The sequence below is a fragment of the Mytilus edulis genome, chromosome 4 (genome assembly GCF_963676685.1).
Source record: "Mytilus edulis chromosome 4, xbMytEdul2.2, whole genome shotgun sequence".
Classification (NCBI taxonomy): domain Eukaryota; kingdom Metazoa; phylum Mollusca; class Bivalvia; order Mytilida; family Mytilidae; genus Mytilus; species Mytilus edulis.
Window position 1 is genome coordinate 1,722,506 of NC_092347.1, and position 144,179 is coordinate 1,866,684.

A 144,179-nucleotide genomic window follows, 5' to 3' on the forward strand; every position below is an offset into this window, starting at 1 on the left:
CACACACATACTTCAAACTTTTTCTAACAAGTTAACATAAATTCATTAAAAAACAAAATTGCAATTTGGCTCCAGATGTTGCCGATGAAGGCATTTTAATACAAACAAAAAAAAATTCGGCTCGAGATTTTTCTGAATAGGAAAAGGATTATTCGTGGGATGGCATCTGTTTGACTTAATAGTTATCATTAAACTGAAACGTCATCGTATTTTCATGTATACGACTCCCGATTTTACACAAACTTATTACTGGCTTAGTCATATGACATGGAAAAAAATCTATTCTTTGTAGTAAATGAATTCATGAATTCTGTTTTAGGTTAATATGGCATATTTATGGTATTTTAACTAATATGTGGGGAATTTGTCAATAGCTGCGGGTAAAAAAATGCGTTCTGTCGTTACTTATTTCATTTAAAAAAAAATCATTTACAAATCCTGTTCCTTTAATTGTTATATGGATATATTTTTTTCCTTTTTACAACATTTGAGTACATATCCAGTCTCTTCTTGTGTTAAATTTTTATGTCCGTGTTACAACATTTGTCAATGAGTACATATCTGTCCTCTTCTGTGATAAAATTGGCAAACGGGTTCTAACCTTGTCGACAAAGTCCGGGTCAATGTCACAATATACAATGGTTTTCGAATGTTCTGTAGTAGCTAAAACGTCTCCCCAAGGACTGACCACTGTACTGTGTCCCCAAGCAACGTATGAAGCTGTTTCATCGCGAGACCCCGACACCAACGCTACATAAACTTCGTTGTCAACAGCCCGGGCTCTCAGCAAAGGCTCCATATGTGAAGGGCCAGTGGTCATATTAAATGCCCCAGGATATACAAGAAATTTACACCCCATTTCACCGTAAATGTGTGCTAATTCTGGGAATCGCAGATCATAACAGACTCCGATGCCGATTTTGCAATATGGAGTATCGAATGTAGTAAAGTCACATCCGGGACTTAGCGTATCAGCTTCTCTAAAACGAATTTTCCCAGGAACATCAATGTCAACCAGATGAATTTTCCTATGTTTAGTCAGAAGTTTTCATGATGGACTAAAGACTGGACATGTATTATATACCTTTCCGTTATCGAATTCTGGTATAGAACCTCCAACGATGTAGACATTGTTATCCTTGGCTGTCTGTGCTAACAGATCTGTAGTCTGTCCTGGGATACACTCGGCATATTTTGGGAAACATGACGTATCGTAAGGAGAGTTAAAACATTCCGGCAATATGATTAGTTGTGCTCCATTTGTTGCAGCCTTATAAATAAGCTTGACCGCATGCGCAAGGTTATCTGATTTAACTGCCGTTACCGCCATCTGAATAAGTGCCACCTTAAAAGTCATGTCTGTTCTTTAGGCTCTATGTACTGTTGAGGTTGAAAATGTTCATTAATATTCTGAAAAAAAATATGACGTTCATAAGAAGTTGCTGAATCGATTATTAACATTCATTTGTGTAGTAACATGTCATGCATACATATTAGACGATATATAATACCAAGCATTGTATCAAACCGAAAAGGTGAATGATTTAAGAAAACATTACAGCTCACAAGGTTACAAGGACTCCTTTTTCCTCATGCAAGACAACTAATCATAGCTTGAGGACTTAATTCTATAAGCTTAGTGGATCTTTAAGTCATAGCTTGAGAACTTAATTCTATAAGCTTGGTGGATCGACTAGTCATAGCTTGAGAACTTAATTCTATAAGCTTGGTGGATCGAATAAGTAAAAAGCATCATTTGTCTGATTGGGTTACAGATCGAATTCTGAACATCTCGAATTTTAGGCGAAGAAGCTAAAACGAAACGTTCGAATCGGTTTAGATAAATTTTGACGAAATACTTGTGAATAGTATATACATTTCAACAAAAATATTTAGATTTTAAATGTGTTCAACCTGAAAAAGTATAGTTATCTTGTTATTTAATTAACTGAACATCGCAATATAAAAAGCAGTAATCCAAGGCTGTCATTCGGTATATAGGAGAAAAATGATCGTGAAAGAATAAGTAACGGTGGCCAAGTATTGCCACAGAATTGTGAGAGATCAGGTATGGGATCGTGAAAGAAATTTTATTGAGGAGACACATGCAAGGTCAACAGACAATCTAATTTATTGAATATAAGGGGGGAAATCACATAAGACGTGTTTGTCAAAATTGTTCAACATTATGATCAGTACCTGAGATATCCGAGTTTAAAAGATCTCCGTTTTGACAAAACTACAAAAGGCCGATTGCTCATCAACAATTCAATGACAAGGAAAATGTAAACAAACATGATATTTTTTTTTCATCTTATGAATGACTGAATTACTATTCTCTGAATAATGTCGTTCTATATATAAGTCTCAAATGGCTCTCAAAAAAAAAAGGGGGGCAAAATTGGAATATTTATGATCGTGAAAGATAGGATACCACTATTTTGTAATCGTTAAAAGGATCGTGAAAGATCCGGTGTCGCTTATTTATCATTTCACAAATCATTGAAAGTGTTAAAACTGTTTTGTAACTAGATGAAAATTTATTATGGAATTCGTACAGCAAAAGAAGAAACTTCTCTGAACTCTTCGATTCACTTTTGTTGGAGAATAAAACTGTTAGGTTATGATGGTTCAATGCCATTTTTTGCCTAGTTTATAATAAGACCACGCCGACTATTCCGTGTTGCCCTATGGCAATTACCGTCCGTCTGTCCGTCCGTCAACATGTAAAATGTCATTATTTTTGGTTAAAAGACTCAAAACATTTTGAGTATGTCTTTTTGGGCTAGGATTTCAATGGAAAATGGTAATTGATTCCGACGATTTAAAATTGCGACATGTGAAAATTGGGTTGGGTGGGGGGGGGGGGGATGAGGTAAAAACTTTATTTCTATTTAGAACTTACAAAGCATGATTTACTGCTTTATGTGCTAGGATTTAAACAACAACTTATATTGAGGTATAATATGGAATTCCAGATTGATGAAATTTTCAATATTTTGAAACGGCGAAAACCCAATGCCCTCTATGCTACATGTGAAGAAAAAACACAGGAGATATTAATTTCATTATAATGCACTGCCCCTTTAAACGAATGAAAGTACTGCATGTTTTTCATATTGCACAGTATAAAGGAATTTAAATCATTTTAACAGTCATATTTCTTTTATCTGATTTTTTTTCGCCTTCTGTTGATATAACGGATATTTCCACAGATTTTGCAGTTGAGTTGTATTAAATTACTTTCACGAGCCGGTCGCAATACTTGACCACCGTTACTTAATATTTTACGATCATTTTTCTCGATATACCGAATGAGGTATATGGTCAAAGGTCAAGGTCAACCTTAAAATTTGACCTTGGAGCATTTTCAAGGTTAATAGTAGATTTAAATAGTGTTTTATGCAAGCCATTTAAAATCAGCTTTTGACAAAACTCAGTAAAGATCCATCTAAATTCCATTGAATGGATAATTTTAATAGCATTTACAAGATTATATATCTGCTCTATATTATCAAGAATCCTCTAATTATACTTCAGAAATTTACCCACGGAAAACTTACTTTCAATAGCTATAACATTGACAACAATGATAGCCCTTTTGTAGATTTTGATATTTCAGTGTCACACGGGAAAAAACTGTACAACAAAAAGGACGGTTTTTCGTTCCCTATTATTACTTTTCCTTTTTTGACGGTTATGTTCCTTTGGTTCTTTTTTCCAACTCATTCGCCATGTGCATGTCTGTAGTGACGTTTTAGGTTTACATTAACTTTATCTATGTATAACTGGTTAATTTCTGTTTTGCGGTTATTAAATCCGACTCCTTAGTCGTAACTAAGGAGTACGCCGCCATCTTGACTTTCTAAAAACCATAAATGTCCGATAAATGCAACAGAATCTAAAATGAAATAGCTCCCATCTCAAAAACTTCATTTTAATTAGATATTATCCGAATTTGAAGCGTACACGTTACGAAATAATCTTTCCCTTGAAAACTTTCATTCGTGTGACGTCGTGTTTTGCCATGACGTAAATTCGCCAAACCCTTCATGAAATTTCGCGGAATTTTATTGAAATTTTATTTTTATACATTTTCGAAGCTTTAGGGCATTTATTTTATTTCTCTTTTTTTGTTACATATGTATTAGAATAGAAACAACTGGTATGCAATTGTTTTATAATCTCAATTTGCTAAAAATCCCAGTAACTTAGCAAGAATGTGTATCGCGCATGAATAGATTACGAAAGTAGTTTCGGAAACATGGTTTATTGAAGTGTAAACCAAGATAAATATTCTAATTGACCAATCCAATTCAAGTGTTTATAGATATGCAAATGATATAAGAATTATTATAAAATATGTGAATAAGCGGTTACTTTTTAATATACAATAATGTCAATTATGTTATTTTTTTTTTTCCTGTAGCACTTGGTGTAAAACAATGCTGTGTTTTATCACCGACTTTATTTTCTATCTATGTAAATGATTTAGTCTCAGATAGTAAAGAAGCTACTTGTGATATTCAAATAGATGACATAATTTTTATGTATTTACAAACCTTTATGACTTTTTAGTAAAATCCGTTTTGACTTATGTTACTGGGGCCTGTATATCGAAGTTGTCCTAGAATTTGTCCTAAGACCTCTCGTAGGAATAAATTAGGATAACGTTTGGACCTACTTATGACATGTCCCAGCATGCACACCGAAGCTTTCTTGTGACTATCTTAGCTGGAATGTCCTTACCGCTGTCCTAAGTGTTAGCTTACAGAAAAATAGGAATTTAAATATTTTAAATGTTTAAGAATGCATTGAAATTCACCAGAAGTAAATGATTACAAGATTTAAGATTAAAAATATTATTAGTATTATCATAAAGAAAATAAATAATGTTTGTCTAAATAATGGTACATTCAAACTTTATGAAACAAAAAATGTAACAACGTTTTATATATATTTACTCTGAAAAAAAGTTCAGAAAAAAGTAAAAACGCAAAAATACTGAACTCCGAGGAAAATTCAAAAAGGAAAGTCCAAAATCAAAAGCCAAAATCAAAAGTCCAAACACATCAAACGAATGGATAATAACTGTCAACGGGGTCCATTACCCAAGCCCATGTGATTCGTAATGAAATATATATTATTGTAATACAAATATAAATGTTATCAAATTCAAACAAGTATGTTCAACCCAAAATATTGTTGAGCTTGAGAAACTTTGTAGATTTATCAAATCTATTTCTGTGAAAGTCTATCCTCCTGGTTAATACAACTATATGTTTATTTATCATTTGTGTAAATATTTATCATATTAATTTTGTATTTCACAAATGCTATGTCTTATATATGTTATATATATTATTGTAATATCTTCTCTGTAACTATGTATTTGGTTTATGAGAATAAAGATCATTCATTCATTCATATATTTGAAAAAATTGTTTGTAAACAGCAGAACATGTAACAGTGAAAACTAATAAAAGACAATCGGAAACAATCATTATATAGATTTGAGTGAGTTTTAATAATTCGAAGAGTCACGGTTTTATACTTTTCAGAGTTCAAAGGCAAATCTCGTGCATCTTCCTTAAATGAAGGAATACAAAAATTATTTCATTATGGATCACATGAGCTTGGGTAGTAGTAGGCTTCCCCTACTACGTTGGGTAATGGACCCTCTTTTTCTGAACTTTTTTTCAAAGTAAATATTATTTAATATTTTAACCTATGTACATTTATTTTATGTGTTTTATACATATAGGACGCCCCTCTATTTTTATTTTCCATGTCGGAGAAAATGTGAATAGAGGGTTATCATCTATATACTACCGTCTTTTGTAATATATTTTTGATTAAGAGCAAGAACACATTAAAAAGTGAAAATAGAAAAATATTTATAAAAAGAGGGATCCATATATAAGTGGCAATCGGATTTATTTACAAATTAACCATCATAAAATATATCTTAACGTTAAAACCATCCTAAGACCATCCTAAGACACCTATATAGGTGTCGTAGTAAAGTTAAGACGATTCCTACGACTTTTCATAAGTTACATGTTTGATAAACGCACTTAATAGGACAAAGATACGTTCTTAGATGGTTTTAGGATATGTCGTAGTCCTAAGAGCGCTTCGATAAACAGGCCCCTGATGTATAGGGAATTATAATACATAATTGTATAAATAGTCAAAATAATGCTTGTGATCATTTTGAGGCCTTTTATAGCTGACTATGCGGTATGGGTTTTGCTCATTGTTGAAGGTCGTACGTTGACCTTTAGTTGTTAACGTCTATGTCATTTGGTCTCTAGTGGAGAGTTGTCTCATTGGCAATCATACGACATCTTTCCTCGGCTTAAGCAAAAGGATCAACAATTTAGCTGCCAGATGTGATATGCATGGGTTTTGTTTTCATGTGATGTCGTTATTGGATTATAGAGTGTTAAAGTTAAATGTAGAAGATGTTATTTATGAATTTCTATACAAAATGTTGAAAAATAATCTTGGTATCAGCGGGAGCGTCTAAACATCACCTAGCCCCTGTAACTGCACTAAGCCAATGATGAGAAAAAATTATGATTAAAATAAAGACACCATCGAATAGAGATTTTTTTTGTCAAGAGAATGTATCCTAAAATTGTATTTAGTGCGTATAGTAGTTTTGGCGTAATTGGATTTTTTCTGTCGTTAAAGTTTTGGTTCGAGGGCACGTGCCAGAATTAGCAGGTAATAAAATCTCTGATCCATGAAGTAATAGAGAAACATGGTAATACCTAATAGAATAATAAAATTATGTACTTTATGTAATTGTTTACCTGTAAAAATGCTGTAAGATCATAGTTTATAACATATAATTATGTAAATAATCCAAGGATTAACAAATTTGCTGGTCTGATGTCATTATGTCACGCAAAAGAAATTATGAATGTTCGTGAAGAAAACTATGAAATACTAGTTTAGACCGATTGAAGATCGATTCAAAGCGTTCACATTGGCTTTTGTCTGTTCTGTCTCGCTAAACATTATCTTATGCAAGTAATTATATATATTGTCCTCTTGTACACCTGTATGTATAAAAAAGAAGATGTGGTATGATTGCCATTGGGAGACAACTCTCCACAAGAGACCAAATGACACAGAAATTAACAGCTATAGGTCACCATCCGGCCTTCAACAATGATCAAAGCCATACCTCATTGTCAACTATAAAAGGTCCCGAAATCACAAATGTAAAACAATTCAAACGAGAAAACTAACGGCCTAATTAGTGTACAAAAAAATGAACGAAAAACAAATAAGTAACACAGCAACAAACGACAACCACTGAATTACAGGCTCCTGACTTGGGACAGCCACATACATACAGAATGTGGCGGGGTTAAACATGTTAGCGGGATACCTACCCTCCCCTAACCTGGGACAATGGTGTAACAGTACAACATAAGACCGAATTATAAAAATCAGTTGAAAAAGGCTTAACTCATCAGATGGATACAAATAGAAATACATATAACAAAAATACATAGTGGACGTGAACTGTTCCTTGTACATCCCAACAACAAAGATCTGAGAGTACTCGCAGTTACTGACAGCTAGTTCAAAACCAATAACAACTAATAAAAAATCATGCATCTAAGACTTAATTATCAATCAGTACACAATCAGTACACATCCAACAGCCAATGGATTTAGTGTAAAGACGTCATAAACAGGTCAGAGAAAACATGACCTTGTGCAATGCCAAGATACAGGAGTCAACAGATTGTAGGTCCATGAACATGCATATGTATATAACAATAATATCTAGTTTGCTTTTAATTTATTGATAACCAGATCAATATTAATACCAATAAAAACAATATTCAAAGATCTAATGACAATGTGGAATTGGTAACCTTTTAGAATAAGTTTATTTAAAGGATCGATAAGTTTACCAGGATCGTTTCTAAATTTCAGGGCACGGCAAACAACATCTCTGTAAAAATGAGGATGTGCTATCCCGTTTGAAATAAGTTTTCTTCGGGACAACCGAACTTCAAAACCAAATCTTTATATCTATGGAAAAATTTAGTAAAAGTTTTAAGTAATTTATGGTAACAAAATCCCTGACTTAATAATTTACCAGTAATACATAGATTACGTTCGTTAAAGTCTAAAACGTCACAACAGACACGGGCATAGCGAACGAGTTGTGAAATATAAACACCGTAATCAAGTTACTTTTTTGGATGGTGATATTCCTTTGGCACCATCTTACGGTAAGATGGTGCCAGTGCCAAGTCCCTTATGTCGTAAATTTTAGTGTGAAGTTTCCCGTGTAAAACTGAAATTTCGAAATCTAGAAAAAGACAATTATTAGCGTTTATATTTGATTTATTTAAAGTAAGTTCCTTTGGGTAAATTTGGCAGTATATTTAGAAAATTTTTGATTATTTAACGAAAAAATATCATCAAGATAACGGTAGGTGTTGTTGAATTTATCACTTAAATGCAATTTTAGACGGGTCTTAACTGAGTTTTGTCATAAACTGTGATTCATATCAGTACAAAAACAAGTCTATATATTAGACCGTTGGTTTTCACGTTTGAATGGTTTAACACTTGTTATATTTGGACCCTTTATAGCTTGCTGTTAGGTGTGAGCCAATGCTCCACGTTGAAGACCGTACTTTGACCTATAATGTTTTACATTTTAAAATTATTTTTTTTTACTTAGATTGAGAGTTGTCTCATTGGCACTCGTATCACATCTTCTTATATCTACTATATGTGTCTATATACCTTTATTTCTCAACAAACCAAATTACATTGGTATACAGATACACACAATAAATATTACTTAATGTATATATATATATACACACACATACAAAAGTTAAACGAAAGCAAGAGAAGCAAATATCATATATTACAGTATACATATTAAACTAAATGATATCAAGTACATAAGGTTATGAATAAAATCTTGAAATCGTCGAAATCTTGACAATTGTTCAATTGTTTTTTTCAATTGTCCAAAGATGTTTAATTAAACTGACATACAACATAAAATCAAATTAATTAAAAAGTGAAATAAAATTACTGTCTTGCTATTTTTTTTTAAATATTTACTTTGATATTTAAAACTTTCTTTAAACATAATACGTAATAAATGATTAATTAAATTACCTTTTGCAAAATTTTCAGCAGTCTTTCATACTTTTTAATGATATCGGGTTCCATTAAACCACAAGGACCCAACATTTTATACTCTTATATTTAAAATTTGTTTTTATTCGGGCAAAAATTGGATTAATGTATGGGGGGAAATAAAAATCAAGAAATATACTTCAATATACTCGGCTAATTTCCATTGATTTACTGTAATTTTCGCAATTCTATCATTTCATATAGCGCATACAAACACTTTTTCAAAAACTAATTTTCTAACAAAGCATCAAAGAAAAGACTTACAGCCTTATGATCATCCTTAATGAGTTTAAATAGTTAAATATGAATCCCTCAAGATTGATTGGGTCACTTAAGGTGACCTGACAGTGACATTACACAATAAAGAGCGTGTGCCACGTTAAAAATTAAAAAAAATCTTTTACATCTTCTAACCAATGCTGAAAAATAATTTCTTTAATAATAAAATTAATCTTAATTTATGTTCTTAATCCGATAATATGATGCTAACAGCCTAATTAGTGTACAAATAAAAGGAACGAAAAAACAAATATGCTTCAGTTGAATAGTAGATACTTAGCCAGCTGCTGCAGTTAGAAATTTGACAAAATTAAACTTGAAAATTTTTCTGTCATTTTATAAAAGAATTTCGTTAAATCATTGCAATGTTTTACTTAGGGGTATGTTAATATTGTAATGTCTTTATGGTGAAAGATTTTGTAAGTTTAAGCTAATCTTATTTTATATTTCAATTTGTTTTTCAATTAGCGACATTTACTTCAATCTTATCTAGTAATGTTGTATAATAAAACATTGAATTGAATTGAATTGAATTGAATTGTATCTATATATTTAATTCGATTAATTCGTCTGTGTGTCCTATTATCACTGGGGTAAAGCTGATGACCGTAACTGCATTCACGGTCATCCCAAGATGTCAGATGAAAAATTAGGTCAGTTTCTGTATTGTCTGTGCTTCTATATCATTTTCTTTACAAAGCATACATTGATACGATATAAATTTATAAAAGATTCACACGGAAATCACAAATTACTACCGAGAAATGTACATGAAACAGGAAATTCGATTTGAAAAAATCGTTACGATGACCGTAAATCATCATCAATATATTTTAAAGATGACCGTAACATATAACATGGATGACCGTGATTGGTAAACAGAAGACCGTAACTTGTAAAGGATGACCGTAATTTGTTAAGGCTGACTGTAATTTATAAAGAATGACCGTAACTTTTAAAGGATGTCCGTCAATTCTAAGAGATATCCGTATTTGTATTCATAGCTTTTTGTTGAGTTTGTCTCAATAGGGGATCGGTTAGTGGATATAAATTAATATGTTTCAAAAATTTCTTTTTAACCATTTCGGATTCATGACAATGCTAGTCAGTTGCATGTTTCTCGCAAATAATGAAATATTTATTGTTAACGATGTTAAAATTTGGATACAAATTGACAGCGATACGACGAACAGTTGAAGAAACATGAATGTGCCCCTAGTACACGGATGCCTCATACACTATCATTTTCTATGTTCAGTGGACCGTGAAAATAGGATAAAACTGTAATTTGGCATTAGAATTAGAAAGATCAAATCATAGGGGATATGTGTACTAAGTTTCAAGTTGATTGGACTTTAATCAAAAATTTCCTTGACCAAAAGATTTAACCCAAAGCTGGACAGACGGACAAACGAACAGACGATCGGACGCACTGACCAGAAAACATGATGCCCATAAACGGAGCATAAAAAAACATTAATTAAACATTTGAATAACCGGTAATCGAGCTCATGTGTATGGTTCCAGAGGAAGCAGATTAAAATCTTAATTTGTCTAGATATATGAATAACATTTCTGTATATAAACAAATTGACAATAAACTCATCATAGATACCAGGACTAAATTGAGTATACAATGTTCCTCCTTGTGATACGCTATTCGAACAAGGCTATTTTAAGGATCTATTTTGCTGGAGCTCACCTTCACTAGTTTAGTCGTATTATTTTTAAAACATTTTCTGTTATCTTATAATTTGCAGGAAAAAAATGGAAGACTAATCAGAAATGATATAATATCAATGGGTGTTCATTCATTGGCATTTTGAAAAAGGTGTATTTATTACATGTCATTAAAAGGAATCCCAGATATAAAAATAAATAATATCTTTTGGCTTGTAGTTGGAGGCTGTGCATCGCATTTTGTTTTATTATACTTGTAAGGTGTCATTTTATCGCGCTTTTGTTGCATTTTTTCCCCACTTGTTCATGTGCAAGTCTTGTTGCAAATTCATTTTAAGAATTAAGACCTCTACCGTAAAAAAAAGATACATATGGTGAACTATGTATTTGAAGCACGTCTTATTTTCTTCTACCTATAGGATGGTACTCTCATATAAATAGGTTTATACCAACACGATTAATCATTTGATACAGAAAAGGTAGTTATATAAATACGGATATTTCTTAGATTTGACGGTCATCCTTTAAAAGTCTCGTTCGTCATTTACAAATTACGGTCATCTTAAAACCAATTACGGTCACCCTTTTATGAATTGCTGATTCTGTTATGGTCATGTCGATTGGGATTTACGGTCATCTGAACGATTTTTTTCAAATCAAAATTCCTGTTTTATGCACATTTATCAGTAGTAATTATTGATTTCCGTGTGAATCTTTTATAAATTTACATCGTATCAATGTATGAATTGTAAAGAAAATGATATAGAAACACCTTAACAGACAATACAGATACTGACCTAATTTTTCATCCGACATCTTGGGATAACCGTGAATGCAGTTACGGTCATCAGCTTAACCCCAGTGATTATATTGTTTATTATTTCCGCTATAACATCTATTCTTTTTTAATAGTTATCAAAGGTACCAGGATTGTAATTTAGTACGCCAGACGCGCGTTTCGTCTACATAAGACTCATCAGTGACGCTCAAATCAAAATATTTATAAAACCAAACAAGTACAAAGTTGAAGAGCATTGAGGATCCAAAATTCCAAAAATCTAATCTATTGTTTTCATTTGTTCCGTTAATTGATAACGTCTGATTTTGTCAGTTTTATGGACTTTATGGACTTTTTACTGTTGTCAGGTCATTAAAGATTGCATATTTTGGCTTTCATATCGATTCACTTATAGGGTCTTTGCATCGGAACTAAACACATTTATTTAAAAACCAGTTGTTGGCATGACACGGGTTATGTTCTTCTCATATATTTTATGATAGTATGATACTAAACCCCTAACGGGAGGGATTGTGCCTGATATTCATAGGATGAAGACATAATCTTTCAATCAGTTTAATTGAGGTCTGGAGCTGGCATTTCAGCTAACTGCTAGTAGTCTGTTGTTATTTATGTATTATTGTCATTTTATTTATTTTCTTTTGTTACATCGTTTGACATTGGACTCGGACTTCTCTTGAACTGAATTTTAATGTGCGTATTGTTCATGTTGTTATGCGTTTACTTTTATACATTGGCTAGAGGTATAGGGGGAGGGTTGAGATCTCATAAACATGTTTAACCCCGCCGCAATTTTGCGCCTGTCCCAATTTATGAAAATCTAGGATAATACTGATGCATAAGTTTATGGTATCAATATCAGTTTATAATGTATTGGTTGGTATACATAGGATTGGCTTATGACTTGTTATATGCATCTTTATTTCATTTATATGTTGTTTAATATTATAATTGTCTGTATTTGGATCACGCCTCTATTGTGCTCTTTCCAATAAGATATTGAATTGAATTGAATTGAAAATAAAGATACCATCGAATAGAGTTTTTTTATCAAGAGAATATATCCCAAAATTGTATTTAGTGCGTATAGTAGTTTTGGCGTAATTTGATTTTTTCTGTCGTTAAAGTTTTATTTCGAGGGCACGTGCCAGAATTAGCAGGTAATAAAATCTCTGATCCATGAAGTAATAAAGAAACATGGTAATACCATAGTTATTATATAATTACACCTGTTTGTTTGTCTTGCTCGATTTTGTTTTTGCATGCTTTGTTTTTGTAGAATATATATTTTCAAAGGTTTTCTGGGGTTTATTTCTGCTTGAATGTAATTTTTTTGTAGGATTTTTTAAAATTGTTTTATTTGGTGTTTTTTTTCTGCTGAAAAAAATATTATACTCGTTCTACATTTTCTTAACATGTGGTAAATCACACTTTGAAGAGTCGGTATAATAGCACCCTTCCCATGGATCTAGCATAAATACGCTCAAGGCAGTGTATGGCGAATGGAGTTTATAATAGTGTATGCTTGTGTGCATTCGCCACTAGCTTTTCTTTAACGAAGCACAAGTAATGCATATAATTCTTTATATTAATGTATGTCAGTTCACATGCGTAAAGCCCCCGTTACACTAGACAACGATCTCACCACGCTCACCGCGATCTAAAATAAATCTAGATCGTTGTGAGGTCGCAGTATGAGCGGCATGAAAATGTAAATGTTCGTTGTTTTCACGATGCTTCTACGTTCTCATTACGCTTCTACAACGATCCTGATACGATTATATCACGTTTTTACCACGCTTATTCTGCGACCTCACTACGATTATTACGATCTTACTACGCTCATCACGTTCTCACTACGACCATACCACGATTTATCCGATTTATTGCAACACGATCTTAACACGCTTCTCTTGCGATTATAGCACGCTCTTACCACGATCATACTACGATCATACCACGTTCATACCGTGATCTTACTGCGCTCTCAGCAATAACGTCAACATCGTGTTCCATAGAAATACTGTTCCATTCCTTCTATTTCTCAATAATACGTAGATTTATGGGAAACAACACAGTCATGCCACCAAAATCTACTAGAACTCGTGGGCATGGTGGTAGGAGTAGAGGTAGAGGGGCCTCTGATACGAATTCTATTCCAGTAGAGATGTCGGACCGACCAATCCAACCTGAATCACAACCTATTGCTGGTCCATCAAGATCAAATGACGATGTTTTAGTGAACGATAGTGTGGACACATGGTTCAATTGAAATTCATGTTTCAAACAAAACCTGGAGAGCTTTTATATATCTTATGTGACAATGACAATGAGCATGACTAGAACTCGAAATTGTCGTAGCATGAACGTAGTCAGGTCGTAAGAAGAGCGTGATGAGGACGGCATGAGCGTACTAGAATCTTACTATGGTCTTGAAATGCGTGGTATAAACGTGGTGTAGTCGTAGTTGAAGCGTGGTTGGGTCGCGGTGAGAACGTGATGGTCGTAGTGAGGTCGTAGTTACGTCGCTGTGAGATCGTATCGCAGACTCTCCGACTAGAAACACGCTTTCCCTACTCTCTCGCTACGATGGTACAGCGACCTTTGCGATCTTACCACGACCTTAATGCGCTCTCACTACGCTTCTACGCTTCTACTACAACCTGATTTCGCCACGACCGCACCACGATTGTTTTAAACATGTTTAAAGTTGGTCCACACTCATCACGATCATAAAGACCTCACCACGACCGTATCACGACCTTACTGCGATCTACACGATCGGCAAAATTTTGCATTTTTTTCAGAGATCGTAGTGCGATCGTGGCCTAGTGTCACAGGAGGAGTATAAAGAAAAATATATCCAATTACTATAATATTTAATTCTTATGTTTCCCATCTATATAACTTCTTCACCAATGACTAAATAAATCAGTTATAACTATCAGACAATTTAATTATTTAATTTTTTTAACCATACTTCTATATATTACGATTAATACATAGGGACAGAAGATATTTTATTTATAAACATCGATGTTTGAACTTGAAGTTACCTATTGAGCCTGAAAGATGGGCAGGGATTCCGCGAGAAAATAGAATAATAAAATTATGCACTTTATATAATGAGGGAATAGGTGACGAGTTTCATGTATTGTTTACCTGTAAAAATGCTGTAAGATCACAGTTCATACCATATTATTTTGTAAATAATCTAAGCATTAACAAATTTACTGGTCTGATGTCATTATGTTACGCACTAGTGCAAAAGAAACTATGAATGTTCGTGAAGAAAACTATGAAATACTAGTTTAGACCGATTGAAGATCGATTCAAAGCGTTCACATTGGCTTTTGTCTGTTCTGTCTCGCTAAACATTATCTTATGAAAGTAATTATGTATATTGTCCTCTTGTACACCTGTATGTATAAAAAAGAAGATGTGGTATGATTGCCAATGAAACAACTCTCCACAAGAGACCAAATGACATAGAAATTAACAGCTATAAATAAACCATACGGCCTTCAACAATGATCAAAGCCATACCGCATAGTCAACTATAAAAGGTTCCGAAATCACAAATGTAAAACAATTTAAACGAGAAAACTAACGGCCTAATTAGTGTACAAAAAAAAATGAACGAAAAACAAATAAGTAACACAGCAACAAACGACAACCACTGAATTACAGGCTCCTGACTTGGGATAGCCACATACATACAAAATGGGGCGGGGTTAAACATGTTAGCGGGATACCAACCCTCCCCTAACCTGGGACAGTGGTGTAACAGTACAACATAAGAACGAACTATAAAAATCAGTTGAAAAAGGCTTAACTCATCAGATGGATACAAATAGAAATACATATAACAAAAATACATAGTGGACGTGAACTGTTACTTGTGCATCCCAACAACAAAAAGACACTAAGTAAAGATCTGAGAGTACTCGCAGTTACTGACAGCTAGTTCAAAACCAATAATAACTAATAAAAAAGCATGCATCTAAGACTTAATTATCAATCAGTACACATCCAACAGCCAATGGATTTAGTGTAAAGAGGTCATAAACAGGTCAGATAAAACATGACCTTGTGCAATGCCAAGGATACAGGAGTCGACAGATTGTAGGTCTATTAAAGTGCATATGTATATAACAATAATATCAAGTTTGCTTTTGATTTATTGATAACCAGATCAATAGTAATACCAATAAAAACAATATTCAAAGATCTAATGACAATGTTGAATTGGTAACCTTTTAGAATAAGTTTATTTAAAGGATCGATAAGGTTACCAGGATCGTTTCTAAATTACCGGCACGGCAAACAACATCTCTGTAAAAATGAGGATGTGCTATCCCGTTTGAAATAAGTTTTCTCCTGGTACAACCGAACTTCAAAACCAAATCTTTATATCTATGGAAGAATTTAGTAAAAGTTTTAAGTAATTTGTGGTAACGAAATCCCTGACTTAATAATTTACCAGTAATACATAGATTACGTTCGTTAAAATCTAAAACGTCACAACAGACACGGGCATAGCGAACAAGTTGTGAAATATAAACACCGTAATTTTCCTTTTTTGGATGGTGATGTTCCTTTGGCACCATCTTACGGTAAGATGGTGCCAAGTCCCTTATGTCGTAAATTTTAGTGTGTAGTTTCCCGTGTAAAACTGAAATATCTAAATCTAGAAAAAGACAATTATTAGCGTTTATATTTGATTTATTTAAAGTAAGATCCTTTGGGTAAATTTGGCAGTATATTTAGAAAAAAAAATATCATCAAGATAACGGTAGGTGTTGTTGAATTTATCACTTAAATGCAATTTTAGACGGGTCTTAACTGAGTTTTGTCATAAACTGTGATTCATATTAGTACAAAAACAAGTCTATATATTAGACCGTTGGTTTTTCCGTTTGAATGGTTTAACACTTGTTATATTTGGAGCCTTTTATAGCTTGCTGTTCGGTGTGAACCAAGGCTCCGCGTTGAAGACCGTACTTTGACCTATAATGGTTTACATTTAAAAAAAAATAATTTTTACTTAGATTGAGAGTTGTCTCATTAGCACTCATATCACATCTTCCTATATCTACTATATGTGTCTATATACCTTTATTTCTCAACAAACCAAATTACATTGGTATACAGATACACACAATAAATATTACTTAATGTATATATATATGTTAGCGGCAATAAGTAAAATTAGGCATTAAGCTTAAATCCTAGGCAATAGAAATTTTCAGTCATTAAGCTTATTTCCTGAAATTTGATGATGCTTATTCATCCTATTGCAGAACATAATTTTAGGCAATAAGTAAACTATCGAATTTATGCATCTTTGCTGATTTATTTTTGATTTTAAGTCGTTTCTTAATTATATTTCTAATATTACATGTATAAATATACATTCATTTGACAGGTCTTCAAAAGTAAGTTTATTTAGTAATTTTAACAGTTAAAAAACAGAATTAACTCATTTTTTAACATACATTTTTCATGTTTTTGTGATATTAAAAAATATTAAAAAGATTTAAAATAAAAAAAAAAAAGCGATTGCATCCACTGATTAAAAAAAGGGGGGAATTCTATAGAATAATTATAATATTTATTTGAAAATTTGTACATTTCAATAGTCGAGCTGGTTTGAACTGGTCAAAAGTAGACAAAATTAAGATATGATTTTTTACTCACACCATTTAAAGAAAATAAAATTTGATAAGTAAGTTTTCTTTGTTAACAGTTCCACAACTATTAACATTTGTGATAACAAAATGATTTTAACACAAATTTCTATCTTGAGTTTTCATATTTTAAAATTATTATGTGATGCATTTTTATATAAATAACATTTCAATTTGTAATTAGTGATTTTATTTCCGGTCTATTCTGGATAGTTTTCCCTTTGGCAATCATATTTATATTAGGATGAAACTGGGCCATGTAGTTTTGCATCGGTAAAATTATATTTTTTTCTTTTGCAGTTATAAAATAAAATATTTGAAGTACTCAGTATTTATATAAAAGATGCACGATTATAGGTTTAATTTAACTAAATGCAAGTAGCTTGTTCAATTCTAATATAAAACGTAGTTAAATATTTTGACTTATATTTAAAAAAAGAAGATGTGGTATGATTGCCAATGAGGCAACTATCCACAAAAGACCAAAATGACACAGACATTTAAAACAACTATAGGTCACCGTACGGCCTTCAACAATGACCAAAGCCAAAACCGCATAGTCAGCTATAACAGGCCCCGATAAGACAATGTAAAACAATTCAAACGAGAATGTTTTGTTTCAAAGAGTTTAAATGTATATCGAAATTTTTACTACCCTTAAATTGAAAATTAATAATGATTTTCTAATAACTAATCGGTTAATAGATTAAAGTATTTAGTTTAACTTGAAACAATACTTAATTTTTTTCATTTGGTATTTTGTTTTACGCCAAAACTAAGGACAACGGTTAGGACATCCTAGCTAAAATGATCCTCAGATAGCTGCGATGTGCATGCTGAGACATGTCGTAAGTCGGTCCTAACTTGATCATAATTTCTGTCTTAAGAATATCTTATAGGACCGATCCTAGGACAGTTTCGATAAACAGGCCCCAGTTCTCATAATGTTATTATGTACCACATTTATTTTTATTTAAATAAGTAAATGTCTTTAATTTAATAACTCGCATTTATATTTTAGGCATTAAGCTTAATGCCTGCACACATTTTTCAGGATTTAAGCTTAAATCCTAGGATTTAAGACTAATGCCTAACATCATTTAGGCAATAGACTTACTGCCTAGGCGTTAGCTTATTGCCTAGGATTTAAGCTTAATGCCTAATTTCACTTATTGCCGCTAACATATATATATATATACACACATACAAAAGTTAAACGAAAGCAAGAGAGGCAAATATCATAAATTACAGCATACATATTAAACTAAATGATATCAAGTACATAAGGTTATGAATAAAATCTTGAAATCGTTGAAATCTTGACAATCGTTCAATTTTTTTTAATTGTGCAAAGATGTTTAATTAAACTGACATTCAACATAAAATCAAATTAATTAAAAAGTAAAATAAAATTACTGTCTTGCTATTTTTTTTTAAATATTTACTTTAATATTTAAAACTTTCTTTAAACATACTACGTAATAAATGTTTAATAAAATTACCTCTTGCAAAATTTTCAGCGGTCTTTCATACTTTTTGATGATATCGGGTTCCATTAAACCACAAGGACCCCACATTTTATACTCTTATATTTAAAATTTGTGTTTATTCGGGCAAAAATTGGATAAATGTATGGGGGAAAATAAAAATCAAGAAATATACTTCAATATACTCGGCTAATTTCCATTGATTTACTGTAATTTTCGCAATTCTATCATTTCATATAGCGCATACAAACACTTTTTCAAAAACTAATTTTCTAAAAAAGCATCAAAGAAAAGACTTACAGCCTTATGATCATCCCTAATGAGTTTAAATAGTTAAATATGAATCCCTCATGATTGATTGGGTCACTTAAGGTGACCTGACAGTGACATTACACAAAAAAGAGCGTGTGCCACGTTAAAAATTAAAAAAAAATCTTTTACATCTTCTAACCAATGCTTAAAAATAATTTCTTTAATAATAAAATTAATCTTAATTTATGTCCTTAATGCAAATTTAACCGGTGCTTTGCATTTCATTTGCGCCAAAACTTGAAACAAGTAAATATAGGGGAATTAGTTTAGAGTGATAACTTTTATGGATTCTCTCATAATTTAATTAACTAGCGGAGTTCCGTGTAAATTTTTTTTCAAAAATCTATTTTGTTAACTTTTTTATGTAATAAATTTATTTAATTCGGTCCTGACCTAATTTGATCATCAGCGTGGCTAAAAGAATTATGGCCAGAGGTATTGTGAGGTGACGTTAAGGAACTTTCCATTTAACTAAGCCGTTTATTTGGAACTTTCCATTCAAAAACTATCAGCTAGGTGTAACATACACCATTTTATACCTGGAAAAAACATGTTACCCTGTCACGTCCACGTGTTTTTGTTATATGTATTTCTATTTGTATCCATCTGATGAGTTAAGCCTTTTTCAACTGATTTTTATAGTTCGTTCTTATGTTGTACTATTACACCACTGTCCCAGGTTAGGGGAGGGTTGGTATTCCGCTAACATGTTTAACCCACCACATTCTATATGTATGTGCCTGTCCCAAGTCAGGAGCCTGTAATTCAGTGGTTGTCGTTTGTTGCTGTGTTACATATTTGTTTTTTCGTTCCTTTTATTTGTACATTAATTAGGCTGTTAGGTTTAGTTATAATCAGAAAGCCCCACTTTTCTACTTTAGGGATATATATTAAGAATTCGGACACACTTGCGGTTTTGTGCAATCTTTAGACTTTTTTGACCGGGGTCCAATAATCTGTGAAGGATTAGCTGTATTGTATTTCACGAACTATTACGTGCACAGAAGTCTGACTGAATTCTTGTATTGAGATAATGATTTTTTTTAATTGACGCTATTTTGATCAAAATAGATAGAGGGGGAAATCGGTCCTACCTTCCCCTTTTGATTTTCAAAACTGTGACATAGCTCAATTACTGTAACTTGACCTTAAACTGTTAACTATGTAATCGACCTCTGTAAAATCGATTCAAATATTTTACTTCTGTTGAAAACATATAAATAAACAATTACTGTCATTACTTATTTCATTTTTTATAAAATTCAATTACGGTTACATATCATGATTCTTTAAGGGTTATACAGAATCGATATATTTTTTTCCTTTTTACAACATTTGAGTACATATCCAGTCTCTTGTATTTAATTTTTATGTCCTTGTTACAACATTTGTCAATGAGTACATATCTGTCCTCTTCTGTGATAAAATTGGCAGTTGAGTTCTAACCTTGTCGACAAAGTCTGGGTCGATGTCACAATAAATAATGGTTTCCAAATGTTCTGTGGTGGCTAGAACGTCTCCCCAGGGACTGACCACTGTACTGTGTCCCCATGCAACGTATGAAGCTGTTTCATCGCGAGACCCCGACACCAACGCTACATAAACTTCGTTGTCAACAGCTCTGGCTCTCAGCAAAGGCTCCATATGTGAAGGGCCAGTGGTCATATTAAATGCCCCTGGATATACAAGAAATTTACACCCCATTTCACCGTAAATATGTGCTAATTCTGGGAATCGCAGATCATAACAGACTCCGATGCCGATTTTACAATATGGAGTATCAAATGTAGTAAAGTCACATCCGGGACTTAGAGTATCAGCTTCTCTAAAACGAATTTTCCCAGGAACATCAATGTCAACCAGATGAACTTTCCTATGTTTAGTAAGAAGTTCTCCTGATGGACTAAACACTGGACATGTATTATATACCTTTCCATTATCAATTTCTGGTATAGAACCCCCAATGATGTAGACATTGTTATCCTTGGCTGTCTGTGCTAACAGATCTGTAGTCTGTCCTGGGATAGACTCGGCATATTTTGGGAAACACGACGTATCGTAAGGAGAGTTAAAACATTCCGGCAATATGATTAGTTGTGCTCCATTTGTTGCAGCCTTATTAATAAGCTTGACCGCATGCTCAAGGTTATCTGATTTAACTGCCGTTACCGCCATCTGTATAAGTGCCACCTTAAAAGGCATGTCTGTTCTTTAGGCTCTATGTACTGTTGAGGTTGAAAATTTTCATTAATATTCTGAAAAAAAAATATGTTTAAAAGTTAAAGAATCGATTATTAACATGCATTTGTATAGTAAAATGTCATTCATATATATATATATATATATACATACAAGACGATGACATCAATACCTAGCTATGTACAAACAGAAAAGACGAAGAATTAAAAAAAATAATGACAGCTCACAAGGTTACACTTATCATAGCTAGAGGAATTAATTGTGTAAGCTTGGGAGATCGAAGTTAAAACACACACTGTCTCACTCGGTCACTGTGTGACAGATCGAACTCCGGATATCTCGAAATTTAGTCGAAGAAGCTACCGCGAAAAGTTGTCAACAATAAAGGTCAAAGCACGGCATTTAACATAAAATACAAATTATTGCAGGAGAGTTTTTCTTTTCTCATACAATACACTATCATAAGAATAGAATGTAGGCATTCAATGAATGAACATGTGTCTGTCAGATTATAAAAATTGGTAAAAGCAGAAATCCTCATGATGCATAAACAGAACAATCATTATTACAGCAAGATTAAGGTTCCTATCATTTATAACTGAACCAACATTAAGTACTTTAATATTTTTAAAATGATTATTTTTGTGATATTGAAAAATGTATTGACCTTGTGTGTAATGTTTGTAATGAGAATATAGTCCTTCTTTAGTTTCCTTTACACTATGTTACACCGGAAAAAACATGCATATTACAACCTAGAAGTTATTTGTTTCCTTACTACTCTCTAAATGTTGAAAAAGTTATCTTTTTATACAAGTTATAAGCGTATATTACAAATCGGTTTAATAAAGCCGTTTAAGTTAGCATCCGTTTACTTTAAGTAAGGTCCCTGTGTCATTTTGTATAAGTAAATATTGGTATGGTCGGTGAAACTTTTATAAAATAAATCATCTATTTATTTTTGTACTACTTACAATCTAGTAAATTGGGTACATAAATTAGGCCGTTAGTTTTCTCGCCTAAATTGTTTAACATTTGTCATTTCTGGGTCATATATAGCTGACTATGCGGGAAGGGCTTTACTCATTGCTGAAGGCCGTGTCAGTCTATGGAAGAAGCGATTCGATAAAAAAAAATTTCTTATATCACATAGCGATATTGTCTAATATCAATTGTAAATATGCAGACATTCCATGCGGGAAATGTTGTTTTCGGCAACGAAAATTTAAGAAAATACTAACTTTGAAACTGATTGTTTAAATATGAACAAGAATTGAGTCTAAATATACATTCAGAAGTTAGTTAAAAGCAAACGTTTATGTCCGTGTAAAATTTGAAGTGCTGTGTTTTTCTTATATACATAAATATACTTATGTTCTAATTCGCCAAGCTTAACCGAACATAAATTATTTAGTCAATAAAACTCAACACATGTATACTATAGGATTGAGCTCTCCTTATGAGTAGCACACTTTAATACTTTATTTTTTCTTCATTTCATATATTCATATTTCAATATTCATTCAAACGTCCATCTGCATCTAATAACTCATCCAAGAAAATCACACAAGTTTCCCCAATACAACAAAGTCTGTATCGGGACTCCGTCCCACTAAAAATCAAAATCAATAACAATCTACAAAACACAATAAATACATTATTATTACAATTTATCTCGTTACATCATTAATCTGACTAACTCAAATCTATCAAATGGGTGGGGTGGGTGGGGGATATGTGTATAACGAAACGGAAGGTATGCTACTCGGTAAAGGCAGAACATCGAATAACTGGTTATAAAAATATCTTATATTTATAATAAGATTCTGCACGAGAATCACGATCCTATCCTCGTACAAACAGGTAGGATACCTGCATTGCGACATACAATAGCCAATCAAATCATACAATAACATTAAACCAGGTATGCAACCATGTGCTCATCAACACGTGTTGAACATAAACAAACACAGACATGTGCTTCCGATACTATTAATAAATATATAAATGCTACTAGTTCTAATATCAATATATCAATGCGATACTTTTAAAATATCATAGCGGTGGTTTTGTTATATCAATATTAGTACTTATTGGTATTAATGTTTGACTGCTGTAACCCATATTTTGACAATTTTACCTATTATGTCTGTTTTGTTCACGCATCGTTGTAAATATAACAGAATTTGATGAGACTGTCATACACGTGAGAGGTTTAGCGCTATAAAACCAGGTTCAATCCACCATTTTCAAAATTTGAAAATGCCAGTACCGATATGGGGTTTAATAAGCAATGTCGTAATCAAATAGCTAAGTATCAAACTTATTGTTCACATATAAAACATTTAGCAAATTTTATAATGAACGCACCGAAATAATATATATCTGATATGCTCGCAACGCACGCATGGAAGACTTTCTTTATTGATAACAATGAAACTAAATTGTGACAAAGATGAATCATACTGTCCTCGTTCAGATTGATTCGACAAAATCTGACCTGTACTTTTGAATTTCCTTTTTTTTTTATACAAACTGGACCGTTGGTTTTCCTGTTTGAATGGTTTAACGCTATAAACTGTTTTGTTCCTAAATAGCGTGGTGTTCGCTGTGAGCCAAGTCTCCGTGTTTAAGGCCCTACTTTGATCTATAATGGTTTGCTTGAAACAAATTATTACTTTGATGGAAAGTTGTCTCATTCGAACTAATGCACCATCTTCTTATATCTATAAACCTTTAAAATTTCCCCTTATAAATAACTGCTTTCCAGTCCTCCAAAAACGTCATTTGGGTGCTGAATCTTATGTAAAGTGCAATACTAGCACACTTCTAAAGCTTTAACGGTAACGACAGTTATGATGGTACAAGACCGATTACGTCAATAAAAATACAAAATAAACAGAACTGAACGATCTAAATTTATAAATAAAGAAAATATGTATACACATTTCTAACGTCAACAGACATTTACATCTTATTTATTTGTTTTCTAACATTTTTTTTAGTATTTATAGAAGAAATGAATTTATAACAAGCAATACGGATTGTTATTTTGCACTAAGAAATGTTCGCCTATTTATACGATCGGTTACTAGTCAAAAACGAAAGTCAAATCTCTGTGGCAACAATACATCGGAATGCCCTCACGGTCATCGCGATGTAAAAGAGCGTTCACGTGGCGACCTGATTATGTTCATAGAGATATCGATTTACCAACGGGAAAAGTCTTTGATATCCAAAAAGATCTGTTTTCCTTCTCAATAATTTTTTCTATGGTAATAATCAATACATTTTCTGTTTGACAAGATTTTTGATTTTCGTTGTATCTGAAGTTGTTCAATTTATAGTCTGAGGCTACTCAGTTGGTATCTTCAAAGTTCGGGACATCAGCATTTGTACATTTTAATTTGTATGGAATATTTATTTTACCATTTGAATATTCATTGTTATTTGGAGCTGTATTGGATTGAATTGTTTGAATGAATGTTTTTTTTTTCTTTTAAGTAATGATATTTTTTGTCTATTTCAATATCACCCATGTGGATAGGCTATAGCAGGCGGATCCAGTCGTTTTCAAAAGAAGGGTTCCAAACCCAGGATAAAGGGGGTGTCCAACCATATGTCCCCATTCAAATGCATTAATCGGCCAAAAAAGGGGGTTTGCAATAAGATCAAGCAACATTTTCGAAATGATAAGTTCATGTAAGCGTTAATTTTGTTACAGATACGAAATTTTAGTGATGTTGGTCCTCAAACATTAAGCCGGTCATGAATTAAGTTTGTGAATAATGTTTGCGGTTTTCTTGACCTGCATTGTGACGTGTCATCGTATTCATTTTATATTAGAAAACTATACCATTTATATTAGAAAAGTATCGCATTCATAAATTTTTAATAATAAAAAAGCATCGCTATGATATAAGAAAAACATCGCATTGATATAATTAAATATAGCAGTATCTTTGACTTATAGGTGATTTTGGCTTAGCAAACAATTGAATTCATCTCAATAGTCCACTGAATTTGCTACATGATATTTATTGAATGTGTACATCTAGAAATGATAAATCGTGCATTTATGTTTCATTTATTCAACAATCAACAATTCAGTTTTCTCGTTTAAATACACCTTGCTTGTTATTACATACAATAATTCATGTAAATTATACAGCAGACGTATGTCGTTTTAAATGTCACCCTGTTTTAAGAAAAGAGTCATTACTTTATACCGAGAAATCTGCTTTTCTTCGTACAAATGCTAACATTCGTCTGAAATTTCCCACAATGCAACTCGTTGATATAAGACCATATCGCTCGTTGATATAAGAAAAGATTTTATGGATTCGCTTCTTCCATAGACTGCGTATGGTGACCTACAGTTGCTTATTTATGTATCAATTTAATACCTTGTGCAGAGTTGTCTCATTGGCAATCATGTCACATCTTTTTTATATAAACTTGTTTAATTTATGGTAAAATGGTTGCAATGAAAGTAAAAACCTGCCAAAACAGTAACCAAGTCGCTAATTATGCCACCATAACCAACAATTACGGGTTGAATTGACCATCAATAGATTTAGATTAAATTAAATCAATAGGTATTTACCATATGAGTGATTATTCTGTCTGAAATCTTCTATTGGTGTTCCCTGGTCATAGCACATAGACCAACGAAGAAAATAAATTCTTGTATATAAAAAAGAAGATGTGGTATGAGACAACTCTTCACACAAGATACCAAATGACACAGAAATTAATAACTACCGGTATAGGTTACTATAGTCTACAGGGATGTTTAATGACCTTGACTACAAAAGGATAATCCTTTATGTTGTGGTCAGTGTGGTAATCCTATAGTGGTCTGTATAATAGTGGTCAAGTCTAATTGGACCATGACGAACTGCTTCTGTTGAGTTCTAGATAAAAAGCATGCTGCTACAGTGAGAATTAAAGACAAACTTGAAACTTGAAACTTTTCTGCCATTTCTCAAAAGACTTAGGTTAAATCGTTGTACTTCTTGTATTAGCAATGTTCCACTTTGGGATTATGTCAATATTTTTTTATCGATTATATGGTGAATGGTTTAAGTCAAGTTTGTAAGTAATAGTGATTTATTTAATTAGCGACATTAAATTCGCATTCTTATCGAATAGTCTTGCATAATAAAACATAAACCAATGAATTAAATTGAACTATATTGGTATTATTTCCGCTATAACATCCATTCTATTTTAATCTAATCTATTGTATTTTATGGACTTCCTTTTTTTTTTAATTTGCCTTGGAGTTCGGTTTTTTATATTTTTTTTTTTTTTAACTCGGTCGGTTTTAAATACCTGCCAAGTTTAATGTAGCGGCATAACTTAGAAATATTTACATCTTATACATTTGCTTATACCCAAATTATAGTCACAAACTTGGAGATTTTTGTAGAAAAAGAGAATTTTGTAGAAAATCCACAGACTTTAATACAGAGATTTTTGTTATAAAATTTTAAACCTAGATTACTCACTTGTTTTTCTATGATGTGCTAGCGTTTATTGTTTACAAAAAGTCCAAGACAACCTATAAATTTCAAAACACCTCGTGGTAAGTCACTAAAATCGAGCGCACCCTAGAAGGTGTACTTGAATTGGTCCATATCTATATTTGTTTTAAGGTTCATCATTACAAACGGACAAATATGGCTGTATTTACATGCCAAAAATTACTCTGAGTATAGACTTACCTGTGAAGTTGGAAAAGTTTTAATGCCTGGCATCCACTAGATGTAAAAAAGTTAAATGCATTTTGTGTTTCAGAAAGATAAAATCTATTTTGGATTTTGATGGACATTTTTTTTTCATTCATGCAAAAGGTGTGAAAATTACCTAAGTTGTGGTATAACTATGAGATGCTCCCTCGGGTAAAAAAACCGGTTTGTATTGTTTGGATTGTTCTTAATTGACATGGACAAGAGGTATGACGATCTTCACAACTATAGGTGAGTTCGAGTTTATCTGAGTCAGTGAGTGGACAGTATCAAAGTAATTCAGGTGTTTGTTTATTTTTACACATTCTGCAATGCTCATCAAAAACAAAGAAAGATCTTTCTTCTTTTAAATATCTAGTGGATGCCACAGGCGCTTGGGTCTAGGATACAGATTTTTTTTTTTTTATTAAAATATTAAATTTTCTTTATTTATAATACATATCTATCACTTCTGTGTATGTCTCACCTAGTTTCGAGTGATTTAAACGACCCAGAGAAAATACCCAATTTTACTATCCATACTAAGAAATATCCAATTTTACTATCCATACTAAGAAACACTTCTTAGTATGGATGTATGGATAGTAAAATTGGGTATTTTCTCTGGGTCGTTTAAATCACTCGAAACTAGGTGTTTCTTAGTATGGATAGTAAAATTGGGTATTTTCTATGGGTCGTTTAAATCACTCGAAACTAGGTGAGACATGCACAGAAGTGATAGATGTGTATTATAAATATAGAAAATTGAATATTTTAATAAAAAAAATCTGTATCCTAGACCCAAGCGCCTGTGGTGGATGCTAGGCATTAAAACTTTCCGAACAGCACAGGTAAGTCTGTACACAGAGTATTTTTTTTAGGTGAAAATACGGCCATATTTGTCCATTTGACCAATAACTAAATTTATAAACTTGTTTTAAGGAAATCATAGCTAGCACTGCATGCGATAATCCTCTATCTATCAACCATTGCATTGCCAAAAATGAGAGTACAAGGGGAATTTTCTATAAAATTTCCATGTTTAGCATTGAATCAACACAAGGGTGCATAATCCTTTAACGGGAAAACCAACGGTCTACAATAAATCAAAACCCTGTTGGTAAATTGGAATATAGTTTTGACGAGAAAGACTACTGATTTCCGATTTGTTCATCATATAAGTCAATTCTAACTATATAGTGCGCATGTTAAATGTTAAACTATTAATATAATGACCAAAAAAGGGGGGATAAACAAAATCGTCCCGTCCCTAAGTACTCATGATCTGTTTAGATGCAATTGATTTTGGATCTTGAAAACTTATGGCCATAAAATCCGGGAAAATGTCAACGAAAAGTAACAAGACAAATCTGAAAATTTTACGTACCGTTTTGTTGCAGACACCTATATCAAAAATGGGTATTTTAATGTCTATGGCGAACTTGAACTTGACACAGAAGTCTACGCTCTGGTTGTTTTCAGAATTTTTACATATCCTTTCATTTATACGAACATTTATTATTTGGTAAACAGGAAACGAGACTGTATAACCTTTGAAATTTATTTCTGTGAAGATTGCACCGAAAAATGAAGTCGCATGCAACGTGGCACACGAAAAGTAGATTATATTTGTATTTGGTTAATCCAGTAAAAATATAAAAAAGGAAAAATAATATTAAAAAAAACCCATTGACATAGATGCATTTAAATGTATAATAATGTCTGAATAACTATAGAATTGAATAGAATGTTTTTTTATTCCCCAGTTTACAGGGCCCATAAAGGGCATAAAATATATATAATAGTATAAAATCGGTCATTTAAAAAAAATAAAAAATTCTAAAGATTAAAAATAAATATAAAAAATGCTAAAAATAGCACATTGCACATATAGAAATCGAATACTAGTAAGTACATAATATTTAATTGCCAAAACACAACAACAACAACAAAAACTGCGCATAAAATGAAGTAGGAGGGCTGAACAGATGACTAGGAACTATAAAGCGCATCTCTTACTAAAGGTTTTAAGAATCCAAACATTTATATGACTGGTGTTTTTTACAGTAACTATAGTCGTAATTCTTGATTGATTTATAAGAAAATCTATGAATTTATTCTTAGACTCATGATTTTTTATTAGTTGTTATCGACTTTGAACTAGTTGCAAGAAACTTCGAGAACTTTCAGATCTATATTTAGTGTCTTTTTGATGTTGGAATGTACAAATACCCAGTCACGTCCACATGTTTTTGAAATATGTATTTATATTTGTGTCCATCTTTTTCTTCTGATTTTATAGTTTGTTCTTATGTTGTACTGTCATAACAATGTCCCAGATTAAGGGGAGGGTTGGGATCCCGCTAACATGTTTAACCCCGCCATATTATGTATGATTGTGCCTGTGAAAAGTCAGGAACCTTTAATTTAGTGGTTGTTGTATGTTGTAGTGTTACATATTTGTTTTTCGTTCATTTTTTTGGTACATAAATTGTGCTGTTAGTATTCTTGTTTGAATGGTTTTACATTTGTGATTTCGAGGCCTTCTATAGCTGACTGTGCGGTATAGACTTTGCTCTACTGTGACCTTTAGTTGTTTATTCCTGTGTCATTTGTTTTCTGTGGAGAGTTGTCTCATTGGCAATCATACCATATTATCTTATTTATATTGACCTATATATTTTAGTTTTTTTTAAGGAAACTCTACACATAAATATAGGATAAAAGGGACGATGTACCGATCCATTGTGTTAATTTTCCATCTTTGGTCGGTCATGTTCCTGTGGTGTTTATATTGTCCAACTCGTTCACTTTTCCCGTGTCTGTAGTGACGTCTTGGATTGCAGCGAACGTCATCTATATGTAAACTGGTAAATTATTAAGTCGAGGATTTCGCTACCACAAATTATTTAAAATTTTACAAAGATATGGTTCGGAAAGTTGACTGTTCCAGTCGAAAAACTTGTTACACACGGGATAACACATATTTTTTTTAACGAAGATTTTATTTACCGTGTCATACGATACTGGTAAAAGCATCGATTCTCTAAATCATTTTATTCTAAATGAACTGAAATTATATATCTTTGATTATTGGTTTAATCGTTATAAATATTGACATAATAATGTTATCCATAAATCAAAATCCAACAAAAATATTATTGTTAAACACAATGTACTTTGTTGTCAGCTCTTATATGGTCGGGTTGTTAGCTCTTTGACACATCCCTCATTTCCATTCTAAATTTTATTTGAATGTTGTATTTGTACTGGTTGTTATTCAGTCTTGATTTATAGATATAGGAATATGTGGTTTGAGTGCCAATGAGACAACTCTCCATCAAAGTCAAAATTAGTAAAAGTTAACCATTATAGTTCAAAGTACGGTTACGGTCTTCAACACGAAGCCTTGGATAATCCCGAACATCAATCTATAAAGGGCCCTAGAAATGGCTAGTGTCAAACCATTCAAACGGGTAAAAACCAACGATCTAATCTATATCAAAACGAGAAACAAGAAACCATTATGAACGACAACTACTAAACATCAGATTCCTGACTTATTAGTTGTTTAAGGCTTTGAACTAGCTTTTAGTAACGAGTACTCTCAAATCTGAACCTTATATCATTGGTGTTTCCAATGGTTGTTTTGTGTTGTGAATTAATCTGATGAGTTACCGGTAATCCCTTTTCAACTAATGTTTGTTTTTTGTTCCTTTATTGTGCTGTTCCACAACTGTCCAATGTTATGGTAGGGTTTTGTATCAGTTAAAATGTTTAGTCCCACTAGGAGTATGTTATTCAGTGATTATCGTTTTGTACATATAAATCAGGCAGTTAATGTTCTCGCTTCAATGTTTTACATTGATCATTTCGAAGCATATTATAGTTTATAAATAAAGAAGATGTGGTATGATTGGCAATGAGACAACTCTCCACAAGAGACCAAAATGACACAGGTATTATCAACTATGGGACACAATGTGCAAAGTTCATACCGCATAGTCAGCTATAAAAGGCCCCGAATTGACAATTGTAAAATAATTCAATAGAGAAAACTAACGGCCTTATTTATGTACAAAAAATGAACGAAAAACAAATATGTAACACATAAAAAAACGACAACCACTGAATTACAGGCTCCTGACTTGGGATAGGCACATACATACATAATGTGGCGACATACATAATGTGGCGGGGTTAAACATGTTAGCGGGATCCCAACCCTCCCCCTAACCTGGGACAGTGGTATAACAGAACAACATAAGAACGAACTAAAAAAATCAGTTGAAAAAGACTTAACTCATCAGATGGACCAAAATACAAGTTGACGTGGCAGTTAGTGTTCTCGTTTCAATGTTTTTCATCGGTCATTTCGAAGCATATCATAGCTTACCTTGTGGTATTGGTTTTGTTCATTGTTGAAGGCCGTACGCTGAAGTATAGTTGTAAACTTTCTATCCGTCGGATATTTGTCATTAGGAATCATATGACATCTTCTTATTTTTTTATTGACAAAAATCTTATAATAGTGATAGGTGCATACAAAAATCACCATACAAAAAACAATGATTGCTTACCTGAAGATGGAGAGGAAAAAGTATGTGCACGATATCAATATTTTGTCATAAGAAACCACGTGACAAAGTATGTTAATGTGTACTAATATTCATACTCACTCTTCTCATTATTAATTCATAATCGTAATTCTGCTCCACGAAACGCAATTTTATATGTTTAAATGTCTTTGTCGTCATTCACCCATGAAGTTTCCTGATAATTTGAAAACCGTTTTTACTAAGTGCGAACATAACATTAAAATAGATCAAGGACGATAGATTTTTTGTTTACCGTTTCTGGTATGATCTGGTTTGACAGTAAAGTTTTAAGTTTCATCAGTACCCATTTAACGATGAAAATTGTTAACTGTAACTAAAATTATAAGACTTCGGCATTGTCAAAAAAACATATTTTAAGAAGCACATTTCCATTTTGCAAATGATGGTTAGCCGTTGAATGTAAAGAAATTTAGTCCGAAGTTTCTCCACTGTATCAATTTATATTACAAAATATCCACTTACAAAAAATACAGAAAAAACCTAGCACCATAAAAAATATACACCAACGAAACAACAAAGAACATCAACTTTCAGACACAAAATGGTGACCTATATTATAAATTAGGAACAAAGCGTGCTAGTTAGAATAATGATTAATTTAAAATCTTTGTAAAAGATATTTATATTGAGGAAGTGAATGTTTTGATTATTTGTCTTAAATTTTTATGATCATAAATCTTTACCTAAGATAAAACGGCGTAGTCTCTTGTGGACAGTTGTCTCATTGGCAATCATACCACATCTTCTTTTATATATATATATATATACAGTGGCGGATCCAGGGGGGGGGGGGGGGGTTCCGGGGGTGCGCACCCCCTTTATTTTTGCCGATCAATGCATTTGTATCGGGACATATGTTTTGCACCCCCCCTTTGCCCTGGGTGCCCTGGGTTAGCACCCCCCCTTTCGAAAATTCCTGCATCCGCCCCTGATATATATAAATAAGAGGGAAATGTGGGTTTGACACAAATAAGACAGCAAACTAACAGCAAAGTTTAAATAAATGAGACATAAAACAATATACGGACTTCAATGATAGACAATCTGTAGCATACTTTAAATTGATATTTTAAGGAGTTGAGATGTTACACTATTGATTCAGGTAAGGGCGACGGTTTGTACCTATTAAGACGTTTAACCCAGATGCATTTGTTGGCACCTATCGTAAGTCAGGAACCTGATATTCAGTGGTTGTCGTTTGTTGAAGTGGTTCATAAGTGTTATTCGTGATAGATTATACCGTTGGTTTTACACTAGTCATTTTGGTGTCCTTTATAGCTTGCTGTTCGGTGTGAGCCAAGGTTCCGTGTTAAAGGCTGTACCTTGACCTCTGATGGTTTACTTTTGAAATTGTGACTTGGATTGAGAGTTGTCTCATTAGCACTCTTACCTCATATTCTTATATCTATGTAAACTCCGATTCATCACATGGTGACTGGTGATAGTTGCAAAAGGCCTGAACTATCTAAATTGCTATATAGATTTTGGATAGAAGGATCGAAACAACGTTTAGCAGCAAACAGATCAATTCAGTCTGTGATATCATGGTACAGATATCAGCAAATGTAACTGATAGATATAAGAAGGTGTGGTATGAGTGCCAATGATGCAAATCTCCATTTAAGTCACTATTTGTAAAAGTAAACTATTAGTACGGTCTTTTTTAAAAGATATTTTAAAATAACGGAGCCTTGGCTCACACTGAAAAGCCAGCTATAAAAGGCCACATACAAACATGACTAGTGTAAAACCATTCAGACAAGAAAATCAACGGTATAAACTATATATAAAAACGTGAAACGATAAAACACTTATGAACCACATCAGCAAACGACACTGAACCACTGAACATCAGTTGCTTGATATGACCTTGCAGCATGCTTTCAGTGATCGCGAGGATTTCTTTTATAATGTTTCATGTATATCTTACTTGTATCTTTGTATTGTCGTCTGTAAGTCCGTATTTTGTCGTCTGTAAGCCCGTATTTTGTCGTCTATAAGCCCGTATTTTGTCGTCTGTAAGCCCGTATTTTGTCGTCTGTATAAGCCGGTATTTTAATCAGCTTTGTCTGAACATCCTAAGATCATCTGAATCCCGTATTCGTTATTCTATTGAAAGGGACTAAAAAGGGAGAGAACCCAACCAGTTGTTGATTTTCTTTATATTGAAACTCCGAAAAACTCGACACTGCCGGGATGATCTATTGTTCTGTGTTTATAGTTGTTTGTTTTCTTTCTTTAATATTTTTGTATGGATAATTTTCTGTTGTTGTAGAACGTATTATGACATCCGTATTATGCCTTTATTTATGACCTCGATACGTCTTATTTCTGTGTTTATGATGTTGTTGAATTACTGTCTCGTTGACGCATTCTCCTTTCCCCCTAGTGGAATAATTTTCTGCTGAAAGAAATAGGGAATGCACTATAATTGCTTCTTTAGGAAACATGAAGAAAACACATACATTCTTTAAAATGCTGTTGATTAACTGTGCAAGAATGGAAACGATTTCCATTTCTCAAAATTCCATCATCAAATATCGTTATTATCAGCTTTACATCTAGCCACTGCATACATTTTTTTGGTAACATTTATGTTAAAATAATACAAAAAAAATACTGCATAATGATCGCATATATATAACAAAAAATGCTCTATGAAAATATTTCAAAATTGAAGATATTTGGGGAGCCTGCGTAACCCGATAGTTCATCCGTGTATTCAAGACAAATGGTTTAATACAGATGATTAGAACTTGAGCTACTGAATAAATACATTTTGGAGAACTGATTCAAGACTGCATAACTTTGCTTGATTCAGTGAAATGTAACTCGTTGAACATAAAGGGACAGAAAAGAAGCCTATTATTTTTGTCGTAAAAATGAACAAAAATTAGTACCGGATAGTTACTAGAATTTCCCTTGTTTGATTGGTATGCAATTTTATTTAGATGGATGATATTGGGAAAGTTAAGATGCATATTGAGGGTCGGTGGTCAATAGGTCAAGGTCAAGGTCACGCTTGCTTTAATCAGAATTTGTTTTAGAAATGATTTCCGGATAAAAGCCTGAGTTTTCTTTGCTAAGTTTGGTACAATTAAACTTTTTAAATGAAAAATATAGTGCACAGAGGGGAAAACTACTGCATATTTGGTCAATATGTTAAAGGTCATGGTCACTGTTACTAAAAAAAAATCAACGGAAAAGTGGTTTCCGGATAGTACTGATTTCAGTTTCCCATTGAAGATTTTGGGATTTAAAAGCCTATATCTGCTTTTGGGATTAGCAAGTCAATGTTACAATTACTAAAATAAGACAGAAAGAAAAAAAATGATTTTATTCCACCACAAATGAACTCTTGACCTATTTTTTCTATGAATAGATGTCGACAGTTCACAGAACACTGGTTTACAATGGTACTTTAAATGCGTTTACAAAATCCTTTGTTGTCCAATATTTACAAGAAAATAAATCCAAGAAACCAAATGGAGGTCTTGCACCTATTTTTATCAGTCAATGGTATGTTATGGTTCAAATAACACATAGTTTTTTTTTTAAATTCTATTAAGATTTATATTTGTATGGTTTTTTTATTGTTTTTTTTTTCCTTCTCGTCCTTATAATTTTCTTCTTTCACATTAAAGACAATTGTGATAACAAGGCATAGTTTTGAGATACTAGATTGGAATCAACAAGACTTTATTTTTGTTAGCAGGAGCATGCCTCCGGGTACGGGATTTTCTCGCTGTGTTGAAGATCCATTTGTGGCCTTCGGCTGTTTTCTTCTCTTTGGTTGGGTTGGTGTCTCTTTGACACTTTCCCTATTTTCATTCTCAATTTTATATATAGTCAATGACTCGGATCATGATCTTAACAGTTTGTTTACCACTAAGATATGCATCAGATACATAAAAATATGTCGTTATAGTGAATAGATCGACCTACATGATGGGACTTCTGGAACCCCATCTTGCAGGTCGATCTATTCACTATTACTATATATTTTTATCTGCAATCGACGAATGAAAACCTTTTATAAAATATTGTAATCTTTAATGTTGGTTAATTAATTCTCTCAGATCATTGTCAACATGTTACATCTCAATTTTAAGAGATACAAAAGATTGTTTACAATAATGTTGCAAATATTTTAGTGAACTGAGACCATGCAAAGAAACTACTTTTAAGTCAAACTTGTTATTTTTTTAGTTTTACAAGTGTGGACACAGATCAGTGTGGATAGTATTAATGGATGTTTGACAGTGTTTTCTGACATAGAGAGTTCTCTGTTTTTTCTCCAATAAGTTTCTATGTACGTTCCTGTAATCAAATTTTGTTTTTACAAGTGTGAAAAGTAGAAACATAGTTAAGTCATTTAGAAGAAAAATTCTGATTTACATAATGATTAAATGAAATATTATAAATGCAAAAAGTTAATTCCTTCTTGAGTGCTTCAACAAAAAGTGCAAATGACAAAAAAAAATCAAACAAATATAACTTTAAGAAATATTGAAAGTGAAGACAAATACAGACATGTAAAAGAAACTTGACAAGAAATTAGAGTATTAAACCCTGGAACGAGAATTTGAGAATAAAGATTGCCTTATTTAACAAATTAACAAAAAAGTCGGATGATTTAAGTGTTTATTTTGAAACGAATTTTTGGGTCTGAGGACAGATACCCAGTAGAATTTGGAAGTCAGTACGCAAGAATTCACAGATGTCTAATTGGCACTCATACCACATCTTCTATAGCAAGAAGAAGCTAGCAATGAAAAATATGGACAATGAAGACATGTATTCAATCAAGTCTACAGAAGGAGAAACAAGTTTGTTTTCGTCAAAAATTAGCGTAAAACAAAGGTGTTTTTTTTTTAAAGTCCTTGATTTCTTAGATATATAGATACTTTGTTCTCTAAAACCAATTAACAAGGTACAGAAAGAAACATAATAATTTAACATACAATGATTAAAGGGATGAATGGAGTAAATATATACACATCAAAAACACAACAAATACAAAATATAGGGGGGGGGGGGGGGGGGGGATAACACAAAAAAAGTGGAATAGAAAAACACAAAAAGAAACAAAAAAGGCCCTTTATATCTTGTTTCGGTGTGAGCCAAGGCTCTGCATGTGTTTAAGACCGTACATTGACCTATAATGGTTTAGTTTTACTAATTGGGACTTCCATGAAGAGTTGTTTCATTGGCATTCATACCGCATCTTCTTATATCTATTTTTAATAAAACTAGAGTTGTGCATTTTAATAAACTATGGAGTTTGCGATATTTGTGATTAAAACCGGTAAATGTACAAATTAGATTTGCTAAATAAATTTTAGGAGTTCATTAAACTGAATCTAATTTGGTAGTTCTTAGAGAATTAGGTATGATTCCAGTTTCAGTAGATTATATTAACCTTTGTGTTTGTTTTTGACATCAGTTTAGGAAATCAAATGTGATTTTGTACGGGAAATGTAATAACCAAGTCAGGAATAGGACAGTTGTTTTACTTCGTTCCGTTGGATGAAATCGCGCGTTTGATTTTGTCCGGTTATATTGGCTTCTCCTTTTTGAAATTTTCTTGGAGTTCCTGGAGTAAAATATAGATCTTAGATTTCGTTATGGTAAGCGAGTTACGATCGATTTAAATTTTAATACGATAGGAGTTCGGTATTTTTGTTTTTACTTTTTTCAGATTGGTATGAAATGAAAAGTACAACAATTCATAATGAATATTTATCTAACAATTGATATAACCCTTTCTTCCCAAGACCTCACAACAGTTCCAAACACTTGAATAACAATCTCCCTATCACTAAACATCTTTCTTTTGTGTTAAAATCCTAATAGAAGATAAAAAGTAGAAATTATGAAAAAAAATGTTTGAATGTAGGAGGAATGAATTTTATTTGGCCCAAGATACTACAATATAAAGAGGATAGAATAATGGAGTACCAATATAAAAAGAACAGAGACATGAGAGAGTAATGGCAAAATTCATAAAGTATAGTTAGAAATTGGTTTAAACTAAAATCAGTAACAACAGAGTTCAAGAGGATTGAGGTAAAAAAAAATCAGAGACAAGTGACTGTGGTGTCTATACAAAATGTCAAGATACAATTTAAAAGGAATGAAAAATTGTCTGGGATATAAACATACCTGATGATTTAAAAACATCTCTGGAAAACTTACAACTTGAAGCAGCAAGAATTGTTACAGGTGGTATTAACACAACATCGAGACAGTTGCTGTACCGATGAAACAGGTTCAGAAACTCTCCAGTCTCGGCGTAATAAACACAAGTTGTTAAAATTTCACAAAATGTTTCACAGTGATTGTCCTGATTATCTTTCGGTATTAATTTCAAATCAGAGGCTAGATCGACATGACCACATGACTATGGGGTCTAACGTGACGGTACCCAAATTGCACCTATTTTGACAGTTTTTTCATCTACATTTTTTTATGATAAAGACAAAAATGTCCATTCTGTGTTTATTTTGTAACCGTATCCTTCTTTTTTATAAAGGTACACCAATTTGATTTTTATTCCATATGGAATCATAGAAAAATTGGTCTAAACTGACCTCCAAACCATCAATGATTCTGAAATGAGGAGTACCCAAATTGCATCCATGCTTAAATTCGTATCGTCAAAAGTCGAATGACAGAGCTTTTGTTTAATTTCTTCAAATATTTTGAACAATTGGATATTAGTCCATGCTAAATCTTCATTATTTTTCAAATGGATACTTGTAACATATTGTATTTGCTCATTTTAAAAAGATGACGTTTTGATGACGTCGCATGACGACGTTTCAGTACATTTTGCTTTTTCAGTAAATACTTCATCTGTTGATAAGTACTGTGAACGTTTTGTGCATATCTAAATAGTTTTACATATGTTGAAAGATGTGCTTAATATCAAATCATAAAAATACAAATTGTTTAGTCTCCAGGAAATCTTGTAAGATTTTCGCTGCTAGTTTTGCTAAATAGGTGCAATTTGGGTACTAGGTGCAATTTGGGTACCGTTACGTTATATATTTACAAACTATATATGCTGAACAATCATGATTATATTGGCTTACGGGACAAAAGGCATTTCTACCAGCCGTTATAAACATTTGCAATAGTATTCCAGACGACATTCACCACTAAATCCTCAAAATAACACAAGACAACCAATGACTAAGTTCCCTGGCTTAATTTTTCTATGTTGATTTATTTTAATTTCAACTCCATCACCATTCCCCCCCCCCCCCCCTCCTCATGTTTTAAATTCCGTCTTTGTTCATATTCCATAATATTAATAAAGGTTTTGGTTCATACCTGGAATATATTCATCCGCCAATTTGAAAGGAAGGCAAGATCGTTCTAATTTCAACAATCTTTAATTTTCTAAAGCAGGGCATTTGCATGAAATTTGATATTTAAAGTTGTTTTGTAGAATTTAAAGCCAAGTAGAAACCTAAAATATAATACTATTTTGGCGCACTTAAGTTTACTTAATGAGTTCCTAGGCACTTCCGGTTTACACGCAAACATGAGAAATGGATTTTAAATTATGTCTGTTTTAAGTGACGATGACAGTGATTTTAAAGAAAATGGTGACTTGGGACTAGGCTTAGGTTTAAAACCAGGAGGTCTTCGGTTGAATTTTAATGATAATAATAACTGTCAGGGGATCCCATTGAAAAAATCAACACAATTATACACTCCAATTGCTCAAAATAAATATCGCACCTTACCCTTTCTGAAATCGAAAAAATCAGATATCAAAATCAAACAAACTGGAACTGCAGAAGAAACTCCAGTGCAACATCATACACGGCCATCATGTGAACTTGAAAATCAAAGCGAAGGTTGCTGCAGTCGTGTGATGAACAAATCCCCAGGTACAGAATAAAAATCATAATTTATGATGGCGGTACCTCGAATGACCGAATTACACTGTTATTATCTGAATAACACTTGAAATTTTAATAATATGAGACAGGCATTACCTGTAAATGGGGACGAAGTCTGTATGAATTATTTTTTTGTAACTTAAATATTTGTTTAAAAAAAAAGAAACGGAAATACTGTAACGTTTCCGATTTTGGTTCTGTTGTTAGGGATTTAGTTGTGACGTTATTTAGATTATGAAGTCATATGCAATGTAAACAAAGAAATGCTATCATCAGGTAACGTTTTTTCATATCAAACAATTATTAAAAATGATTGGGTGTTGAATTCCTTCCTATATTTGATGATATGTTGATAAATATACATTTTATTCAAAGTCTCATGCCAACAAGACAGGAACAGGAACTAGATCTGAAAAAAAAGTTAACGATTTTGAGTTCATTAGTAGAATGAAAAATTCGGGAAAATTTTCCAGGATTTTTTTTTTTTTTTTTCATTGATTTTTCTACCGTAATTGGGGACTTTGTCCCCATATAAGTATATTATTGATGTATTTTGTAACTTAAAAATGATTTACAGAAAGCAGATAAGTCCATAAAAAACTTTAAAAATTTAGTATGTAGATCTAATATGGTCTGTTTATGTAATATATACGTGTTTCTCGTTTCTCGTTTTGTTTATATAGATTAGACCGTTAGTTTTCCCGTTTGAATGGTTTTACACTAGTAATTTTGGGGCCCTTTATAGCTTGTTGTTCTTTGTGAGCCAAGGCTCTGTGTTGAAGGCCGTACTTTGACCTATAATGGTTTACCTTTTAAATTGTTATTTGTATGGAGAGTTGTCTCATTGGCACTCACACCACATCTTCCTATATCTACATGACCACGGAAATCACAATGGCCGCCAAGTTTGATGTACACACTAAATTTAAAATGATCTTTATGAACTTATCTGCTTTCTGTAAATCGTTTTTAAGTTATTAAATACATCGATAATATATTATTATTCAATAATCAATTTTTAAAAGTCACCAAAATGTGCTAATAAAATGTATTAAAATTTCAAGTGTTATTCGGTCATTACAAGTGTTATTCGGATAATAACAGTGTTATTCGGTCATTTGTGTTACCCTTTATGATGGTTTAAACACTTATAATGCGTGCTTATGTTTTGGTAAATAGGTACTGCTGCATGATGATCCTCTGGTAGTTACTGGTTGATCATTGCACTCAGTGGATTTATCATGTTTGTTTTACTAGTCATATTATTCTTAGTTAATACTAAGGAACACAAATTAGTGAGAAATAAAAATAATAAAAGATTTATTTAAAGTTTGTTGTATGTACAACCGACTTTAAATAAATCTTTTATGCTTTTAATAAAAGCAATATCATTTTGATTTACAAAAATTCCATAAAAAATCTTAATCAAAAGATGTTGAAAGTACATGTATGTCAATAAAGGTTTTGATTTTGTAAATATTGCTGGTATTTTTAACGACCATCATTCTGTTAAATACGGCACATTATCATCAGTATGTTGATGGAGTGCTGAATTATAAAGAAGAAAGAACAAATTCCTGGATATTTTGATAATACTGAGCTCCCTCTTACATTGTCTTATTTGTTATATTTACAAGAAATCTACCCGGAAATTTGTGTTTAATTATAGCAAATTGTGTAAAGATGTTAATATCAGTGAAAATACACCTACTTCATGTAATTGCAGTAAGTCGGATTACATTTATGGACCCATTTCCCATGTTATAACAGGAGATCTTAACATCGTTCAAGACCGAGATTTAAAATCATTCCTCAGTAAAAGACTTAAATATCGTCCCCTGTCAATTATTATTTGGAATGAGTGTCGTAATATCATCCATGATTCACTCCGTACTTACTGTTTAAAATGGATAAAACGGGAAAAAGCTGACAAAAAATTTTTGGACTCTTTAATTGGACTTTTTTTAATTCAGTAATGAACACGTATTCAACATTATAATGAACATTTTACTCTTAACAATAACCACAATAAACCTATTTCTTGTATCAAACATAAACTAAAAGAACTAGCCAAGGAATTTGTTTTTGTCCCAGCCAATAAAGCTTCTTATAATATTATTATTGTTTGCAGAGTTCGTGAAAAGTGTCAGTCCTCAGGATTTCACCACCAAAATTTTGCATAGGACTGACACACTTTTAGTATTTTTCACTAGATTAATAGTGAGGACCAGCAGATTTTTTTCAAGGACCACCAGGGGGAAAAAGATTTCGCGAACTCTGTGTTTGACGTAAATTTTACATTGAGGTTCTACAAAAAGAAATCACCAATTCACCAACATTTCAACTGTCTCCATTTTCAGAAAACGACATCTGTAACAAATATTAACTTTTAGCTACTGCTTTACAAGCTGAACCAAAAACATTGAAAGTCCCAACTATGTATTGGCTTCCGAAGCTACATAAAACACCATACAAATATAGATTTATTTCGTCTTCAAGCCATTGTTCCACTACTAAATTATCTATTCTTCTTTCCTGTACACTTAGTACAATCAAAAACCTGATAATAAATTGTTCAAATAAGGCCTTCGAAAATATTGGAATTAATTACTTTTGGCGTGTCAAAATCTCGTTGGAAGTACTTGATAAATTGCATGCATATATTGGTGATTTTGAATCTGTTCAAAGTTTTGTTTTTTCTACCCTATATACTACATTTCATTAAGAAAAAATTCACACACCTATGAATGTGAATATATATGTTCCAACTCTTTTAGGTAATTTTTTAGTAGCAATAAACAAAAAAGCTATGTCAATTGGACATGCTTTGATACTTGTTCGCTATGGAGACTCTGTTTTACATCAGGTTATTGGAATTCCAATGGGAACTAACTGTGCACCACTTATTGAGGACCTGTTTTTGTATTGCTAAGAGTTACAATTTATGACAAAAATAAGCAAAGATCCATCGAAACAACATCTGATAAACAAATTTAATATACTTTTAGATATTTAGATGATATTTTGGCTCTCAATAATGACGACTTCAGTATGTATACTAAAGAAATTTATCCTGTTGAACTTGCTTTAAATAAAGCTTATACTAACAATGACCACTGCTCTTTCCTCGATCTTGATATCTATATCATTAACGGAAAGCTTTTAAATACTAAAATTTATGATAAAAGAGATGATTTCTCATTTCCTATCGTTAATTGTCCATTTTTAGATGGTGACGTTACCTTGTCACCATCTTACGGTGATTATTTATCTCAACTTGTATGATTCGCTCGTGTATGTAACAATGTTTTAGATTTTAACCAGAGAAATTCATGTCTTACTGAAAAATTATTACACCAGGGTTTTCGATATCACAAACTAGTCAAAACATTTACTAAATTTTATCATCGGTACATGTATAAGGACATCATTCATAAATATAGTTCAACATGCAGACTTCTTATACGTTCAGGTATTTCACATCCAATTTTTTATGGAAATATTCTTTATAAAGCACAAAAATGTCAGTATTCACCTCAGAAGCTAACAAAACCTTTAAATAGACTTATTAAGAAGGGATATAGTTTATACGATACTGTTGTCAGGTCATTAAAGATTGCATATTTTGGCGTTAATATTGATTCTCTGGACACAATCATAATCCCTTTTCCTCTGTTTATGTGTATTTCGTAAGAATATTTGATTCCCTCATCTTTTGATAGTATTATCCTACTGCTTTGACCATCTGCTGAAACTACAAAGACTTTGCTGTTTTCTTGGGAAACAAAATACACAAAACCATACATGTCTACTGTAATTCCCTGAGGATTATCAATGTCATAGTGCTGAACACAGAACTTCACCAGTACTTTTGTAGCAATAGACTTTGTCTTCATGATAAATAGTACCATAGATATTTCCGTTGAATAAAGAATTACAATGTGCTCTGACTCCATCTAAAATTGTTTGAGACATATCGTTCAGATTTACTATAAAGGTGCTTTTCTCCATACATATCGTTCAGATTTACTAAGGTGCTTTTCTCCATACTACTGATGACCATCTTCTGACCATCACTTGCTACAGCACAACATTTATGACAAAGTTTAATTGTTTCCATAATTTCATTTTTGTCCACATCTACCAGTATTGTCTTATTTTCTATTTGTAATGTGACAGCCACTGTATTATTTCTGACAAAGCAAACATCAAACGAGGAACCTTTGAATGTTGCTACTGTTCTAAGTAAAGTCCCATCATTGCCAAAAAGCAGCAGGCAACTGTCTTTGTAATCACAATTAAGAATAAGATATTTCCCATTAGAGAATCTTGTGCAATTATTGAATTGTTTAGTTGCTCTTTATTAAATGAATTGTTTAAATGTCATTTAAACGAATGCTTAAATAGTGAACTCATCTGTAAAAGGCCTACCACCTTTATAAACATAAACAAGAATATTTCGATATCCACGTTGTAGATTATACACATATATATACCATGTGATCGATTTCCATCTAGGTCAGAAACAGGTCATGATACCTGTCTATAAAAATAGAATGGAAACTCCCCAACTTTTCAAAAATAACATAAAACAAACTTACCTATCGCATGAAAATTTGGAATAATCTTCACATTTGTTCTATTAACTGCAAAGGACTACAAAAGGCTGAAAAAAGAAAAAGATTAATAGAATGGTTAAAACAACAAAAATGTGATATCATATTAATGAGAAACTCACTTTGTAAATAATGTGTCAACCCAATTAAAAAATGAATTTGAGGGACAAATTATATTAAGTAACGTAACAAGCAATGCACGAGGTGTTGCAATTTGAATAAAAAACCCACTAAATTTGAAATTAATTGATAGTTTTGAAGATGAAGAAGGTAGATTTCTACCTGTAAATATAGAAGTAAATGACAACATATTTAATAACTATAGTTAACTAATCTGCACCTAATAACCCACACACTAGCAATAACTTTTTTAAAAACATTGAATTATTAGTGGATAAACATAGCATAGGACAAATAATCATGGGAGGTGATTTTAATGACATATTAGCTCAAATAGATTCAAAAAATAAATCTAAACAAACAAAAAATAAAAAAACAGTCTGTAATCTCAACAAATTAATCAAATCATTAAAAGTTATAGACATTTGGAGAGAGAAAAACAAACATAAAATGCACTTCACTTGGTGTAGAAAAGATAGATCTGAAGCAACAAGAATTGACTATTTTTTAATAGGACCTGAAGTTTACAAAAACTCCACTTCATGCGATATAAGACCTATAGTTCTGCAACATACTGATCATAATTGTGTTGCATTAAAAATAGATATAAATAGAGGTCCTAAAGGCAGGGGATACTGGAAATTGAATAGCAGTATATAGATTAGATAATGAGGACTATGTGAAAACAATTTCTAATTTGATAACCAATTATAAAAATAAAAGTATATAAATTATCCCGATCTCGATCTAACTTTATGTTTGAAACACTAAAAAAAATTGGTTTTAAGGTAAGTTTTTTAAAATGGATTCAACTAATGTATTCAGATATTAAGGGATGCATAACTAATAATGGCTGGGTTTCAAGTTGCTTTAAAGCATTCCGTGGTATTAAACAAGGCTGTTCGCTATCTTTGTTACTTTTGTTCTTGCTGTAAAAATAATGGCTATAAAAATTAGAGAAAATAGAAATATTAAAGGATTAGAAATTAAGCTAGAAAGCAGCACTGATACCCTAAAAATATGTCAACTAGCAGACGATACTACTCTGTTCCTACATTCTAAACAGGACATTACAGTTGCATTAAATTTAATTGAAACATTTGGTAACTTTTCTGGCCTTAAACTTAATAGAACTAAAACTGAAGGAATATGGCTTGGCAAATTAAAGCACTGCAAAGAAAAATATGAAAATATTAATTGGAGTAATAAACCTATCAAAAGCTTGGGAATTTATTTTGGACACAATAAATCAGAATGTCAAAATCTTAATATTGAAAACAAATATTGAAATGTGAAAAAATAATAGCAAACTGGAAGAAAAGAAAACTAAGTATATTAGGGAGAATAGTAGTAACTAAATCTTTAATTCTACCAAACTTAACATATACTAGAACACACCCATGATATCACGGGTCCGTGACTGAATTAAAATATATAACTATGCGCAAGCCTTATTCTAGTATTAGTATTGTCATCTGATAAAGTCATGCCGATTATAAGATACACAGTTTTTCTCTGCTTTCAAGTCTTTCTGTTTGAACCCGTCGAACTGAAACAATAATATTAATTATTTGGAAAACAAAAGGTCCTGGAATGGAGTATTTTTTAATCAACAGCATTGTCCTATATAAGTTATAAATAAAGTTGAATTCTTTGCTTCGCTGTTTTACGTCATGCCCACTAACAAATTGAAAACTGTACCTATACACTTATTTTTAGTCCAAATTTTTAGTATTCGTATTGTTATGATATCTTAGAAAGTCTTACTGATTAAAATACTACAATAGGTAACAATTTGACAATTTAGTAGTGTCAACCCTGTGGTTATGACCCGTGTATATAGCATATTAATCCTGAATACAACGTTTGGTGGTGCGCCTGTCAGATGCGGAATGTACAGATAAGGTAATAGGTAACAGGTGATATACTATTGGTATCGGTAGCAGACTCGACCCGGAACTTCTTAATTATTGGCAATATTAATTACGTGGAAAACAAAAGAGCCTGGAGTGGTGTAATTTTTAATCTACACCTTTGTACTATATTAGTTATATATAAAGTTGAATTCTGTGATTCGTCGTTTTTACGTGATGACGGCTGACAAATTGGACCTCGTAATTTTAGTATTTATAGATATAGCATCAAATACTGTAATACCAAAAGATTCGCTACAAAAATTTAAAACCCTCATATACATTTTTATATGGAATGGTAAAAGAGATAAAATTAAAAGATCAACTCTTACAACAGAGTACAAAAAAGGGGAACTTAAAATGATAGACATTGATATTTTTATAAAATCCATACACATAGGCTGGATAACAAAATTATTTTATACCGAAACGGACAATTGGCCGTTATTGGCCAGTAGTCAGCACTTTTTGGGATGACATGAATTATCATTGATATTGTTATATTTATAAATTAACTGTCTACAAAATTTTGAATTTTTTGAAATAATAAGGCTTTTCTACCTCAGGCATAGATTACCTTAGCTGTATTTGGCAACATTTTTAGCAATTTTGGGTCTCAGTGCTCTTCAACTTTGTACTTTATTTGGCTTTTTTTTTAAAACTTTTTTGGATTCGAGCGTCACCGATGAGTCTTTTGTAGACGAAACGCGCGTCTGGCGTATATACAAAATTTAGTCCTGGTATCTATGATGAGTTTATTTATACCAAGATTTTATTTAAATAAATTTGGTAATAACTTGATCATATTTCTAATGAATCTAAAATATATAAATGATCTTGATAAAACAATTTTCAAAAGTGTTCCAGAATTTTACCAAGAATTAATTAAAACTTGGATTAGTGTTAAAGGAGGTGGGTCATGATACCCACATGACTTTCTACAAATAAGAAAACAATTTATATGGGGAAATAATTTTATCAGACTAAATGGAAAATGTTTATTTTTTGAAGAGTGGGTAAAAAGCAATTTGTTTTTCATAAATGATATCATAGATGATAGAGGTCAAATTTCAGAAACATATATACTTTCTAAACTAAACAATAAACAAAATTGGATAAGGCAGATATCCTGCATTAAAAAAGCAATACCAAATCAATGGCTTACCATAATAAATCAAGATAATTCAACTAAAACTAAAGTTAATATTCATAAAACTATAAATAGTCTAAAAATCATGCTTAATAAAGATATCAATTCTAAAATGAGTACAAAACAAGTTTATAACATTATTATAAATGAAAACAAACCAGACAAACCTACAGGAGTTATAATGTGGGAAAAATTGTTGGCCAAAAACCTTTACTTCAAACTAGAAAATTGTTTCAGCTTCATTTTTAACTACTTACCTGACAATAAACTGAAAATGTTTAGATGGTAATTAATTCACTATATACTTCCATGCAATGATTTGTTAGTAAAATGGAAAATACTCACAGATGATAAATGTAATCATTGCAGTATAAAAGAAGATTATGAACATTTTTATTTTTCTTGCAGTTACAACAGTGATTTTATATCAAAAATATTGAACCTTCTTAAATTTATAGGTTTCAATGAAAGCATTTTTGTCGAGCCTGCAACTTTTGTTGCAGAAAGCTCTACATAGGGATAGTGATCCGGAGGCGGCGGCGGCTACAGCGGCGGTGGCGTTAGCTCACTTCTTAAAAGGTTTATATTTTAGAAGGTTAAAGACCTGGATGCTTCATACTTTGTATATAGATGCCTCATGTTACGAAGTTTCCGTCAGTCACATGTCCAATGTCCTTGACCTCATTTTCATGGTTCAGTGACCACTTGAAAAAAAAGTTCAGAATTTTTGTAATGTTGAATTCTCTCTTGTCATAAGTAATAGGATAACTATATTTGGTATGTGCGTACCTTGCAAGGTCATCATGCCCGTCAGACAGTTTTCACTTGACCTTCACCTCATTTCATGGATCAGTGAACAAGGTTAAGTTTTGGTGGTCAAGTCCATATCTCAGATACTATAAGCAATAGGGCTAGTATATTTGGTGTATGGAAGGACTGGAAGGTGTACATGTCCAACTGGCAGGTGTCATCTGACCTTGACCTCATTTTCATGGTTCAGTGGTTATAGTTAAGTTGTTGTGTTTTGGTCTGTTTTTCTCATACTTTATGCAATAGGTCTACTATATTTGTTGTATGGAATGATTGTAAGGTGTACATGTCTAGCGGGCAGATGTCATCTGACCTTGACCTCATTTTCATGGTTCAGTGGTCAAAGTTAAGTTTTTAGTTTTGGTCTTTTTAACTAATATTATATGCCAAAGGTCAACTATATTTGGTGTATGGAAATATATTATGATCTATATGTCAGTCCCGCAGATTTATTTGACCATGACCTCAATTGCACGGTTTATTGCACAGTGTTAAGTTTTTGTGTTTTGGTCTATTTTTCTTAAACTATAAGTAATAGGTCAACTATATTTGTAGTATGGAAGCTTTGTTAGCTGTACATGTCTGCCTGGCATGGTTCATCTGACCTTGGCCTCATTTTCTTGGTTCATTGGTCTTTGTTTAGCTATCTTGGTTAATGTTAAGTTTATGTGAAAGGAGCACCTGAGATCACCCCTAGTTTTTGGTGGGGTTCGTGTTGTTTATTTTTTAGTTTTCTATGTTGTGTCATGTGTGCTATTGTTTTTTTGTTTGTCTTTTTCATTTTTAGCCATGGCGTTGTCAGTTTGTTTTAGATTTATGAGTTTGACTGTCCCTTTGGTATCTTTCGTCCCTCTTTTTTAATAAAGCTTTATATTTAGGACTATCAACATAATATCAATGATTAGTAAAGAAGGCGAGACATTTCAGTGTGTGCACTCTTGTTTTCTTTTTCTATTAATTTCAAGACGAACATACATTTAGAATATTATAAACATTCATAACTTAATACTATAAAGGGAGTATGTTTGCTTTTTACTATCAATTCTCAGTTTACTAATCCATCCACGGGGTCATTGATATATTATATAGACCCTCTGTATTTAATATACTTTGTGACCCGATGAATTTTTGTAAAAAGTTTTATGACTGGAGATTTCAGAAAAGGTATCAAGTCTTAGGTACTTTGGAACAGGACAATTGTTTTTCTAGCCTGGTCCTCATTTTTTCCCCGAAAATTCCCATTTTTTTCTATCAATTTCAATCAAAGTATACATAAAAACGCAAACCGTCTATTCTGACTTTAAATTACGTCCAATGACGGAACAATTTCTGGACGTCTTTTTTTTCGTTTTTCTCCAAAAATAACACAAACTAAATAGTCATAAGAATGGATGACAAATGCGACTATGCATGGTACCTATAGCACATATTGGCATGATGAATAATTTATTGTGGAAAGAAGAGAAGCAACACACAAAATGAGGTCTTCTCATTTAATAGTATAGATATCCCTGAGGTCACATGACTTGAGCATGTCAAATGACAAAAATGTACTTTAACATCTATCACACGTTAAAAATAATAATAATATATTAATCAATATTGTATAATACACACTTTTTTGTCTTCTTCTTTTACTTTTTATTTTATTTTATTTTTGACAACTTTGTGTTGTACACTCTGATGATGTGTATAATCATGTTTACTTGAGTAGTTTAGATATATGATCATATATGATCTTAGTCTAAAATACCACAGTTTTCAAATAAGTTAAAACTTTGATTATGATTCAAAACATAACGAAAATTATGGTCAACTTACCTTTTAAATTAGACAAACTGTCTAAATATTATGAATTAAATTTATCCAAATCACAAAGATGATGATGCAAACACGATGCACATTTATCTAATATTATAAACCACTATCGGACGGAAGTGAAATTCTCCGGTAAACATGAAATCATTTAAAATATTGTAATATTGTAATGTAACATCAATTTACTTTTATTAGATATTCTCCCTGGATGCCTAATAACTAATATATCAGGAATACTTAGTGCAATGCTGTACACTAAGTTAATTGTTAACAGCAATAGAGTGCAATAAAATATATTATCCACATTAAAAAAAAAAAAAGAAGATATTTCCCATCAGGAAGTATTCTGCAGGCAGATATATCTATAGACTTCTCTTTTGGCATTGCCAGGTTTCCAAATCTCTGGTTTTATTTGTTCAATTCCAGGAATATTTGACACCACACACTGTGCTTGATCTTCTGTGCTGGTGGTTGTATCTAATGAGGCCATTTGTTGTCCTTAACTTCTGAAATTTAATAAATGATAGGTACAAATGTAACAGTGATTACGAAAAATATTAGAATCAAGCCATGTCAAGTCCAAGACAAATTACACTTATATGCAGTAATGCAATCGCATTCATTACATTTGCCTTTTGAATGTAGTCAAGCAAAGTTATTAAGGTAGATAGATGGGTCTAAATTAGAAACAATTGATATTTCATTACTTTTGCAAAATGTAGTTTTTATTTGGCTAGGCGCTATTTTCCCCAAAAATGATGAATTAATTATAAAAAGTGTGGGTCAGTCTCACAAAGCATTTCTCTATCTACTGTCTACAGGTCTTCAAATTTGTCAAAAAACACTGGTATGTTTGTGCTATCAGAAAAGATTTTTTTGTGGAAACAGTTCTATTTCCACATAAAAAAAGAATTGAAATCATTGTAATAGTTTTCTTGCTACCAAACAAAATAGGTAAATTTACTGTACACATTGTAAATGCACATTTCAAATTGTGAAATGAAATCACTTGAGTGATCTCCCCTTAAATGGATGAGTATTCTGTATTTGTAAAAATAGTTGTAATATTAAATCAAATCACATGATTTTCTTTTAAAAAACATATTACCATGGAGTTGCATTCCTGTCTCAAAATTTAACTTGTATTAAAGATCCTGACCAATAGTTTACTGCTGTTTTGAAAAGACCCCATTACTATAGTAATTGATGATTTGCAGACAATATCATGTGTACCTAAATAAAAGAACAGCATTTAACTTTTACTCATGGATGAATTAGTAATTTTGATAATTGAGATATATTTATCACAAGTACAAAATTGTACTTCCAATATAAACTATGTTAGCCTGTTACCCAATTCAATATACTTTGAATACGAAGAATATATTTAAAAAACTTATTAAAGGGAGAAAGTTACACTTGATATTACTGTAAATCATAATGTATTTTAGTTCATAGTAAAATATCAAGATATTAAGGATGGTTGCTTCTCTTTTATATTCCCTGAATAATTTAGATAGGTCTCCTCTAAAATAACATCAATTTATGTTGATAAGTTTGTTTTATTCACATAGGAATGACCCAACCCCTTAAATCTATACATTATATATATTATTATCAGATTCCTCATTTTCTTTATGAACAGGACAGATACCCCTTCCAAATAGGTAATCTTCATACTTGATGTCTTTGTCCTTCAGGGAAGAAAGTGTTGAATGCAATCTATGGAGATCTGTATTTAATTTGTCTATTACTTTTAAAGCAGAAATGTTTTGGTGCTTTTATAATTAGTTTGATAAAAAAGAAATGCCACTTACAAATGATGCTTCCAATATTAAAATATGATTTTTCAGTTTTTGCAAAATCTTTTCTGTGGTAATACACCTTATCGCTATTTGTCCGCCATTGCTGGAAATCACACAGGTTCCCGTAAAATTTTAACGTCATAAAACAAAATATCTGACGCCACAATGGAAAAGTGATTGTTGTTTACGTCAAAAGTTCAAGGGCCGGGTCAGCCGGGATTAGCGATAAGGTGTATTTTGGAAATATATAACTTCAAACAATTTCTGAAATTGCAGTACATGTCTTGACATGATTTAAAGCTTGAAATCTGCTTTTCTATAATTAATAGATAAATAACAAGGGAACCATTTATTGGAAGACATATTCCTATATATAGATTATATTAGATATGATACTCAATGAAACATAAATAAAATAGAAAGTATTATATGTACTGTTTGCTGGTTACTGTAAGTGATTGAAACTTTGTCATTCTATATTCTATATTAACTCTTTACTCCACTATAAACAATATCAAAACTTTCATTTTTAACAGCATAAATTAATGCATGTTACAAAGATATACATATGAACATTAATAAGTCAGGGTTTGATAAATGGAGAGATGATAATGATAAGTAATATAAAGACTAACTGTAAAAACATGTTTCTAAAAAGAAATTAAGATGTAAAGTAGTTGATAAAAAAACTACTTTTAAATTATTTGAAATCATGCTCATAAATAATGGATAAAACCTAAGTTGTTTTCATTAGAATAATGACAAGACACTTGAGCATGCATTTTATCCATCAATTTTGTTTAAAAGAAACATAAAATTAAGAGAATGGATGCAATGTCACATTTATGTGATTTGTAAGTTGATCTTAGATTTAAACCAGTTATAACTTATTGAAACTATTACAGCATCATGTCTTACTTCTTTCCTTAAACATGTTAAAGTTGGTCAAATATGAGCTCACCCGGCCCATAGGCAAATTGAGCTTTTGCGATGGATTGGTGTACCTTGTTGGAGTTCTTTTGTTGCTTAACTTTTACAAAACTTTCTGCTCTGAAACTATAGAACAATTTGAATAAAACTTGGCCACAATCATTCTCTGTGTATCTTGTTTAAAAAAATCTATCTAATGATCCAGCGCCTGTAAAATATCATGGCCTCATAGTAAAACTAGAATTCATTCTTATATTATTTATTATTTTCAGATTTGTTAAAGAAGATTGGAAAAGAAGAAATAGAAAGAAAACTTAAAACAGCTGAAGAAGTAAGTTAATGTAGTCATTTTCATGAGAGGATAACATACCACACCAACCACACACACTTGACTGGATAAAGGTGTTTTTTTCACAATAACAATAAAAAAAATATATAAGCATATAGCGTAACAAATTACAGGATTAAAATGAGCTAATAGACCAAACCAACAACCAACACCTGACTTATCTGAAAAAAACAGGACTAAACTCAGTTTATGTGCTCAAAAACCTTATTTGCCTATCTAGACACGTGTCGTAAAAGTAAAACCCAGAATATAAAGTAAGTCAATATCAAGCAAGCCTTTTCTCTTTATTCACTGATATGATTCTGAGCCAAGTTCATATTTTAGTTACAGTGAGATGTAAGATCATCACATTGCAGGCTTGACAGGTCTACTTCAAATCAAAAGTTGGACATTTTATTTATCATATTAAAATGACATTGTTATTTGTCATGCACTAGGCTACCACCACAATTTTATATTGTATTTTCAGGAAGTTGAAGAACTTAAATGTGAAATAGAAGTTTATCAGAAAAGACTGGATGCCAAATATAAAGCAATAGCAATATTAAGAGAGCAGGTAAATTCTTAACAAAGCTGATATAAGATACAGTTACAAAGCTTGCTGATAAAATTCTGACATGTTTAATGGTCATTTTCACATTCATAAAGATCTTATTAAAACAAATCCTTATTAGAGGTGCACAACTTAAGGTCAATTTTTAGATGCAATATGTATAGGGTAGAAAATTTATTTACTTTAAAAAAATCATTTTTTCAATTGTAGTCACCTTAAAAATCTTTTTTTTTTTTATTAAATGTTGCTTGACTACCTTTACCATGCAGGGACTCAGTTCCCTGTTAATTGTCCTTTGAAACAGGCTGATTTTTTTTTTACAGAAAAGAACTGATCTGATTTAACCAAATGAAAGGACTAAGACTTGTACACTGGTATGATCATAATTATATTTTGTTTTTTAGTCTAAAAAGCTACAAGACTTTAGGGAAGTACAGAAGAAGAAAACTTACAAATATAATCATTCATTAGAACAGGTAAATTGTTTGATATTATTATGGTAATATATATGTTTATAAAAATAGAAGTCTTAGTATTTAATCCATTTTTAAATGTCTTTTTCTATTTTTGTCTTTCAAAAGAACATGAAGAAACAACAGTACAGTTTAAAATTATATAATAAAGCCGTTTAAATACCAGCATGTTAAAAAATCATGAAAAACTTAGTAAATATAATGAACAAAGGAATTATTGACATTTGATTTTTTCAAACAGTACATCATAATTCTTTTAGGAAGTAAATAAGCTGCACTTTGAGTTGGACCAAAAGGAAGTATCATTGGAGAATAGTCAAGCCATATGGGCTGAGAGATTTGACAAGTAGGTATTATAAGACAATCATTAAGTCATATGGGTCGATATATTTGAAAGTAGGTATTATTGGAAAACATTCAAACTATAAAGTCCCAAGAGATTTGACAAATATGTATAATTACATTTTGTACTGCAGCTATGTTATTTATTCATTATAAATGTATTGACAATATAAACCCTGGCTTAATACAGTTGCTGACAAATTATACCTGTTTGTGGCATTAGTAATGTAGTTAAAAAGAAAAAGGAAGGAAAGCATGCATGTTCAGAGATTATTTCATTGTTAGGACACATGGTCATTATGATTGGATTATTTTTTTTTTTTTTAAATACTTCAAATTTGAAAACACAGATTTTATGTTGAAACATAAAAAAATATGATAATACAAGTTTTATACTGCGTCTTCTTGTTTATTGATTTTTAGGCAGTTAAGCTGCCTTATGCGAGTACCCTGGATTTGGGTTCCCCTCTGGGAATTTTTGAAAAAGTGCCATTGCTCTGATCTGGCAGGTCTGGTAGATTCCTTATAACTTATTAGACATTTTTTTCACACTTTTTGTTATAAAAAACAATAAATATAAGGAAGATTACCTTAAATGATCGTCGATTTTCCCAAAACAATTGATGTTCCCCATTTGAAAAAGTGCTATTAAAAAGTTAAGCATAGCTTTTTATCGTCTCTGCTTTTGATGAAGATGTAAGTGAACTATTGTAAGAATAATTTCATCGCCGAAAATGTTTGTAATGAAGGCATTAAAATTTGCCAAATGGCATGAATGGCGCATGGATATTATTTTGCGGCTATTACGCCGTTGAATTTCGTGGATTCCATCCTACTAAAGGTAAATATTTAAAAGCATTGTCCTACTTCCTCTCTGTGTAAGTCTTGAATTTGTAAGAATACTTGATTATTTTATTTCTACATTGTATGAATTTTATTTAACTATTTAATGCAAGCTGAAAGCTGATGTTATTATTTGTCATCGTGTCTCTCCGTACTTGCTATGCATCGTGTAAACCCCCAAACATTATACTCGATCAGGGCCATTGCAATATCAATCGGGACCTAATTTGAATACGTATTTATAGTTTTTGTCGATGCCGATGTCAATTAAGGTCATTTCAAGATGGTTTCCTTTATCGTGTTTTAGTTAAAAATTACTGAACTTAGACGAAAATCTAAAGTTGACATGGTTAATTAATTGCTTTACTCACAAACCTGTAAACTTATTCATGTAAGACGATACACCTGTACAATGTGACCTTTCACCGGGAAATATAGTTTCTTATACAAAATTCCACTTCTTTCAGGTTTACACTTTCAGTATTAATGGTTACAATTTACAATTAAAAAATGTTAGGTCTTGATTTATTTAAGTCGATAAGTTAAGAGTTAAACACAAAAAGTCGGAATACGAAAATTTTGATACTTTAATCACACATATTCAATATGGCGCATCGTGGTTTACTTGTACTGAATCCATGATATCTCGGCCTATAACAAAATCGGACTATAACAAACTCGGCCTATAACACAATCGGCCTCCCAAAATCGGACTAAAACAAACTCGGACTATACCAAACTCGGACTACTAGATAAAAAGAATATAAGTATAATGTTGGTTGTTGTTGTTATTTGAAATTAATTTTCAATTCTTAATTTAAAATGAATTGCTATCTACAATTAATTAAATAATTTATTTTTGAACATTTTTGAAGGGGATAAAAAAAAAAAATACGTTAACAAGATATATATAAAAATAAAAGTACAAAAAACCTCTTTTTGATATTGATATATTGAAAATTCACCACTGATTTGTCTTTTAAGTATCATTATTTGTAATAATGTCCCTCTCAGAATTTTGCTGTAATTAACCTAACGTTAAGTATATGGGACCAAAAGTAATGGTCACTATTTAGAACCGTTTTGTTTGTGGCTTTGGGCCTTCTAAAAGTAAGTACCTATCATAAACAAAATTCCTTCTAAATTAAAGTCACGTTCGTAGTTGTATAAAAGAACTGTCCCTAACAAGACAGTTCAGATTGTAACTAGGCACTGAATAAAAGTTAGTTCCTCTTTAGCCATTGGTTTTATAGTGCGACACACACACATAGCACATACAAAACATACATAGCACATACAGACTTCTGAGTCATATCTGAGGTAACATGCAAAAATGAATGGTGTTGTAATTTAAAGGCAAAAGCACGAGTATAAACATAAGCAGGAGTAATTAACAGCTAGTCATTTGGATTTTTTCATGTTATTTTATATTTATGTATAATAAATGTTTGCCTCGGCTTGCCTTTCTAAAAACAGTGTATCTGTTTGATGTGACCATTTGAATATAATTACCTTTCAATTGCTGAATCAATTAATAAAGAACTACAGATTAGTGAAATTGTTAAGAAGCCATTTACTGTCAATCAAATTTTTCTTTGTTTATATACTAATCATAAACACCAAGGATTAAAAACACGAACACACGCCAATCATTAAAACATCTTTTGTCAATAAGCATAATAAATCACAATATTATTTTAAATAGAAGTTAATTGTCCTCATTTAAACCAAGGAATTGTATATTTAAATATACAATTCCTTGTTTAAACATATCAATTCAACTCATATATCAAATATTTAATACATTTCTATATATGTTTTTTTTTCAAAAATATTCATTATAATCTCATAAATTCGTATATAATTTTAATATACATTTTATAAAGTTTTCTTTTAATAAAGTAAAAAAATAGCAATCTACTTATCGTAGTCCGAGTTTGTGCAATATATTTCTGCATATAAATAATAGTAGGCCGAGTTTGTTATAGTCCAAGTTTGTTATAGTCCGATTTTGTTATAGGCCGATTTTGTTTTAGTCCGAGTTATCCAGCAGCACTTGTACTGTACACACGTGAATAACATTAAACGAAATCGATCTTGGGAAGATTTCACTAGGTTTTATCTTGACTATAATGGTTTTACCATTCAAGGGTTCATCTTTTATTGATATTCAGGATTCATGTACACTGTTAAAGATGCAATGACACAAATTTTACCAAATCCGAAACAAAGCGGACATTCGATCAAAGGCTGATTTTTATGCAAATTACTAAGTCAACACTGTTAGATTGTTTATTTTATTTAAAAATAATAACAAAGAGTAGTCAAGAATACTTTTATTTCTAAATAATACAAAGAGTTGTCAAGAATACATTATAACATTGACAACACATGATGTTTCTGTTTACTTGGCCAAACCTCGTTCAACATCGTATCCCAACTCTGGAAAAAAAATATTCATGAAATTCTATAGTACTGCATAGTCCGCACCCCTTCCATCAATTTCATTCCCAGGGTAAAAAACCGCGGACTATACACCCCTTTCAACTGTTTGTAACACATAAACAAACGACAGCTACTGAATTACAGGCTCCTGACTTGGGATAGGAACATACATAAATAATGTAGGTATATCTCATTACCAGAGGCGGATTTAGGGGGGGGGGGGCTGGGCCCCCCCTTTTTGGAAAAAAATGTGGTTGCTTATATAGGGAATCACTGAAGCGTGACTGGAGCGGGCCCCCTCTTAGGTCAGTCAGTGGGCCCCTTATGAAAAATCCTGGATCCGCCACTGATTACCAGAATATTTAGCCCACCCCCTTTGTCATGGTCTATTGACTAATATGTATTAGTTTTTGATTAGGTCAGTTATTGAGGAACCCCAAGTGAATGGTCAATGATATTTGGTGTGCAGTTGGATACACTTTGTCACTTAATTTTAATTTCTTGGCTCACACCGAACAACAAGCTATAAAGGGCCCAGAAATTACTAGTGTAAAACCTTAATGCATTCAAACTAGAAAACCAAAGGTTTGTTCAAAAAGGACAACTTATGAAAAGTCAATGGTATTTGGTAAGCAGTTGTATATTCCTCCATGCAGCTTGTAACTATTAGCAAAACCTACATGTATACTGCATAGTTTTACTTTAAAAGACCAGGAATTACAAATGTAAAACAATAAAAACTAATAAAAATATTAAAACAAATAATTGGACATAACTTTTGAAAGTGGCGGGATTGGATAGTGAAAATTTTAGGCTACAAACATTATTCAATATTTGAGAAATAGCCGAGATAATATTTTCACCAATTTTTCAACAATATTCGTCTTAACTTCTGCCAAGTTTGCCTCTGCTTTTTTTACTTAACTGCCTACAGCGCCTTTGGTGCTTTGATTTTATGAGATGTATCATTTTATTATTCAAAATTTTCTTTCATTGGAGATCTGTTTTTAGAATCTAATATTTAGTAGTTTTCTAAAAGGTTTATTTGTCAAAGCTTTTGTATTCCATATGTTTTAACTATTTCTCAATATTTTTATAATTTCAGTGTATGTAGAGAAAATTCATCATTAACCTCTGTGCTGGAGGAGAAAAACAAGGCTTTACAGAAAGTGGCTGCACAGAATAAAGGTAGGAATTTACTATATGCGTTTGAAAAGGGATTCTTAAAAATGTACAGACAAGATAGCGGAGTAATTTTATTAACTGACACCAATTGTTTATTTAAGTTGGTATGGGTGTCTTCCCCCATCTTGGATTGTAAAAAACAGAGAACCTAAGGTCCAGATTTTCAATCAAGTTAACAAAAATTTGATGCAGGAATGCAGATAACTAATGTGAATTTCATTTGAAAGAACAAATTTATAAGATTATTACTGATGAATTTTAATAGTTTTACAAGTGTAGATTATTTTTGATTGATTTTTTAATGTTTTAATGTTTTAAGTTGGCATTTTAGGGGAGGTAACTATGAAACATTGCATTTTCTGAAGGAATCTACATGGGATTTTTTATTTTGTATTTTAGCTCGAAAAACGTACAGTGACCCTATCTTTTCTTTTGATATTCTCAAAGCATTTTCATAAAGCTATCTTTTCAAAGTTTGTAAAAACAAGTTTGCAAGTGTCGTTGGGAATTGCGGTCAACTTATTTCATTTCATTTCATTCATATATGCCTCTATATATTCTTTAAATTAAAAAAATAGATGTCAATGTTTAAATCTTTGTTTATTTTGATCTTTCAAAATCGCCATTTTGTAAAATTTACTAGACTGGTCCCAAGGAGTTACTTAATAGAACAGAAATAATTCATTCAGGAATAGTAAACCAGTCAATCATGTGATCTGAAGTGAAAAATAAGCGGGAAATTTGAAAAAAATTATGATAAAAATATAGCAACGCGCTTGTGTTGGATAGCGCTGCGGTCATCGCAATAGAACAATTGGAAATTGTGATAGCGCTGGAAAGCGCAGTGCTAACAAGGCCTGGGGATAACACTGGACTCTCAATGAAAACTTGTAATCAAATTTTTAGTTCAAGATAGTTTGGAGGAAATTTAGAATAGGTATTTCCTAATATTTGTGTATTTTATGTAAGATCCCAAAACAGGGATTCTTGCTTAAACTGTTACTGAAGAAGGGTAAACATATTATGAACTCACTGATTAACCTATTATTTCCAGGTTTAAGCAGAGAGAGAGATGAGTTATTGGCCTTACTAGATGTAAAAGAAAGAGAGAGATACATGAAAACTTGTAGCAGGTCCTCAGATGATCACTATAGCAACTATACTTCAGCAGAGGTAACATATTTATTGGTAGTTCATCATATACCATAAAATGAACAACAACATATAAAGAAAATCATAGAAAGGAGAAGTTAATAGACTGTTGAAAAAGACCTTGTGTTGCTAAATATCTTCCTGTGTTAGCCTTTGACTCATATCTAAATATTAATAACAAGATCTTAACATGGGGCTATTTTTTAAGTTTTTGCAAGAGGTTTAAGCCCTTAAGGAAATATGTAATTAAAGACCAAACAGCCTATTGTTTGTGCCCATCAACTAACGCAACTTGGTAGTGACATAAAATCTCTATGACGTTGTTTCTAGCAATTAACATAATCAAATTATAACGTTCCTATTTCACGTTTTTCACTGCGTCCATCTGTTCTGCTTTAGGCTTAAGGTTTTGGTTCAAGTTTTTGGTCAAGGTAGTTTTTGATGTAATTGAAGTCCTATCAACTTAAAACTTAGTACACATGTTCCTTATGATATAATCTTTCTAATTCTAATGTCAATTTTTAAAAAAATTCGAAAATTGAGTATTCAGAAGGTTAGGCCGATAAACAATAATACCTAGAAGTTTTAACATACTGGTAACATATGCATGTAACTGATGTCTGGATGATTCTTGTAAAATAATGTCCAAATTCACATAGACTAAGGTGAGCGACACAGGCTCTTTAGAGCCTCTAGTTACGTTTCACTTTTGGCGGGAATGAAATAAATCATATTTTTAAAGATCAAACTATATGAGTCTTACTCTCTTGAACCTGTATTTGATAGATACAAATCTACTGTTTAACGTGAAACAAGAATTATGCTTGTAGGTTTGATATAAAGGATTTTTTGAGAGTTTAGATAACAAGCAAATGTTATGTTAATTATTCGGGAAAACACGAAACTGAGGTTGCTATAGGGACAAGACTAAGTCGGTGACCCCAAATTTTTTCATTATATTTTGTTCAGTAAATCATGAAATACCTTCACACAAAATTTTACAGAAAAATCACTGATAGAAATGAATAGGCTGTTTGGTCTTTCATATAACTACTGATATCTAACAAACTCATGTTTTGTGAAATTCTGAAGGATACTATTTCCTCGAATTACGATACTTGTTGATTTAAAAATGTGGATCTAAGAATGTTGCCTTATACCTTCTCTTTAACCATCATAAATTAGGCATATTAAAATTAATTAAAAAGTTAAACTTTGAGAGTTTTTATAATTAAAAGGTTTTACTTCTCTTTAGATTGCAGTTTTGGGAGCTTGTAAATGTAGGGTTACTTCCCCTGAACCATGTGGGTGTGCCCATGCAGCAGCTCACTTGAGACAAGAAGTGTCAAGATTAAAATCTCAGGTATGATAATGTAGAGTTACTTCCCCTGAACCATGTTGGTGTGCCCATGCAGCAGCTCACTTGAGACAAGAGGTGTCTAGATTAAAATCTCAGGTATGATAATGTAGAGTTACTTCCCCTGAACCATGTGGGTGTGCCCATGCAGCAGCTCACTTGAGACAAGAAGTGTCAAGATTAAAATCTCAGGTATGATAATGTAGAGTTACTTCCCCTGAACCATGTTGGTGTGCCCATGCAGCAGCTCACTTGAGACAAGAGGTGTCTAGATTAAAATCTCAGGTATGATAATGTAGAGTTACTTCCCCTGAACCATGTGGTTGTGCCCATGCAGCAGCTCACTTGAGACAAGAAGTGTCAAGATTAAAATGTCAGGCATGATAATGTAGAGTTACTTCCCCTGAACCATGTTGGTGTGCCCATGCAGCAGCTCACTTGAGACAAGAAGGGTCAAGATTAAAATCTCAGGTATGATAATGAAGAGTTACTTCCCCTGAAAAAAATGGGTCTGACAAGAAGTGTCAAGATTTAAATCTGAGTTACCTTATCTGAGATCTAGAGTTCAATAAGGATATACAAAGAAAAAGTCAGAAAAAAGACTCTGGTCCCACTAGAGAAACTTGGGTAATATTTGTTGCTGCAAAAAATACTTAGTTGATGTTCTGTGGGGCTAAACATGTTTTTTTGGAGTGTACAGATGGATAATGGCAAAGGATCAGTTTATATGTTTTTTTCATCATTTCATTTTGATATTGGGGATTTATGATAATAAAAACTAGTTAAACCTCACCATATGTTCATTCTCATGTCCCAATTTGGGGAATTTTTCAGTTGTTGTATTATTTCATTTCTGAATTTGATTTGATTTGAAAGGTTTCATTTATTATGATTATTCAGGTCTAATATAGACATGGAACAACGTAGAACTTGAAATATTGCTTAAACACATTTCTATTGTTGAAGATTGTATGTATGTTACACTCAAGATGTCTAAAAACGGTTATTGTTTGGTTGCTGTCTCATTGAGGTTCTTTTATTCATATTTTCAATACTATATAAACAGGTAGAATCTCACAAGAAAAGAAAGAAAGAAGTGATGTTAACGGTAGATGCTTACAGACAGGCTTTTGAGGAACAATTACAAAAAAATAAAGTCTTCCTATCTCAGCTAACTTCAATGGCAGTACCAGGGACGAACAAGCTAGAGAGAGCTAAAGCTGTATTCAGGTTCCTGTTGGAAACATTAAATGATGGCAAGTACTCTTATATTGGAAACCAGTTTGTAAAGTGTTTTAAAGTCATCAGAATGCTTATTTTGCTGTTTTAGAAATGTTGGTAAATCCAGTAACTTATTTCATAATATGATTATTATTTGCACACTAGAATAAAAATAATATTACAACAGAAAAACTACAATATTTGGTTTGTTTTTGCTAATAAGGAATATTAAAGAGGAACTTCAGTAAATTCTACTTCTTGATTGCATTGGATACTGTATACAGACAGCTAACATATATATATGTTACTATTATTTCTTCTTCAGATGATCTGATGAGACGTACAGTTTCTAATTCTAAATTGGGTGTATGTTTGGAAAATGGTGAAGTGGATAACAGACCGCTAACAGACAGAGAATTGGTTCTTGTTCTTACACAAATTGTAAGTTGTCTTTTTAAGAATTTATGGCTCATTAGCAAATAAAAAAGGAAACAGAGTACAGAAAATCCCTTTAACATTGAATACTTTGACAAAGATATTTTTTGTTGTTGACTTGAGGTTCATTGTAAACTTACAAATGTACATCTTAGTTATTATATGATAAAGACAATTTTCAGGTGCAATATCAACCTGTTCTTGGCTTGACAGACATTTTTATAAAAAGACCTCTGTGTGTATTTGACAAAATTTAAATGAAAGAAAATCTATCAGGAGTTCTCTCCCATGTTATATGTTGATTTGACATATTTTTCTGACTGATTTGTGATGGTTACATACCTTTAAAATTTAATACTTTGTTTTAATCAGAATTATGTGATATTCACAAATATAAAAAAAGAACATTTAATGTATACAACAATGAGACACCAAACTCACAACACAATGAAGCCTATATTATATTTTACAGCTGCATGAGAGAAATGAAGCATACGCCCACCAGAAAATAGCTTCCCAAGTTCTGGCAGAAAAAGTCAAACAGTTAGAGACACAGCTATCTCAGCAAGATGAAGTCTTTTCTTCCTGACAGAAGCTTGCATACATCACATCGTTTTTATCATCATATCAAAAGAGGGCTAAGTTATATTACTTACAGACTTCCATATGTCTCATTATCTATCTGTATTTTGAATACCAGTGTCTCTCAAGTTTTAGGCTTATCAAGAGTTTGAGCAATTGATTTATTTATTAAATAGATTTGTATTTGTTATGTATGAGATGTTGTTTATTATTTGATGATTTGTTTTTGAGGGATTATCTCACTAAATAAAAGATTGATATATTTAACTTTTGGAAGAAGATTTAGCAAACTCATTGTCAAAAGAAATCTTATGCAAATTTTTTATATGAGTTAAAATGTTGTGTTCTATTTTTTTTTATTTATATAAATTTTTGCTTTTTGATGTTGTTCCTTTTTTTGAGGTGGGGATGGATGTGGGGGATGTTATGCTATGGCTCAAATTTCAGTTTTAAATTTATTAAGATCTGTATGATAAATGACCAGTTTTGGTCATATAGGCTAAATATGGTATTAATAATCTGCAATTGATGTACGAATAACATTTCTGCACAAATAATGACACATATTATACTGTCTCCTTTAGTCATTGTCAGTCAGCATTAGATATAGATATATATATTTGTTTTTAGATTGTTATATTTTTCATGACAAACAATCTTTAGCATTCATTTTGAAATTTAATAACATACCCATTTAACACTATGTGTTTTTTCTAGGCTTGTAGAAATAAGTTTTTACATTCAGTATTTTTTCCTTTATAATGAGCTAGCCAGTGAGTGAGTTATGTTAACTTAAGTCAGCATCAGAAAATAATAATACATTATAATGAAAATATTCATCCTAAAAATTTTAGAAAGGAAATAATATTTTTTCCTTTCTTTAAGTTCAAACTGCAAAATGAATGTAATTGATGCCCTTCAGTACTCACAAGCACTTTGATTAAGCTGCCTGAGTGAGTAAAGAGAAATGATAAAACCTCATATAATTTCTTACTGTTACTTGATTTTACAGTATTTCTGACCGACTAAATGATAATGCTAGAAAGACAGAATTGTCAAATCAACAAGTGACTATATAACTATAAGTACCTAATATTGTAGACCTATCTATAATAGAATATCTAAAAAAAAGTTGTAATTGTCATAATGACAAAATATGTGCTAAAAAAGGCCAATTTTTACAAGAAAACAGGTCATTTATATTTTAATTTATATGAAGTGGTAAGTGTGTTGTCTTGTTCCAATCATATTTGTTATGTTCAAAAGATAATTTTTATGTGTTTACATTTTTATAAGGAAATGGTTCATTGATAATTTTTTCCATATAACTATAACTGCTGATTTTTTTAAGCAATAATTTGTATACAGATCACTTTATTACTCCTCTTACTGACTTTTATAAATTTTATAAAGAAATAAAAAAGTGTAATAGGTAAAATATATCACACTTGTTTTGCTAAGTGTGTCTATATTGACTTAAGGTGGTACCCAACACTTTAACTAAAATTAATTTGGCTCGTTTAATTTTCTTAAAATTTTGACAAAGTATTTGCTTTGACCCTTTTACAAAAATATGAATATTTCAAAAAATTTGAACCAATCGTTTTATCACAAAAAATACACTGGTTATATAGCAGTTTGACAAACACTTATTTTGATCATTGAAAAGCTTAATATTCCCTTAACAACACAACGTAATTTAAACGTTTAGCTGATTTTACAGAGTTATCTCCCTGTAGTGTTAGGTACCACCTTAAGAGTATCTGACAACACAGACATTAAGTCAAGCTCATGTCTGTCATTTAGTGTGGTTCTAATATGTGCAATTTTATATTTGCCTTGGAATGCTTTTTTCTAGTGCAATATTCAGTAGAATCGTTTACCAGCTATTGTCATATTAAAAATGTAAAGTTTACATTGTAAAGGATTAATTCTATTTTTTTTATTGGAATAATTTCGTATGTGCAACTTATCAATTTATATGATAATATCAAAATACCATTTTTATACGACCGCAAAATTTGAAAAATTTTTCGTCGTATATTGCTATCACGTTGGCGTCTGCGTCGTCGTCGTCGTCGTCGTCGTCGTCGTCGTCGTCGTCGTCGTCGTCGTCGTCGTCGTCGTCGTCCGGCGTCCGAATACTTTTAGTTTTCGCACTCTAACTTTAGTAAAAGTGAATGGAAATCTATGAAATTTTAACACAAGGTTTATGACCACAAAAGGAAGGTTGGTATTGATTTTGGGAGTTTTGGTCCCAACATTTTAGGAATTAGGGGCCAAAAAGGGCCCAAATAAGCATTTTCTTGGTTTTCGCACTATAACTTTAGTTTAAGTTAATAGAAATCTATGAAATTTTGACACAAGGTTTATGACCACAAAAGAACGGTTGGGATTGATTTTGGGAGTTTAGGTTTCAACAGTTTAGGAATTAGGGGCCAAAAAAGGGCCCAAATAAGCATTATTCTTGGTTTTCGCACAATAACTTTAGTTTAAGTAAATAGAAATCAATGAAATTTAAACACAATGTTAATGACTACAAAAGGAAGGTTGGTATTGATTTTTGGAGTTTAGGTCCCAACAGTTTAGGAATTAGGGGCCAAAAAGGGACCCAAATAAGCATTTTTCTTGGTTTTCGCACCATAACTTTAGTATAAGTAAATAGAAATCTATGAAATTTAAACACAAGGTTTATGACCATAAAAGGAAGGTTGGGTTTGATTTTGGGAGTTTTGGTCCTAACAGTTTAGAAATAAGGGGCCCAAAGGGTCCAAAATTGAACTTTGTATTATTTCATCAAAAATAGAATAATTGGGGTTGTTTGATATGCCGAATCTAACTATGTATGTAGATTCTTAATTTTTGGTCCCGTTTTCAAATTGGTCTACATTAAGGTCCAAAGGGTCCAAAATTAAACTTAGTTTGATTTTAACAAAAATTGAATCCTTGGGGTTCTTTGATATGCTGAATTTAAAAATGTACTTAAATTTTTAATTATTGGCCTAGTTTTCAAGTTGGTCCAAATGGGGGTCCAAAATTAAACTTTGTTTGATTTCATCAAAAATTGAATAATTGGGGTTCTTTGATATGCCAAATCTAACTGTGTATGTAGATTCTTAATTTTTGGTCCAGTTTTCAAATTGGTCTACATTAAGGTCCAAAGGGTCCAAAATTAAACTAAGTTTGATTTTAACAAAAATCAAATTCTTGGGCTTATTTGACATGCTTTATCTAAATATGTAGTTTGATTTTTGATTATGGGCCCAGTTTTCAAGTTGGTCCAAATCAGGATTCCATATCAAGTATTGTGCAATAGCAAGAAATTTTCAATTTCACAGTATTGCACAATAGCAAGAAATATCTAATTGCACAATATTGTGCAATAGCAATTAATTTTCAATTGGAGTTATCTTTCTTTGTATAGAATAGTAGTTGATAATATATGTTGGAAATTTGCCAGACATGACTATGATGTCATTTTCTATTTTTATTTGCCAATAACTTTATGTAAATAACTTCATTGGAAATTTGCCAATATAAAATGTTGCTGATGAATCTTTTTTTCCTTATCTTATCTAAAATGCTTTTAGATAATGTATGTTGGACATTTGCCAGACATGACTATGATGTCATTTTCTATTTTTATTTGCCAATAACTTTATGTAAATAACTTCATTGGAAAATTGCCAATATAAAATGTTGCTGATGAAGTTTTTTTTATTGTTTTATACAATAAACAATGTATATTCACTTTTACTACCAACCAATCTTTACCATTCAGTGATAACAAGCACTTTATTTTACATTTTAATATTTTATGATGTATTTAAAAGAGTAGTTATTGTTGCAAACTCCATTAGAAATTTGAATTGATATCAGTTTTGGAAAAAGGGAAACGGGGATGTGAAAAAAAAGGGGGGGGTTTAAATTTTTCTCATTTCAGATTTCATAAATAAAAAGAAAATTTCTTCAAACATTTTTTTGAGAGGATTAATATTCAACAGCATAGTGAATTGCTCAAAGGCAAAAAAACAACTTTTAAGTTCATTAGACCACATTCATTCTGTGTCAGAAACCTATGCTGTGTCAACTATTTAATTTTAGATTTAAAAAGTTTGAAGAAGAAATCTTTAATTGATTTGTAAAATCTTGACATTTGTTTTGTGTAAAAAAAAACCATGTATAAATGTCAAAAATTTGATCACAATCCAAATTCAGAGCTGTATCACGCTTGAATGTTTTGTCCATACTTGCCCCAACTGTTCAGGGTTCGACCTCTGCGGTCGTATAAAGCTGCGCCCTGCGGAGCACCTGGTTTAATGGTAGTGCCATTTTAGAAAATTTATTAAATTTTGATTAAAATATTACAGTCTTTAAAGTCCATTATAAAATTTGTATTCAAAACTTTGTAAATACAAATCCTCCAATAGAGAACTATATCAATATATAAAAGTATGAGACATTGTTAAAGATCATGTATCATTATAGAAGTACATTTCCAAAAAGCTCTGCAGTGAAGGCAGTAAAACAGATATCCTTCACATAACAGTCAATATCTGTTTGAGAGGATGGAAATTTACTAAGTTTTACAATTTAACTTGAATGCTGCAGTGGGTTGTAAGATTTTTATCAAGATGGAGGAAGATTGTGTTGATTATTTGCCAATCTTAAATAAATAAATTTTGTGTTTTAAACACTCTTTTGTTATAGGTAATATATTATATAATTAGAATTATAAGAGTAGTGTTGAAGTTAAATGGTCACAAATATAGTTTTATTTTATAGATATTTATTTATACTTTTTAAGTCGTTAAAAGTAAATTTTATTTTATTTACGTAAATCTTGCCTTTTCAGTTGAATTGAAAATTTATACTTGGAGATCTAGATCCTTACACTTCATATAAAAAAAGTAAATGGTAGATAAGTTATAATCATTGTGAAATCCAGCAAAGTTTACTATATATTTTATATGGTTTTTGTGAATTTTTAATGACTTATTGCTATAGATCATTCCTTTATGTATGCTATTTACCTATAAATGTATCATGGTTTTTTTTGGGCATTTGTTATCGTTGCAATTTTTACATATTTATTTTCCTATTTTTTTAAAGAAAATGTTTTGAATTCATTTCCATTTTCAGAATAGATTGTTTATTGTAAACAGTAATGAAATTATAAGAAATCAAAACAATTCACTAGTTATATTCAATGTTGTGTATTGGTTGAAACAATTTTGTGATTTGTACATTGTGACACACTTTAGGTTTATTTTGTTGTGTTAGTGTTGAGTTATTAGTTTTTGTTTTTTGTCTGCCATCATGTTGAACTTTTTAAATGTACTTTCACAGATTTTGTGTTTTTATTTTAAACTTCTTATAATTTTTTGAGAACTAACAGTGTGTACTTTTTGAGAGATATTCATGCTCTAAACATTTATTTAACTATTCCTTTTCAATTGCATATAGATTATGAACTATATGTTTTCCTTGCCTTTCTGTAACAGCATACAATAAAAAATCGTGTCAGATGATACCTTATGGTAAAAACAAATTTGCAGATCTTCAGAAAAGAAAATCCAATAATCAATGTCTTATGTAGTTGTCCATTTCGTTCAATGTGTTTTATCATTTGATTTTGCCATTTGATTAGGGACTTTCCGTTTTGAATTTTCCTTGGAGTTCAGTATTTTTGTGATTTTACTTTTTAGCTCACCTGGCCCAAAGGTCCAAGTGAGCTTTTCTCATCACTTGGCGTCCGGCGTCCGGCGCCGTCGTCGTCCTGCGTTAACTTTTACAAAAATCTTCTCCTCTGAAACTACTGGGCCAAATTTAACCAAACTTGGCCACAATCATCATTGGGATATCTAGTTTAAAAAATGTGTCCGGTGACCAGGCCAACCAACCAAGATGGCCGCCATGGCTAAAAATAGAACATAGGGGTAAAATGCAGTTTTTGGCTTATAACTCAAAAACCAAAGCATTTAGAGCAAATCTGACATGAAGTAAAATTGTTCAACAGGTCAAGATCTATCTGCCCTGAAATTTTCAGTTGAATCGGACATTTCGTTGTTGGGTTGCTGCCCCTGAAATGGTAATTTTAAGGAAATTTTGCTGTTTTTGGTTATTATCTTGAATATTATTATAGATAGAGATAAACTGTAAACAGCAATAATGTTCAGCAAAGTAAGATCTACAAATAAGTCAACATGATCAAAATGGTCAGTTGACCACTTTAGGAGTTATTGCCCTTTATAGTCAATTTTTAACCATTTTTCGTAAATCTTAGTAATCTTTTAGAAAAATCTTCTCCTCTGAAACTACTGGGTCAAATTTAACCAAACTTGGCCATAATCATCATTGGGGTATTTAGTTTAAAAAATGTGTCCGGTGCCCTGCCCAACCAACCAAGATGACCGCCATGGCTAAAAATAGAACATAGGGGTAAAATGCAGTTTTTGGCTTATAACTCAAAAACCAAAGCATTTAGAATAAATCTGCCATGTGGTAAAATTGTTCATCAGGTCAAGATCTATCTGCCCTGAAATTTTCAGATGAATCAGACATTCCGTTGTTGGGTTGCTGCCCCTGAAATGGTAATTTTAAGGAAATTTTGCTGTTTTTGGTTATTATCTTGAATATTATTATAGATAGAGATAAACGGTAAACAGCAATAATGTTCAGCAAAGTTAGATCTACAAATAAGTCAACATAACCAAAATGGTCAGATGACCACTTTAGGAGTTATTGCCCTTTATAGTCAATTTTTAACCATTTTTCGTAAATCTTAGTAATCTTTTACAAAAATCTTCTCCTCTGAAACTACTGGGCCAAATTTAACCAAACTTGGCCATAATCATCATTGGGGTATCTAGTTTAAAAAATGTGTCCGGTGACCCGGCCAACGAACCAAGATGGCCGCCATGGCTAAAAATAGAACATAGGGGTAAAATGCAGTTTTTGGCTTATAACTCAAAAACCAAAGCAATTAGAGCAATCTGCCATGTGGTAAAATTGTTTATTAGGTCAAGATCTATCTGCCCTGAAATTTTCAGATGAATCGGACCACCCGTTATGGGGTTGCTGCCCCTGAAATGGTAATTGTAAGGAAATTTTGCAGTTTTTGGTTGTTATCTTGAATATTATTATAGATAGAGATAAACTGTAAACAGCAATAATGTACAGCAAAGTAAGAACTAAAAATAAGTCAGTATGACCAAAATAGTCAATTGACCCCCTAAGGAGTTATTGCCCTTCATAGTCAATTTTTAACAATTTTCTTAAAATTTGAAGATTTTCAATAACATTTTCCACAGAAAGTACTGTTATAGATAGAGATAATTGTAAGCAGCAAGAATGTTTAGTAAAGTAAGATCTACAAACACATCACCATCACCAAAACACAATATTGTCATGAATCCATCTGTGTCTATTGTTTGATATTCACATAGACCAAGGTGAGCGACACAGGCTCTTTAGAGCCTCTAGTTATGAAGTTAATATAAAAAATTGAAAACAACACCTTTAATAATTTCTGGCGTCCGAAGCGCTTTTCTGAATTTACCTTCATCAGGAATGCTCAAACCCAAACATCTGAAAACCGAGGATGTATAAGTACTGAAACCATTGAACGTACTGGCTGAAGCGAGAAAATCAATCTTGTTGAGTTTATCAACAAGATTCTATAAATATTGCAAACCTGAGGTTTTTGCACTTTTTGGATTATTAAAAACATCACAAAAGTCCTGAAGTTTTAGTATTTTGGGTAGTTTTCCTTTTTCAAAGAAAATAATTCCTATGAAGCCTCCCTTATAACTTGAAACAGTCTCAAATATGATATAGTTATTTAAAACTTTAATGTCAATTTTCATGAAGGTTATACATTAGTATTATATGTTGAGAATTGAGAAAATTAATTTTGGGGCTCTGATCTTTTAAAGGAAGGAAAAATAAACAGTAAGCTATACATTCCATTATGATTAACATTTTTGAAGCCTCAAAACAGCATCTTTAAGAATAAGTAGGTTTTAGATGAGTTTTTATGACATAAATAAAGTCAACAGTAGTATTAGATGTTAAAAAAATTGCCTTAATTGATTTTGATGTAATAACGTTAACTTTTTGAGATAAAGTAAGCAAATATCAGGTTATCTTCAGCTTTGTAATGTACATCACATGCATCAGTTATAATAGTTTTTTTGCACCAGCTTATAATAAGAAACAGAAAACACATTTTGTGTGAATATTTCTTTAGCCAAGGGCTGTTATTTCACAACATGTATAATAAAAGAATGCAAGATTTTGTGAACTTATCATCATTTCAAGGCTATATAATCCATGAAAATCAAAACTGCAATGTTTTATCAAAGTGCATAAATCCAATGTTTAAGTGTAAAAATTTAATAAATTTTGAAATTCATTTGATTTTATAATCAATTTGACCCCAATCTTCTCCGTTATGCAATATGTGATTGGTTTGGGGTCCATTTTCATTATAATAAGATAAATTGATTTTACTGGTGTTTGATTGGTTATCATTCTACTTATGTGCAATTATCATTTGATAGTGATATATTTATACTTGATGTTATTATAATAAAATGTTTATTTCAATGTGTTTCTTTTCTTAAGGTATGAGATATGTTGTACTAAAATTGGTTTAGTAATTACACTTGCCCTGATGTGGAAGGCTGATGTATGGCTTTTTATGTGCTTGGGTTATAATGAAAGTATTAAGTAAAAAAAGTAGATGTGTTATGATTGCCACTGAGACAACTCTCCACAAGAGACCAAAAGGCACAGAAGTTAACAACAATAGATCACTGTCCTGCCTTCAACAATGAGTATAACCCATACCACATAGTCAGCTATAAAAGGCCCCAAAATAACAAATGTAAAACAATTCAAACGAGAAAACTAATAGTCTAATTTATGTTAAAAAAATTAACTAAAAACAAATCTGTTACACATTATTTAAAAAAAAAAGGATTAAGAAACAAGAACAGTGCTGTTTTTAAATCCCTGTACCTAATTACAAGAATACAGTTATTACTATATTTACTTGCCGATAGTTATCAAAGGTACCAGGATTATAATTAAATACGCCAGACGCGTGTTTCGTCTACATAAGACTCATCAGTGACGCTCAGACCAAAACAGTTAAAAAGCCAAACAAGTTTAAAGTTGAAGAGCATAGAGGACCGAAAATTCAAAAAATTGTGACAAATACGGTTAAGGTAATCTACTTCTGGGATAAGAAAATCCTTAGATTTTCCCTAAATTCCAAGTTTTGTAAACAGGAAAATTAATAAAAATAACCATATAATTGATATTCATGTCAACACCGAAGTGCTGACTACTGGTCTGGTGATACTCTCGGAGATGAAACGTCTACTGTGGCATCGACCTAGTGGTGTAAATAGTTATCAAAGGTACCAGGATTATGATTTAATACGCCAGACTAGCGTTTCGTTTACATAATATGTATCAGGTGAGAGAAAAAAGATCTTTAAAATCAAGTGTTATTACAGAGGGTGACAATATTGTTTTTGGTAACTGTATCGATGTATTGGATTGTAAAATGTGAATTTATTGCTACTCATAATAAAGTTTCACAGCTGTAATCAGAATTTAACAAACTTAAGTTTTCACTGTTTCTTCTAATGAAATTAATACAAAAAGTCATCTAATCTCTGGCAGAGCGGGTGTGTGTGTGTGAAAAGATTTTTTTAATTTTTGCTAGCAGAAAGAATCCTTCTGTATGACAATTGTATCATTTTCTACTTTGGGTGTTCCAGTTGAGGATCTGTCTAGAAGTGCGGCTCGAACGCTTGCACTTTTATTGAGTTATTTTCCTTTTGTTTACTTAGTTTTTACTTTATCAGGAAAGTGTATATTTCCAGGGGGAGAGTTTACTTCTATCATTGGGTATTCGAGGATGTGCCTAACACATAGGTAATAATTTGGCGAAATTTTATATAAAAAAGATTCTCTTTTTAATGACATTCTTTATTAAAATGCATTTACGGTTGATAACGGAGCATGATTTGAGGTATGATCTACATATCATATATATATAATGATTTTGAGAATCTTACATTATTAATGGTAGAATATTATAATAAATTAAATCAATTCGTTTGAAAAAAAAATCACAAAATAACTGAAATCCGAGGAAAAAATTCAAAATGGAACGTCCCTAATCAAATGGAAAAATCAAAAGCTGAAACACATCAAACGAAACGATAACAAGTATCATATTCCTGACATGGTACAGACATTTTTTGTGTAGAAAAAAGTGAATTGTCCAGGTTATATAGTTAGCTAAACCTTTTACTTGTATGACAGTCGCGTAAATTTCATTATATTGACAACGATGTGTGAACAAAACAAACGGACATAATAGGTAAGCAAAAAAGCACATACATGTACAGGCATATAGTAAAAACACATTAGCAAAAATTAAAGACAAGAATACAAAAAATTATACCTTTCAAATATTTCCCCAAAACTATGTTTCTTGTGTACTATTGTTTGACTGTTTGTCTTTTTCTTTTTTAGCCATGGTGTTGTCAGTTTATTTTCGATGTATGAGTTTGACTGCCCCTTTGGTATCTTTCGCCCCTCCCTTTAGGATAGCTGTACTTTTATGACCTATAAATGATGATGAAGATTTAGTGCTTATTTAAGCATTGGTCATATTCTAAATACTGTATATAAGTAAAGGTCATTTTTTTTAAATATATTTACAACGATAGGTACTGAATTTCAGTGAATGTTATATTAAAAAGTAAAATCCCCAAAATACTGAACTCCTAGGAAAATTCAAAACGGAAAGTCCCTAACCAAATAGCAAAATCAAAAGCTCAATAAAGCCAACAGTAGTATACCGCTGTTCGAAACTCATAAATCGATAGAAAAAAAACCCAAATCCGGGTTACAAACTAAAACTGAGGGAAACACATTAAATATAAGAGGAGAACAAAGACACAACACTAAAATATAACACACACAGAAACGAACTAAGCATTAGACAAAATCCGATGAGAAAAACAAATATAACATCAAAACTAAATACATGACTTTGGGATAGAAAAGTACCGTGAAACGTCTTATAGCAATGCGAATTCACACTCAAATATAAGTGGAAACATACGACACAACAGAAACACAACGTTAAAATGTAACACACACAGAAACAAACTATAATATAGCAATGGCCATATTCCTGACTTGGTACAGGACATATTTTTTAAAGAAAAAAAACGGTGGGTTGAACCTGGTTTTGTGGCATGCCAAAATTCCCGCTTTAATGGCAATGTTAAATATAACATTAAAATGACAACATAACATTAAAATGACAACATAACATCACAGGACTACAATACAAATATAAATGAAACAGCTCCTGTTGGACTCCACATTAATTTTAGACTTTTATAGTTCCCGTATAGTTCCCTATAATGATTACATGGTCAATTCAAAATGCAGAAAATTTTACTAAATAAAAGAATATAAAAATATTTCATTTTATAATATCGCCGATGCCTGTGAGGAATAGGACACTTGATTTTTTCAATCCGTTTGTTAATAAAGTGTAATGTTTGATTTTTGTCAGTTTGTAATACACTTCTTCATTTTTTTAATTTAACTTGGTTTTCGGTATTTTTGTATTATTTTTTTAAATACAATTAAAGTAGTGATTAAAACAATTCTTCATAGATAATGTAATAAATTATAAACCAAGTTCACCTTCCATAAAATCATGTAATAAATGAATTGTATGTTTTCAAGACATGAAATTAGATCGGAAATGTTGTTTTCATCCTTTAAATATACAAACAATAAATAAAAACAACAACGTAACATGTTTCTTTTGTCTTATACAGTTAATTAGACATGAAATGTTCATTACCTATCTGTACGTGAAAACATGTAATATTAGAAAGTCAGCATTGTACAACATGGGTTTTGTCCGGGAAAAGATATATCACAAATGGACTGATAAAAGTAAGATCTTGATAGATTGACATCCATAGCAGAAGGTCAAGAAGGAAATCTGATGGTTACTAGGTATGCTTAATGTGATATGGCAGTTTTAATGAGTCATTGTTTTCAGGAAATATGAAATTGACATTTTCATTGATGTTCTCACAGTATTTTGTCCTTTAATACGATTCGACAATTTTACATCGCTGCTCATTTGGTCTTTTAGATTAATCATTCCGTTTTGTCAACAGTTGCATCGGTATACTTTGTGTTGAAAGTCCGTGGAAGGTACGTAATTAGCTATATGACAATTTGTATCAACTTCAATTGAAAATGCATTTGAATAAATAAACTCATCATAGATACCAGGATTAAAATTTTATATTTACGCCAGACGCGCGTTTCGTCTACGAAAGACACATCATGCAGTGACGCTCGAATCACAAAATGTTTAAAAGGCCAAAAAGAGAACGAAGTTGAAGAGCATTGGGGATCACAAAATTCCTAAAAGTTTTGCCAAATACAGCTAAGGTAATCTATTCCTGAGGTAGAAAAGCCTTAGTGAATCTATATTCTTCGTTGTAACCAAGTGTTATTTTTTTTTCGTAAGTAGAGAAATGTTAAAACCAACAAAAAGATGAGTATGCTAAAATCACTGGAGGGATGTGTAATTCACTAAAGGAGTGGGAATGTTTCACGCACTAGAGGAATGGGGATGCTTAAATCATCGGAGAAATGCGATCGAGTGTTTAAATCCCAAAGGTCAATATATTTAAATTATGTAGTTGTGATACATCTAAAATTATGTACAAGGATGTTTAACTAGATAATAGCCATGAAATAGCTAGTACTAAATGTATCCTTTTTTTTGGCAAATTTGCACTAAATATAAAACAATATTTTTTTCCTTTGTAACGCAATTGTAAAAACCATAAACACACAAGCTACTATTTCACCATAAAACAATATTTTATGTTTCAGAAGATGCGTGGGATAGTAGCTCTCCTTTCCTTTTTTCTCCTGAAAAGCGTTGTCTTTGGAGATGAAGAAAATAATGGTATAGATACAGCGATATTAAACGCTTTATTATCTGATGGTGGAGGCGGTGGCGGCGGAGGTGGAGGAGGTGGTGGTGGAGGCGGAGGCGGAGGAGGTGGTGGTGGAGGCGGCGGCGGAGGTGGCGGAGGAGGAGGGTCAAGTGTATGGGAACAAATGTTTGGAGCCGATGCAACGAGTTTTGGGGGACAAGGAGGAAATCCTTTCAGTGGATCATTTTTAGCAGCCTCAATGGCGGAAATGGGAATAGAAAATATGGGATTACTTGCATTAATGCATTCTGCGAGTTCTGGCAAAAGTTCTTCTGCGGTAGACATTGCTTCAGGTTCGTTAGGAATAGGAGGTGGAGCTTCGACATCAGTCGGAAGTTCGGTTAGCGGCGGATTATCTGTTGGTGCAGATGGTGGCGCTGTAGGAGGCGGAGGCGGAGGATGGACTGGTGGTGCTTCTGGTGGCGATGTAGCTGGAGGTGGAGGTTGGACTGTTGGTGCTGCTGGTGGCGGAGGTGGTGGAGCGGGAGGTGGAGGTTGGATTACTGGGGGAGGAGGAGGTGGTGTAACTGGAAGTGGAGGTTGGACTGGTGGTGCTACCGGGAGTGGAGGTGGAGGTTGGATTGGTGGTACTGCTGGGGGAGGAGGTGGTGGAGCTGGTGGTGGATCAGGAGGTTGGATGGGTGGTGCAACTGGTGGTGGAAAATGGACTGGTGGTGGAACAGGTGGCGGAGGATGGACTGGTGGTGCTATAGGGGGTGGAGGTGGTGGAGCTGGAGGCGGAGGATGGACTGGTGGTGCTGTTGGGGGCGGAGGTGGTGGAGCGGGAGGCTGGACTGGCGGTGCAGCTGGTGGTGGAATAGGAGGCGGAGGATGGACTGGAGGTGCACATGGTGGGGGAGCTGGTGAAGGAGGATGGTTTGGAAGTGCAGCTGGGGGCGGGAGATGGAATGGCGGTGGAGCTGGGAAAGGACAATGGACTGGTGTCAGAAGAGGCTGGAGGAAAGGCTTCGGACCAAGAAAACCAATGCCATTTCCTGATTCAAATATTGTCGGACCAATCAGCGCTAACTCATTATTGAATAAGTTGGTCCTCAGTGAGTTATCTTCGACGAAAGGAGCAGATCGTGGAGGTCGTGGATCTATAAATTCTAACATTAATATGAATGCTGTGTTATCTGCAATAATTGCAGCAGGTAGACATGATAGAGTAGCTTTGGAAAATTATCTTCGTGATTTAAAGATGAGTAATAACGCTGCTAATCAGCAAAATATAGCAAACATTATTTCAAGTCTTCAAAGTGTTAAAGGCAGAGACCAGCAACCATCAATAGTTTTGATTGGATTAGACAGTTCTGGTAAAATAAATGCACATGGCGGTCATGGCAAAATGCAAGATAGAAACTTTAACTCAATGTCAAGAAGTAAAGGCACGTTACAGTCTATGCTTGGTATAGATGGAGGATTTGATACTTCGCATGGAAAAAAGTCTAAAGACGTTAACTTGAATATAGTCGTAAAACAACAGAATCCTCTGTCAAAACCATCGACACCAGACTTTCATAGAGGAGAACAAAGTGGTAGGTTCTTTTCATTTAAAAACAATGATATTGGTAGATCAGACTTCGCACATGGTGGTTTTGGACCAAGAAAACAGGGCATGGTTGGACAAGCACCAGCTCAATTTTCGTTCAAAGATGCAAATCAAGGATTTGGAGGTTCAGTTGACATGCGGTCTTTTTGGAAAGATTCAGCGGGTGGAGGACAGCTTAAACCAATACCCAAACTTGTAGCTCAAAAACAAATGGCCCATTTCATGCAAGGAACAAACCGTGGCGACATGTGGAATCGAATAGGAGGAAATAAAGGTATGGCAATAGCTGATTTAAAACAAGGATTTGTTCCAAATGAGAATTATTTTGGAGTTGCAAGTCCTGACACTCAGTTTGAACATAAACAGCAGATAATAGCTTATCCAAAGAGTATGGACCATATTTCTCTTCCTTTATTTAAAGTACCTAAAGGCACCACTAAACACAGTTAGGTATGTCTTAATGTCTAATTATCTCCCTACTAATATACAACATTCTTCGATTAGCCTCTTTGATATTTGTGATAATTTCGGATTCACAAAGCCTAAGATTTTTCTTACACCGTCATATGTACGTAAAGCAAAAGACTTGCATATAACTATACTATATATATAAATCAGGAAATTTGGTTTGCTTTTGCCAATAATACAATTATCCACCATCGTAGTGTGACACTTATTGTGGAATTACTACAAAATTACAAGATATTCATTTATTTTGATGCATGCAATTAGAAGAAGAAGAAAATAATAATACAGATCGGATGAATTTTTACAATAATTGGTTCATATTCACTGAAATATGAGTATGTTCATATTTGGCACATTGTTTACATATATTTCGATTAACCTTGTAGAACTACCCTGCAGAATTAAAATTTTGGCAAAATCGATGGCAATTATTTCTAATTTAAGCTTTAATGTAAATGATACCATTAACGTATTTATTCGATCAGTAGTTCTCAAAGTGTTCATCTTTCGGGTAGGTCAGTAGTCGAATTATAGTTTGATCAAAATAAAGTTTCTCTCATTCTAAATTAATTAAACTCATACACAATGCGAAGAACCAAAACTCGCATACAAATTTTGAATTAGAACAGTGATGTACATACCGTTCTAGACCCTATGTGCCTGTATTCCCAGTTTTCACTCTCTAACTTTAGTTTGCTTCATGTAAATGTTATGAAACTTATACACAATGCTAAAAACAAAACAAAAGTAGCAGTGAGTCACTAACCTTGCAAGACATTTGCCCCTTTATATCTTGGAAAATTGAAAATTAAGAACACTGAACCCGTCATGACATCAAGTGTAGGAGCGAGGACATCCGTGTTCTCAGACACATTCGTCTCTTCTTTCGTTTTCTTACTTCAAACATAATTATATCTTCTTACCAAAGGACAGGTTAATAAAATTATAGTTTAAGAATGAGCAGACAACATCATAACAGTAAATGACAAATAGACAAAAAGACAAAAAAAAAAGTTAATAATAAACTCCTCATAGATACCAGGACTAAATTTAGTATATACGCCAGACGCGCGTTTCGTCTATAAAAGACTCACCAGTGATGCTCAAATCCAAAAAAGTTAAAAAAAAAAAAAAAAAAAAAAAAAAAAAAAAAAAAAAATCCTAAAAGTTTTGCCAAATACAGCTAAAACATATGCTAACTTAAAAAAAACTTAAGATTTATCAACCTGAACCCCACGAAAAATAAATGGTATTGATATGTTGATTTAATGCGGATGATAAATTGTGACTCAGATGCGTCATTTGGCTAAAAAAGAAAAATGTTTTTTTTTATTTCAGGTTAGAAAGATTTAAAAACTTATCCAGATTGTCGCATGTTATAACGAGATAAAAATTTACCGTAAAATATGGACGAAAATGTGTATACCATGAGTAGAAGCTTTGTAGGTTAGTCGTAGAAATGTCTGACCATTTGCAGACGGACAACAATAAAGCCTGTAACACTAAGACATACAATCTTCACAACAACTCAGTTGTCATATACAATGACTCAATTATTATTATTTGCATGAAGTTGTTTTGCCACAATTTATATTCATGTCGAATAGTTATTATTAATATATAATGTCTAATTGGGAATGCTATTGTTTTGTTACCATTATTTTCATTAAAAAATATCACCAATGATATTAGTCTTATAGTTTTCTACTCCCCAGTGCCACATGTACTTAAAACGTTAGAAGTCCTAATAAAACACAAACTTGACAAGTCTTAAAAAACGAAAAGTTCAAATACTGTTATGATATCTATATAGGGGGTTGACAAATCTTCGTTTTTCGAATGATACATCATTTCATACGCAGAAAATTTACAGAAAATGAACATATTAATGATATTTCACAAAATTACTGACAACTGGGTTGGTGATACTCTCGGAGAAACAAGTCCACTAACAGTGGCATCGAAAACTCGTCGAATATACAATACTTATAAAGTGTACGCTATACGCACATTTCATCTACATAAGACACATCAGTGGATCTCCAATTTTAATTTGAAAAAAAAAACAGTTTTCTAGAACTGTTATCAGGTTATCAGTTGTCCTGCTCTACATGTGTGCATTGATTGCTAAGAAAATAAGAAGTAAACTTTCAATGTAAATAATTCGTAAATCTTAACTGTTTAATCCCTTTGGCGGACGCAGTACGTATACATCCAGCCATTATGTTATTGTGATTTTATGTATTCATGTCCTTTATTTTTGGTCATAGGCATCGTCTATATGACATTTTTGTTGTTGTTGATTAAATCGTTTATTTCCATAGTGATTAAAAAAAATACACAATGTTGACTGCTGTATCCCTACTTTTGACATTTTTAAGTATTACATGTCCGTTTGTTTTGTTCACACATTGTTTTCAATATAATGAAGTTTTTTGCGACTGTCATACAAAATAGAGGTTTAGGAAGCTATAAAACCAGGTTTAATCCCCCATTTTCAACATAACTAAATGACTATACCAAGTCAAGAATATGACAGTTGTTTTCCATTCGTTTGATGTGTGGCGCTTCCATTTGATAAGGGACTTTCCTTTTAGAATTAGGAATTTTTGTTATTCTCCTTTTTAAGCATTTAGACAGCGAGTAAGATTTCACGAAACACACGATAGACAAGATTTTAATTCAGTTCTCTTCATGTAAGCATTATTGATAGGTTATATAGATTGTTTGGAAATGGTCGAAACGTATTTTAGACAATATTCATATGGTAAACCAATAAAACGTTAAGGTTCCAGTTTCATATTTGTTATTCAATTAATTTGCAATATTGCTAACATTCTTTATTTAAATACACTGGTAATGTATGTTATTTCTTGATGGCATGCTTTTTTTCTAAACAAAGGCGACATGTCTTGTCATTTCTATACAACATACAACATGTAACATACTAATCAGTTGTCGTTTGGTTATGTTTATTGTGTATAGACGAATACTTATGATGAAAGTTGTAATGTGGTCAGATGTACATAATAATTTGAGACAGAAATTGATGACGAGGTGATGTGGGTGGAGGGTTTATATACCAGGGGACATTCACCTTGTGGTTGCTTTCTTTTGTAGCTTTCGGGCATGACATTTACCTGCCTCACATACCAAAAAAAAAAAAAACCAACAAGTATTCACTTAATTAAGAATAAAGTGCGTGATTAAAAAAGTTTGATAAAATAGAAAATGGTCATACAAGAACTTGAGTTGCATGTAAAAGGAGCAAAACTTAAAATCACAAAAATACCGAACTCTGAGGGAAATTCAAAATGGAAAGTCCCTAAACAAATGGCAAAATCAAATGATAAAACACATTAAACGAATAGACAGTAACTTTCATATTTCTGTTTTGGTATAGACATTTTCTCATGTTGAAAATGGTTGATTAAAGGCTAGTTTGATTAATATACGGATTGTTTTACCCAGATTTGGGGCATACGATACAGTTTTGATCCCATATTAAAATTTTGCTGATAATTTGCATAGAAGCTCATTTGCAAGTTAAATAATTTGAATGATAAAAAACAGTCGAAAACTGCACCTTTTCCCGATAAGTCGTAGTTTGACGTCGCCAAATAAAACAATTAACATAAGCAACGGCATTACCTCCCAAGTATCTGTACCATACGCTCTTAACTTTAAACACCACGACAAGAGAAGATGATTGTTAACAAAAATGTAACTTTATGTAAAAATTCAGATAGTTGGTTATGAATGCAGTTCATAGTGTAACATATTGGATCATATTGGCAGTAATCTCAGATTTGTTTGAACTTTAGCCTTTTAGCAAGCGAGGATATCAACCTTTTTAGTCAACATTTTTGGATCTGTGACAAACATGTTCATCAAGTTCAGATGCTTATTTTGCCATCTTTACATAATGTAATTTTCAAACCATCTCAGGGAATCCTTTAAAATTTTCATGAAATTCCTAATTGATTTAATGTTTAATGGACTTTTGAATTGCTGTGTTAAAAAACGCTGATCAAGAGCCCTTATATATTTGGTGGATTCTCAGGTAGTCAATTAAAAAAAAAAGAAAAAGAAAACATGAAAGTGACAGGTCTAATTATGTAATGTCACAATCGAGGAAAAGAGGAAGGGTTTATGGTAACGATAAGTGGAACACACCCGTGGTTGTCTTGACAAAGACAGTCACAGCAAAAAATATTTAATATTTTGTTTTCCTCTTATAGTTGATGTGTTTCCCTCGATTTTGGCTTGTGACTCGGATTTCAAGTTTAAATCGATTGATGACTATTGAACATTGGTATATTACTGTTGCCTTTCTTGAAACATGGTGTTGAGCATCATTGAAAGCAATAACCCTCAATCAAGCAAGGCAGGATAAGGGAAAAAAATTAAGAGACCAACCTGCAATAGTGTATCAAATGAGACATAGATATATAATATCCAGCTCTCCTGGAATGTTGTTACGCATACATGAAAGTTATCAATTTACAAAAATAGAAAAGTTATAAGCCTGGTACTTTGATTACTATTTACACCACAGGGTCGATATCACTACTCGTGGACGTTTTATCCCCGATAGTATCACCAGCCCAGTAGTCAGCATTTCGGTGTTGACATGAATATCAATTATATGGTCATTTTTATAAATTTACTGTTTGCAAAAGTGTAAAAGAGGGACAAATTTTTAATGCGTTTCCCTCGGTTTTAGTTTGTTACCCCGATTTTGTTTTTTCTGTCCATGGATTTATGAGTTTTGAACAGCGGTACACTACTGTTGCCTTTATTTATACTTGTTTGACTTTCTAACTTTTTTTTTATCTGAGCGTCTTATGTAGACGAAACGCGCGTCGAGAGTAACAAATTATAAGTCTGGTACCTGTGATTACTTATTAGTCCTGAGTCTACCATCATTGTCAATTTGAAGATAAATGGGATGACTTAAATGAATCTGTAATACTCTTTTTGTCAAGTTCATTCAAAACATAATAATATACAATACAATACAATATTTTTATTTTCCAAATTAAAGGGCCCATTAAGAGCATGACATTAATAACAAAATGACATAAGCATTACCGAGTGATTGAAGAAACATAAAATAATAGTTAAAATGCACGAGGAAAGGGTCAGTGGTCAAGGGGAGATAATTTTGCTATCTATTAGAGTATTTAACTAATTTTCTGATTTTCTAAGTTGCAGGCCTTTATCGAGGTATGCACATAAAATAGATTAAAAAAACTGATATCTTCATTACTCATGATCCATGTAAAAAGATCATTTCTGTTTAAATTAACTAAACTGAGGTATTTTTTTTATATAATCAGTCATATCTCTTCTGAAGTTATTGTAAAGAGGCCCTCAGGGCATTGCAGAAGAAAGATTTCATTTTCAATAGAATTTGAATTACAATATAAACATATTATCTCATGTCGAGGTATTTACCACATACATTGATAATTCGTTCATGTCTGCCAGTTTCTATTCTTAAACCGTGATTGTTGAGTTTGTATTTTGTTAACAAATGTTTTTGTTGTTGCTTTAAATCTAAATAATTTTCATAGTCAAATGACCTTTTGATTGAAAAGGAAGTGTACAATTTGCCTTGCTTCTGTAAATAAAAATCTCGCATTTTCTGCCAATCACTTTGAAAATTTAAGTTGAGCTGTTTTTTAAGTAAATTTTTTAATTTATTTTTGCCTAAATGTTTACATATATTTAGGTCAATACCTAATTTTGTCGCTGTAGAAAATGATATTAGAGAGCCAAATACATTATTGGAGCTAGTTTGAGCTTAAATACTCTCAATGATTTTTAACTCAGCATAAGCACTTTTCAATAAATCAGATGGGGAATTCTCTAGTCTATGCCTAATCATTGATAAAATGCTATTTGATTTTCGTTAAAATTTACTTTGTAACAGAATCTAGGACTTATACATTTATCTAAAAGCCCAAGCATGCAGTTATATTTGTTTTTATTATTTTTTTATTTCAATTACCATCTACATGTATGAGGCTGTGCAAAAGGTAACCATTTATAAGGATATTAAGGTGCTTTACAGACACAAGCTATAGAATAATGTGCAAAAAAGTAAGTCTGGAAGCGAAAAGTGAATAAGTAAAACAATTAAAACATATAGAAATACAGAAACGATGATCTGACACAAACCTAACGCCCAATCACATTCGCATATACATATTTCTAAAAAAAAAAATTGTTCATGGTGCACCCCCACACATCGAGGTTCTGGATCCCCCCCTGTATAAACATATGTGTTAGCACATTTATATAAAGTGGATATCTACCAAGTTCAGACAGGACTGCTACATTTGTGAACATCTTTGAAACACCAATAATATACTTACAAACTCCCTATCTTTAAATATGTCATAAAGGGATAAATTTTTCCTTTTATGGGTAATGTTAATAACCCCCCGATTTTCACAACCATACGTTACAATTGGCTGTATACAGTGATTAAATAAATGCAAAAGAGTTTAAATAGAAGGATTTGATGATTTCAAATTTTTATAAAGTTTAAAACTGGCCTTTTGACCTTTTTGGAATAATTGTTTCCTGGTTTCATTAAATTTCCAGTATGTTGGATGACTATGCCAAGATAGTTGTATTGTTTAACACATTCGATAGAATTATTTCCTACATTGAAAGCTTCTTTAAGGAGTCTACCACTCATATTGAATATAATACTTTTGTTTTCTCCGCATTTATTTCCATACACCAATCTTTGCAGAATGTGAACAAAGTATCAAATCTCTACTGAAGCCCTTCTTTTGAGTCAGATGTTAATACAAGATCAACAGAATATAGTAGACATGGTATCTTTTCATTATCTAAATAAACTCATCATAGATACAAGGACTAAATTTCGTATATACGCCAGACGCGCGTTTCGTCTACAAAAGACTCATCAGTGGCACTCGAATCCAAAACAGTTAAAAAGGCAAAATAAAGTACGAAGTTGAATAGCATCAAGGACCAAAATTCCTAAATTGACATTATCATAACAACATCATAATTTTGCAAAGGTACAAACCGACAGACTGAGGGCACGTAAAAGCACCACGTCCTCTAAACGTAAAAGAATGTGTTGTTCATACAGCATGACCAGAGAGTTTACAGATGTTTTAAAAATCTTATATATCGATTAACAAGACAAACCGAGAGAAAACACAGCAACTTGCATGAATGCTAAAATGAAGACGGAATGATCCGATTGGGTGAGCATCTCCTAACCCATTTCCCAATGTTGAATATTATTTTTGTTTGCCTTTGTAACACCACTATCCAAGGTTACAACCATGACTCTCGAACAGCGGTATAGTACTGTTGCTTTTATTAATGGGGTGGTTCGGAGCTCATGAAGTTTCGACCCAACCACTTTCTTTATGTGCCTGTCTCAAAACATGAGTTATGTATAGTGGTTGTAGCTGACGGCAATACAGTCCAATATATTTGGAACGATTACGGTTAACTGACTTTACTTTCTAATAGATCTGTCAAACTATTTTAACTGAGAGGTATTTATATATAGAAGGAGCAATCGCTCTTTTCAAGATATTCAACGGGCTATCAACAAATATAAGAGCGGTTTTTTTTTTGGTTCTTTTTTAATTGCAGTTTCTAATTTTGTCAACAGCAGAACTATAAATTACTGTCATAATATTAGAATATAAATTTATAGGAAATTCTAAAGGAACAAATCTGACCTTCGATTTTTTGTTTTGTAAGTTTTGTGAGAGTATAAATAGTGTTTGTTCCCAATGGAAATTAAATTTTGAAGCATTTGATATAACATAAGTGGAGAAATGATATGTAAAAGTAATTCGTAAAATTAGTTGTCTTTTAAGATAGATATAGCTTCAATGTTCATAGACCTATTATTTTTTAACTAGATTTGTTTCAACAACCTCACACCTTTTACATCAGAAAGAAAATCTACATCAGTTTTTTCTGTTTTACCATTTTTTGGGGGCATAATCCTGGAACAGTTTCATGAGTATTTTAAAAGTGTTTTTTTTTAGTTTTTACATTTTTGCTCACTACATTCCAACCTTTGGCTAACACATTTCGTACAGAAAGTGTTTGACAATGTAATAAATAATGAAACTAAAGGCAAAATTATCTCAAAATAAAACTATAACCCACATTCTTTTTGCAATGCGTGATTTATTATGTCAAAAATAAACATACAGGGTACACAAGCAAAAAATGCAACAATGATATAACATGTTAACATACATCCACTCCCCATTCCAATATCATTCACATACCTGTCAATAACACGGCCGACATCATCAACATTAATAAATTAAATGTAACAAGGAATTAATATTACCTTGTGCTTACAAAATGGAAGACTTGTTAGGTAATGGCATATATTGGAACACTATGTCATGACATAAAGACATTTACAAAGTAGGATGACAATATACAGAATTAAGTATACCATATAGCCAGATCTATCAATAGGTTATCTACCAATGACAGTCTGTAAACATTAGATACATTGACAGAAGTAACAGATATACTCTGATTTTCAGGAGACAGTTGTATAGCTTGACTGCCGACAAATAAGTCAGCTAACATCAGATTGATTTTTCCATTTATGTCATTATTCTATAATAGACTAAGATATCCCTCCAATATAAAAATGTAGAAATTAAGATGGATTTTGTTCTACTAGAATTTAAAATAATGCACAAATGTTTCAGTCAGCTTACAGCTCTTAATATTGAATATCACAGTGAAAACATAGACACTATCATGATACACCTCTATGTATTCTAAATTTGAGATCTAATTCCATAGTTGGCTATTTGTATTAAAGTTTTCTAAACAAATCTTTATTTCAATTTTCACAGAACATTCAATTTATATTCAGATCTCAGTTTATTCTTTGAATAGGTTTATTCTATGAAAAAGAAAGTAAAATTGAAGCACAGAATAAATGAGAAATAAAGGTTTCCTTTTGCACAATGAGTTTCTTTAGCCATTGATCTGCATTCTTCTAAAAGTCAAGATCTTCCATTTTGAATTCACAAGATCTAAATCAATCAATAAACGAGCAAATCAGTATTTACATTAAAATGTAAATGTACATGCAAAAACAGATAACAGTTAACACAGACAGCAGTGAACAAGAAATAGTAAACTTTGCATAAAACAACCTATATTGCCTGCCATTTTTAATGTTTAGGTCTACTGAACTTGATGGACGAGAATTTTGTTCAAGCTGTTCATTGAAATTAAAGAAAATAGCAAATACTATAGGACATAAGTAAGATCTTGGAAAAAATGGGACAAGTAAATAACTACTCGAGTCTGACTAGAATAAACTATTAATCTGTGTGCTTATAAATCACAATATTTTAAAAGATTCAAATTTGATCAAGTTATAGGATTTCTTTAATTTCTATAGCTATGCATCATTTTTTCTGTCACTGCTTTTTGACCAAGTTTGCTATATTTCATTGGTTTATTGCTGGAGTTTTTCCTTCAGCTTTGCAATTCATTAACCAATTATACTTGATATTACCAGTTAATTAGTATAAACATGTACTATTGATATTTGTATCAAATACTTTAGTTTTAAGAAAAGATTGTTGATCCATTATATGGTATGTAATATCTAGTAATTCTTCAATTGTAGAGTAATACAAGTTGCAGCCTTGATTTCTTTTGAAATAATCTGAGTTATTTCCCCTTCAGCTATTTAAAAATTTTGTTGAATTCAGCACTGATATTTCTTATCATTTGTTAAGTGATATTTTAAGCTTTAAACAAGCATGACCCGTGTAATAATTGCCATTAACCTAATTATTTTTTTCAAGTCCCATTTATATTAAGTAGGAAAAATTATAAATATTAATGCATATTTTTTCCAAATATATTGTTCCTCCAGAAGTTAAGTTTATAGTATTTCTTTATTAACCATAAAAAAATGTAACATCTGTCTGGTTTGGGGGTCTGGGAGGATTTTACAGAATAAATAGTAAAGTGTCTAGTATACCAGCAAAAAATAAATTAAAATAAAAGAGAGAAAAATGAGGCCAAAAAAAATAATAAGAGAATAATGGTGTGCTGAAATATTTTAAAAGAATAATATAAAGAACAGAGAATAATGCCCCAAAAAATATTAAGGATTAAGAAAAATGAGGTAAGAAATCTAAGAATACTGAAAATGAGGACCAAGCCAATCTATTGACTTATCAGTAATTGTATTGTTGTAAGTAGATAACATAAATGGACAGACATTCTGTTTAACATGGCCTTGTGTTATTTCCCTTCCTCTTTCCAGAATTGAACTGGTTTGATTTCTAGTAAAATGGTAACTTGTAATGTATCAGCATCTATACTACATACAATAGAACAAACTAATAACTTATAGAAAACATTTTTCTATTTGCTGTGTCTTGTGTCATTCTTTCATTTCATTGACAAATTTGATATACACATTAAAATCAAATATCTTACAAATAAACAGTAAAAGGAAAAACTGAACCCAAAATAAAATCTGACTGTATACAATTATGTACATTTAAATAATTAGAATAAATTAAAGCACTAGCTATAATTCAATAATTTAACTGAGAATAAATTATAGCACTTGCTCTTTCATGTTGTTCAGACTATTCTATATTTTGACAGCAATTCATTATTTGCCTCTATTAGCTGAACACCTGAGCATTGAAGGGAGATAACAAAACATTGATAATGTATACCCCTGTAAATCCATACAAACTGGCATATACTGTTTCTATCACTGACCTACATACTAACTTAGTTACTTCTATAAAACAGATAGAGATGAAAACTTATGATTTTATAGAACGTCATGAATAGCACCAAATACTGCATAACAAGTGTATATGATTGGAACTTTATCTCTTCATAAGATATCTTAATAAAGTTGTGTTTGAGCATAAATAATTCAAAAAAATTCTATTTTCAGTCATTCCATTTCTTATATCAGCAAAAATTATCCACAACAAGAAAAAAAAGTTAAAAGAGTCCAAGATAAATTTCACAGACAAATTCTGACTTTGGCCATTAATATTAAATGTCATTTAGGTTTAACCTGTGTACACCATTTCATTCATACAAGATATTATATATCTACAACCATGGTCTGATAAAAACAAAAATAATTATCACAGATTGTTGTCAATGCTATCATTTGATCATGAAAGTGCACACGCACTCATTCTCACCATTAAAACAAATCACAATTGTTATTCTATAGTTTTACAGTAAGTTTAGCTGGTTTTCATCCTTAAATGTACAAATAAAGTTATGAAGTATCTAAAGAGTAAAGTTGTTGGCTGCTTTTTCAACATGATCATGCACACCTTCAAAAATTTGGAGGCAGAGATTTCATTGGCTAATGAAATGTCAGATCCTTGTTAACAAAGTGTGGAAATTTGTATTGTTTTCAGATTGAAATAAAATTGAATTTTAGATAAAATTAAATGTCATTAAAAAAAAAATCTTCTATCTCAAAAATTTACACATTTGAGTTAACCCTTTACTCCATAATGACACCTGTGTAGTGCCTAGGTTGAAACGTTTTGACTACGAAAAATCTGCATCAGACTTAATAAAATTTGTATCTAATATAAAAAGGATATTCATGTGAATATCTTACTGGACTTTCATTGATGAAATATTCGTTTTAGCAATGCATTAACACTTTAAACATGATGATTTTTAATCATTATACAAAATCCTATGCGAATCATGTTTCTAAAAAAAATATTTCCATGGAGTAAAGGGTTGCAATAAAAATTATTTTGCTTCTAATTTTGCATGATGAACAAATGGCTAAACTTACTATAAAATCATAATACAACATAAAATTAACTTTTCTAACATTCATTTATGAATACAATTAGGTTAGTTTAAGGAAAACAGGTTTTAAGTTGACACTTTCACTATGAGAAATATTATCTACATAGCATACACAAATTTGATATTATATGACACTACTGTTTCTTCATAAAACTTCCCAAAATCTTAAACAAACCCTTAAATTTCTTCCATTTCAAATTCTTTTTTTTTTCAATTTGTCTATTTATTGCTTTAAAACTCAATTCTGAGATTTTTCAGGATATTTGCTAAACATTTCAGACCCTTGCAACCTCCCCCATTGGTAACTGAACAGTTGATAAAAACAGGATAATCTTATTGTCATTGAAGTTTTCATTTTACTTTTTCTTCCCCTGGCATTAATTTCTTCAAAATAAAAAAAGAATATAACAGCATTGTTTATCTCATATTTGGATGTGTCAATCCATTATTTGACAGCACCAAATGGTTATGGCTTAAGGAATACATACCCTCAAACAATCGATGCTATTCATGAATTTTGATCAGTTATTTGAGGCACAGTGGTAGTTTTACACATATATCAAGTTTCACAACAAAAAGTTAAAATAATGACCTTTGACCTTTGAAAGACAGGTAGTTGTGTAAAATATGATAAATATGGCAATAAAAAATGTTCTGAGTTTTCAATGTTATTCATCTCCTCTTCAGTTTAAAAAGAGAGGTTTTGATCAAAGTATTTTTTTTTTAACTTTGGCAATAAAAATAAGTTTTATTTCATTTTTAATCAGCGTTGTGGTAACAAAAACAATTTATATGAAAACTGCTCCTAAATAAACCATCATTTATACCCTAAATAAAAAGACATTTTTGAACATGTATTTTGTATAATATGAATACTTTTAGACCTCAAATTCAATTAAAATGCACAAAACCTGTTTTAGTTTTAACAAGTTCAAAGAACAACGTATGGAATGAAAGCTTTAACAGTGAAACCTTTCTAAACAGAAAATTAGTCTATAAAGATCATTAATATTTTCCATTTAATATCATTTAGCCCCCCCCCCCCCCCCCCCCCCCCCCCCCCCACCTCCTCTTTCACTATTTTTTTTAACTAACTAAAATAAAGCAAAAGCATTCCTTAATTTATTTTATGATATGGGCAAAAAAAATTACTAATTTTGTTCATCATCTATCTCTAACTCATTAAAATATACTGTCTTTGTTTCCATTTAACAACATATTTCTTTATCAGTAAGTAAACTGCTAGCCTATCACCTTGACCCCTTAAAACATTGATGGTTCCTAACAACCTGTATTGCTCACCAAATATTAGATGCCATATTTATAAAAATTTTCAGTAAGTCACAAATCATATGTGAACTTCTACAACTAATATGCCAATAAGTCATTATCATAATTAATAACCCTGACTAGATAACAGTAATGAAACAAGACTAAAAGAAATTAATATTAATCAGAAAACATCTTTTCCTATATTCAAACGTCAGGTTACTAATTTGAATTTGGCAGCTAATAAAGGAATGTAAGCTTGTAGACGTCCAAGTTAAAACAAAAGGGAAGTCGTTCTTGTTAAAATCTAGTCAACAAAAAACTATATCATGAAATGTTGGAAAGTTCATTGCCCACAATTCAAAAAGAAATAGGTCAATTGGAAGGAAACTACATATGTAACTGTATTGAAAATTGCTATCTTGTTTAAATTCTGATCAACTTGAAAAAAAATGTTGATTGCTTGAGAACAGCATGAGATAAAGTTTCAAACTCAAAATCTTATAAAAAATATTCTGTTTTGATTTAAATTGGTTATGTTTTTTGAAGAGATACAGACTTGTTTTATAGTGTGTTTGGACTCATGGATGACAAGTAATGGCAATAGTTCACTTTGCGTGATTAGAGGTCAAGAGAAAGACGAGATCAAAGTTTAGATAGGTTTCACCATGAATGGAATGTGTCAGGTTTTAATGCTGAACTTGAGCCCTAATAATTCTACAACACTGTTTAGAATACTGATATGAACAAAGGATAATGCAATGAACTTGGAGAGGTAACCTAATTAAAGCAACCCTTGACCTTAATTAAAGATAATAAGTTTCATTTTTTTAATTTAAACACTCAGTTTTCTATTTTTTTTAAAGCATTTTTTTTTTCTTCGAAACATTCCGGTAATATATTAGTATGTTGAAACATACAAAAATACACCAATAAGGCATGTTGAGTGCAACACATAAATAATTTTCTCAATGAAATAGTATTCAAGTTAAGTTATGTTTTATCCTTCCACCCTTTTCTTTTTTCTGCAATTGAGAGAAACACTAAAATTTTATTGATTAAAATTTTTTTCTCTTTTTCACTCAATATGTTCTCTTGGTGTAGTCTAATACCTTTATCTGGGAGATATTTATCTATAGTCAAAGATCAATGAAAATATAGGAGAAAATGACACCTACCCTCCCTGTCTACAACACCAGAGAAAACATTTGATTTTAAAACTATATGTTAATATTCTGGCATAGATATCTCCATCACAGAATGATAAAAGATATCCAGATATCATATCTCCATCACAGAATGATAAAAGATATCCAGATATCATATCTCCATCACAGAATGATAAAAGATATCCAGATATCATATCTCCATCACAGAATGATAAAAGATATCCAGATAATGTATCAACATATGATGCATTTGTAGTGCAATGGAACACATTATAAATTGGGTTATCTCCTCTTTATCAGAGAAAAAATAAACGTATTATAAGCAAACTTAAGGAAAATAAAATGTATGTTGTTTCCTATCCAGATGGTTAAAGTATATAAATATCAATGCAGAGTTAGACAAGAAGGTATCACATTCCCTTATATTACATTATTCAACAATGTCAGGCAAAAATGTTATGTCTTTAATTAGGCTCATTCATGTCAACATTGTCAAAAACAAACTGCAGATTCAGTATAATTAATTAAAGAATTTCTTTAAAACAGAAACTACTTTTTAAAACTTTTCCCCCTTTGATATTTTTATAATATGGCACTTTATAGTGAACTTCTATCACTAATTTTCTCTCACAAATAAAACATTGACAAATACAGATTTCATTGAGAATACTATTTAGCTTTTCCTGAACACTGAATACACATTTTACACATGTGAACACATACATTCATCACATAGCTTACACAAAGCAACTCTTACATCACATGACTTAATAAAAAGCGAAATCTCCAGATCCATTGGCCAGAAACATTGTTACCAAAAAGTAACAACTAGGTTGTCAACAAAAATCCACCGCACAGGTGGAACTATCGCTATGAATCCACAATAGCTTGAGATCGGTCATAATCTAATATTAACTCCTTGATAAAGCCCAATTTTTTATGTAAATATTCAAATCTTTTTTTCTGTTCAATGTACTTGATATCTTCTTTCTGTACTTTATATTCAGTCCTGATTAATTCCTTTAACTTCTACAAAGATACAAACAACAATGTTTTAATTGTACAAAAACTATGAGATGTCAAATACACATTTCTAAAACTCTTATTATCATTATAGCTGTTTTAAAACAAACATAAATATTTTTGAATTTTTCTTTGCATTGAAGACTCATTGGTGGCCTTCGGTTTTTATCTGCTCTTAAGGGTTGTTGTCTCCTTGACATATTCCCAATTTCCATTCTCAAATTTAATATAATATATCTGAGACATAGGTTCTATTTACAGTATTCTGATGGAAAATACAATCTTGTCAAATTTCAAGGTGTGGCATGTTTCCAGTTTTGTAATATAAATCCAATAAACATCATTTGCATACAATGTAAAAATCAAGGCTTTGAAAGAGCTCGACAAAAAACATAATTTTTTTAACACATCAATTGTGCAATTATTCATGATGGAAGTAATTTTACCTCAAATTCTTCAGTTCCTTGCTGTGTCTGTCTCATTTTGACTTCCAGATCAGCAAACTTCTGCGTGACTTTCTCCACGTTCTTGTGAAGATTACGATACTCTTCATATTCTAAGTTAAACTCCTGTTTGTATTTATTTCTCTGATCCATACTCATAATATTATTATATTTGCTGAAATGAACAGTTCAGAAGTAAAAATTTGTAGTCCAAGAAAAGGAGTGGTATATTTTGTAATTACCCCAATTGACTGAAAAGCAGGGAGGGGGCTGAATACTCCAAATACTTCTTAGAACCCTGACCCTCAATGTGTCTTCACCAAGTCAAGTTTTATTTTTTCTAGATCTCATTTTATTTTTGTTTAAATGTTGTTATGTTGTTGTCTTATTTTCTGCAATTTTTAATTGTACTGTTGACTGCTAAGTAATTTACACTCTGATTTAAGTCCATTTTGGTCATATACCTTCAAAAGTTTCTGTATCTTTATAAATTCTTAGCTTATGTTATGATTTGCGCATTCCTTATGAAGATAAATCCAGCACTTTGGACATATACAGTTTGCAAAAGTGTTTTATTTTCATAGAAGTGAATCAGAGATTAATCTCAATGATAATCTATATAGTATGAACTTACTTCACAAAGTCCAGATCACTGGTTGTGGAGTCAACATTGGAAGAATCTGTAACAAAAATAACAAATATTAAAGGGGAAATAACTCAAAACAACTTTTGGTTACTTCAGTTGGAAAATGGTTGGTAGGTAAGAGATAAACGCTATTTAATACAACCGACGACCAAGAATCATCTTCATCTCGTTTAGTAAATATTAAAAAGAGACAAGCCTATATCAACTTTCTTTCTCATTCAAAAATGAAACATATGATATCACAGACATTTCTGATAAGAAGTTATTGATTTTTTTCTCTCCATTAAGTTCAAGAAAAATATTATAATATAAATAGGCACCAGTAGCTCCTTCCACCAGAAATCTTACGATTAAAATTAATATGGTACACGAAACATGTAAGTTTCATAACTGAGTTTATTTTCTTGTAAGATTTTTCATGAAATGACTCACAGAATTATAGGAGACTGAATTGTTATGTAGTTTGTAAGATTCTTAAAAAAATATAAGAAGATTTGGCTTTAATAAAAGTACCATCAATATTCTCTTTGGTATGTTTCCTGTCATGCCCATTGACTGATGATGTCACTTCCTGTTTGCTTTTAATGGTTTTATCATAATGTGATATCCTCTTCTGTTTTTTACTTGGTGGGAGTTCTACTGTCGAGGGTTCAATTGGTCTTTTCTGAAACAATATACATGCCTCATATTAACACTCTTGCAACATAAATCTAACAAAGAATGTTACCCATGCCACATTGGTACAGTAAATCATCTAATTAAATGAAAATATTTTAATTACAATACTTTACAGGTATTGCATAAAAATGTCAGTATAATTTACATATACTTAAAATAGATTGTCGATTAAACTATACATGTTAATGAATAATAAATTAATAATTGTGAGAACTATTTTCTGTGTTAGCATAAGACATTTACCCCCTAGCCATAGGCTAAGGAAATATATTATTGGTTACTAACGTTGAAATCAGTGATATATATCTATTGTTTTAGTGTGGATAATTTTATCCCCTCACTAAATCCTACAATAGTTGAGTAATGGTTTTCTTATGTTATATACATGTATTACAATCTAATTTCAGGTCAATTTTCAGATATTTTAATCCTCATCAAAACAGAGGAATGATTAGGACCTTTTGACCTTCACCTATCATTTACTGATAACAGGAGCTATAGATTTCTTTTACTGGATAACAACAAGACCTTCACCTTTCACCTACTCAACAATAACATCTGCAGCTACTGGATAATAAGACCTTCACCTTTCACCCTTTTTTTTATCTACTGGATAACAAGAACTTTATATATATCATACACTAAAAGTCTAATTAATGAGCCTTTTATCTAATCTTCAAACTTGTAAAATACTGATAAATGTATTTCACTGCCAATAGCTGTGTGTGTATTGTTTTACCTGTGGTATTGAGCTAGTAGGACTGTTTGTGTATTGTTTTACCTGTGGTATTGAGCTAGTAGGATTGTGTAAGTATTGTTTTACCTGTGGTATTGAGCTAGTAGGACTGTTTGTGTATTGTTTTACCTGTGGTATTGAGCTAGTAGAACTGTTTGTGTATTGTTTTACCTGTGGTATTGAGCTAGTAGGACTGTTTGTGTATTGTTTTACCTGTGGTATTGAGCTTGTAGGACTGTCGGGTGAAGGATGGCTGGCAGGTGAAGCTGAAGGGGACAGACTCTGTAGTTTACTGAAATTATAACCCACTCTTTAAAAATCACCTTTATTCTATCATAGAATTTATAAACATTGAATAGTAAATATTACAAAAAATGTTTTGTCTTCTTAATCCACTGCAGTCTTCATTATATTACAGTTACTAAACACAGCTTTCATTTTAATCCAATAGTATTGCTAGATTTCAAATAAACAAAATATCTTTAAAAAATTTAAATTTCCTTTTTTCCATTTCACCGACTTCTGATCAAACTACTCAAGGTATATGCATTTAAAATTTAGAAGTATTCTAAAGTACATATTTAAATGTCTTTTATCTTTATTATGATAGTAAAAGCTGTTACAACAACAATATGTTTACCTCTTGACTAAGTCTTTATCACTGTCTGAATAGAAAGGCCAGTCGAGCGACACATCTGCATACAGATGTTTAAGGAGGTAATACTTATTATCACGAGGATTCAGGGAAGCCACACTTGTTACATGTTGTCCAAAACTATCCTTATCTTTCTCTTTCATGCCATCTGAAATAATAAATTGAAGGTTTACATTAAAATAAATCTCATGTCATGCTATCTTTGATGGGTTCCTGTCCTTATTGCAGAGTTGTCAAATGTGCAAGCTTTAGTTGGAAATATTCCACTGAGGAAGTAGTATATTACATGTTGTTAATTTTCATATGATTTTTATTTTTTCTTGAGACTTTGTTACATGTACAAAATGCTTTCAAACAAAATTGAATTAAAACTAAAATAAGCAAAAATAACTGCACTTTTGATTGGTAAAGAAAAATGTTATGACAAATGCATAACAATTTTTATTGAAGGAAGATTCAATCCCTTTTTTAGAAGACTGGCCTATAACAGAGCAGTGTTCTCCCCAGATATTTCATTTAGCATACTGGTAAACCGGGCCAATTGAAATACCATTATGTTTCTAAAATTTATAGCATCATATCCATAACATAATCTATAGAAGAAAACCACTTCAGATAGCTCACATGTAAGGTTATGGCATCACATTACATTATATGCTAAAAGGCCCTGGGAAGAACACTGCAGAGATTTCACAATTTTGAACCAATACATTTGTGTTTTTTACAGATTTCAGAATAGTTGATACCTATCTTATCAGACAAGTCTATATAATACAAAACAAAATCCTCTTCTCATAGTCATTTAGCTGACTGTAATGTAGACACTAGCTCACAACTAACATCTTAAGTTCATATTATAAAATATCCTAAAATAACCTAAAATAACCTAACTGTGCCCACTGAAAATCTATCAATCATAATCTCAAAAATATTTACTGAACCTGTACATTGAATACCAAACCAAGAAAGAATATATAAAATACATTTCAATCATTAAAAAGACAAAATGGCCTAGAAGAGCCAAATCTAAAAGGAATCCAAAATACTGTTTTATGTGCTTCATTAATAAAACCATGCAATGTGTACTGCAATTAATAATAAATTATTGTGAAAATTGCTTTTAGTTGTTTACATATAAAAGATTTAAATTACAGTATTTTTCAGGTATGACATAATTCTTAGTTGTTTACATGTTAATTCTGCCACTGAATTATTGAGAGTTATATGGCATATCTCCTTCCTTTCAAGACAATCAAAATTTTCAAATTTAAAGAGCATTTTAAGTAAAAGTGACTGTAGAGCTTCTGTCAGAGTGTAGAAATAATTTATTGCACAAGATATATGGTGCTGTGAACAGTTTCTCTAATGATTTAAAGAATAAATGCAATCCATTTTTTTCAGTGATTTACATAAAATCTAATTAGTTCATGGGACAGAAAAGTAATATTCATCAATTTTCTCATATGTAAATCTATAGAACTGCAGGACTGATGTTACTATCCTGGTAGCCTCAATCTATAGAGATAATGGAATGAGTTTGTATTTTGGTAGAACTACATCTAAACCATGGCAATGACATCTATAACATGCATATGGACTTCTGTGAATATCTATAGAACTGCAGGACTGATGTTACTATCCTGGTAGCATCAATCTAGAGAGATGATGGAATGAGTTTGTATTTTGGAAGAACTACATCTAAACCATGTCAATGACATCTATAACATGTATATGGACTTCTGTGTATATCTATAGAACTGCAGGACGGATGTTTCTCTCCTGACAACCTCAATCTAGAGAGATAAAGGTTTTGGTAGGACAACATCTAAACCATGTCAATGACATCTATAACATGTATATGGACTTCTGTGTATATCTATAGAACTGCAGGATGGATGTTTCTCTCCTGACAACCTCAATCTAGAGAGATAAAGGTTTTGGTAGGACAACATCTAAACCATGTCAATGACATCTATAACATGTATATGGACTTCTGCGTGTATATCTATAGAACTGCAGGATGGATGTTTCTCTCCTGACAACCTCAATCTAGAGAGATAAAGGTTTTGGTAGGACAACATCTAAACCATGTCAATGACATCTATAACATGTATATGGACTTCTGCGTGTATCTATAGAACTGCAGGATGGATGTTTCTCTCCTGACAACCTCAATCTAGAGAGATAAAGGTTTTGGTAGGACAACATCTAAACCATGTCAATGACATCTATAACATGTATATGGACTTCTGCGTGTATCTATAGAACTGCAGGATGGATGTTTCTCTCCTGACAACCTCAATCTAGAGAGATAAAGGTTTTGGTAGGACAACATCTAAACCATGTCAATGACATCTATAACATGTATATGGACTTCTGCGTGTATCTATAGAACTGCAGGATGGATGTTTCTCTCCTGACAACCTCAATCTAGAGAGATAAAGGTTTTGGTAGGACAACATCTAAACCATGTCAATGACATCTATAACATGTATATGGACTTCTGCGTGTATATCTATAGAACTGCAGGACGGATGTTTCTCTCCTGACAACCTCAATCTAGAGAGATAAAGGTTTTGGTAGGACAACATCTAAACCATGTCAATGACATCTATAACATGTATATGGACTTCTGCGTGTATATCTATAGAACTACAGGACGGATGTTTCTCTCCTGACAACCTCAATCTAGAGAGATAAAGGTTTTGGTAGGACAACATCTAAACCATGTCAATGACATCTATAACATGTATATGGACTTCTGTGTATATCTATAGAACTGCAGGATGGATGTTTCTCTCCTGACAACCTCAATCTAGAGAGATAAAGGTTTTGGTAGGACAACATCTAAACCATGTCAATGACATCTATAACATGTATATGGACTTCTGCGTGTATCTATAGAACTGCAGGATGGATGTTTCTCTCCTGACAACCTCAATCTAGAGAGATAAAGGTTTTGGTAGGACAACATCTAAACCATGTCAATGACATCTATAACATGTATATGGACTTCTGCGTGTATATCTATAGAACTACAGGACGGATGTTTCTCTCCTGACAACCTCAATCTAGAGAGATAAAGGTTTTGGTAGGACAACATCTAAACCATGTCAATGACATCTATAACATGTATATGGACTTCTGCGTGTATCTATAGAACTGCAGGATGGATGTTTCTCTCCTGACAACCTCAATCTAGAGAGATAAAGGTTTTGGTAGGACAACATCTAAACCATGTCAATGACATCTATAACATGTATATGGACTTCTGTGTATATCTATAGAACTGCAGGATGGATGTTTCTCTCCTGACAACCTCAATCTAGAGAGATAAAGGTTTTGGTAGGACAACATCTAAACCATGTCAATGACATCTATAACATGTATATGGACTTCTGTGTATATCTATAGAACTGCAGGATGGATGTTTCTCTCCTGACAACCTCAATCTAGAGAGATAAAGGTTTTGGTAGGACAACATCTAAACCATGTCAATGACATCTATAACATGTATATGGACTTCTGCGTGTATCTATAGAACTGCAGGATGGATGTTTCTCTCCTGACAACCTCAATCTAGAGAGATAAAGGTTTTGGTAGGACAACATCTAAACCATGTCAATGACATCTATAACATGTATATGGACTTCTGTGTATATCTATAGAACTGCAGGATGGATGTTTCTCTCCTGACAACCTCAATCTAGAGAGATAAAGGTTTTGGTAGGACAACATCTAAACCATGTCAATGACATCTATAACATGTATATGGACTTCTGTGTATATCTATAGAACTGCAGGATGGATGTTTCTCTCCTGACAACCTCAATCTAGAGAGATAAAGGTTTTGGTAGGACAACATCTAAACCATGTCAATGACATCTATAACATGTATATGGACTTCTGCGTGTATCTATAGAACTGCAGGATGGATGTTTCTCTCCTGACAACCTCAATCTAGAGAGATAAAGGTTTTGGTAGGACAACATCTAAACCATGTCAATGACATCTATAACATGTATATGGACTTCTGCGTGTATATCTATAGAACTGCAGGATGGATGTTTCTCTCCTGACAACCTCAATCTAGAGAGATAAAGGTTTTGGTAGGACAACATCTAAACCATGTCAATGACATCTATAACATGTATATGGACTTCTGCGTGTATCTATAGAACTGCAGGATGGATGTTTCTCTCCTGACAACCTCAATCTAGAGAGATAAAGGTTTTGGTAGGACAACATCTAAACCATGTCAATGACATCTATAACATGTATATGGACTTCTGCGTGTATCTATAGAACTGCAGGATGGATGTTTCTCTCCTGACAACCTCAATCTAGAGAGATAAAGGTTTTGGTAGGACAACATCTAAACCATGTCAATGACATCTATAACATGTATATGGACTTCTGCGTGTATCTATAGAACTGCAGGATGGATGTTTCTCTCCTGACAACCTCAATCTAGAGAGATAAAGGTTTTGGTAGGACAACATCTAAACCATGTCAATGACATCTATAACATGTATATGGACTTCTGTGTATATCTATAGAACTGCAGGATGGATGTTTCTCTCCTGACAACCTCAATCTAGAGAGATAAAGGTTTTGGTAGGACAACATCTAAACCATGTCAATGACATCTATAACATGTATATGGACTTCTGTGTATATCTATAGAACTGCAGGATGGATGTTTCTCTCCTGACAACCTCAATCTAGAGAGATAAAGGTTTTGGTAGGACAACATCTAAACCATGTCAATGACATCTATAACATGTATATGGACTTCTGCGTGTATCTATAGAACTGCAGGATGGATGTTTCTCTCCTGACAACCTCAATCTAGAGAGATAAAGGTTTTGGTAGGACAACATCTAAACCATGTCAATGACATCTATAACATGTATATGGACTTCTGCGTGTATCTATAGAACTGCAGGATGGATGTTTCTCTCCTGACAACCTCAATCTAGAGAGATAAAGGTTTTGGTAGGACAACATCTAAACCATGTCAATGACATCTATAACATGTATATGGACTTCTGTGTGTATCTATAGAACTGCAGGATGGATGTTTCTCTCCTGACAGCCTCAGGCAGACTGTCTTACATTTCTCAGTCTTTAACCTTAATGGTCTTCTCAATGTTTAACATGACTTAAAATGTCATAATTCTGACATAATTACACATTAATTCAGGTAAATTCCACAATTTCAATGTGTGGAATATTACTTAATTAGACCAAGGTCTAATATTAAAGAAACCCTGCTCACGTTTTATGAACTATAATGACACTCATTTCTCAGTTTTACCCCTAGCTCAAATAACAAATGATGTATATGAGCATGTTTTGATGCAAACAAGATTTTAATAGGCCCACATGTTTGTTGTTAAAAATATTTTCACAAATGATTTTTTTTTTAAAACAGTCAAAATGAGATAAAATATATCGCAATTGACATGCTCTGCTGTAATAGACATGCAGAGACTTATGATAAGCTTCAAATGATTGAAGTTATGATAAAATCTTGTTTGCAGAGTTTTTTCAACATTTAGAAACTGTTTGCTTGAATTCCAGTTCATTATCTAAAGTATCTTATCTATTAAAGTTGTAGATTTTATGATTTAGTTTAAGAAAAAATTAATAGGATATCCTCTCAGATATCCAAATTATATGATAAAAATTTTTTTTTATATATATTTGCCAACATTTAATAAGAGAACATCAATGTGTCACATTTGTTCCTCTTTTGATCTGTACTGTTGTCCTTATGTTAAATTGTGCTGTGACAAAAATGTTCAAAGCTCTAATTGACATAACATCCCTTTCTTAAAATAACACTTCTACATTTGTACTTGAAAAGCTAAAAGAAATTGCTTTTTTTTTGTCATCTTGAAAATGTTTTCAATATTGTTGCCTGGATGGTTAATACATTTGTAACAGTTAACTCCTAAATCAAACTTTAAATGTACTTTATAAAATGTACAGAAATCCATGGTTTTACTATCATGACTATAGGGAATACATGTAAAGATGGTTTCACAGTTCACACTTTTAATAGGCAATTTATTATTAATACTACGAATATGATCTATCATCTTAAGTTAGTAGATTTGTAAAAAGGTAAATGTTGTGATCTTACTGCGCATCTAAGAGCCAATTGGAAGTCTTATTCTGTTCATTTTCCTTTACCGAAAACCCCTGTGTGCTAGTTTTAAAACATTGTGTTTCATTAATTTGCTGTGGCCTTGCACATAATGAATAACATGTTCTATTGATTAAAATAAAACATAAATAATTGTGGCCGTGCATAAATATCCCGTCAACTTGTCTCTAATCTAAATGTCAATAGCACAGTTTTTATTAAATGTATGTTTTTAATCATATTTTTTTCCCAATCATCAGTGAAAAAAGTTTAAACTAATGAGGGGTTCATAAAGGGAGTACCATATCTACACAACATGAAGAGTAATAAAATGAAAACTAATAAAGTATAATATGTGCACTTTAACCTATGCAAATAAGGTCCATAAATATATACAATAAAAAAAAAATAGAAACATGTTGCATAAAATAATCTTTAACTACCCTCATACAGAAATATAAATTTACAATCCCACGATAACCTCTTATTTATCATTCGATAAACAAAAGCATGTAACACAAATATCACATGTTTCCTCTAAGGAATTCAAATAATTTGATACATAAAATAACAATCCACCCCCCCCCCAAAAAAAATACTGATTTTTACAAAACTTGTTTAATATTGTAATTTTTTATATATGTATGTCGGCAAGGTCAATGTTGTAACATACTGTTATGGTTATTTGATAGCTACAAAAAAGTAAATGCAGCATTTTCCTATGAAGTTTATGTCAATTATAATCACTAGTAGGATGACAGGGGAAAAAGGAAGAACATTATGGTCACTAGTAGCATGACAGGGAAAAAAGGAAGAATTTGACCTAGGAAACAAATATCCACTCTCAAGCGTTGCAATTTTCCAAGTTAAAAAGGGGCATAACTCTACAATGTTTCATGACTTATTGTTTATCTTCAATCTCTAGTTTACATGTTGTGGTTCTTGGCATTGTGTTTTAGTTTTCTAAAATTTGCATGAACAAAACACAAGTAAAAGTGGGGAAAAGAAAATGGTATAGACTGAAAAAAACAGAGACAATCAAGGGTAAGAAGAAATGCACCTTCACCTGGGGGTGGGGACATCCCTATCACTGAGTATAATATATAATTAAAATAATTAAATGAAAACTGACAATAAGAGGAATCTGCCAAAAAGTCAAATGGGAGAATCTCTTCAAATGAGCTTACCTCTTTTTAATCGCACCAACAACTCAGGTTTCTTAAACGGTCTCACAGCTAGTAAATGTAACAGTCTTTCCCTACAAAACAAAGTCAATTTTAATATCAAATATTATTCATATTCATTCAAGAAATCTATTGCTTTTTCCAACTACATATTATTGTTATTTGTGTAGCAAAGATAAAAAATTATTCTTAATCTTTTTTTATGATTCCTCGTTTCTTCTTGTGAGAAATAGTTTGTTTTACAATAATCATTTAAGGTGGTACCCAACACCATCACTAAAATTAATTTGGCTTGTTTAATTTTCATAAAATTTTGACAAAATATTTACTTTGACCCTTTGACAACAAGAATGTGTCCTCAGTACACGAATGCCCCACTCGCACTATCATTTTCTATGTTCAGTGGACCGTGAAATTGGGGTAAAATCTCTAATTTGGCATTAAAATTAGAAAGATCATATCATAGGGAACATGTGTACCAAGTTTGAAGTCGATTGGACTTCAACTTCATCAAAAACTACCTCGACCAAAAACTTTAACCTGAAGCAGGACAGACGGACGGACGAACGAACGGACGGACGAACGAACAGGCGGACGGACGAACGGACAGACGGACGGACGCACAGACCAGAAAACATAATGCCCCTCTACTATCGTAGGTGGGGCATAAAAATATAAAAATTTCAAAAAATTTGAACCAACTATTTTATCAGAAAAATTACACTGGTTATATAGTAGTTTGACAAACACTAATTTTGATCATGGAGAAGTTTAATATTCCTTTAATGACAAATGTAATTAAAACGTTTAGCTGATTTTACAGAGTTATCTCCCTGTAGTGTTAGGTACCACCTTAATTGGTAACTTTAAGTATGTCAATCGCAATCTTTTCAATGTGTTTAAATAGTCACGAAAAAATGCCAGGAAAAAGTTCATTATGATCATCACAGGAGAAACTTTTTTAAAACTTTATGACATTTGCCAATAATAAATGCCTAGACTACCTGTGACTTACCTGAAAGGTTTTTGCATCACAGCAGGATTAACTGTACTAGCAGGTTTTGTAGAAGACGGGATGAATCCTTTGTTAACATTGGAAGACGGAACAGCATTATTACGATGAAGCGCTGATGTAGTTGTTGAGGTGACAAGGTTTGTTGGAGGTTGGCGTGCAGGCACAGGTACTGGCGCAGATAGGTTTGCTGGAGGTTGGCGTGTAGGCACAGGTACTGGTGCAGCAAGGTTTGTTGGAGGTTGTCGTTGAGGCACTGGTGCATGCACTGGTGCAGCCACAGGCATCGGAGAAACCACAGTTGGCTTAGGTTTATTTTGGTTTATTGCACTAATTGTTGGAGATGGTTTGGGATGGGATGGGTCAAGTTCTCGTTTTGGATTTTTAATTATGTGTTTGACCCTTTTACTAATATTTGGTCCACTGTGTTTGATTTCCTGGGTTCTGAAATAAGAAAAAGATGCAAATATGTAGAATCTTTCATTATGATATTACAAAGACATGGTCTTAATCCTCAAAATGGAAAAGTTTACCTTATGAAGTGAATAACAAAACCCTAATCCATTTATTACAGAAATAAAACATTTAACCCTTTTTAACACCTTCTGAGCATGCTTATTAATAAATTAGGATGTTGGGAAAAAATTAATGAGACAGTTACCCAACAATAACAAGCATTCTGTGAGTATTGCATGGCAATACATAGTCCCCTACCGATTAAAAATTCAATAAAAATTGGAATAATTTCTAACTTGATCTATAACTTGTCATAGTGTAAACAATATAATAGATATCAAGTCAATACCTTCAAGCATGACAAAAAAAAAGTGTTGAACACTAATTTTTCAAGTGAATTTTGTAAGTCCAAGGACCATAACTCTGCACAAAATCATCAGACTGTAACAAAATTCGAACTTGATCTGTAACTTGCCATGAGAAAACAACAAACCAAATTTCAAATCAATATCTTCAAGCATGAAGAAAATAAACTGGAAAACTGATTTGCCGGAATGACGGATGAACAGACAAGACAGACAGACAGATGGACAGAGTGCAAACCTAAAGTCCCCATCTACTTTGTCGGTAGGGGACTAAAAATAAATAACATCAACAGGACAATACACAGTTCTAAACAAGTGTTTATATCACGCTTTCAATCGCGTCTATGAATAACAAAAGTAGTCCTTACAATGTCTATTAGATCCAATATCACATCTTTAAATTACCTTATCATAAGATGTTTATTTATGTACCATATGTAGTTACTTTGTCTAAATCTATATAAATATAATATATACAGTGAAACCTGGGTAAACCGAAACCTGATAAAACTGAATTTCAGTTTAAATCGAACAATTTTCAAAGTCCCACACAATTTCCCTATCAATTTACATTAATTTAACCTGAAAAAACCAAACCCTGTCAACACTGAATTCAGAACGCTTTTTGAAGGCTTGTTAGTAAATTTGTATTTAAAAACTACCTGTCAAAATCGGTTGATAGCAATCAAAACAAAAAAGTATTTTTAATTACTTGCATGATTTAATTAAACTAACACAGGATGACCCAGAGGGTATTTGAGGTTAAATCAAATGGCGAGTTGTTATTTCAAACTAATTAGCATGTTTGTGTCCATGCATTCAGTGATCAAATGATTTTTTTTGTGAAGAAATATTAAACTGGTCAGCTGCCCCGATCGCCGAAAAGGGCAAGAAAGGAACTTTCCCTCATATTAATCAAATACATGTTACTCAAATAGTTACGGCCACAAAATCGTAACTGCCATTCTGTAGTTAAACTGTTTAATTAAATAATAGTTTTAAAGCCTTTTACTGAATTAAGAAGTCATGCAACACAACAAGGTCAATGGTTTTCGAATCATGTTTACGGGATGTCGGATTCCCTTAAGGGGCCCTATATATATAATTCAGATGCTTCTGTAGATTTCCGTTAGCTATTTAGCAACGATAAAGTCAGAGAATAAATTGGACCCCTGCTGATGTTTCACTCTTATCTTGTGGCGAAGTATCAATCAGCAGGGGCCAGTTTAGTCTGAGAACTCGTGTGTACAGATAATTGAAAATGACGACCTCAATTCAACTTCGGAATTGTCATTTGACAGAGACTTGGTCTCTGAATTGGTCAGTTATTAAGCAAAATTGCTCCAATTCGGACATCATTGAACGATTTATAGTTTCACAACGACAGGCGTGTTTGACGGAATGGCGTTTGATTTATATAAAAAAAAATGTAGCAATACGTATACGTCCATCTCCATCTACTTATATTTTCACATCAAAATCAACAGGAAAATAAATTGTGGTCTGTTGTGTCACTTATAATCCCTTGTCGGTACGTGCCAAAATTATTTGGGTGTCGACTTCCATTTACCACTACAATCTGAACACCTGTGAAAACCGAAACAAAACGCAAAGTCCTATGGGTGTTCGGTTTGGACAGGTTTCACTGTTTTTACTTTCCTGATACAGTAATGTCATCATTAAAGCATCCATACAACAACAGGCTGTCACAACGACAGCAAACCGGATTTATTAATATTTATTTGTGTCCTGGCAATATCACAAGAACCATTACTGATGAATGGTGAAAGTGAAAATCGTCAATATCAAATTTGACCTCCATTTTGTCATCAGTATCAACATCTTAAAATTTGAAAAGCTTAGATTGAATGGTTCATGAGTAAATGCAACAACGTGAATGGAAACGCCATTTCACAATCTTTCAAGAACCATAACTCCTGAACGGTAAAAGTCAAAATCGTCATTATTGAACTTAATCTCCATTTTGTCATCAGTAACAACATATTAAAATTTGGGAAGCTTAGGTAGAACAGTTCATGCGTAAATGCACGGACACGACTGGAAACTCCATTTTTCAATCTTTCAAGAACCATAACTCCTGAACGGTAAAAGTCAAAATCGCCATTATTGAACTTAACCTTCATTTAGTTGTCAGTAACAACATATTAAAATTTTAAAAGCTTTGGTTGAACGGATCATGAGTTAATGCACGGACAACATTTGATTGCTGCCCGCCCGCCCGCCGTACATCCCCAAATCAATAACCGACATTTTTGTCACAAAAATCCGGTTAAAAACAAGGAAACAGAGCTGACAAGTATCTACCGGTTTATGTAATCATACACAATTATTGCAATTTATCTATCTAATAGTTCACAAAATGACAATTTTTATATTCTATTTTAAATTTTTCCTGAGTATTGACAAAAAATTGGCATAAATGCAACATCAGATTTTTTTTCGCATACAAAAATCGACATTTTTAACATTTTCTAGCAATATATACTGTGCAAATCAATATTCTATTTTCTATCTTGAAATTTTACACATTGCATTCTTTCTGAACTCAAAAGTATATACGTCCTCCATAAACAGCAAACAAAGTGCTTTATCAAATTTTAAGTCTTATTCAGTTATTGCCTATATTTCATGTCTGGGTTGTAAAATTCCATTGACCACAGCATAAAATATGTTCTCTTGAATGGTTTTTTTTCCAAAGGAGAATTTCGACAAAATGTTGACAGATATACATAAAATAATTGATAGTTTTATGAACTTATCACAAAGGAGTTATATAATAATTTGTATAGCTAATATCTAAATCCGAAATATCATTGATATTCACCAGTGATTATTAAAGCCAACTATTTGTCATTTAAATATCATTGTTTTTATCAATAAAACACAGATGTGCTATATGTAACAAAATCGGTTAATTGAAGTTCAGTTCTCTGTCATGTTTAAACATCAACAATATATTCTACTCCTTTCGTTGGCAATGCCTGTGTGATAGTCTTTAAATCGATGATTACAGCTTGTCTAATATCATATATTGTAACTTTTAATGGGTTACGTTTTTGTACTGTTTACAAGAATTATCATAAACTTCTCTGATGGAACACAAATAGCCAAAACTATTAATTTATTTGAACAACTTTAAATAAAAAAGTTCCTGATACCAATGCACACAGACTTTAAACCTGATCACAGAACAAGGTAAACAGAATCTTGGAACAGCTGCTTTAGCTGAGAGGCAAACTTTTGTATGTTACATGCAACAACAGAAAAGTCCAGCATTGAACACCTGATCTTAGAATGATCAAATTTCATAAATCCCATTTTTGAACACTTGACAAGAAATCAGAATAAAGTGATTTCTTGTTGAAGTTGAAAAAGAAAGATGTGTGATAAAATTATTTCAGTTACAGACAGTTATCAAAACCAGAACTGATAAACCCAATGGCAATGAACTATAACCTCACACAAGGCTACAAAGAGTCAAATATAAACAGCAGAAAGCTAATTCCAAGAAGAGAGCAATCAATAGGCCATTTAAATTTGAAGTACCTTGTACAAACTTACTTGTTCAATTCAATACATCTGTGTGAACGTATGAAAAGTGAACAGAAAAAATATATAAGAAACAACCTTCAATTGGTCACTTCACCTGGATAGCTGTCTAAAATGACCATTAAACCAATATACCCTATCATCTCTAACTTGTTTACATAGCAAAACCCTTTTCAATGGAAGTTGGCCAAATCTTTTTCTACAGAAACTTAATCAACAATAACTGATCATACTGTTAATTTACTACAAAGTAATCATAAAAACTTTAAGGACTATAATTATAATGTGTAGTTTTCTACAATATTTAAAAAAAATTCAGGACTATTCAAAATATAAATTTAGCCAATTAGCCTATCAAAGATATTTTAGCTTAATTTTTATAAATATTACATGCAACGGAAATAGGACACGAGATAAAGGAGAATATGACAAGAACAATACTATAAATCACCTGTTGTTTTATTTTTACAGGTTTATTATCAAAGTCATAACAGTGTATCACAGGAGAAAGATTTATTGTCGGTGAGGGACATTATAATACAGGTACTTGTTAATTCAAAGAGTTAATATATGACTGACATGTTCCACATGGTACAAATCACTATACAAGGAAAAACGTATAAATCATAAAACATATCTTTGTAATTACATAATTGATGACCTCATAATACACAATATATATGTACAACTAGTAAAAAACCTAATTCAACTTTGAACTCTATAAGTTACACTTCAGGCCGTTGTGACAAACCTTCGAACACCATAAGGTCATATTAGCCCAGTGGTTTAAGAAAAGGTCTTGCACAATTTGTTTTTATCAAAAGTCAACTTATGATATTAATTGTCAAGCTGAATGATAACCATCGAAGGATCATCCCTGTAATTTTTTCATTTTTTAACGGAATGCACACTTTGGTGGAAACTTTTAAATAATTGGCTGATACAATTATTGGTTACTTGAATGAAAATAACATTCTCTAGATGACACAATTTGATTTTGATGTCAGTGAAGTGAGTCAGTGGCTAGTTACCAAATTTTGGCACAAAATAGCCCAGGTTCATGAAAACATGCACAAGTATCGCCCAAAATCATTTCCTGTCAGCAAGTAGACTAACATAAAATACACATCATGTGCAAATATCTTTTTTGGGCGAGACATGTGCTCCATTTTATTTCTTCAACGTCTGTTGGATTTTACAGAATTTACTGTCTTTTCATTGTTGTATATATAACCAATGAATGGCACCTACTTTAAAATAGTATCACAATGTTTTTATATGGTTCAATCATCCAACATTCAATTCTGCAAATTTGAGAGAATTTTAAATAGAATTCATATGAGGGTCAATGTGACCAATCTTAAGTACTATTTTACCCCATTCCTATAAACCTGTCATCCTTACCTAACTTTACCCCATTCCTATAAACCTGTCATCCTTACCTAACTTTACCCCATTCCTATAAACCTGTCATCCTTACCTAACTTTACAATATTCCTCTTGAGCACTTTTCATTTGTTCTCTGGTTTGTTGGAAAACATCACTAGTGCCTTTCACTGTCATTTTATTGGTCATAGAACCTTCAAGTACCATGTGGTTTCCATTGCTGTAAAATAATAATTATAAACTCAAATGTAGTAAAAAAAAATAGGCCATTAATTCTATCTCTGTCATCATACTTTAATGCAGTTCTTACTTTTAATTTGTTTGCTTCTAAAATGACTTATAGACAAAAAACTAAAAAAAAAAAAGAAGTAAAACCAGTTCTAATTGATCCATAGAGAACACCCTGAACCATTGTGTCAAATTTTTCATATAAACAAGAATGTGTCCATAGTACACGAATGCCCCACTCGCACTATCATTTTCTATGTTCAGTGGACCGTGAAATTGGGGTCAAAACTTTAATTTGGAATAAAAATTAGAAAGATTGTATCATAGGGAACATGTGTACTAAGTTTCAAGTTGATGTAACTTTAACTTCATCAAAAACTACCTTGACCAAAAACTTTAACCTGAACTTCGCACTATCATTTTCTATGTTCAGTGGACCATGAAATTGGGGTCAAAACTATAATTTGGCATTAAAATTAGAAAGATCATATCATGGGGAACAAGTGTAATAAGTTTCAAGTTGATTGGACTTCAACTTCTTCAAAAATTACCTTGACCAAAAACTTTAACCTGAAGCGGACGGACGAACGGAGGCACAGACGGACAGACGGACGAACAGAGGCACAGACCAGAAAACATAATGCCCCTCTACTATCGTAGGTGGGGCATAAAAAAAACTTATTAATAATGTCAGTAATTGAAACCAAAACAATCTTTATGATCAAAAAGCGTTTCTACAGTTTCAAGGCTGTGTGAAATGTGAAAATCCTGTGATGTTTTGTCTCAGAAAACAAGATTTTAGTAAAATGATTTTACTGTCTAAACCTATATAATTCTTGTAAATGGAGTTATTTGTTTTACTGTACAAACCTATCTAATTCTTGTAAATGGAGTCATTTGTTTAAATTTTAAAGTGGAGTCTTGAAATGTGTTACTTGTTATGTTATTTTATGTCTTGTATATTATAAACTATGCAACATTAAGCCACAGCTGAGAGAAAACAATGCTCCAAATATATGTTTACTAATTATTGGATGTAGTAGACCATGAATAAAACTTCATTCTTCATTGTTCTGGTTCTGTTCTAATTATTGATACACTCTATATAACTTAACAAAATCATCACTTAGTCAGCAAATTCATTACCTACATGGCTACATCCTTTTTATAATTACATTAGGTTTAACTTTTTTATTTTTTATTTGTGTAAGCATATAATAGATATAGGAATATGTGGTGTGAGTGCCAATGAGACAACTCTCCATCCAAATAACAATTTAAAAAAGTAAATATATTGCTCATTGAATTTCTACTTATATAATTCAAATACGCATGCATCATAATCCTTATCAAATGAATATCGAATTTTGTCATACACTCAAGGTTTTTGCTATTTTTTGTTACATAAAACTAATTAAGATTTTATTACATTTTCATGACAGACAGCTTATATCTGAAATACATCATGTACATAGATAAAAATAGGAGCAACTTTCTTGTGAAAAAAAACCCCTAGCAAAGCCCTTGACTAAAAATATAAAATACCGGTAATTGAAGTATATAAATGCAGGAGCCTCTGACCTTTATTAGTCTTGTATGATTTTTAATTTTAGTTAATTTATGTATTTCAGAGTTTAGTATGACATCCAATATCACTGGACTAGTACACATTTTTGTTTAGGGGCCATCTGAAGCACAACTCTGGGTGCAGGATTTTCTCAGTGTTGAAGACCAAAATAAGTTTCAATTTGATTGGACTTCAACTTTATCAAAAACTACCTCGACCAAAAAAAATTTAACTTTAACCTGAAGCGGGACAGATGGATGAACAGACGAACAGACTGACGAACGAGCAGACGCACATACCAGAAAACATAATGCCATAAATGGGGCATAATAAGGAGATGTGGTATGATTGCCAAAAGAAACTACTCATCCCATCCCCATTCAGACCTACCTAGGAGCAGACTGCTGTACACAGTCATAACCTGGTTCTGATAAAGATGCTAAAGAAAACTGGAATGTTCTACTGTCATCAGAGGATTTCTTTGGAATTGTAATGACCTGAAAAGTAAATTTACATGTATAATATATACATTAACAAAAAAATAATTTTCTTGGATTCAACCAATACAAATAATTTGGTTATTTGTTTATCATGATATTGTTAAAAATAAATATTGTCTTGATTGATTTACATTGTTTTTGCCTCTTATTTCAGTTATTTGTGAAATTACAAACAAAGGCCTTGTATTTGTTACATAAAGTCATTATACAACAAAGGCCTTGACTCACTGATCTACATTGTTTTTTTATGTCAACCCCATCAGATGGTGACAAACAGTTTTAGTATGAAAAATTTTACATGTTTGTTTTAAGTTAGTCTTTATCCCATCTGTCACCATTTAGCACTCATTGGAGAAAGTCAACACAAATAAAAACACATTTTATTACACTAGAGCCTATCTTGCTCACCTGGAATATACAGATCAAAAGTTCATCTTTGAAAAGTATACAGATGGATGATAATGTTACGTAAGGGCAATGACCTTTCTCCAGGTGAGCTGACAGGAGTATTTATTTGACTGTAACAGGTGTGTATAGACATTCATTAAGCTGATACTTGAGTGAAATACCATTCATTATATTAAATCATGATAAACATTTAAACAATTTACTTACAGATCTTAATTGCTCATACTTGTGATATTTTGGGTGGAAAATAAATCAGATTATTTAACCATGAGACTAAATGTACACATACAAATTGTCAAGAAGTCATTCTCAACCTTTCTCAACCTTTCAATGATGATTTTGTGCAAGCTAAACAAAAATTATAATCTTAGAGAATGGTCAATTAATTTAAAGTAAATGAGTAAAAAATGGACTAGGAAAAATTAAGATTGTGCATATGAAATACAAGTAGGGTACACAAATAATTCTACACCTAACATATCCTTATTTACTAGATGCAATTCAAATTTCCTGAACTACACCAACTTTCTTTTACAACAATTACTGTATATCTGTTGTATGTCTGTCAACAACTAATTAAATATTACAGTCTATTGAGTTTGAGTGGGTTAATCTTTATAATAGTCATAATAATGTGCATTAATGGAGGCCACCGGAACAATTAACACACACACACACACACTAATAGTCCTCTAATTACATTTTGAGTGGGACCTTTCAATAAACCTATCCCTACAAGAAGTCCAATTTAAATATGAATTATATTTCCGGGAATGAGACCAAAACATAGTGTTTAAATTCCACAGTAGGAGATCTAACACATGTCATAAAATATAAAATTTCACTGTTGACTGATCATAGAGGAGAGTATAACTAAATAATCACATTTAATATATTTACCATATGTGAGTTGATTTGAAAAAGAATGCTATAATTATTTGATAACAATTATCCAAGGACAATGGTATATAAAAAACACTCATCAACAGGTACATTAGAATATCTCATATTTCTGCAACTGCATATCATAAATAAGAATTTCCTATTATGTAATTATAAATAGAATGAGCAGTTTATATTTTCCCTTGACATGTATATATGAATTGAAAAATATATGGATATATGTAACCTACAAAGCTTTCAATAATTTTTTTTTTAAATCCTTGTTTAAATAGGAAAATGTGATGTATCAAAAAAAAAGAAAAAAAAAGACTTAAGCAATCCATAAAAAAACAAATAACCACAAAACATCTTCATGTCAGGGTTAAAACTCTCAAAAAGTCAGGTAAACCCTTGATGATGAACTTAACAACTTTGTTTTGATCATACAAGGATTTTTTTCCTGCTGTAGATGACAAATCTTAAGCTTGATCTCATTGCCATCACGTGTCAATCTTAAGCTTGATCTCATTGCCATCACGTGTCAATCTTAAGCTTGATCTCATTGCCATCACGTGTCAATCTTAAGCTTGATCTCATTGCCATCACATGTCAATCTTAAGCTTGATCTCATTGCCATCACATGTCAATCTTAAGCTTGATCTCATTGCCATCACATGTCAATCTTAAGCTTGATCTCATTGCCATCACATGTCAATCTTAAGCTTGATCTCATTGCCATCACGTGTCAATCTTTTAATTAAGTAACATATTTGTGAGTGTTGAGTGACAATAAACAAATAATTATTTAGTTGTTGCTTTATTTATCTGATTCCAAAAATTTACTATTTTAATTGAGTGCATGCCCTGCATTGTATTGCTGAATCATATCACATCATCTTTTATTATATCATATGCACAAGATTATCAATGTATCATCAACATGAGGTCAAGGCCAGATAAACAATGCCAGACAGACATTTACTGGTTGATTCATAAAATGAGGTCTAGGTCAGTCAGGTGAACCCTGCCTGAAAGATAAGTGGAATTTGAAAAGATTTCATCAAATAAAATATGTTTCTTACTTCTCATAATAAGCCAGTATATCACAAGAAAGAATAAATTGGGAGTGTCCATGACGCCCCCTTTTAATTATATAACATTATAAAGGGACATAACTCAAAAGCTTTCTCACTTTCCCAACTCTAGCTAATCTTTTCTTATCCTAGAAAGCATCAGTAATACAAATGTACATGTATAATGATTCATAATATTTATATTTATATCCTTTGCAAAAAAACAGACTTTTTAACAATCAATCATCTGAACGAACAATATACTGTTACATATTAAAATTGTTACATAGACTAGCAGAGCATTTGTACAGGAAGAGAGGTTTTAGAGAATATTACAGATAAAATGTAATATTACATGGTTATTTTCTATCATGGACATGTACATGTATCTTGAGGGTTTAAACAGGAGGTCAACATATGGAAACCCTGATTAAATCCAATGACAGGTGAACAAACTAACAACAGGTGTAAAACAAAGGTCAAAATCCTGCCATATTAGGCTTAAAGTTTTATATCATATGTACTGTGGCATTAGGACATCAAGCAAACTTTCAAAAATTATCAAAGTAATGCATTCTTGTATATTATATATAAACATTTTTTTTCTTGAAAACTGTCTGCTTCACAAGTCGCAAAATAACAAAAAATCATGTATTGGACATTAATCACAAAATAATAAGTGCATCAAATGCAATTGATAATTAATTAGTTAGGTTTTAAATAATTGATCTCAAAATAATGATTGGAATTCAGTTTATTTTGCTTTCATTTCCTGAATGTCCTGAAATTGATTTGGATTAACTTAATATCAGAATGTGTCCTAGTACATGAATACCCCACTGTACAGTACTATCATTTTCTATGTTCAGAGGACTGTGAAATCAGGGTTAAAACTAGGAAGATCATATCATAAGGAACTGACAAAATCACTTTCAATGTAATTACACAGTATATAAACAACCTTTAATCTGAACAATCAATGATGGATGTATATGTTACACCATGTCACAACTTTCATATCTCACAACAACAAAAATAGAGATTATCTAAAAATTCTACATGTATGTTCAAACACATTTTTTAAAGCGAAATTAAATTTTGATATGACCTATAATATTAGTTATGTATGCATATATGTAGAAGCGAAACTAAGTATAACATGACACAGTAAAATCTGAAGTTCAAAGATGTTCATTTCACTTTATGTCATTATCTTATGACGTAAACATTTACTTGTACAGTAAAACTTTTATCTCTGGATCTTGTGTGTAATATCTTGAAGTTTTTATAAGTCTTGCACTACACTAGAGTCAAAAGCTAGAAAACAGCTACATATATTTTTAAAACCACATGTTTATGATCCTACAGTTGCAAGAGATGTATACATGTACATGTAGTGATGGGTTTCTACAGTATAATGACTATGGTTCAATAAAGTCGTTTATAATATATTCACAGTAGAAGTTTCATGCTAAACTTATTCAGTAATGATCTTGTTTTGGCATTGAAACGTCTCTTGTACTCATTCTAGTCGGATTTTAATGAAATTTTCCATGTTAATAGTAAAATAGGTCAACTTAATTTTCTTATCAGTATATATGTTTTAATTATCATACTGTTCAGCATTTTTTTTAAAAAGATAAAATTTTCCATGATAACCTCTCCAAAATAATTGAAACAAAATGATAAATAAAGATCCATCTGGAAAGCAATGGGATAAATAAATATTGAATGCAACTAATCAATGAAGCATAAAATTAAGGTCAGTGTTATCTAAACTTAGGACAGAGAAAATTTAATTGTGTCAAACTTAGTAAATAAAAGTAAAATGTAGGTCAAAGTGACCTGTTTTACTCCCTTACAAAAATCCTAACAACAAGTTACATTGTTGCATGCCACTGATTTTCTGATACATGTGATACCTTTATTAGTTATTAAAGAAGCAAATTAAGCACAAGTATAAGCCAGAGAATTAGTTTCAGGTTACTCTCCAAATCATACATGCACTTCCTTATACAATCAATCAATCATTTTAACTGTCGTTTGTTGCTGTATATATCATTTATAGTTCCTTTATTGTTATTGTTACCTACATTAATCAGGCCAGGAGTTTTTGTTTGAATCGTTTTACATTTGTCATTTCTGGGCCGTTTATAGCTTACTATGGGATGTGGGTTTTGCTCATTGTTGAAGGCTGTAAGCAAGAAAAGTTTTAAGTTAAAATACTTCTGCATTTAACTATGAAAATTTATGTAAATTATTATATTATTTTTAATATATATATAAATAAATGTCAATTTGAATTTGGAAAAGAGCTTTGAAATGTTCCAATCAAATAATATACTCACCCCCTGACTGCCTTGAAATTGTATACTGGGCTTAGAGTTACTAGCATTCTGAAATACAAATAGAAAAAGAATAAACATTCAATTAAATTAATCTTCAGAATACTGAAAACCACATTCTATATGCCACCATTTGTGATGGAAAGGATTTATGATCATTTATATACTAACAGCCTGATAAATACACCTTAGTCATGTGTTTTATACAAAGGAGTTCCTGATTGACTAAAACCGACAACAGTTTGCCAAACACAAAGACTTATGATTTTGAGACATGTATATTTGTATGATTCCAGACTAAAGTTTAAGTCAGGCATGAAATGTAATACCTTTGTAAAGATAAATAACTAAACCTTTCCATGTTCTTCATTGATTAAGGAATCAAACTGTTTAATAATGCTAAGAATTTATCACAATCACAAAGCTAAACACCTTTCCAGACATATTTTTTGTTTCAGTCAGCAAAAAGTTCACAGTAATTTTATCGGAATAAAAAACTTTTGTTTCATTTCTTTCCCTATTTAGTCAGGTAATCATACGTTTAATTCTTTCATTGGAATCACTGACTCAAATAGTAAGTTAATACTTTATATACATATTCAGACTATCGTAGTCATCACATATCATTTGCTTATATGTACTAACAATTATACTTGTTCTCAAAAAATATTAATAAATGTAGGTTTAATAACTTGATCGTTGATTCATTGATTTTTGTTTGTATAAAAATATAAATTTAAGAGAAACTGGCAAGTCTTAAGAATTCAAATTAAACCCTTACTAACTAACTTGAGTACATTGAACAGCCCAAGTTTGAGCCAATTATTTTCCCCTGTTTTATGTTGTAATTTACTATAATTGTAATTGTTTACATCCTATACATGTTGTTTATTTTATACAGGTCATGTTTGTAAACAGATAGGTGATGTCATTCACCCTCCATTATTACATGGCCATCTCTTATGTCAACACATTTAATAACCAGTACCAGTAAGAGTTGTAGTTATCATAAATAACGCTTTAGATAACTGAAAAGTTATATGATTTCATGCAATTATTATTAAAAAAGTGTTTCAGTTTTTAAGTTTTGTAAAAAGCCTCATTTTTTTTCACTGGAAACAATCAATGTATCACACAGCATGTAATATGATCATGATGATGTACATACTTAAGCAAGTTTATTATTAAATGAGAAATGGAAAAAAATTCCTCATGTCCTGGAGTCATGACTATTCTCTTTTTGCAGTCTTGAACTATAAATATGTTTCCTAAACTGACTACATCATGAATATATAGAGGTCATGTATGATCGTCTTATCTTCTTATTATTTGTATGACCCCATGTCACCTTTACCTCACGTCATGAACATTCATTACGTCTTTTACTCTGGCCATGTATTTATTTTTGTGCCTCTGACGATCTTCCATTGTAAATTTTCACACAAATATCAAAGTCTTGCATTTCCGTTTAAATTGATTGATTGTTATGGAAACTTAGGTTGAAATGAGATCAGTCCATAAATCACTTTATACATATTCTTCACTTCTTCATAAAACTGTAAATTCACAGGTTTCAAAATCAGCAGTGTCAGTGATCTAGTGGTTTATAGGTCATGAACATCAGCATAAGGGGTTAAGCAGCATATGACATTTTCAAACAGTAGACAATCATGGCAGCCAAGCAAGCAACTGATTAGTTTCACATTTAAAGGAAGGAAAAGTTTAACTATGAGCATTCCTACATGTAACGTATGCAAGAAAAGTTTAACTATGAGCATTCCTACATGTAACTTATGCAAGAAAAGTTTAACTATGGGCATTCCTACATGTAACTTATGCAAGAAAAGTTTAACTATGAGCATTCCTACATGTAACTTATGCAAGAAAAAATTAACTATGAGCATTCCTACATGTAACTTATGCAAGAAAAGTTTAACTATGAGCATTCCTACATGTAACTTATGCAAGAAAAGTAAGTTTAACTATGAGCATTCCTACATGTAACTTATGCAAGAAAAGTTTAACTATGAGCATTCCTACATGTAACTTATGCAAGAAAAGTTTAACTATGAGCATTCCTACATGTAACTTATGCAAGAAAAGTTTAACTATGAGCATTCCTACATGTTACTTATGCAAGAAAAGTAAGTTTAACTATGAGCATTCCTACATGTAACTTATGCAAGAAAAGTAAGTTTAACTATGAGCATTCCTACATGTAACTTATAAATGCAAGAAAAGTAAGTTTAACTATGAGCATTCCTACATGTAACTTATGCAAGAAAAGTTTAACTATGAGCATTCCTACATGTAACTTATGCAAGAAAAGTTTAACTATGAGCATTCCTACATGTAACTTATGCAAGAAAAATAAGTTTAACTATGAAATATTAATATACTAGAGTGTGAAGTGTTACACATCAGAGTTAAATCTTAATCACCCTAAACCATGTTGTATACTTTCTTTTTTTAAACTCCAAAAAACAGACTAAATACTCTTAGAATAACTCACTAGAGCAAACATACACTTAATAAAAACACAATAACAAAGACTGACAGACAATGAAAGAATACTTAGATAAACACTAGACATAGACTGTATAAATATACTCTTAAGTCTTATAAAAACTATAAAAATAACAGACAGACAGACAGCATACACTTATAAAAAGGATACTATTAAGATTATAATTATATAATACTAACAAATCAGGCCTACCGTTAAGTCTTATAAAAACTATAAAAAAACACAGACGACAGACAGCATACACTTATAAAAAGGATACTGTTAAGATTATAATTATATAATACAAACAAATCAAGCCTACGTTATTATAGCAGGATATAGAATATTTGTTTAAAATTTAACAATACAATAACATGTAAACATATGGGCTAGTGACGTCAATCTAAATAGCTTATTTGACAAATTGTGTTTTGTTGGTCTTCAAGTTACTATTTATTCTATCTGATACATTGTTTATCATCATGCCTCATTATATGACCTTTTAACTAAAATAAATTTATGAACAAAAATAAAAAAAAGTTCATATGTTTGTTTACATACAGTGTATACATGCATATCATTAATAGTCCAGTCAATCTAGCATAAATTTGACTCTAACCCGAAAGTAATTGCAACAGAAGGTTTTTAAGTTTTAATCTTTAGCATTATACCCCAAATATACACAGAAAAAAGTCCCATAAAATCTAACTTGAGGAAGACTAAAAAAATCACCATTTAAAATTCCTATGGAGATTTGCATTGAAAAGGGAGATAACTCTTGCAAAAAAGACAGAAATATCAATAAAAATTGATACACAATTATAACTATACCGCTACTATTCATCAGAATGTATTGATTCTTGATATTTTAGCGGCCTTTAGAGTATAAGAAACAGCTCTAAAGGTGTTTTCATATATTTTGTCAAGCTATAATCTAGATTTCGTAATTCATTAGTTGACCATTTATTGAATTTTTCAACATGTCAAGGTAAAGAATCTCAAATTTTATAAAAATAATTAAGCATGTATTCTTCTTTTTGTAGTTTAAAGTTTATTTAGATAAGTAAGTTGCTGAAAAAATATAATATACAGATATAAACAATATCACATTTTCACATTATTTTTTTAAAATGATTACAAAGCTTCAAATTTGGAACTTCTTTAATGAAAATGCATGAAAAAAATAAAACTACCCATAACACTTCGATTTTGTACATTTCATGAGCAGGAGATTATATAATTTAGTCAAATACAAACTTATAACCCCATCAAAGTATCATACTATTCATAAATTTCAAGAAAAACAACCAAAAACTGACCAAAAAAGACTCATTTTTGCGAGAGTTATCTCCCCTTCCAATGTTAATCTCCATAGGAAATTAAAAATGCTGATTTTGAGTTTTCCTCAAGTTAGATTTTATGGGACTTTTTTCTGTGTATATAAAGGGCATAATGCTATAGTTTATAACTAAAACATTTTCTGTTGCAATTAGTTTGAGGTTAAATCTTAGTTTGACTGGACTATAAATAAGTAATCAATACAAATATCTTTTACTGTTGGGGCAATGACCAGATTAATGGGATAACCAAAAATAATGTACTTTTTTAAATATGTAACTTAAGCCTTATATAGAAATGAATTACTGTATGAATCTTACTTAACAAATGTTCCACATCTTCAATGCAGCTATCTCTAAATATAGTGGTGCAACACCCCAGGGGTGGATCCAGCCATTTTAAAAAGGGGGGTTCCCAATCCAGGACAAAGGGGGTTCCAACTATATGTACCCATTTGAATGCATTGATCAGCCAAAAAAAAGGGGTTTCAACCCCTGGAACCCCCCCCCCCCCCCCCCCCCCCCCCCCGGATCTGCCAATGCAACCTGCCCTCTTATCTGTGGGCCCCACTTCCCACTTCAATCACAGGTACTAAAAGTATGTGCTAAACATATCTGTGCCTAACCAAATTTGTAAATATGAATTTTCTATGTACATTTGGTTTAATTGATTGGTGTTTAACTTTTAGAACTATTGTGTTATATCAGGACAGTCAGTTGTAAGGGGAGGAGGAAGCACTATTGTGTTATTCCAGGACAGTCAGTTGTAAGGGAAGGAGGAAGCACTCAAGTAAAAGTTAACCCCTTAAATTCATACCTTGTCTCACTTTTTCCATTTTTTCAAAGTTTGTTTTTTCTACTTATCATCCAGATTACACAGAATCAAGGGTAATTCAGAATGAAGTTATTTCAGTAAATTACTGACATCTACAATGTATGTTATGTTACTGACAGCTACAATGTATGTTATGAAGGTTCAGTAAATTACTGACAGCTACAATGTATGTTAATTTACTGACAGCTACAATGTATGTGTTGTTACTGACAGCTAAAATGTATGTTATGATGAAGTTACAATGTATTTCAGTAAATTACTGACAGCTACAATGTATGTTATGTTGCTGACAGCTACAATGTATGTTATGATGAAGTTACAATGTATTTCAGTAAATTACTGACAGCTACAATGTATGTTATGAAGGTTCAGTAAATTACTGACAGCTACAATGTATGTTATGAAGGTTCAGTAAATTACTGACAGCTACAATGTATGTTATGAAGGTTCAGTAAATTACTGACAGCTACAATGTATGTTATTAAGGTTAAAAAAAAATTGTTTAACATACTGCCCTATTTCTTTGTAAAAGGGCATGTTTTACCTAATGACATGCATCAAGAATATTCAAAATGGCATCACATATGTTTATGAGAAAGACAAAATAATGCAGGCATTGGTGGACCATATATTTATACTTATTACCATAATTGGCACATGCATATATATGTGATGCCCCTGTCTTATAAATGAAAAAAAAAGATGAACCTTATAGTCAAAACATAGACATATAAATCTGAATTCTCAGAAGAACGTCCCCCTTTTTTTTACATCTAGATTTGTATCTGTCATTTGAAACAAATTAAAAATGATTATACAACCAAAACAAAGCTGTGAAAACTCATTATTATGTGTCTGCTCTTAATAAACTCCTTGTGTTCCACATGTCAACAATGTAGTTGTCGTCTGCTCTTAATAAACTCCCTGTGTTCCACATGTCAATAATGTAGTTGTCGTCTGCTCTTAATAAACTCCCTGTGTTCCACATGTCAATAATGTAGCTGTCGTCTGCTCTTAATAAACTCCCTGTGTTCCACATGTCAATAATGTAGCTGTCGTCTGCTCTTAATAAACTCCCTGTGTTCCACATGTCAATAATGTAGCTGTCGTCTGCTCTTAATAAACTCCCTGTGTTCCACATGTCAATAATGTAGCTGTCGTCTGCTCTCAATAAACTCCCTGTGTTCCACATGTCAATAATGTAGCTGTCGTCTGCTCTCAATAAACTCCCTGTGTTCCACATGTCAATAATGTAGCTGTCGTCTGCTCTCAATAAACTCCCTGTGTTCCACATGTCAATAATGTAGCTGTCGTCTGCTCTCAATAAACTCCCTGTGTTCCACATGTCAATAATGTAGCTGTCGTCTGCTCTCAATAAACTCCCTGTGTTCCACATGTCAATAATGTAGCTGTCGTCTGCTCTCAATAAACTCCCTGTGTTCCACATGTCAATAATGTAGCTGTCGTCTGCTCTCAATAAACTCCCTGTGTTCCACATGTCAATAATGTAGCTGTCGTCTGCTCTCAATAAACTCCCTGTGTTCCACATGTCAATAATGTAGTTGTCGTCTGCTCTCAATAAACTCCCTGTGTTCCACATGTCAATAATGTAGTTGTCGTCTGCTCTCAATAAACTCCCTGTGTTCCACATGTCAATAATGTAGCTGTCGTCTGCTCTCAATAAACTCCCTGTGTTCCACATGTCAATAATGTAGCTGTCGTCTGCTCTCAATAAACTCCCTGTGTTCCACATGTCAATAATGTAGTTGTCGTCTGCTCTCAATAAACTCCCTGTGTTCCACATGTCAATAATGTAGTTGTCGTCTGCTCTTAATAAACTCCCTGTGTTCCACATGTCAATAATGTAGTTGTCGTCTGCTCTTAATAAACTCCCTGTGTTCCACATGTCAATAATGTAGTTGTCGTCTGCTCTTAATAAACTCCCTGTGTTCCACATGTCAATAATGTAGTTGTCGTCTGCTCTTAATAAACTCCCTGTGTTCCACATGTCAATAATGTAGTTGTCGTCTGCTCTTAATAAACTCCCTGTGTTCCACATGTCAATAATGTAGTTGTCGTCTGCTCTTAATAAACTCCCTGTGTTCCACATGTCAATAATGTAGTTGTCGTCTGCTCTTAATAAACTCCCTGTGTTCCACATGTCAATAATGTAGCTGTCGTCTGCTCTTAATAAACTCCCTGTGTTCCACATGTCAATAATGTAGCTGTCGTCTGCTCTTAATAAACTCCCTGTGTTCCACATGTCAATAATGTAGTTGTCGTCTGCTCTTAATAAACTCCTTGTGTTCCACATGTCAATAATGTAGTTGTCAACAGGTTGTTAGCAAAATGTTTTAAATATATATATATATTTTTCAGTTTAAAGAAAGAAACCATCTTTTTTATTTGATCATACTTATTTTGATCTTTATAAATATATTCTAAAAACTTTAAAGTAAATCGGCTCAGCCAAAACAGATTGACATTATCAATAGGCTGGCATACTTGAACAATACATTTGTGCATTTTACCATGGGCTTGGACCCAGAAGTTTGACCAGTCATATTACGTCTAGAATTGATAATTTAAAAATATGTGTTTATTGTTACTAGATTTACATAGCTTTTAGTATTTAAATTAAATTTATAATGTTATATTAATTGGGGCAATATTTGACATAATTGTAAAACATTCATAAAACAAGCTGCTGGTGGTAATATACATGTACAGCATTTGTATTTCAATCAATTTAAATTGAAACCTACAGATTTATCAATGGAAATCGATTATAGGTTTAATAGTCCTCAATCAAAGTCAAATACAGATATATATATATATATATATGTAGCTACTGTTTACTTTTGTGGTAATTAGAATAAAAGTCTGAGTATTAAATAACTGAGTATGTATTTTATAAGAAATATACAACATAGGGCAAAAATGATTTCAGATTATACACTGCATTAAAGTTCAGTAAAACCAATAAAAGTCTGGGCAAAGTAATAAACTACTACAAATATAAGATCATTATACTCATAAAATCAAGAGTACTAGTAACATCAAGAATTTTGTTGGAAAATGAAAACTAGACTAGATATATGAAAACTCAACTAAGAAGTTAGTTTCCAATGACATGTGGAATAGACCTAATCTCAATTACACATAACGCTATTACACAGAACTTGACAATTAATAAGAATTATCCAATGTCAAAGTGCCTGAGGTGTGACATCCTGATGGCCCATAAATTAATATTTACACCTTTATACACAGGCCTAAATGTATTACAGGAAGTTAAGATCAGCTGTTACATGTACATATAGGCCTCTTAGGTCAATCTGACACTTGTAACAAATCATATAATATTGTTAAATTACAACTTTTAAAATATATACTATTTAAACCCAAAATCTAAGTGTTTTGAAATATTTGATTTGACCAAGGATTTGATTTGACAATCTATTGAACAATCTTGTCATCTGGTTTCTTGATAACTATAATTATAGTTCAAAGGAACTTTTCTTCTATACTGAAGAAGATTTTTCCTTTCTTACAGTACATCCATCCAAGTTCCTTATTTTGCTACTAACCAACAGTCTGCATGTGCAAGTTCTGAGACTAACAGTATTATACATGGATCTAACTATATAACTTTAGCACTATAATCTACAATAATGAGACAAAGTATGTAAAGTACTTTCAATAAACTTAATTTGAGTGCTCCAACCAATCCAAACCTTATACGCATTGGCGGATCCAGGGGGGTTCCAGGGTTGGAACCCCCCTTTTTTTTTTGACGATCAATGCATTTGAATGGAAGCATTTAGTTAAAACCCCCCTTTACTCAGGGTTGGGAACCTCCCCTTTTTAAAATGGCTGGATCCGCCCCTTATACAATTGTAGGTACATACATGTATATCAATTATAAAACATTAACCCAGCCAATAGTAGCTATAGACATTAAAGAAGAGATTATTTATAGCCCTTATACCTTAATCACATTCCATGACAATTTATGTTCCTTCTACTAAAATCGAGACCAAAATAGTTTGAGTAACAGACCTGTCAGTGTAGTACTAGTATCTGACAAAATGGAAAATAATTGTGACCAAAAAAAATCAATGAATGCATTAGATTTATATAACCTTTGTAATACATATTTATATATTGTATAAGTCCTGATGTAAAATGATAATACTCAGTAGGTACAATAACTTCATTGCACTAAGAATGAATCAAACTTCATACCTGATATTATCAGTACAGGTCATACTAGTATGTTAATTTTCCATCAAACTTGTTTGTTTTGTTTTTCTGACTATAAATAAACATTTTATACTTATGCAATTGCTAGTGAACTTTCCTGTTGTCAAGTTATATATATGTGTACAGATTTGAACAGGGCATTCTTTTCTATCTTAACCTAGGAATAGGCACTGTCATTAAAGCTTCAGAAGAAGCTAGTGGAACAATAAATTTGTAATCTCTTTCCATTTGTCTGACCTATTAAACAATTCTGCTTTTAAGAGATAGCAGTACACACACAACAAATTGGGTATGTAAGCCAGACAAAAGTAAACATCAAAAAGATATTTACTAGATTATAAAGTAAAATTAAATTGTACAACTTCTTTCCAATAAAATATAGACCACATAGGTACTAGAATTTTAAGGGTGAGTACTTCTAGAACTCCAACTGTGTTGTCAGTCATTTGTAGTCAGATCAAAGGTCACTAATTATTGATTAGGGTGTAAGGTTATCTGGTACCTTATGTAACATTACATACTTATTACCTATATGTATACACCTTCTCATTTCATTATCAACAAAGGTTTAAATGAACTGGAAGTTTACGTTTATCTACTGTTTTCTACTGACTTAACAAGTTAATGCTTTCATCCAGTTGATAGATCACTTTAATTTTAATCATTGCTTGGAATAAATAAAATCTCAAACCTAAGGTCCTGTACTCTTTAAATTTAAATGTAATCATGTTTGTGGTCTATTTATCATTCTGTGGTGACCACAGCAAAGTTCCCACTTGTCTGGCATAATAAATTAATCAGTAAATATTAATTGGCATTAAATTAAATTGGTTTTTTTATTTTTATAAATACTGTTTTAAGTTTAATTCAAATATCTTAAAGGAAATTTAATGACTGTTCCAGTTATACATATGAGGGTACTTCTTTTTACAATAAGATTAATGACTTTTAACAGAGTATTTTTTTATTTGTAATTAGATTAATATATATATGATATATGCCATATGGGATCTTGAGTAAAAAAACAATAACAAGGCCCAATTACAAATAATGTACTTAATTATTACATCACCTGATCTTTTCCTAGTTATATGCACATACTAATTTATGCAAAATCAACGAGCGAATTATTATCAACACTTTATAACCTATCCTTAAATCTATAACATGAGATAATTGATAGCAATATGAAATAGGATATAATTATATTTAGTCTTTTGTTAATTACTGAATCAACTGTGATAAAGTTAGCACACATATGACATTATACATGTCACTCAAATACTCCATCAGGTGCACTTTGGTGCAGTCCAATGTTATTTACAAATACCCTCAAGTACAGTAAACATACTTGTCAGTGTATTGACCTGGATAGAAACAAATCTGTCAATTATTCCTCAAAATGTCAACTACTGGTGTAGTATTTCATGACAATATTCATAATTGCCTTGCATTTACTTGTGCAGTATTTTATGCAATACTTTTTAACCTGTACAAGTACAATCATTAGACACATGATAATGCACATGTAGTGCAGTAACTGTAATGACCTATCCTATATATATATGTGAGGTTTAATTCCTATGAGTTGTCCATATTGTTATGTTGAAGTACACATCACTGTACAAGACTATTGACAATGGAACATGGCCAATTTATGTGTACTATTATGACACAGTTAAAATTTTAGTTAAAACGTAATTTCCTCTTCCAGTTGTGGAATGTTGTTTTCATCAGATTACTTTATAATGAGTTTCCTACATGTAGACATTTCTCATTTACAGTTAATAACTACTTTAACTTCAACTAATTCAAAACATATCTCTATTTTGGTTTAATGACATTTGGTCTAATTTATTAGTACTCTCTGTACTAAGGTAGATTAAGATTTGTTGCTTACAATAATCATTTCAATTTTCTTATTTACAATGTCAATCTAGTTATAATGAGAATTAATGGTCCAATGCTCAGTGTTATGAAGATGTGAAAACCTAAGTCTAGTCAAATTAGAAAAAAAGTTTTAACTCTTCAACAAAATACAATTTAAGTAAACAAAATTCTGGAGAGTTTCAAATAGGTATAAGAAGATGAAGTAAGAGGGCCAATGAGACAACTTTCCATCAAAGTCCCAATTTATAAAAGTAAACCATTATAGATCAAAGTACTGCCTTCAACAGAGCCTTGGCCCACATCTTACCACAATCTATAAAGGGCCCAAAATCATTACTAGTGTAAAACCATTCAGGAAAAGCAAAGGGTCTAATCTATATAAAAAATGAAAAATGAGAAATGAGAAACACTTCTGAACCACATCCACAAACGAAAACTACTGAACATCAGATTCCTGACTTAGGACAGGTGCAAACATGTTAATGGGTCATTGGTACCAAACCATCAGCCTTATCTGAAACAATAGTGAAATTAAACAATTTACAGATATGAGTACATAGATAGATACAGGAAGATGTGGTGTGAGTGCCAATGAGACAACTCTCCATCCAAATAACAATTTATAAAAGTAAGCCTGGCATTATAGATCAATGTACGGCCTTATACATGTATATCAAATAGTTGAAGCACTCAGACACCCAAGTTTCACTACTTCCGGTTTAATTCTTTGAATATTAGCTGAATAAATATATCCACTGGGAATTAATATGGTTTAAAACCAGTTTTCACGCTTAACCACAAGTCCTACAGCCACAGCTTGTAAAATTGCTGTCCGTCTTATGAAATTCTTCTCTACAAGGGAATATAATCCAACTAAAAATTTGTTAAATTGAGCTTTGGGGTTGTGGATTCAAATGATTAGCATGAAACTGGGTTTAGGCTTTTTGAAAGGCTAAATTACTGAAAAGGTATCATGGAGTGAAGTCTGGAAAACATTTCATTAAAGCTGGTAATTTTATTTGTATTTTTTTTTCTTATTATTGTTTTTAAAGCTCTTTGGAGAGATGCTGACCATATAGCTGAGTATGAATCTTGAATTTTTTCAGAACTGTAAATTGTAAGATATTTCATGACGTGATTGTGGTAAACTGTCATTATAAGTTTGCATGCAATTGGTATTAACTGAGAGAGATTTTTATTTACAACGCCTACCTAAATGTTTCTCTAAGAAAGATGCCCAAACTGGCAAAACAATCTTCATTGTTGAATGCAGCATACAGTGACATAAAGGTGTTATTGCAAACCCAATTGAACATTTCCATAGATTCACCTGATAACTACCTGTCCATTTAAAATTTTGGCAGTTCTATTGTCCCATTGAACAAATACAACAGGTATTGTTCTCTGTATAGTTTATTCACTCAGACCTTTAAATTTCTTCTAAGAGAAATCTATCACTCATTGATTAATCTACCAGAGTAAAAAGTTTATCTGCTAAATTGATGGAAATTACATGTTTCACATAAACAAAAATGCCTGTGATTTGATGTTTATTAAAATAAATTAAATATTTTTTTTAATTTGTCCAAAATAAATAATAATTTAATCATAAAAAGTTTGTTTTTAAAAAAAAAAGTGTTGTTCGTATGAAAATTTGCATCTTTTAGTTTTTGTTTAGTTATAGAATACTTTTTAGAAGGCCTTAATATATAAACATCAACATTTTTAGGTTTTTTTTATCAATTTTTTTTTCGAAATAGGAATAATGTTGATTTTTTTGTCAGAAATCAACTTTTATTAATGTTTGAATCAGTGTTTACATTCAACAGATTGAAAATATAATACATTCAAACTCATATACAGTTTTTTATAAATAGTAAACATGTTCTTTCCATCTAATTTAGCAGTTAATTTTTTACTCAGGTAGATTAATCAATGAGTGATAGATTTCTCTTAGAAGAAATTTAAAGGTCTGAGTGAATAAACTATACAGAGAACAATACCTGTTGTATTTATTAGATGGGACAATAGAACTGCCAAAATTTTAAATGGACAGGTAACTATCAGGTGAATCTATGGAAAGGTTCAATTGGGTTCGCAATAATTGCTGTGTCATTTTGGTCTCTTGTGGAGAATTGTCTCCTTGACCATCATTCCACATTCTTTTTTATATGTTACATTGTACATTGTAACTTGTGTTTCAGACATGTGAATTTTTGGTAGGTACATGTACATGTTTGAATATGTAGAATAATTTTATTTTATTATGCCCCACCTACGATAGTAGAGGGGCATTATGTTTTCTGGTCTGTGCGTCCGTTCGTCCGTCCGTTCGTTCGTCTGTCCCGCTTCAGGTTAAAGTTCTTGATGAAGTTGAAGTCCAATTGACTTCAAACTTGGTACACATGTTCCCTATGATATGATCTTTCTAATTTTAATGCCAAATTAGAGATTTTACCCCAATTCACCGGTCCACTGAACATAGAAAATGATAGTGCGAGTGGGGCATTCGTGTACTGAGGACACATTCTTGTTTTCAAAATGTTTTTACTGGGTCAACTTTCAACATAGGAAACAGTCAGATTTTGAAAGTGCTTGTTCAAAATTGACTGACAAAAATCTTCAGGATAGGCACTACAAATTAGAGTTGATCAAGTTAGCTGAAACACATGAATTTTATAGGCCCAACTACAACAATCAGGAATTTCAGATATTTTAAGGCCCTAAAGCCTTTAGCTGAGAAAGTTAGTAGCACATACATGTAAACCATAATGTTTGCTTTAAAATAAAACTTGATTATCATCATGCTAAACTTGATGTTTCAGCATCAAAATATCCTAAATAATAGAAAGAATTGTGCTGAATAACTTTTCATTTCAGGTAGATATTTATACTCAAAAATAAAAAAATATTTTAGTGTATCATTTGGACTGTTCTGTAATAATACTCAATTGCAGTACATTTTTACACTAATGCTGTATGTTGGGCTTTTTTATAAGCATCTTGACAAGACACTGAAAATCTGTTTTTAACAAGTACATGTATGTACATTGTACTTCAAACAATTCCAAATTTTGTAAACACTTAATTTAGAAATTTCAAAATATGGCCATATCACTGGCAATTCTACATAGGTTTGACTAACTATTGGAAGTCTAAAAAACTTAAAGGGAAGACTTTATATTGTCAGTGTTTAAAAGTAGTGTATATCATTTATGTACATACTGAACCTACATGTAAGTGTTGATGCAGCCTCATAAAGTTAATATATATATCTTTGACAAAAAAAAAACTTAAACCACTCCTTAATTTTTGTTGCTGATTTCAACTGTAGCAAAATATTTATGGGTAAGGTTGTATGTTGTGATTCTTGTGAAGACGGAAAACATTTTAGAATGTTAAGATACATTGTACTTTGCTGCTGTAGGATAATATCCAATTTGTTTTTTTTAAATGTTGACTTAGTACAGTTTATAAAGTAGGGCTCTATCAATTAACGAATATGTCAGAACTATTGAGCTTAGTGTACATATGTATTTATGATAATCATATTGGGTTTATATCTCTGTTATTGGAAATCCCCCCTTGAAAGCTGCAAAGGTGCATTGTACAGTACTATCCATGAACAATCCCGAAAAGGAGATGTGTCACAAACATATATATATATATATATATATATAACTCGTCTAAACATCAACCCAACAATGTTAGATCTGTAAATTTGCTTTCGCAAATTTTTGGTTCTTCCCTCGCCGGGATTCGAACCCATGCTACTGTGATATCGTGACACCAAATCGCCTGCACTGCAGCCATCCCGCTAGACCACACGACCACCTGGGCTCTCAAAAAAAGAGCTTTCGGTGGCCATATGTTACCTTTCTACGTCAGTTTTAATCTAGCGGCATACTACAGTACATGATATATAAGGCATGAAGATGTTATTGTTACAGATCAGCTAAATTATCTATAGTAAAGGATCCTACAAATTAATGTAAGATACAGTCACAGAAAATAATTATATTCACAAGTACGTCTGAGTCAGTGACAACCCTACAACAGATGTATCCATCGGATCGCCATCAATGATGGTGATACATGGCTGTGTACATAATGTATATACAACTCGTCTAAACATCAACCCAACAATGTTAGATCTGTAAATTTGCTTTCGCAAATTTTTGGTTCTTCCCTCGCCGGGATTCGAACCCATGCTACTGTGATATCGTGACACCAAATCGCCTGCACTGCAGCCGTCCCGCTAGACCACACGACCACCTGGGCTCTCAAAAAAAGAGCTTTCGGTGGCCATATGTTACCTTTCCACGTCAGTTTTAATCTAGTGGCGTACTACAGTACATGATATATAAGGCATGAAGATGTTATTGTTACAGATCAGCTAAATTATCTATAGTAAAGGATCCTACAAATTAATGTAAGATACAGTCACAGAAAATAATTATATTCATAAGTACGTCTGATATATATATACACTGTATATATGTTTAACCCACCATCTAGGACAAAGCCCTAACCCAGCACCATGGGACACAGCCAAGTCTGTTATTAGAGAAGAAACAAATTTCAATCACTAAGTACATTAACTAAATATTTTTTTTTAAAGCAAGGGTTTTACTACATTTACTATGTGCAAGAAAGTTTTCTTGAACTCTGCTAAACTAAATGTACATCATTTTTTTCAAAGTTGTAACTGACAGCTCAACAGCTTTCAAAATGAAAATAGTTATCAAATGTACCAGGCTTATAATTTAATACGCCAAACACGTGTTTTGTCTACATGTACATAACTGGACTTCAATTTTGTTTGGTAACAGCCCTCAATATTAAACTAGCCAATTTGGAAAAGTGCTTTTGTCAAAATAAGGACTCGTTTGTAAATCTGCCAAGACTGTGAAAATGAACAGTCATGACAGACAGAAGTATTTGATTTCAACAGTCACATCTACATAGAAGAATGGTCTAATCTTTTGTTTTTACAAGACAGGACTTCCATAACCATGAAAATGTGCTTCAGCTTATGAAATTAGTAATTCAAATAAGGGTTGTGACTTAATTTTTTTTAAACTATCAGGTTAAACACATTTAATGAAAAAAAAGACATTAGTGCTGAATTTATCATGAAAATCATTATCATATTTCAAATATGAATGTCATTAACTTGTAATCTGACCCTTCACAAAAATCTGGGAACATATGTTTCTCTGTAAAAGTAGGTTAGAACATTTATGAAGTAGAATCATGTACATACAATCACAAATTTGAAAGAACTCCCGAAAGATAACTCGACATTGTGAATTATACTGACATTAATTAATCTCTTCAGAAAAGACCAATGAAGCACGAATATTTGTGGTACTGACTTTTTTGGTTTTGCGAAGTTCCACAGGTCCACATATGGTTCGGGGAAAAACAGTTCATTACAATAAACCATGGGACACCATGAATGAAAATAGTTTGTACAAATAGTAAACGTCACACCTAAAATATTAAATCCTTCAGTAAAAACAGGAACAATAAATAAACGCAAAATATATTCGAACTAAAAACTGTTGAGTTTGCAATTTTCCATTGCCAACACCATATTTGTACAGAGTATTGTGTGATATTTTTCAGTAAAACGTGTAAATTTTACCTTCAATTTTAAATATTCCTCTATTGCTTTTAGTGCTGAGTCTGTTAATCTAACTTGAACGACCGTTTTTTGGTCGTGAGGAGAAAAATTTGAAGAGAGCCCGTATTTCTGGCCTTCCACTAGCGCGGCCATGTTGGGTCTGATCACAAAAGTTACTGTTAGGGAAAATTTCAAAGTAAAATTTGAAAGTGTTTCCGGTTGATTGTTGATTGTCAGTTACATATAATATGGATTATAAAACGAAAAGTGATTTGATAATGTAGTACTTTTTGATATACAAACCACATATGAGTATTATTGTACTATTTTCAATGTTAAAAATCGTAAATCTAACCACTTGTATTTAAATACATTTTGACATTTCCCCCATGTCAAGAACGATTGGATAAAAACAGCAGACGGAAAGGGTGCAAACCGGAAAAATATAACTATAAATAAAAAAAAAATATATAATAATGAAACTACCAACTATTGAGGTGAAAAAAAAATCACAAAAAAACACCAAAAGATCTATTAATTCACTAAGAAGTAAACGATGATTATAAGATACTTTCGAATGTCCAGTTTTCAATTTTTAAAATATATACATACGACAGTTTCAAAGGCTAAAAAAAGAAGAAAAGACTGAATATTAAAATTAGAAAAAACGATATCGGGAATAAATGACAAGCAAATTAGGAAGAAAAAAACATATATCCAAACGCTTTCATTTTATTTCCATAGGACTTCCAATTAGGATGTTAAATCGGCAACGGGTCAACTAGTCCAATATCATAGATATATAAGAATCTTCAGCAATCATGCAAGTATACTAGAATCATATAATTCTCTTTAAAAAAACTGAAAGCAACAGAAAAAACATCCTCATGGATAATAGATCACAATAACTATAAACAATCTTATTTCAAAATTTCGATTTCATTTTACTGATTCAAATCCTTTCGAAGCAGTGTAGATCTATGTCTTTGCAGCAACAATTGAATTGATGATGAACTACATTTTTTTTTATAAAATGTTCTTCTTATAAATGTTTGAGAGATGTTTCTAGCAGTTAACTAATTATGAATTCGGGGGGAAAGTGTTAGGTGTAACTATATGATTAGCACTGAACAACTTATTGCCTTTCAATTTCCTTTGCCCCTTATGTGCAATAAACCCTCTTTAATCGTTTATGAAAAGTAGGTTGATTTCAAAACTTGATTGCTTAATTAATATAAATCAGTTATGTTGTATTTGAATGAGCACACGTTGGAATAGGAATTTACGAAATAATAACTAACAAATCTCACGTTGTTTTTTGTGCTAATGAGAATGGGATTGAAAATCCCGCGGAAATTTTCAAACGTCAACAAATCGGTTGCGTGAATTTTGAACTTGAAGCAGTTGCATGATGGTTGTTTTAGAATACGGGTAAAGAAAATTACGATTATGAAAATCTGAGTACTGTATCATTATTCTCGATTAGTAATGTATTCTTATTTATAAGAGTTACACACGATAGCTTTCAAAATGAAAGACGGGAATAGATGCATGACGATATTGCATGAAGAATACACTGCGACGTCAGTGAATTTAGCGCTAAAAAAAGGGGCAATTTGGATCTCTAGTATGTAGTAGAAGAGATTTCTAGCAGTTAACTAATTATGAACTCTTGAAAGGGCTGTAGAAAGACGTTACAGAAAACAATTGAAATAGCCTTTCAAGACCTTATATATGTGTATACTATGAGGGTGGTCTCATTTTTTTTTGGGGGGGGGGGGGCTCTGATCCCGGATCCCGCTTACTGTTTTGTCAGATTCCCGTATACCGCTTACACTATGTATCAATATTTCAATCGCACGCTTCCTTTATTTTGCGGACTTACTAACAGTCATTTAAACTAGGGAACACTTCGTTAGCAACAACTTTCGGTTTGAAAGTTATGCACGGTTATATCTTCGGGAAAGTATTAATATGAAATGCACTTTACAGAAACATAATCTGTCAAAGAGACAACAACCCGACCAAAGAGAAGATAACAGCACAATTTAAGGCCTCCTTTTGGTCTTCAAAGCAGCAATGAAATCGGACTTCAGCTATCCCGTGACTGAACAAATCCGTTTCACATATGTCATATGTCCTTTCGCTTATTTTTTGGTATATATATATATATATACATAATATTTGTATCATTATAAAAATTGTTTAAGCTCATATTTCATTTTCTTTTCTTACTGCTTGCAATTGCTTAACTGCACAAGTTTGACAAGGGTAGAATCATGTTCAACCGATTCCCAAGCACAGTCCCTTAGCTCAGTGATGTCAACCCAGTTACACAATCATATATAAATGGCCCCTGCATATCTATTTATGTAATACAAATTTTATAGAGCATACTAATTCAACAACGCTTACCGTTATCTTGATTTTGTTAAAAAAAATCAAGAAATTTCTAAATATACTACCGAAATTTACCTTAAATAAAACCGATTTAAACGGTACATAATAACTATTCTTTCCTAGATTTAGATATTTTGGATTTACACGGGAAACTCCACACTAAAATTTACGACAAAAGGGACCATTTCTCGTTCTGTATTGTTATTTTTCCCTTTTTGAATGGTGGTGTTCTTTGGCACCATCTGACGGTGTTTATATTTCACAACTCGTTCGCTATGCCTGTGTCTGATGTGACGTTTTTTATCTATGTATTACTGGTAAATTATTAAGCCAGGGATTTACCACAAATTACTCAAAACATTACTTAAAATCTTTTCTCAATTCTTCTATAGAATAAAATAGAAAAGAATATTTTTATTCACTAAATTAGTGCCCAAGGAGGGCATATATAATAATAATACTTTATTCAGAAGCAATACAGCTTATAGAATATACAATTTTACAATATTTTGTATCAGTGAAATATAAATACAATAATTATACACAATACATGTATGGCGGAGAATGAAAATAAATTCATATGATAAATAATTAATACAACTACATATTACGAATTTTTTCAATATTAAACAAAAATTTACCTAAATTATTAAGTTCTTTCACATTGTGAACTGATAACAACTGTATAAGTTTAAAAGTGGATGGATATTGCCAATAATATTTCTTAATGTATAACATACCAGCAATATCATTATAAACAATAATATATGCAATACTTAGACAATAGATATGTAACATAAAAAAAAAAAAAAAAATACTGCAGGAAACACACAACAAAATAATAGGAATAAATTAAAAAAAAAAATAAAAAAAAATCAACTGATTTTTTTAGTTCGTTCTTATGTTGTACTGTTACACCACTTTCTGTATGTATGTGCCTGTCCCAAGTCAAGAGCCTGTAATTCAGGCATATATTGTGCCGTAAATTTTCTCGTTTTACATTTGTCATTTCGTGGCCTTTTATAGCTGACTATGTGGTATGGGCTCTGTTCATTGTTGAAGGCCATACGGTGACCTATAGTTGTTAATTTGTGTGTCATTTGGTCCCTTGTGTCGAGTTGCTCATTGGCAATCATACAACATTTCCTTTTTTTTTATATATATATATATATATATATATATCTAGCGGGACGGCTGCAGTGCAGGCGATTTGGTGTCACGATATCACAGTAGCATGGGTTCGAATCCCGGCGAGGGAAGAACCAAAAATTTGCGAAAGCAAATTTACAGATCTAACATTGTTGTGTTGATGTTTAGACGAGTTGTATATACATTATGTACACAGCCATGTATCACCATCATTGATGGGGATCCGATGGATACATCTGTTGTAGGGTTGTCACTGACTCAGACGTACTTATAAATATAATTATTTTCTGTGACTGTATCTTACATTAATTTGTAGGATCCTTTACTATAGATAATTTAGCTGATCTGTAACAATAACATCTTCATGCCTTATATATCATGTACTGCAGTACGCCGCTAGATTAAAACTGACGTGGAAAGGTAACACACGGCCAGCGAAAGCTCTTTTTTATAAGAGCCCAGGTGGTCGTGTGGTCTAGCGGGACGGCTGCAGTGCAGGCGATTTGGTGTCACGATATCACAGTAGCATGGGTTCGAATCCCGGCGAGGGAAGAACCAAAAATTTGCGAAAGCAAATTTACAGATCTAACATTGTTGTGTTGATGTTTAGACGAGTTGTATATATATATATATATATATTATGAAAATTTAGAGATTTTCCAAATGTTTTACAAAAATCCAATTATGTTAAGCCAAATCAAAGTACTGAGGTACTGTACATCGGGTGACCGCAAGTTATGTTGGATGATATTAATGATAGACAGTAATATGATATCTGCATGACAGATATGTATACCTTACAATTATTCAATACTCATAATAGAAATGACATAATCATTCTCAAACACAATGTTTTGGTACGTGTTTATAGATATTAATGATCTTTTACTTATATATATAATATATATTTATTTCGTCTAAACATCAGCTCAACAATGTCAGATCTGTAAATTTGCTTAAGCATTTTTTTTTTTGTTCTTCCCTCGCCGGGATTCATATTTCTCACGACAAAACATTTTTCAGATTATTTATTCATGTTCTTAAAACAAATTTTCATGAGGAATGAGGAATAAGAAATGTTATTTTGCACTCGATGATAATTATCCGCGCATTTATACGAAATACGTTCGGTTAGCTGTCAAAACTGCAAAGGACGTTTGCAGAAATTTCTGCTGCAACAAATCACCGGTATGAACTCTCTCAAGGTCACTTCCGATGTAAAAAAAAGGTAAAATGATAGGAATGTAAAAAAAACCTGACATTTTGAGTAAATGTCTAAAATTTCGACCCCATTTATCCATTAAAAGTAGCACATGAAGTTATCTTTTATATAACTATTGCACATTTGATATGCTTAGGTGAATTATACTCGGGGAGGGGGGCACTGCCTATATACAAAAAGTTAGGACTTGGCGCTGGAAGTCCTGGAATAGTTCATCTGTTCTAGCTTGAAAATATGTGAATAGGTCCGGAAAACTATCAGAAATATATGATTAGGTCAATAAAGTTCCCATAACCTCTTCGTCTGTCATCTTTTCTTGGTGTTTCCACCAATTTTCTTTCTTTTGACATTTAGTGACTCTTACGCCATGTTTAATAAAGTTGGTGCGAGTTACCAAAACTTGAATTATTCAGTGATACCATAGACATAGCGGAAAGCGTATTTGCAGTGGGAGTCTGTTTCCATCTAATTGATACTTTAGACGTATTTTGCACATTTTATTTGAAATTTTGGGTCCTCAAGGTTCTTCAATTTTATACTTGTTTGGCTCTGAGCTTTACTGAGGAGTTTTATGTAGACGAAACTTGCGTCTGTCGCATCAAACTATAAGCCTGGTACCTTTGATAACTATTTACACTGATTGATACCACTGCTGGTGGGCCGTTTTCGTCCCCGAGGATATCACCAGGCAAGTAGTCCGCACTATATCAAATTATAAGCCTGGTACACTTGATAACTGTTAGAAGCACCTGTATGAAGTTATCAAAAATAAAATAAAATATAAAACCAGTGAACTAATCAAGTATCTTTATGATAACAGATTCAGAAAACATTTTGTTGAATTAGGTTTTTTTCACAGTATCGTTTGTTCTTTCCTGAACCCAAACATATAAGAATAAGAATAAGAATATTTATTATTCCAATCAAGGGCCCTCGATGGGCAGCATAACATGTACACATAAAACAATACATCATGATTTGTAACAGATTTTTTTTATATTAAAATGAAACATTAAAAAGTTCAGACAGATGTTATTATCTTCATTCTATAAAAATCACATACATTTAATTCCAGGCAGGATCAGAACCATAAAATCATTACAGATATCATTATTATTACATACATTAATTAACATTTCGTTTAACATCTACTGTAGACATTTAAAATATAACTCCCTAAATATTTAAGTACAGACAAATTTTCATTAGTAAATAACCAAACAAATTTTGCCTCATTTGAAAGATATATAAAATTAGGACAGATACAGTACGTTTAAATACTTTTCTACATGAAAGAAAGTCAAATTGTTGCTTTCAGTCCGTCTTTCTTTAGAATTTGAAAATCAACTTTTGTCACTATAACAAGAAGAGAGTAAAATTTATTGTATATATACCACAACATGTTTGGAAATAGTTAGTATATCTCTTTTTATTCACTCCGTCTCTAGAGTAGGTAGTTTCGCAGTTACTCTAAAGTTTAACATTCCTGATAGAATATATGTTAGGTGCTGTGATAGAGGCCCCATGTAAAGCATTTGGCAGTCCCAATAACAAAGTGTTGTTTATAAAGACACTTTTAATACCCTTTGCTATGAAAATCAGGGGCAAATATATGGAATGGAGGTTTCCGCTCACATTCTATATACACAACATTTGTGGAATCTTCCTTTCATGATGTACATAATTTTACCGATTTTTTCTTTTCTTCATCCTATAAATATTTTGGATTTACCTTGGAATGACATGGATTTTGTCATATTCATTCCCTACAAACCCATTACCCGCTTCTCCTACACCCCGTATTAGAATTTAATGACACCATATCAGAATATTCATAATATACTAGTTATGCTATTGGGCAACCCCTTTTTTGTTTATCTGAAGTAATGCTCATATTCCTTTAAGCAGATCATTGACATGTCAATGAGAGAGGTTATAATTGTGTTAGGTTTCCTTGTATTACACATAGTTTCATCTAAGTGACGGGAAACTTTCAGTTTGGGTTGTTTTTCCTAATTACTCTGTTGGAAGATATGTCTGTATCAGGAACACACCCCAGTAAATGAAGTTCGTGTGGAACAATAAGAAGCGTAGTCTTGAACAAACCAATTGCTGTCCAGGATTCCCCTCTTTGTAAGTGTCATTTGGATATATGATGGGATTCCAAGTGAAATTTCAATATAAAATTACATGATTTACACCACAAAAAGTAAAATAACAAAAATACCGAGCTCCGAAGAAAATTCTAAACGGAAAATCTGTCATCAAATTGCAAAACATCAAACAAATGGAAAACAACCGTCATATTCCTGACTTGGTACAGAATGTAGAAAACGGTTTTATAGCTAGCTAAACTTGGCCTCTCACTAGTATGACAGTCGCTTAAAATTCCATTATATTGACAATGATGTGTGAACTAAACAAACTAACATAATAGGTAACTTGAAAATGTCAAAAATAGTGATACAGCAGTACACATTGTTTTATAATCTAAATTAATATAAATAACGGCAACAGTAGTACACCGCAGTTCGAAATTCATAAATCGATTGAGAAAAGAACAAATCCCGGTTACAAACTAAAACTGAGGGAAACGCATCAAATAAAAGAGGAGAAATACGACACAACAGAAACTCAACATTAAAATAAAACACACACAGAAACGAACTATAATATAACAATGGCCATTTTCCTGACTTGATACAGGAGATTTTAAGAAAAAAAGGTAAACACACAAATATGTCAACAAAAAGAAGAAAAAACAAAAACAAGAGGCATATAGACAATGCATGCACATTAGCAAAAACAAAAGACAAGAATTAAAAAAAAGCAATTATGAATTTTGCAATAACCACTATTTAGGAAAGAAAATCTTACAAAACACAAAAAAGCATCGGCTAGTTTAAATGTTGAATTGTAATGAGTTGAATTGAATACATTTCAATGCTTATATTTAAACACAAATCTGGATTGTGTACAGAGACCATTTTTATATCAATGCCTGCACATATTGTTATACATACTTGTATATTTCAATTTGTGTTGCGTTGGGTTTCATGAAATTTTGTCATGAACCGTGATTCATGACAGAAAAAGAATAAACTATGCAATAAGTGGAACACAGTTAGTTCCCCTAGAAAAACAAATCTCTTGTCAGCATATCTTCCCTCAAAAGAATATAAATATAATCGAGAAGATAAAGAAAACAATGGCTTAAATTATTTCTTTGCATGTCTTACTAGTGTATTTTAAGTTAAAGTTTCAGCACCGAAAAAGAATCATGAAAACGCTCTTTATCTTAGAAAGGGATAAATCGTACTTTAGAAAAGATCACTCTGAGTTTATTTATGTTTTTATCTGAAACTAAAATTAGCCCTTCTTATTTCTGACTTGTTTCTTTATTCACATGATGATGTCTTTATACAAGAGCTTCTTACAAAGAATGAAAAGAAGCTAGAATTATCCTTTAATTTCACTTCTCCTACACTATACACTAGTGGCTGATGTCCTCTAGCTAAACAAACCAGGGTTTAGTGACTATGTTGAACGTATCAAATCTCAAATCTTGATTTTCGTACAGAAATTGACAATTGAAGGTCAATTCAAAACAATAGGTTACGACAAATAAGATGATTTCAATTTCACAATTTGTGAACAGTCAATTTCTATGCAACAACGATGTTACGTTCCAGTAGCGCTCCATACGAAATATATATCAGCAGGTTGGTTCACATCCAGGTTTTGCGTTTCCAATCATAATAACTTGGTAGAGGGTTGCTGTTCACAAGGAAACTATTAAACAAGGAGTTCCAAGCTCCCTTCCAAAATTATACTGACGCCATCACGAGAGGTTGACCGTTATTGAATATGCTTCACATATGACGACGGACACGTTCCATTCGTCGTGACTATATTTCCATCCTTCTTTCCCCGAGAGTGTTCTACTCAACTAGATAATTACTGGGGTTGTACTTACGTGAGTAACACGACAGGTTCCACACTTGAAGCATCATCTTCTGACTCTTGTGGAGTACTTGAGGTCATCACTGTTTTTTTGGTGAGTTTCGTGTTGCTCAGTGATAAGTTTTCTATGTTGTGTATTGTATACTGTTGTTTGTCTTATTGATCGTTTACCTATTTTTGTCCGAGAAGGACGCGATTGTGAGTGAATTAACACACAAATTAAAGTTTTTAACGACCTTGACTGGCT

General features: G+C 31.9%; 3 protein-coding genes and 2 pseudogenes across 4 annotated transcripts; 2 read left to right on the forward strand and 3 right to left on the reverse strand.

Moving 5' to 3' along the window:
- Nucleotides 1–461: 461 nt before the first annotated feature.
- LOC139518698 (omega-amidase NIT2 pseudogene) lies at nucleotides 462–32,058 on the reverse strand (annotated as a pseudogene).
- On the reverse strand, nucleotides 20,680–50,399 carry LOC139518697 (omega-amidase NIT2 pseudogene; annotated as a pseudogene).
- LOC139518696 (coiled-coil domain-containing protein 125-like) lies at nucleotides 39,527–65,579 on the forward strand. Its single transcript, XM_071310166.1, has 11 exons — nucleotides 39,527–39,896; nucleotides 53,343–53,401; nucleotides 53,889–53,975; nucleotides 54,377–54,448; nucleotides 54,706–54,791; nucleotides 59,181–59,263; nucleotides 60,315–60,433; nucleotides 61,668–61,775; nucleotides 62,836–63,025; nucleotides 63,316–63,431; nucleotides 63,898–65,579. Exons 1-11 carry the CDS (start codon nucleotides 39,566–39,568, stop codon nucleotides 64,012–64,014), a joined length of 1,368 nt encoding a protein of 455 aa, XP_071166267.1. The 5' UTR covers nucleotides 39,527–39,565; the 3' UTR covers nucleotides 64,015–65,579.
- Nucleotides 65,580–77,204: 11,625 nt separating this feature from the next.
- Nucleotides 77,205–80,568, forward strand: LOC139518623 (PE-PGRS family protein PE_PGRS3-like). Its single transcript, XM_071310099.1, has 2 exons — nucleotides 77,205–79,082; nucleotides 80,439–80,568. The coding sequence occupies exon 1, from the start codon at nucleotides 77,205–77,207 to the stop codon at nucleotides 79,080–79,082; it is 1,878 nt and encodes a 625-aa protein (XP_071166200.1). The 3' UTR covers nucleotides 80,439–80,568.
- A 6,717-nt stretch (nucleotides 80,569–87,285) lies between these two features.
- LOC139518722 (RNA polymerase II elongation factor ELL-like) lies at nucleotides 87,286–135,373 on the reverse strand. 2 transcript variants are annotated; one of them, XM_071310218.1, is made up of 13 exons: nucleotides 135,220–135,373; nucleotides 118,739–118,786; nucleotides 113,918–114,024; nucleotides 111,827–111,952; nucleotides 105,959–106,399; nucleotides 104,947–105,017; nucleotides 97,591–97,753; nucleotides 97,164–97,242; nucleotides 96,050–96,200; nucleotides 95,525–95,570; nucleotides 94,894–95,065; nucleotides 92,523–94,453; nucleotides 87,286–92,477 (listed from the first exon to the last, which is right to left on the reverse strand). In XM_071310218.1, exons 1-12 carry the CDS (start codon nucleotides 135,349–135,351, stop codon nucleotides 94,295–94,297), a joined length of 1,695 nt encoding a protein of 564 aa, XP_071166319.1. In that variant the 5' UTR covers nucleotides 135,352–135,373; the 3' UTR covers nucleotides 87,286–92,477; nucleotides 92,523–94,294. The 2 variants fall into 2 exon arrangements, with proteins under 2 accessions (XP_071166319.1, XP_071166320.1); XM_071310219.1 differs by lacking the exon at nucleotides 87,286–92,477 and having other exon boundaries at nucleotides 92,818–93,542; nucleotides 93,664–94,453; nucleotides 135,220–135,367.
- Between the last annotated feature and the right edge of the window lie 8,806 nt (nucleotides 135,374–144,179).

Excerpts from the sequence above, each read along its gene's own strand:
- LOC139518623 (XM_071310099.1), top strand. The coding sequence starts at position 77,205 with ATGTTTGGAGCCGATGCAACGAGTTTTGGGGGACAAGGAGGAAATCCT.
- LOC139518696 (XM_071310166.1), top strand. The coding sequence starts at position 39,566 with ATGTCTGTTTTAAGTGACGATGACAGTGATTTTAAAGAAAATGGTGAC. Across the intron at positions 39,897-53,342 it reads TGTGATGAACAAATCCCCAG|ATTTGTTAAAGAAGATTGGA; the intron begins GTACAGAATAAA and ends TATTATTTTCAG. Across the intron at positions 61,776-62,835 it reads TGTCAAGATTAAAATCTCAG|GTAGAATCTCACAAGAAAAG; the intron begins GTATGATAATGT and ends CTATATAAACAG.
- LOC139518722 (XM_071310218.1), bottom strand. The coding sequence starts at position 135,351 with ATGGCCGCGCTAGTGGAAGGCCAGAAATACGGGCTCTCTTCAAATTTT. Across the intron at positions 118,787-135,219 it reads AGGAATATTTAAAATTGAAG|AATGCTAGTAACTCTAAGCC; the intron begins GTAAAATTTACA and ends TTTGTATTTCAG. Across the intron at positions 95,571-96,049 it reads TACCAAAGAGAATATTGATG|ATTCTTCCAATGTTGACTCC; the intron begins GTACTTTTATTA and ends TTTTTGTTACAG.